The following is a 144179-nucleotide window of genomic DNA, read 5'->3' on the forward strand; positions in this document are numbered from 1 at the left end:
GGTGAGGTTCATTTGAGCATGTTTTTGAGTCAGAGTGTAGAGAGTGGATGTTAGACAGTTGCACGTTGGACATTATGCATTGCTGGAAGAGCACACAGGGGATGGCAAAGCCAATACAAATCATACAGTATTATCACCTGGCAATAATGACCCTTTGCCAAAAAATCCAGAACACCACCCGATTGCGTTGCTGTCTCTCCTAAAAATAATGTACTGCAGGCCACATCAGCCTTGCAATTCATGTTTCTTTTTGTCTAATATTGTCCCTGTGCATACTTCTGTTTTCCTTTTTTGTTGCTGTTACTTTTTACTTACGGTGTCCTTAAAGTCACGCTTGTTTTCCCCTTTGGCTCCCTTGCTTCACTCAGAGACAGGTTCGGGCTTTGTGTAGCATGTGCACTGGTTAATGTGTGCATGAATGCTACATTCAATGACAATTGCTTCAAGAAAATGGTTTCCATACTGCATCTAGCTCATTGTAATTAGGCATCATATATCATATTCACTCTTCATGTCTGTTCCTTCACTTCCTGAGCGTCAAATAAAAAAAGTGAAGGCATTTCTCTAGCTGACCTCTTCACCCTTCTCTCCTCTGAAGAACCTTGCTGCACTGAAAGAAAGTGCCAGATGCTATTGCAAGTGCAAAACTGGTAAACAGTAGCAAAGGAACTAGGCTGTACCTGACAAATTTTGTTTCACTTGTGACATTGTGGTGTGATGTGTACCTGCATCAGACGAGCAGTGTTGCTACTTTTATAAAATGTTTTTATGCAACATGCTCAGAAACCAAGGAGAATAATACCGACAGATTTTTTATTTTATTTTAACGAGATAATTAATACATCTGCCACAACACAGTGACGCTCTGCATGCGGTGAAATGTGCATACAACGTGCTATGTACGTCTAATTCAGGGCACATTAAATGCCATCAGCGTGAAACCTAACCTGTTGCTGCCAGTGGGCATCTGCATGGTTACACTTTTTATTGCATTTTCATTGCTGCCAGAAAATCTTATCTGCTTATTTTTGCGGCTGCGTGAAAACGTCCCCGCCGCGATGGCTCAATAAAAAGTGTAACCATGCAGACGCCGGCTCTCTGACCCGCAGTATATGTGCGTAGCCCAGTCACGACGATCGCATTTCGATGGAATTAACACGCCAGCGTGTTAATTCCATCCTAAAGGTGGTCCGATGTCAGCGCAGGCTAAGATCGCCAGATATATGGCCTAATCGAGCTCTCCACTATGCGTGTTTTCACTACGCCGCTTCACCGGGCCGATATCCGCACGCTACGCCACTGAAGCCGACACGTAGCCGTAACAGACATAACATGATGGAAACGGTGGGCTGCCGCAGGCATGCAGTTTCCAACGGCAGTGATACCTTGAGAAGGCCAGCGTTGTTGTCGAACAGGTGTGTCTCTTCTCTAGTGGCAACTGCAGCCCGAAAATCTGCTGGGCGCTTCCAATTCTCAGTATTCGTAAACAACTTCTTTATACCCACTAGCTGAGAAGTGAATGTGCAAAGATGATCCTGATACTCGCCGATTTCTTTGCGCGACTAAGTCCATAAATGAAACTTACGCACAGCTAACCACATGCACGCATCTCAAGTAAGGCATCGCTCACACTTGACGACCGGCTGTTTGTGGGGTTTGCGTCGAGTACCGCCGTTCGCTCAGCCTAGCTGCTGCTGGACGTCCGACAGCGTGTGTACTATGATTCACTGTGGTCGTAACGACCATAACTAATAGTACAGTACAGCCGCAATGTATACGTAAGTATCTCACTATCTCCTCAGCCTTACCCTGCAGCGTAAACACGGTTCGCACCGACCCTTCAGCTTCTCGGCATCGCAGCGTTGGCATTTTTGTAATCGGCGCCAAGTAGCAGACGACGGCGTTAATTTTTTGTAACTTTTTTCCCTGTTTTCTAAATTTCGTCATCAATTTCTGTGTACACGCGTTTTAGCACCGCCCCAATTTACACGTCACGGGTACGTCACAACATGGCCGAAAAGGCGAATGTCGAGGATCGGGCCCCCGGTTGCAGCGTTGCAGCTTCTAGCTTATTCCAACCGTGTCGCAGCAACGCCGGCCTTTTGAAATCCGCCCAACTAGAGTCCCTAGAAGTATTTGCTATGGTGAATTCCAATCACAGAGCAGGAGCACTTCCAGGGGCCGAATTACGGTTCTCGCTCTAAAGTTATAGAGCGTGACGTCAAAATGACGACGCCGTGACGTCTCGGCGAGACGTCAACGCGTGACGAAAATCGGAATCAACCAATGATCGCCAGGGTGCCGCCCCGGGCCGCTTATTTTCACGGACACAAGTTTATTCGCACGTCAAGGAGCAGTTTGCTAACTTTTTTATAAATATAGCGTGTGAATAAATTAACTAAAGTTTTATATTTTCAAGAAGCCGCATTTAAAGTTCAATGTCATAAAAAAAATCAAGAAGCAGCTACAGTTTTGCAATTAAACGCTCTCGTGGGTAGCTTCTTTTGCCGCGAGGGCGCGCTGGCAGAGGTAAACAACATATTGTGACTATAAATTACAAAAAGAGGGAGAAACAGAATGCCAGTGTGAGATTTATCCAATATAAGCGATGGCCCTTTCTCCTATTGGCTTAGTTTTGAGCAGCACAAATACCAATATTTCGCACTTAATAGGCAAACTTTGAAATAAAAAAACGTTATGAAAATATTTATCGTTGTGCCATCACTTAAGGAAGTTTTTAGTGGCATTTCGGGAAACAGAAACCATTTATTGGCGACGTCTGCTTTTGCGCCTTCGCTACTATGGCTTTCGCGGTCTATGTACGCACCTTCAGATGATGATGATAAACAAAGAAACATCGCAGTAACGCCACTCCACGTACCCGAGAAAAACCGACTATCCCGCAACAAGTAGCACACCGGCCCATGATTCTTAGCGCGCCCATGGTGGCTGAAGGACAGCGCCCTCAGCTTTCCCTCTAGTTAGTGTAAGGAACTCTATGGTAAACAAACCGTAAAAATGGCGATTTTCAGTAAAACAGCTGATTCCACGGCTATAGTGCCGGCTTTTGCGCATCGTCTGATGTCAAGGTACTGTGTGATGGTCCTAAATGCGCGGAGAAATCATATAGAAAGCAGTGTAATCGGGGCTTTATTTTTCTTTAGGAAACAGAAACAAAAGAAAGATCGATCGCGGAGCACAGGCAAAATAAACTTATGTCCACACGAACGTCTCACACAAAAATGCTTCAGTTAGAACGAGCACGGGGAAAAGCAACGCGGTTGAGCGTACACTACCAACCTCGCTCGTTTTCATTCGTTTTGCACTGTATGTCGCCTTCGCCTCCGCCTTTTGCTTTGGGCGCACTGCGGATCCCAACCACCCTTCAGCGCCAACTTTGCAGTAGTTGAGTTCAGCCCGCACGCACTTGCTCACCGTCAGTTATGAGAGGCCGACTACCTGCGGAGACGAAATCCTCCGGAGGCAAAAAAAAAAAAAAAAAAGATCGAAGCACGCATGACAGCCGCACCGTCAAGAGCGGTCGACTGCGAGCTCCATCACAGTTTATCGGCGTATTCATCGCACCACCATTCCGCTTTCGCATTTTCAAGTCGAAATAGGCGTCGGAACAACTCGCCGAACAAGTAGAACGCATTCTCACACACCGCCCTTCGTCGTTGCTCGCGCCGGCGTTGCCGCTTCAGCGCCGCAGCCACCACTCACACCACTCCACCGCGGACGCCGCCGCCATTTTCGCTCTATAACTCGCTCTAAAACGTTTTAGACCGTCTCATCGCGCTCTACAAAAATAGTCTAAAACTACGGGCATAATTAGGTGCGCGACGTCATCTGTTTTTTCGCCTCCGCGACGCAATCGCAGCATCCCGTGACGCAACTTTTCAAGATGGCGACGGCGACCAATAGGAGCGGGCGTTTTAGAGCGCTCTCAATTATAGAGCGGTCCGTAATACGGCCCCAGAGCAACGTTTTCTGCTCCTTTCGGAGCAATTGTCTTCCAAACGCAGATCCGGAACACGGATCGCGTCTTCCAAACGCGGAACGGGAGCAATTGCCGAGCAAGGGTCGCTCCAACCGACCGGAAGTTTGCGTGACGTGACTTTCCGACCGACGTTTGCGCATGCGCTAGCTAGCGCATCCATTTCCGGTGGCTCGCCGCGTTGGCTTCTGTTTAGTGTTCCTGTATAGCTAGTGTTCCTGTATACAGGAACACTAGCTTCTGTTCTGGTCTCTGCAACGCGCCGCTCCATAGCAGACGATCAGTATTTGCCGCCGCCATGGATGGTGATTCGCGTCGCGCTCTTGCGCTCGCTTTGCTTGAGGACAGCGAGTCGGAGAGCAGCAGTTCCGACTCATCTGTCGAAGAATCAAGAATCAACTATTTATATGTCCATCGTCCGTGTAAACTCAAAGCCGCGCACGTTACAGCTCGGCTCTGGAAGACTGCAAACATTCGGTACGTGAACCGAAGTTTTCTTCCATATTAAAGAAAGTGCTGAAGGAGTCTTACCGTGTGTGTCCGCGCTCGGCTCTTCGAGCAAGAAGGATATAATTGCGTAAACGGCTGGTGTAACCTTCATATCAAAGGGAAGAAAGGTTGCAGGCTTGCAAAGCAGACGACGCGAGCGCACGAAAAGCGCGGGCAAGTGCAAGGAATGATGGGTACTTTCTCCGTCTCCGCTTGCTCGCGAGCGTGCTCTCCGCTGGATTGAGGCGTTCTGTGATGGAGCGTGCGCGCTGCTCCAGTTCTGCGATTGGAATTCGCCACTAGTCTGCCGTCCGAGCGGTGTTCCCTATGGAACCGGTTGGCCGCTTCCCGGATGAAAGCTCAGGGGGCGCTGTACGCATTCGGAGCGTGGTGCTGTGGCGGTTGTGCCGTACTGCGAATCTGCGCCGCGCTGCTCCGTTGGTGCCGCGACAAGGCTCGTGCACCACGTGCACTTTTTTTCGCTCGCGAGCCGAAATGCGCGCAAATTAGCTAGCACGTGTGCAAGTGTGCCTTTTTTATGGATATGTGATCGCGTCATGTCCAGAAAACGGGGTAAGCGTGATATAGCACGTGTTTCTTGCCCGGGTGCAAGACCGGGTAGCGCTCGTGCAAGGTGAAATGTCTCTCTTCAGGACACCGAAAGACGCAGGGAAGAGGCAAGAGTGGGAGCGCAACATCAAGCGCGGCTGCAAAGGTAATAACATTGTTTATTGTCTGAGCTAGGGCATAAAGGAATATGCAAAACGAAAATTAAAAGGCGTAGTAAATGAAAGAAAATAGACTGGCTGTGTTCTAATAAAATTCAAGAGAGAACGATGATAAGGCCCTTGCGTGCAAGCAATGTACGAAGATGGGTTGCTCGGTGAAAGGCCCACTGCCGTCAGGTGCCGATATATTGTCGGCTTCAGTGGCGGGCAAACCCACAAGTGGTGAATATCTTCCTCATTATTTTGTGAGTTGCAGACGGGAAATCCTGGACGTTGATATAAATATCGGTATATATAAATATCGGATGATCCGGATCGGGGTTGCCCTCACATTACTGTTACACGAATAAGCTAGTGTCGACGTTTGTGAGCGACACTTCAAACCCTGCTTTATTGAGCGAAGTTTTAAGACAGGTAAAGGTAATTGAGATTCCACGGGATGTTACGCAACTCACGAAGGATGCCATCTCAACGCTGTTTCCTGACACTCCAAAATACTTGTTCAAACCCCTGCCTCTCAAGAGAAAGGAGCGCAACTTGTACGAGCAAAAACAGTCAGCAGGGAGACCTGCAGAGAAAGAAAAAAAGTGCACTGATCCTGAAGCATCAGTGGAGCCAGTTGAAGAATACAGCGGTGGTGGATCGTGTGACGTGAGCCTGCTCCAGGAATGCAGAAAGCTGCATGCCACCGCCACTGGGGACAAATGTCGATCTTTCTGATGTTGAACAATGAACATTCGCATAGTGCCACTCAAGCGAGGACGAATCTCCGGAGGCAATTGCCATCGGCGAGTTCTGTTCCATCGCAGTGGTGAAGCTGCCATGAATGCTGCTGTGTGCATTCGAGGAAACAAAGTCAAGGAGATAGCTGCAAAGTCGACAGAAGAGGTAATTAATCTTATTCAGGACATTGCGAAACTCAGCTTGTGTCCTGGCAGCGGATTGACGCCTATTACCAAGACCTTTCCCACCTACAATGGGCGTTGCTTAATTTGCGACGAACTGTACCATTATTTCTGATGTAACATGCATATAGCCTGCAAATACTTGCGAAAGTTAACTCAGAACACCCTGTCAATAAGAAGGAAAAATTAAGAAACAGACTTCTATGTATCGAGCAGTAATTGTCGTACGAAGGACAAGGTAGCAAAGCTGGTAAAAGCTCTCGGTGAAATGAAAAATGAAAATGAACACCTTGAAGGACAGAGTTTGAAAGGAGTGTTAGTGCCCTTCCTCTCAACTAACAGCTGGCTGTTAAAATATGTTTTAGAGGTTGCAAAACGGAAGTCAACAAAAGTGATGGCATATTCTGATGAGTGGCTACTAGGCTTCCTAAGTACCAAAGAATGCCTATCAGCTGTTTGCCTGAAGCGCGGTGCCATTTGAAGGGCTCGGGTTCCCATCTTGCGTGCTTTAATTGTGCATACATCCGAAAGTTTCTAGTTCTACATACGTGTTATAACTTAGCTAAACGTCCGAAGAAGTTAAGATGAAACTATAGCGTGAATGAAAACGCCGGCGACAGCGCTCTGTTGCTCGTACACATGGTCCTTGGAGTCTAGAATGTGCGTCTAGTATAGTTCTTAATGCAAGCGCAATTGTTTGCACAAAATCCTCAGAAGTCTTCATTACAAGACGGCACGGCGGTAGCTTCAGCAGGATAATAGGGTATAAAAAGCAGCTTCGTTTCTACATCGGCTCAGGGGCATGCGCGCAAAACTTCGCTCACGAAAAAAAAAAAAGTCGCATCCGTGGTTATGCCAACAACTCGGCTGCGAGTTCAATATTACGACTAAACTGAAATCAAAGACTAAAGAGCGGCATCGCATGTACAAGGCACCTGACAATGAGCATGCAGCGAATGCATTTCGAAGCGCACGGGCGCGCGCGTCGTCTGCTTTGTCAGCAGTGGCGCACTCCGGTTCACCGCAGCGCCACCGCGGCGATCATTCAGCGGCAGCCCCCGCCGCGGCCGGCGGACGACAGACTAGCAATATTTCTAGCATAGAGTTAATACAGAGACTCCTAGGGACCCTAGCCCAACGGCAACAAGCTGGTGCTTTTTTCGCTATGTCGCTGTCACGTGCTTAAGTGCAGCAAAAGAGTACGGGAGTACGGTACCTGACAGTGATCACGACCGGCTTGCGTGGTTGTGATGGGCCAACAGGAATTGTGGTCAAATCTTGGGAAGCTTCGCCAAACATTGTATGCCGTATCTGGCAACGAGGTCGATGCAGCTGGCCTCCACTATTCAGATGTTGTCAAGGTGGGTGTTCATTTTACGTTATTTTAATTCGACAGCGTTAAGGACAGTGAAACCGGAAGTAAAAAAGTTCTCTGTTTCTTGACAGGTATTTTGTATGCACTTTCTCGCATTTCTGCGCAGTACGAAACCAGCGAGCAAGCTGTTTTGCTTGTATTGTGAAATTGTTTTATGAAAGCCATAATGACGCATTTAGCATCGCCAATCTTTACCTTTTTATGTTTGTGAGTTTCATCGACATAAAATTGCCTAATACGGCGTCTTTGTAGTAGCCACTTTTGTGGAATGCGGGAGTCCGAAGTTGTAGCCCTCCCCCTTGAAAAAAAAAAAAAAAAAAAAAAGTGATCAGTGCAAGAAATCAGGTGGGGGAGGGGCTCAGTCCCCACAAAGAGAGCACTTCAAGGAAGGGACGAGACGGGGCGGTGAGAAGTGGTCCACTTGAAGCAAGTGGGAATTCAAATAGTGCACTGGAAAGTGACTGGAAATTAAAATGGCCACCTGAAAGCTAGTGGGTACAATTTGAGAGCGGATGGTCTCACCGAAGTGCACTTGTGACATATTTACGTGAACATTTGCATTTCCACGAGTAGGGCAGAACATGGTCCTTAACAATAAGAGCTGTTGGTAAAATTATATTCACTATTTCTTTAAACACACAGAAATGCATAAAATAACACAAATAACATGAAATAACACGGGAAATGCATGGAATAACTTCACTCAATAGGTAAGCATCACTGGTGCCAGCATGAGTGTCTTATATATTATGTGGAGAAAAAGTGTGTTCACTGGATTGATACATTACCCTCTCATGCATACGGGCCTCATATGAGGACACATATTTATCCGGTCATAAAAATTTTTCACTTGCTGGGAGCATGCCTCATATTTCACAGATGACACTAGCCTTCAATGTTTTTTGAAATGCCAGGTTGTAAAGGGGGGGGGGGGGGGGGGTTAGGCTTGTTTGAGGCAATCGAATGTTCCTAAGAAATAAATAGTTCGAGAGGCAGTGGCTATGTCAGAGTATAAAAAAATATATGTGCAAAGTACAACTCTTATTTAATGTCAGCCAGCTTTATTGTTGTTCTTTTTCTTGGAAACAAACATTGGGTCCTCAAATGGGGACATAATGCATGAAAAGCGTAGCCTCATTTATAGTCCCACCTAACAAAAACTCGCAGAATTCCAGGGCTGGGGTTAAAAGTGCTTGTATTTTCCTAGGTGCTTTCCATGCTTTGTGCAGGCTATCTTGGTAGCAATTTGGTTGTATTAAGTGTTGCACTTCCATTGACCGTGGAAAAAAAAATGGCAGTTTTCCAAAATGTCTTCAAAGCCAGCAGTGTCCAAGAAAAAACATCGATGCTCGTTTGGACCTTTAATTTGGCTCCGATGACGATTCTGAAGTGAATGATTAGGTCCGTTCGATTTAGCTTGAACTGCATGAACTAGTTCGTGGCAGTTCAGAAAAAGTGCCGCACTCATGCAGCGCCAGTTCAGCAGTGCAGGCATAGCGTGGCACTAGTGCCAAACTGAAATGAATGCTGAAGTGCAGGTAGAGCAGGTTCTGCTAGTCTTGGCGCTTCGCCAGCTGCATGTCGACTTTTGCTCACCGATTGATCCTGCCAGGTGAAAGTGTTTTGAAGGGTGTACAGGCTGGTTGATATGATGGAAAGCGCTATGGATTGCGGCGCATCATCTGCAGCCATCGTTCAAACAGTTATTGAGCTGATGGACTCGGTGAAGTCGAGGAGTTGACGATGTTGTCACAATTCTAGTGCTGAAGCTAACTAGGTTGCAACGCAATAGAATTCCTAAATTATGTGAAGAAGTCGTGAGTCTACTGCACGCATAGCCGTTCTCTTGCCAAACACTGCTTCCATCTTCATTGACGATCGGCGTCAGCATGTTGCCGTCGTTTGCTGCCATGGCTGTTGCGCTTCTGCACGACCAGCACTACCTCCCAACACTGTGTAGGATCGGCCTGAACTAGCCCTGCACGATGTCTGCACTTGTTTAAAACGAACGCCGTAGTTTAGTGGGCGCCACGTTGCGCTGCCAAAATGAATGGCCGAGTGCGGCATTACATGAACTAGATCAGGTAGTGCAGGTAAATCGAACGGACCTATTGGTAGAGAGATCTTTGCATTTAAGCAGCTAAGAGGATGAAGGTGATGACAGCGAGTTTTACATGCTAAAGGTGCTTCATTAAATTCTGGCCTAAGGGCTGCCTCGAGAGCTTATACTGCGACAAAGGACAGCACATAGTCGATTGCCAATGAAGACGACTATGCAGGGAAGCCTGCTGGGTTTATTGGTGAGCACAGGGTCAACGTGCACGACACACCGATTGACTACTTCCTTGCTGTAATTCCTGAGTCTCTACTTTAGAATATTTCTTTACAAACAAGCTTGTGTGCAGTTGAAAAAGGCAACAGGAACAAGAGCAGTGATGGATGTCACCCGGCCACACTCTGTGGAAGTTTACAACAAAAGTATGGGGGTGTGTCGACATATACATTCCTTGATTGCAACGTACAGAAATAACGTCCGGAACAAGAGAGGTTACATAAGAATGCTCTTCCACCTACTAAATGCGGTAATTGTGAACGTCTCGACAGTATGAAGATGCAACAAAGGCAAGGAACACTTTATGAACCAACTAGAGTTGTGAGTTCACATTTCCAAGGAGCTCATAAACTGCTTTGAGCCTTTGGTTGGAACAGCACAGAGCTTGATGCGACCAGACTGCTCATCCAATGAGCCTGCGCCAGCTTCTGTATAGAAAAGCATTTACAAAACAAGAGTACTCAGGAGTAAGCCAACTGTTGTCGAAGTCCTGCTTGCCGTAGCAAGACAAGGTACCTCTGCAGTTGGTGCAACGTCCCTCTCAGTACCAAGTGCTTCCACAGCGCATGAGCAGAGTGTGCAATGCCCATCATCAACCTTTCACATTAAATTGTTTGTTATGCTGTTCTGGCATCAGTGTCCTGTATTTTTGAGAGTATTAGAATTTTGTTTTGTACTCAAGCTGATTGTCTCGACCACTTTAGTGCATGGTGTGCTCATATGGGGACACATTGAAATGATAGTGAAGTTGTTGATTGCTTCAAATAAATGTTTTTCCTGATCTTTGTGGCCTAGAGAGATATTTTTGGGCAGGAAATTTTTTTTTTATCCACTGTGTTTAATTCATGCATGAGAGGGTTAAGTTGATGATATTATTAACTGGTTTCTTGTGCATGATCTATGTGTGTCTGCTTGACTTCCTTGAAAGCATATCCAATTCTGTTTCAGTTTTTATTTTTGAACTGGGAAGTGCCCTGTTGAATAGCCCATTTCAAGTGGTCCCAGTTTCAAAATTTCCACATGGGACATTTCTGGTGTCCCTGGTTAAAGTAGGCGTCATCCTGAGTCTGTCTTCTGCCGGTTGCAAATATTTTGCTGGTATTCTGTCCAGATCGGAACAACATGACTGTTGCTAGGGTTTCATCCAATGGAGCATTTACTGGCACCACTACAGTCCTCACCAGATCCCCCATTCCTTTTGGTACCGAAATCTGTGGTTCGATTGCAAATACATGCCACCGCAGCATTACAGGGCCTGTTCATAATATGTGCGAAAATGCGTGGTCGCTCTCTTCAAAGCGGCATTGAACCTGATCCGGCCATGCATTGAAGTAAAGTGCTGGCCGTGGGAAGCATTACCTTTAGGACCATCTGTGCTTGCTCTACTTTGCTTTGATATGTGGCCCCATTGAATGCAGTGGTGCTTTGAAAAGAATAACCACTTGCTCGTGTATTTGCATATATTCTCGATGGCCTCTATGTGTACTAGTACTATTGTATATTGCTGGGTGGCCTTGTTTTCATACCAATTACACCTTAAGCAACAACTCCAGCAGGTATTTTGTCGAGACTGAATTTTAGCCGCAGCATATTTTTAATGTGGTAAAGGGTCAATTAGCCGAAGATGGCACACGTCGACCTCATAGTAGTGTTTTTCTCCTGGTACTGTGCTTACATCCAGGTTCTAATGGACGATCGCCAAGATGAAGTCGGTCAGCTAACGATGTTGGTCATGCTTCAGGAGGCAGGAAGCTACTATCAGTCAGGAAAAATGTAAGTCACAACTCAGACTTGGGCTTTGCGTAAAAACTATGCACATTGTGGCCTTTCAGTGTGTATGACGCAGTGGAGTCATTGAAAAGTGTGTTTGGTGCCCTGAAAAGAACAACCAGGTACAGTGCTCAAAGCCAGACGTTAGTCACCATGACGACGATTATCCTCAGCTATGAACCCGTGGTAAGCAAGGTGCATGGGATTCGTCTTTCGCTATTGTTTTGCCATGTAGCTAATTTCTCTTTTCTTTTTCTAGGATTACGCTCAATTGTATGAGCTCATTGAGCTTCTTGTCGAAAATGTTATTCAAGTGAAGCGCAACCATCCTCTGGTTCGAGCTGCCAGCTGCAGCTGTTTGAGAGAAATTGAGCTTTTCTATCCGGTAAATAGTCGCACTTTTCGTGCTCTGTCTTTTGTTTGATGGCTTGATGTACGAACTCTCATCATTCTAACCTGATTGACTTAAAACTTTAGTGTCTATTATAGGTGAAACAACATGTGCACAGGACAGGCTGTCTTCTTGCTATTTTACCAAGAATTGGTTGACAATGGGTTGCATATCCCATTTTCTGATCCTATTACTACTAGCTTATAGAGTTGTGCGAATAGCACTTTTTTGAGATGAAATGCAAATACAGTCAATCCCAGATATATACAACTCAGATATATCGAATTTTTCCTCGCATCGAACTCTCTCTTGAAAATTCTTTTCAATAGTATAACAGCATTGTTTGCATTTATCCAACTCCTGTTCAGCAGACATTCGATATGCTGAACCGCGTGCCGTGCCCCTGCCAGGGGTGCTTCACCTGGCAGCTCTCCGACGATTCCTTTTCGTGCATCGAGGCGAGTCTCATGACACTTGCTGGCTGCGCTAGCGCTGTAAAACCATGGGACGAGGTGAATCTTGGGTCCACTTTAAAGTGGCCTTCGGTATGGCGGGCCCTTTATTTTTTTTATCCCAACAATGCTAGCTCCCTGTTCGGTGCGCCGCTTGTCATGCGGTGAAGTCAGAATAGCTGGCCTGCTTTGCCACTGAAGGTGACGTGGAAATCAACTGTTTTTTAATTTTAATTTAGTTATTATTGCACTTGCAGGTGCCACTACCAGAATTAGACCGCTTTTGATATGTGATGGCTTTTCCCAGTGCACCGTTCACTACAGCTTTGATGCCAGCCCCAAGTCCAATGGCACTTGTGCCACGCAATGCGAAACACGAGCAAATTCCAGTCTGTTCAGGTGCACCCAGGGTGCTCTTCTTTTCATCCTGGTGGGAGATGATGTGCGCTCGCGCCTCACAGGTTGCCGCACCCACAGCAAGTGGTTTGCTGCCAGTATGCTGGCAGCATGTTCACCCATGCATACTAGCATGAGTGCAGCATATTCACACTTCTGGGTTAGAGAGAGGCTCACCTGTTAGCATGTTTTATATAAATACCGAATTTGATATATTGAACTGCTTCATGATTCCCTACAAGTTCGATGTATCCAGCATCGACTGTAGTCTACCTTTGGTACGTAATTTAATGTGAACATTCAGCTAAAAGCCTAATCGAATGTTGAAAGAACTGAATTGAATATTAATCGAATATTCATGCAATTGTTCGTCACTTGTGTGGCTATTGTGAAACTACGAAGAGCTATGTAGAATTAAAACTTTAGCGGTTGAAAGATGTGGCAGAGATCTCCACCATGAACCACACATTTCAAAGTCGGTATGCACCATAGAAAACTACCTTTTGCTACTCGGCTTAGGCGTGTGTGCTGTGTGATGTCAGTGCTTATTAAAGAACACCAGGTGGTTGAAAATTTCCAAGTCCTCTACTAAGGCGTCTCTCATTGCCTGAGTTGCTTTGGGACGTTAAACTTCACGAACCGAACCTTTTTCTACTGGTGATGATGCCGAGCTAACACCACATCTCTATTGATAAGAAAGACGAGCGTTATGAACCCATATCCTTCAATATCAACCATGGAAGCACAGTGTCTGGTGGAACCTGCTGCATTGCTCAGTTTTGGAGGCCAAATGTTTCAGCAAAATGAATGCCGCCACAAGAATGAACTGCGTTGCTGCGCTGAATGCAGAGACCAATGGCTGCAGTATGCTATGCAACGTCGAAATGGGCCATGTTTTCGAAACTGCTGTCAAAGAAAACTACAATGTGCCCAGTTAGGGCTTTGTGTCTATAATTTGGAAACTATTTGATAGCTTGACATCATATTACATTTGTTCCGAATAATTTTTATTATGCATTTCGATTCACTCAGCAAACTGAATAGGGGGATATTTAATTCATAATAATTCCGGGTATTCACACGCTGTGTTTGCGTGAACCAATTGTTCAAGTATCAATGCCATGGAAGCATTTATATGTGTTCCTGCAGGTGCTGGTGATAAATAAAATGAAGCGATGGTACCAAATGTTCTCCTGTGTCGTCTTAGAATCAGAATAATTTGTTATGGCAGGCCAGTAGCTTGCTAATGCAGGAAAAGGTGGTCATTGAACCATTTTGCTTCATAATGATGCTGATGGCAGGTAATTGCCAGCTTTCCAGTTTTTAAAGGATAATGGACAGCTGGTTTTACACGCATGTTTCTTCTTCATAATGATGCCTAAGACATTAGAATATATAAATTCCCACGGGCTAAACCGGTGAATTTGTATTTGAATTTCTTCGTGATGCTGTTTCATTCAATCAATCAGGCAATTGCTGCGACATGTAACAAGCATTTATGTCTCGTGAAACATGAAAAAATTGCCATATAATCACTGACGCCTAGTTTGATTTATTACAGTGTTTATTGAGACAGTCTGCTTTGAGACAGGATCACAGTCTGCTAGGATGACAACAAATGGTGCACCAGCAATTGTTTTTCATGTTTCACATAACCTCAACACTTCTTACATGCCACAACCATTATTTAGCTGACGAAACCGAGACAGCATCAAGAGGAATTTATATGATAAATTTAATTTAACAGTCGTAATTGACTGCTGCATGGTTGTTTATGTATTCTAATATTTATTGTGCACCATTATAGACAAGAAAAAATGAAATTAATGAGCAGCAGTGCCTGTGAAAGACTGGCCCTGTTTGTGCTTTGATGCAGTAATTGTTTATTGGCTCTTGATGCCCCTCTCTTTTTTAGGGTTCTTTAATGAAGCAGCTGGAACAGCTATGGGCAACATTTGGAAAAGACTACACCTGGGCATGCCAGTCTCTGGCGTTACTGCTGGCACTTGGGGGAGCTGGGCTCAGCACACCGATGGTACTGTGTTCAACTAGCAATGCCTAGTTGCTGTCAAATTTCATAAAGCATGCATTCTCTATAACTTATCATAGCCTCCTATATTTTCCATACCTGGTCATTTGCTCCGGCAGGGCCAATCGACATTGTTACCTAAAACTTCTGGTTGCGAGCATGGCTTCACAAGGCGCGGCAAAAGTTCGCCACAGTTAAGCAATTTTTCATAACGAGACGCTCACATTGCAAGACTGCCATTTCATGCGCTTCTACCTACATGGCGATCTGCACTTGCCATTCTTGCCATGCGATGCGTGCACCTCGTTGCAGAGAAGCACCTCATTCTTTCATAGTGGTGAGCACTTAGTTTTGTCGCTCGACGCTAAGTGGCACACTCTGACCTCTCACCCACCCACAGATGTGGTTCCTAATTCTAATTCTACCTAATTCCTGCCTAACTCTCAGTGGAGAAGGATGAAAAGTAAGAAGCGGCAAAAAACCACGTACTTGCTTGGAATTAGGTGTTCAAGAAAGTAAAACGTGTATTTGAATGCTGCAGTGTTTTATTGCTGACACAGGTCACGAGATCTTAGTGCGTGTGCCGTTTCTCCATAGGCACGCCAGCAGGATTAGTGGAAAGTAGAGTTATCTCACCGCTATCTCATCGCAGCATGGGTGTGCCATTGTAGCACTATTCTTTCTTCCGCTGTGACATTGAACATGACATTCGGCATCCTTTGATATGGACGCCTATGACTGGGCATGGATAATATAGGAGGCCATGGGCTTACCAAGGAAATTTTCTCTCAGTGATCCAGTCTTTTTGAGAGTAATGGGCATGTGTGGAAGTTAAGAACAAAGCCAACAGCTTTGATTCCAGTTTCAAATAATCCTGAAGTGAAAAGCTAGCTGTTATATTCGGGGTGTGGGAGCCCAATGTGCGAGGAACTTCTCAACTCAGTTGCTGGGTAGAGAGGAGAAGAGACAAAAGCGATCAAGCTTGTTAACGTTGGCTTCCGGTGCCTTGCTTGCGCACACGGTTTGAGAAATGATCATCTTACATGGAACCGTACAGCTCAGGTTTCCTAGCCTGCACATCGCGGGCAGGACCCTGCTGTTCCTTCTCAGACTGGGTCACCATATTGGTTGGGTGGACGATGTTCATGTTGGGGCTTGGCGGAGCTGTTTAGCCTTGCCCGTACCTGCTTGGTTGGTCGTTGCAGAGTTGCATTGTGCACTCGTCCGGGCCGCAGCTTCTCCATGTTGGGAGCGGGGCGTTTGTATGCAGATTGTGTGCAGGTGGAGTTCCGGCTGGTAGTATAATCATTTACGAAGCTGCCACAGGGCACTGTCATTCACTTGCTGTAGGTCCGGTTGTCTGATTGTCTGGGTGCGGATCTTCCGTAGGGTAGGCTTCAGCACCTGGCTTTGTGTTCAAGGTACTGACGAACCTTCTTGTTTTTTTGTCTTGATTAGTCATGATCGATGTCAGTTTCTTCAATGCGGTTCCTTCAAACCTTCAATACAAGCAGGACTTCCTGTGAAGTTGTGGAAAAAGACCGATTGTCTTATGGCCACTCTTCTCGTAACGCTGTCATCAGAGGTCACCTTTTCAGCAGTTCGTGGCTGAATGTGTGTGAGTGCCTTCGAGAGTTTGCGTCCGAACATTAGTGAGGCTGGTGTTCTGCCCGTTGTTACTGAAACAGTTGTGTGCTGCTTGAGCAGAAACTGAGCCAGTCTGCACACAAATGTTCCAGACTGATCCTCGGCCAGTGCTTGTTTAGTCTCGAAGACCATTCTTTCTGCTTGCCTATTGATGGTTGGAGGATAGGGAGTACTCATAATGTGCGTTACTTCATTCTTCGATAGGAAATTTTTCATTTCCGTTGAAACAAAGGATGAGTCATTATTGGTCACCAGCCTTTCAGGAATACCGACGGTCAGGAACAGGTTACACAGTCCATCAGTATATTTCGCATGCAGTACAATTGATCTACTACTTGCCGTACGCGCCAACAATTAGCAGCATGCTTCCCGCTGTGGGGCTAGCAAGGTCGTCATGGCTAGTATGCCATGGAGCTGTCGCATGCTTCCAATCGGGAGGTGGTGCTTCAGGCGGCATTCTTTGATGCTGGCAGCACAAACTGTACAGATTTTTACCAGCCTCTCTCTGTCGTTGACACTGGGCCACCAAAAATATTCTCGAGTGCATGCTTTCATGGTCACTATGCCCCTGTGACTGTGTGTGCCAAATCGAGTGGTCCTTTTTTTGCTTTAGCCAGATGACCAATCTGGTACCTCGAATAAGACAAGCTTCTTGTAGCGACAGCTCAGGTCCAAGTTTTGAGAAAGTAGAAAATTTCTGCCTGGTCAACCTGTGCATATTTCCACTTGATACTGGCCTTATTATGTGGGATTGAAATAGGTCTTTTCTGGTCATTTTTGCGAGTTGATGGGGAGGAAGTTTGAGGCTTGGTTTGGAAGCCAGCTCGAGTACATCTCTAGGGGGATATGGCTCATCTACTTGGGTGGCTAGTGGCAGTCTGCTAAGTGCGTCGGCATTTTGGTGCAGGTGTCCAGGTCTGTACACCAAATCATAATCATACTTGGCCAACTTTAGAATCCATCGGGTCGTCCTTGGCGACAGGACCTGAAGTAACTGCCTTTTTTCTCCCATGATGCCCAGGAGCAGTTGGTGATCCATTAATATGATCACGTGCCGGCCAGTGATGTATTGCTGAAAATGTCTCACAGCCAAAAATTACTGCGAGACCTTCCCTGTCTATATGAGAGTAGCTTTTTTTGCTGCAGCTCCTAAAGTTTGCGACTGAATGCAATTGGGGTGTTTCTGCTAAACACACCTTTTTTTCCTGGGCAAGAATCGCACCAACGCCATATGGTGACGCATCTATATATAGGGCAGGCTTCGTCTTTTCATAATGCACAAGCACTGTGAAAAAGTGAATCATTTGCTTGAGTGCATCGAAAGCGGTCTGGTGCTTTTGCTCCCACATTCAGGGTATATTTTTCCTCAGAAGCTTGTATAGCTCTGTGGCAACCGTAGCTCTGTTTTCTAGAAAATGGTCATAAAATGCCAGAAGCCCTAGGAAAGCCTGCAGAAAAGTCTTTACCGGTTGGCTTAGGGACATGAAAGATTGCCTGGACCTTTTTGTTGGTCGTACGGACGCCTTATGCATCAATCTAGTGTCTGGGAAACTCGACTGACTGGGTGCCAAAGCAACATTTCTCTTGTTTGAGATGTAGACATTCCTCGCTTAGCCTCAACAAGACTTTGAATAGGCATTGCACATGCTCTGTAGTGTCCTTTCCTCCGACATTAATATCATCAAGGTAAATACCCATCTCAGCAATTCCTGCCAGTGTTGTCTCCATCGTGTGCTAGAAGATGGCTGGTGGACGTTCCGAAAGGAAGCCTTTTCACTTGGAACACTCCTTTGGTGGTGTTGACAGTGAGCAATGCAGCTATCTCATCGTCGACCTTTAGCTGCTGGTAAGCCTAGTAGGGATCGAGCATTGAGAACATACTGCACAACTTTGCAAATACTATATGGGGATATGCTGTCTTACTTGGCCACTGCGTTAACGGTGTTCCTGTAGCTGCTACCAAATAAACACGAAATGTTTAGTCTTTCTTGCGCACCCACACTAAAGGTGTGGCCATTTCAGTATGTTGTGTCAGTTCGCTTTTAGAGAGCCGAGCTCTTCCTTCATTGGCTCATGATAGGCAAAGTGCACTGGACCTGCCTTACAGAACTTGTGTGTCGCACCTTCTTCCAAGCGCAAATGAACCAAGGGCCTTTTGTAGCCATCTATGACTTGCTTAATACATTGGGATGGCGTGCAGTAACCGCTTGCAGCTCTGGTCTTGACTCTGCGACCGGATTAATTTTGTGCATGCGCAAGTGCAGTTTGGAAAACCAGTCGCGTCCTAGCAAGCTGCAGCCAGTTCTTTTCATTACCAGCAGAGGTAGCATTCAGTCCTTTGACTGGAACTTGTGCTGATCCATGCCTCTCCCGACCAAGTTGCCAAGTCGAAAGGTTCTCTTTTTAGCTTTGTGGCATTTGTTGGCCATGTTTGGTAGTACGTAGCCTCACTGATTAGAGAACCTGCGGCACCCATATCAACTTCGAATTTTAGAGACCCCTCTCAATATTAATGTCAATAAGGAATTTTGGGCAGGTTTTTTGCTCACTCACTGTGTCAAGGTCATAGCACGATCGCTGTGTGGAGTGGTGTTGCTCGTGAACTGAGCATTCCCACTGTGCGTTCCTTGCTTAATGTTGGGCCTCCCTTCCTTGGTTTTCTTCTTTCGGGTGATGCAAATATAGCTGTGGCTATTCTTGGAGCAAAAACAGTGTTGCGCCGTCCTGAACTTGGAGGTATGGACCTCGTGTCAGCAATCACATCGATAACAGTGTCGTTGCTGTGGTGATTTCTTGTATTCTTTTTTTGGGTTGGGAAGTCTTGTGCACATCTGTGGAGCTCGTTGCCCCCTTGAGTCTTTGCTGCTGCCTTGTTACACTTTCTGATGATAGGGCCAAGTCAAAACCACGTTGAAATGTTGTCTTTCTCCACAAACAGTCTCTATTGGTGATGTTCATTGCGGATGCTGCAGACAAATCTCTTACGAAGCATGTCTTGGGGCAGCATGATGGGATTCTTTAGAATGGCCATGTGACATTCTGCCGGAGAAATTGATGTTGCAAACGATGTCATTAGCATTCTCTGAGGGCTGTAATGTTGCTGCTGATTGATTGCTCAGGCAGTTCGTCATTTTGTTGAAAGATGTACTGGCTGTACAGCTCAGGGGGTCTAGAATAAAAGTGCTTCTGGAGAAGTGCGGCTAAGTCTTCGTAGCTGACTTCTCCAGAAGTCTTGGTGCAACCAGCGTGCAGGCAGTCTCGCAGGTGTCCGCTCCGCATAGCATCGAGAGAAACTTACATTTATTTGCTTTGTTGGAGACATCTTTTGCCCCGAAGTAGAAGGTGAGGCGCTGAATCCATGATGACCAATTCTTGCCGCTAAAAGGCTTGATGGCGTCGTGTATTCCTCCACTAGCCATGGTGCGACCTCGAACTGCACTCGTTCTAAATACTACGACTTGTTGCCAGTGTTATATTCAGGGCGTGGGAGCTCCATGAGCGAGGAACTTCTCAACACGGTCGCAGAGTAGAGACTAGAGTTTATAGCAACTTTTGCAAAAGAGGGATAGAGAGAGATAAACACGAGCAAGCTTGGTAGCGGCGGCTTCTGGTGCCTTGGGTGTGCACACTGCCTGAGGAATGGCCATCTTTCATGGAACTGTATGGCTGTGGTTTTCTAGCTCAAGCATTGCACGCATGCCAAGACCCCTCCCTGCTTGTCTCCCCGATGTGGCCGGCTCGCAAGCGCGAAGGAGATGCTGCTGGAGCGGCCATGTGTCAGCCAGGAGGCAGGCAGCGATTAGTGTACTCAGTACAAGTGAAGTGTGATGAAATTTATACTGCCCTTCTGACTTATTGATAAAATTTTCTTACTCATCTATTTTATTTATGTTATCCTGTGTTGGGGGGGCTTTTTTTTTTTTTTATTACTTGCGAAATGAAAAGCACGCTGTGTAAATTTTTGTACAAGTGACAGGATAAACATTCCTAAGAGCAACCAAAGATTCCTCTTCATTTGTTTGATAATTATTTGAGAACAGGTATTATACTTTTTGTTTTTAGTGATGATGACTCCAAATTTGCATGGCATGTTTTCTTGTTTGATGTGGCGGGCGAATAGCTTGTGACATCCGGTTCAGTTCAGGTTACTTGAGGCACCAGGAATGACAAAATTATGAAGCAGGCATAGTATTCTCTTTGTGTATGCCTTATGGGACTTAAATTAAACTTTGATGTCACAGCCACAATGTAACTAAAACAACACGAGAATACAAATTCATCTATATCTTATTGTTGCTTATGGGTGTGGGCAAAATTGCACGTGGCTATTTAGGTTTTCCGATGTCTTGCGCATCTTTACAGGAATAGATTGCATGTCCTAAATTTGGTGTCTGTGCTCATGTACTGTTGGCCACAAAAGTTTGCGGGATGGCGGAGGAAAACAAAACTGCGTTGCTGCGCCATCTGCCACCATAGAGCTCCATGTCATGGCTAATGGAACTTGCACATTTTGCGCATGCTTGTCTGTTCCTCACTTTTAAGAATGTCTTGTTGCTCACTTCCTTGTGATATGCTTTTGACACTTGTGGCAACCATTGAGGAGCCGCGTGACCATCGCTGCAAGCCGGCTTTGGCTGGTGTGATGAATGATGAAGCTTGTGGGTACCTTTTACATGGCACACAACATTGCCTGATTATATGTTACGTTACCTTTCAAAGGCATGCCAGTTGAACATGAAATTTATTTCTTTTCAACTCTGCTCTAGTGCTTGTTCTGCCGTTTACAACGACTGTACCTTCCCAACATCGCAGGGAAGACTATTATGAACTGGAGTGATATTTGCTATGAACATAACCTTTAGGAGTTTTGCTTCAGTCTTAATGGCTCGGGGAAGTGGTCTGCAGTGATTTGAATCATTAATTTTTTTTTATATTGTTGTTTTCTCTCATCACACAGCAGACTGCTTCTTTTTGCTTTTCGGTCTCCTGAAAATACCATTGCTGCAACAGTAATTTATCATGTTATCATGCTTGCCTGCAGGATGTATACGCAATCAAGACTCCATGGCAGTGCCATACATGAAATGTTGGATCTTAAGTGTTGAGGCTCGATTTTTGAGGCGAAGCATTACCAATGCATCTAAAAAGGTAAAAAAGAAGCATTCAGTAGGTGATTAGTGCTCGGTCAGCAACGCCTCTTGGAAGATTTCGTTTATTCAAAGGTATGCCGCGTAAAAGACGCTCAGGAGCTCCGTCGTGGCAGTGGTGATGGTCACATACCGCCTTGTCGACTGCCACGAGTGTCGAAAGTACATCGCAGGGAATGGAATGGTGAGACAACCCCTGTAGCAGAGAAAGGGCGTGTGTGGAGAAGCGCGCATGGTGTGGGCTCAACATCATGTTGTGTGACAGCAGATGGTACAACAATGCTGTTTTTGTGGCTGACAGTACCTTTTTGGAAGTGTGAAAAGTGCCCCAGGAGTGGAAAATGAGCTATTCCTATTCAACATCTGCAGGGAGTTGCACCTGATGAAACTGCAACAAGTTTGCATGAAGCATCCTCTTTAATTGGATGCATACCGCTCATGACCTCTGTGGCAGCAGCAACCATGATGCACTCATTGCTTGCAAGCAGTAGCCTTGTGGATGGTTTACCGCATGCGGTAAGTATGGTGCTCAAGCTTCTGTGACACCCTGCTTTTGGCATACCTTGTGTTTGGTAGGCCTACTTTGGCAGTGTTGGCTTCTGTGCAAGTTGAAAGTTAGGCACGGATGGATAGATATGTGTTTATTGCATTATGTGTGGGTTAGGTTGTAGTGAACAGTGTAATTTTAGTGAAGCGTTGGTTGTGCTAATGCAGATTTATGAAAGGGAGCACTTTTGTTTCATGCAATCAGTGATTACTTCTCAAGTGAGAAAACACATTTTTCTGAAGTAGGCTGGAAGTAAATATTCTTCTAAATAAAATGTTAGTTTGTTGAAATGCAGTAACATTTTATGTACTGTGCTATTTTGGGGCACATTTACATACCAGGTGTTCAAAATCAAAAGAGTAGGAGCATCAAATATTTAGCTGCATTTCTTTGTCCTTGGAATGGTCCAAGAGACACTATTAGGCATAGAATGAAAGAGCACTGAACAACGGTTGAGGGAGAGCCTCAGTTCGCAAGCCGAGCGAATGTTTCAAGAGGGGGACTCTTCTTCGTCTGGGCTCCCCCTCAACCCTTGTTCAGTGCTTTTTCATACTGTGTCATCATCTTCTTCCTCTCATTCTACCCTAGTATGCACATGAAATTTGTCAACGCCTGCTAAATAATTTATTCATTTTTTTTTTTCATGTTGTTTGTTTGTTTCAATAGCCAAATGATAGTTATGCCATTGCAGGTGAGTTGAGCCATCAGTGAAGGGATGCGAGGCATACGTGGAACATAATCACTGCTTTTTATTTTTTTAAAAGTTTAGTTACACTTGTAGTAAACACAAAATATGCCATGTATAAGCCGCAACAATCCCGGCACAGAGCATAGCCGATCGTAGTCAATTGTAGTCAACTGGGAAGCGTGGAGGCTAACAAAGAGGGTTCTACTTAAGTTGGGGACAACACAGAGGGCTATGGAAAGAAAAATGGTAGGGATAACGTTAAGAGATAGGAAACGTGCAGAGTGGGTCTGAGAAATAACTCAAGTCATTGACATTCTAGTGGGAACCAAGAAAAAGAAATGGGCACGGGCAGGAAATGTAGCGCGAAGAAAGGATAACCGATAATCGCTTAGGGCAACAAACTGGATTCCAAGGGAAGGAAAGCGTAGCAGGGGGCGGCAGAAAGTTAGGTGGGCGGATGAGGTTAAGAAGTTTGCAGGGGTCAAGCGGATGCAGCTAGCACAGGACCGGGTTACGTGGAGGAATATGGGAGAGGCCTTCGCCCTGCAGTGGGTATAGTCAGGATGATGGTGATGATCCAAAAGAGGACTAGTACACAGGAATAAAACTAGTTGGCAGGGTCGCTGTTAGTCGGTACTTAGTGCCAAATTGGCTAACTTAAGACGCTGTCTGGCGATGAAAATTTCAGTGTGGCTCTCTGGGTATTTTTCGGCTACTTCGAACGTTTCTTTTGGCGCATTTACTAACCACGTTTAGTAATGGGAAATAGAATACCAATCAAATAATGACAATCCATTATTAAGACAGCCTTTTTTTGGCTCATGGGGAAATCTCGCGTGTGCAAGATCTGTTCGTGAGATGTTCTCCTTGTTTAGGGTTCCTGCCATCCCCATAGCAACGTAGAGGGTGCGACAATGAGCGACGCCAACTGCCAATTTCACACTTGCAGGAGCAGTGCAATGAACGCGGGCGAAGGAACACCATGCAACAGGAATGATGGTGTACCTTCCAATCCCACACTTGCAGGTGCACTGCAACGAACCCGTGCCAGGGAAAGGAAATTTCCACTGTGTGGCACGTGCCCTGGCCTTGCTAGCAAAAGCTATACAAGGGGCGCACAATGTACTGTGTTCAGCAGCAATGCTCAGGCTTTCGCATTTCTCCAGTGCAGATTCTGCAGTGCTCTTGGAAGTTTTTTCCAGGCTTTGCTGTTATGGTAAATGATGTATGTGCATTGTCCCAGCTGCTGGGTGCATCGACAGAATCTTGCTGGGAGCCTATATATTTGCGTATTTGTACTTCGTAGTCCTGTAGGATTGTACTCGAGGCATACGTGGTTTACCGTCTGGGGAACTTCGCAATCTAAAGCACTTCTTTTGTAATATTACCACATTATAATACCAGTTACGATGGCAAGTGGATGCGAAGGGTTGGGGCAGCCACCCTAAAATTTTATCGAACCACAGTGAAATGTACCAAGCGCTTTGTTTGGACCCTGAAGAACCTATATTATGGTGCAAACCTCATTTGCCCCATTGCATAAATGTGAAGCTCTCCTCTCTGCCTTTTGCTCTGAAGAGCGAGATGTGTAAAAGCAATATGACTGCCCGACAGCTATGTGCTTGATCAGACTTGTTTGAGTTTGTCGTATGCAGCAGCGTCATACAAAGACACTTGATGAATGCAATTTTTTTCCATTTGGAGCAACGCACACGAAAATTTTGATTGCCTACTGTATTTACCTGATTCTAACACGCACCCAATTTACGACAAAAAAAAAATTACAAAACAAAATTACAAACTCCGATTTAGCGCGCGCCCAATTTCGAGGAACGAAAAAAAAAAAAAAACTGCAAGCCCCGCTTCTAACGTGAATGTGATTTCCGAAAAAAAAAAAAAAAAAAAAAATGTGTAACCATTTCTACATTTTCAGGTGGGAGCAGGCAATTTATTCACCCAAACTTATTCACTGTCACTCTCGGACATCTCACTCTCCAACCATATCTAGTCTTCAGTGCCGTCCATGGCATTCGAAATTCCGCATTTCCGAACCTGTTTCACCCCAGTCGACTCCACTGTGGTATTGGCGGGCATATCATAATAAACAGGAGTTTGGTCAGCGTTTGCATCTGCCCAAGTTGATATGCGTTGCAGTATCGCAACGATAGAATGTATCGCTGAAAGAAAATCTGCTTCTCCTCGAAATCCTCCGGCCCCTTCTGGCACACACCAGTCCGTCTACGAAGTGAAAATCTTGTTATCCAATTCTGGCTTGCTTTGAATTGGCTTCTTGAGAGGCCTTGAGCACCTCGGGGGTGACTGGCACGCAGTTAAATCGGCCAGCTCATCGTCAAGGTTGGGAAACCTCTCCGCTCGCAGACTGTGGCAACCTTTGCTTGACGTTTTGCACTCAAAGATTGAAGTTTTTGGTCTTCACCAGTTGCGAACACGTCTCTGGCACACCAAAATGACTGGCTGCATGCCTATTGCCGCTCACAATTTTGCTAATCCTGTTCTTTTTGCATATATTATGTATTCGCCCCTCCTGCTTGGGCCTACTGTAGGCCTGCAGTATGTTCTAAATAAATAAAATAAATTTCTGCGTGCGGAATAACTTTACGCTTAAAGCTATTCTCGGGGCGGACACGACGTGCCTTCATGCCACTGCATTCATTCTCAAAAACAATATCGTACGGAGAGGCTGCCGGAGAACACCACCGGCTTGCTAAGGATGACGAACTCGCTCCGTAAACGTAGCAAAAGCGAGGTGGTTCGTCCCGTGAATTCTTTTGTTCCATGCTCGCTAAGAGGAATCGCAAGTGACAAGCGCCACACCGGTTGCAAATGGCTCCTGCGACGCAGAAAACGGCAAGCAAACATTCTCCCATGGTTGCCAGTAACACGTGAACTCCCACATCGTATAATTGCGATGACGATGGGCAGCTATAGGGCAGTTTCGGTTTGTACCCAAATCTAACGCGCATGCGATTTTAAGACTTATTTTCCCTGAAAAAAAAGGTACGCGTTGGTGGGTAAATGCGGTATTTCTTTCAGTTTGTTCCCAAAGTACATGCTCTCTTTTGTGAACTTGACAAAAACGAGGAATGCACGGGTCCAGAAAGACACACCTCTAACGTTTAACATTTCAACTGAGTTGTTATCTTGATTGCGCTGAAATTCTCTGGCAGAAACACAATCTATTCCAGATAAGCTATGTGCATACAGATTGAAGATTTATTGATGCATTTATTTGCTTGCAACACATCCATCGCTTGAAGACCAAGAAAGCTGGCCTAACTTCATGCTATTTCTCGTGTTGGTTCAAAACTGTTGAATAGGAAAAGGTGTAGTTACAATATTGCTTCTGTTCTAATTCGCTACAAACTTGGCGCTAGGATCAAATGGCATGGCTACTTTTGGCTTGAGTTCTGGCTCCTTTTATTCTCTCTCCAACGGCAACCCTGCCAGTTGGCATTGAGACTCCAAATCCCACGCTTCGTTTTCGTTTTTCCTCACGCATGCCAACAGTTGGTTACTTGAACGTGATCGCCATGGGTCAGCAAAGCAACGTCGCAAGCCCAACGATAGCTGTGCTCAACATAAAACTACCTCTGTTTTGGATTGCTGACCCAGAACTTTAGTTCGCGCGAGTTGAATCACAGTTCGCTGCACACTGTATCACTGCCGACAGCAACAAATCCCATCACATGATGGGCAGCCTCCCACCTACAACTTCCAGCTAAATGCGAGACCTACTTCTTGCTCTGCCCGCAGAGAATGCCTACCTGACGCTGAAAGAGATGCTGATCCGCCATGTCTCTCCTATAGGGCTGGATCGTCTGCAGTAGCTACTACAGGAGACCAAACTTGGCGACTGCCGACTCAGCCTATTGCTACGCCACATTCAACAACTGGCCAGCAGCATGACAGCAGTTGGCAGCTGCTTAGTGTGGGAACTGTACCTGCTGAGACTTCCCCCAGATGTGCGGATAGGCATCACAGCATTGGACAGACTTTGCCAAGATAGCCGAGCTCACTGACAAACTCATGGTTGTCGCCGTGCCGACAGTCGCCACAGTGCACGCAGAGGCACTGCCTGCCAACTCTCTGCAAGAGATGCAGTATGGAATTTCTCACCTCTTTGACACAGGTTTGGTGCTGAAATCGAGTGGCAACTAGCATTCACGACAGCGCATCATATCACAACCATAACGTAGAGCGTGCTAATATCACCGTAAATTCAGCAACGCTGCACGGAACTGTGTGCTGCCCTGTGGACATTAGGGAAATGCCTCGGGCCAGCACTGAGGGGGGCCAGTGCCCCTACCTTGCTGGACAGTTATTCACTGGCTTTCTTTCTGACCAATCGCGAAAGGGGTACCCGTTTCCTGGTCGACACAGGAGCGGAAGTCAGTGTAGTACTGGCATTGCTTGGCGTTCGCAAACTACCTTGTGCATCACCTTTGCAAGCTGTCAGTAATACGAGGATACCGATGTACGGGCGATGCTTTCTCTCACTGGACCTGCTGCTCGAGTACATTTCAGTGGATGTTTGTCGTTGCTGCCATTCTGAGAGCGGACTTTTTGTGCAACTTCGGATTGCTTGCTGGTGTCCGCAACTGGCATTTGCAGAATTCCCTCTCACAAGCAGAAGTGTGCAGGAAGCTATTCATGCATCAAACCTACAGCTCCATGCTCGTAGCACTGCTGGGCACTACTTGATTCACCGGCATCCTCCGCTTTAAGCTGACACGGCCGCCACAGGCTAGCATGTCTGTCAGTCACAATGTATGCCACCAGTTTACACACACCCGCATTGTCTGTCCCCGCAAAAGCTACAAATCGCATGACAGGAATTCAACTGCTTGTTCGAGCTCTGCATAATCCTCCCGTCCATTAGTCTGTGGGTGTTGCCAGTGCACATGGTTTCAATGTCTACACCAGGAGACTGGTAACCCTGCGGGGACTATCGAGCTCTTAGTCTAGTACTGCTATCTGGTACCTCACATTCACGTCACAGCCAGTCTATGTACATGGTGCGACAATGTTCTCCAAGATCGATGTCTTGCGGGCGTGCCATCAGATCCCTGTGGCTCCAGAAGACTTACTGAAGATGGGATAACAATGCCGGCGGCCTGTTTGAGTTCCTCTGATGCTGTTTGGCCTGCAGAACTCCAGATAGACATTTCAACTTTTTATCAATAGTGTTTTGCATGGCTTCGACTTCCGTCATGCATACCTCAACATACTTATCACAAGCACTTCACTGGACGACCATGAGGTGCATCTGCGATATGTGTTTCAGTGCCTGGCTGAGCATGGCATCTTGGTGAACACGACAAGTGTGAGCTGGGTGGTGAGAAGCTGACCTTCCTTGGCCGTGTTGTTTCAATGACTGGCATTCAACCTCACTTAGACAAGGTTAGAGCCGTTGAGCAGTTTCCACAACCCACCACCACTAAGCGTCACCTTTGTGAGTTCCTTGGTCTCGTAAACTACTAACGACGTTTCGTACCTCTGCATAGCCACACTACATCCTCTCCGCCTCCTCCTGTTGGCACTCGAATGGGCTGCTAAGGCGTTACTCTTGATAGATGACGTCGAAGCTAGTTTTAAAGGGTAAGAAACACCTCGCTGATGTCGCACTTCTCGCCTACCCACAACAGGGAGTCCCACAGTGCGTCATGGGCGATACCTCGGGCGAAGCTGTGGGTGCCGTCCTTCAACAGCTCAACAAAGGAATATGGCTGCCAATTGCTTTCTCTTGTCTGAAACTAACACCCACTGAGCAGTGTTACAGTGCTTTCATTACATTATTACTTGAAAGGGACTGAATTCTTATCATGACAGATCACAAGCCTCTCATATATGCCTTGCGCTCCCTCAATTCTGATGGCAGCGCTCACACAGCCCGTGGGCTGCGGCAGATGTCTTGCATATCGGAGTTAACCATGGACATTCGCTGCATCAGGAGAGTTAACGATGTTGTTGCTGATGCTCTGTCAATAAATGTCCCATGAGAATCGCCTTAGAAGTAGCGGCAGCTCAAAGCGACGATGACAAATTGCTGCATTTGCAGATAACATCGACGTCACTCATTCTGCAGTGATTTCCTTTGCCTGGAGGAGGAGAGACTTGTTGCGGCACATCTACAAGTAACCTTTCACCATTTGTGCTTGCTTGCCTCTATTGTGAAGTATATGCATCATGACATGAGCTTTCACACCCAGGAACCTGAGCAACTCAAAAGCTGCTGATTGCACCTCTCTTGTGGCCCGGGATCAACTGCAATTAACGGCAGTGGACTTGCGAGTATCTGTAGTGTCAATGTTCCAAGGTTCAGCGTCACACTGTGACATTTTTGGAGACATTCTAAAGACTAGATGCGCAATTCGACCATATTCATATGGACATTGTCAGACCATTGACACATCACCTGAGTCAAAGGTACTTGCTAACCTTGGTCAACCATTTTATGCATTAGGTGGAGGCTATTTCGATTCCAGACATTACAGCCAAAACTTGCGCACGCTTTTGTTGACTACTGTCTATGTCGTTTTGGTGTGCCTTCTTTCATACAAGGGATAGGGGAAACCAATTTTTGTTGCCGTTGTTCGCCAGTGTGGTGAAACTTGTCAGTGTCTCGCGCATCAGGACTAAAGCCTATCAACTGATGAGAAATGGGATGATTGAGAGGTTTTACTGGAAACTGAAAGCAGTACTCGTGGCAAATGAACACTCTTGGGTGGAAGCATTGCTCATTGTGCTCTTGGGCATATGCACCGCATTAAAGGCAGACATTGGCTGCAGCGCTGCGGAAGTTGTCTACGGCATGCTGCTACGTCTACATGTATGCCTGCTAAGTTCATGTCTGGCCAGTGGCAAGCCCGCATTACCGCCGGCGACAATTCATTTCACCTTCATGACATCATGAACAAGTTGTGAGCTACACCTCTGTGACAGCCCGCAAAGAGAAGGGCACGTGAGCAACGAGCTTGAGTCATGTATTCACGTATTTCTACGAAAGGACGGAGTACAATGTTCACTGCAAGCACCATATGATGGGTCATTCCAAGTTCTCCGTCATGGGTGGAAGACTCAGGATCGAAATGTGGAGCCAGCAAGAAGTTCTTTCTCTTGACAGACTGAAACCAGCATACAGGGAAACCCAGTCCACGACACCCACATCCACACCGTTGCCTGGAATCCTTGCACAAGTGCGTCGTATGGCAGTGGATTCCACCACGGCGAAGACTGCACTCCCGCATTACACTCTCACCTGCCACAGACGGTGGCAGATGTTTAAATGTGCCAGATCGCTTCAACCTCTAATTCTCTCGAGTGTTTTGTTGTTTTGGTTCCTTTCGCCCTCTCACTAGGGGGGGGAAGGGGGATGCAGTAGTGAACACAAAATATTCCACGGGTAAGCCGCAGCAAGGCCTGCACAGAGGATAGGTGGCCTGAGTTGACTGTAGTCAGTCAGTCGCCTGAGCACACAAAGGAATAAAACCATTTGGCACCGATACTCTGAGCCCCATACTTCGGCTCAGTTTTTCCTTGCGCGTGTCAACAGACTCTTAGTCCAACTTCCTCTGAGTGCTGGCAGGGCAAAAATGAACAAGTAGCCATTATGCTATTGTTTTTGTATGTCTCTGGTGAACTCACCATTGTCTCGACTGATTGATGGCGTCATAGGCACTATTGGGCTGTGAAAACTGAAAAGCACGAGAAAAAGAATTTTCTAAATTTAGGCAAATTCGGAATTTTATTGCACGAGGTACTCAAGGTGGGGGGAAAGACACCACCTTGAGGGTGATCCATGTTCACTGATGTCTTGCGTGCCATTCCAAAACAATGAATACACAACTGAAATGGGATGCAGTGCTTCTTTAACCTTGAGCACATCTCGCACCAAGCGCTTTTCTTTTTTGCAGTTACTGAAGCTTTGCTGTTCTCAATTCTTGTCCTGGCATGAGCTGCCTTTAGTCCAGTTGGTGCTGAGCATGCAGGTATGTGCCTCTGGCAGATGATGTGAGGGGCATGACTTGAATTTTGATATCGAAATTTAGATGTTGCTTTTTTATTTGAAGGCTACCTAATTCAGTTATCACCGAAGTTCTCTCTAAATTTGTACACATAATAGTGAAGCACATGCTGTAATAAAGGTGCAGGTTGTTTACTTGTGACAGTGGCAGTTCACACAAATATGCCCACTATGTTTTTTTCCTTCTGCACAGCTGTTTAATGATGTTTAATGTCTGTGTTCTTTTTGCTCACTAAGAAATAAGCTCAAGTCATTCATGTGTTGCTCAGTGCAGAAGGTTTCGCACTCCTTTGAGCATTATTAAGTACCTTTGATTTCGGTAGACAAGAAGAGTGCTTAATGTCTGCTTTATTTCAAAAAATTGCAGCGTGATTTTCAGCTGTTATATTTACATTACAGTGCATTACATAAGAACAGCCATTGCTTATCGACACTACTTTTTCTGCTCTGTACTTTTGATGTAACAAAGCACTTGACACCTTCTAAATTTGTCTGCTTGATATGTGATAAAAGGGGGAAGAGAATAATTATTCTTTCTGTAGTTAGTCTTACAGTGCGTAGCATGTTTTTAGTTGCTTGAAATTTTTGAAAAAGTCTTAATTTGGAAATGTCATTTTTAAAGTCCTTAAAAGCACTTTTTATTTTTTTAACACGCTGGAAAACCTTTGAATATTTTCTTATAAAATACAGATTGAATAAAGTGAGCAAACTCTTCATTGAACACGAAATTAACCTTATGGCACCTTTTTACATTATTTGGAATACATCACAGAGGGTGAGCAGCTTAAATAGAATTACTGAACCGCCGCGTTTTGAGGATGCTTCTTTTTCAAAACGCAAATAGCCGTTTGTGTAAACTTGCAGCTGCTGTGTTGCACTGCCAGATAGGCCGTGGAAGCACTTGAGATTTTGGAAGAATACTTGGACACTGTGGGCAAAACAAAACACTTGACAAAAATGCAAAAAATTGTCGCTTCTCCGTCAGCTGTATTCATTAAATAAAATTATTGGAATGCAAATGGTTTTCAGCTGTTTATTTGGGGACTTTCGATAGACATTTTTTCTCGTCAGCTTGAATATTTAGCTGTATGTTGACTTGTGTCTGGTTGAGTGGTGAGCAGCTTGTGTGCAGGAAGAAGCCTGCAAAGAAGCCTGGTGGCAACAGCTTTGGCTGGCGGTGGTTGAGCAGCTGGCCAACAGCTTGCACGACCCAGGAAGTGAGCAGGCCCTGAAAGTCTCCTGGTTGGGATCAGTGCTGCGTCAACAGACAGTGCGTAACTTTATATGCATGGCTACCTAAGGTTGCTTGGCACAGACTATTGTTCATATGGGGCATTCATTAGAGCCGCACTATCACTGGGATGGATGAAGGAAAATTGAGAATTACTTTGCTTGGACCTGGGTTCACAAAGACATATTGAAAGTATTTACCCAGAACATTTTCTTTTTTAAAAAGGTCATAAAAATTTTGCTGTTGTATTATGTGGCATGTGTAGCCCTCTGCACAGTTGAATGAACATGGTCATATATTTTAAACTGTCTCGGACTCTATTAGACAGCCCTCAGAAATTGGCCAGGTGCCTGGTAATAAGCTGTTGTGGGTGCCATTGCCACTTCTGCAGGTCGGCCGAAGGGAGTGCTCTCAGGGTCTGTTACCAACACCTCGAGACAAAGTCACAGAGCAAGGCCTGCGGCTCCAAGCTGCTTTGGCAGCCAGATTTGGTGCTTGGGGAGGACCTGGTGAGGCCAGTAACTTTGTCCATTTTCATTTCACTGGTACCTGTGCAGCCTTGCTGGAAAATGACAAGCTGTGTTGCCTCAAGTTTAACAGTGTGCAACAGTGGCTGGTTATGACACATATAGAGAGAGCCAACAGCCACCACCAGGCAGGGAAGCATTTTTTTTTTTGTGTTGATCAGTGTGTCATAAATAATGTAACCATTTTATGGCTGAAAGGTAATTGATTAGACAGTAGAAGAAAAGGTTTGGGGGCACTCAAGCTCTGCCTTAGAGCCATGATGCGTTAGTAGCCTGTGGTCCTCTCTTATTACATTCATGTTCTTTAGCACACATTCATAAGATATCACCTTTCGTGAAAGACTACACAACAGGCGTGTAAAGCCCTGCTTGCATTCCACGTATAGGTGTGCCTTGTGTGGCCTAGGTGTTATAGTCTCTGGCTTGTATACCAAATGCCATGTGTTTGAATCCTACCTAAAAATTAAAATTATTTTAAGCAAAGTCACTGGCTTTATTAAGTTAAATTATTTGAGACTTGCGGCGACCATTAACTTACATTGAATGTCATGTTCTAATCATTTCCGTTTCACCTGTGATGTCACGCTTAACGTGAGCTTAGTGGGGTGTTTGAAATTCCTATGTGAGGTCGTTTCACTGCAACATCATGGCCCTGTCAGCCGATTAGGATTTTTCGCTCTATGCCAGCTGAGCTATTGGCGGCGATGCCAGATTTTCTGTGATACAGGGCCCTTACACTACCACGTAAAACTGTGGTTGTTTTGCTACTGTGGTTGGGCTGCTTAACGGTATGAAATGGAATTCCAATAGTGGCATATGTTTCTTTATTTACCATCTAATCAGTTATCTTTCATCCATAAAATGCACATTGATGAATACCTTAAAAAGAAAAAAAAGACATTTTTCTATGCTTTCCTCCTTGTCAATGATATTGGCTGCCTTTGTAAGTGTGTAACAATATGAGACGTTTATGAACATGTTGCTACTTCTATTTTTCACTTCTTAGGAATTTTTGCATTATGAGTATAATGTTGTATGTGTCCTTGGCACTGCTTACAATGGGAGTGACAGAGACGTTTGGGATGTTTAGTAGTGGTTAAATCGTATAGAATATTAGTGTGTAAATTGCCTCCAAGTATCGCCAGCTTGCAGCCATCATTGTCCCAAGAAGTCTGCTTTATATACAAGGTGATAGCTCCCCTGCATATTTAGAAGCTATTTAGACGCAAGCACTGGAAGCTAACAGCAAGCTTGAGCCTTGTTGAATTAAGTGAAGGTTGGTTTTAAAGAGAGGATGGTTGCAAACGTCGGTTATATATCCAAATCATCCCAAGAGTTCTCAGTGGCAAGTCAAAGGCAGGCGAATGGGTCACTTTTCTGAGCACTAAGCTGGCTTCCAGTGCCAAGTGGCTGCGTGATGGTGCAACAGCAGATTTTTATAACACAATTTGTGAGTGTAAGCTGAAACATAAAAAGGTAGTTCCTGTGGCCATATGTGGGGCTATCAAGCACTAGTATGCATGTTCAGCACCTTATCCTTGTCTTACTGAAAGCCAGTGAGACCATCAAGGGTCCTGGCTGGCTGGTTCTGATATCGCCCTCCTATATAAAAGGAGAGGCCCGAGTTGACAGCTCCTGCCAAACGCAATGTCAGGCAACTGTACGTCCAGTCAGTGTGTGGCCATGTGAGCTGCCAGCTACCGCCTGCCAGTGCCATGCTCGTGATTTTTCGCTCACAACGTTGGTGACGCCAGAGTTTCTGGTGAATGGGGCCTTTAACACTATTGCTATAAAAAATGTCACATATCTTAACTGAGCCCGCAGGGGGCATCTGCTAAAGCAGATGTTTGCGTGTACTGTGCGACACCACGGACCCCGAGCACCCACGCTTAGCCGTGCGTGGCATCGCCGTGTCTGGGGAAAAGGGGATCCTGGTGGTTGAGCCGATGCCGAGTGTTTGGACCTTTAAGGCCCCTCGGCGGAGGCAACACACCACTTTGGCCCACGCTTCCCACAGACGGCACCTTCGGGCTGACCCACCCGGGGGAAATCGGCAGTCGCCTTTTCCTATCCTCCCCTTCATCTTTCACGTTCCTATCTTCTACCCTACAACTCTCCTGTCCTCTACTCTCTTCCGGTTTTTCCTTACTTCCAGGTGGCGAGGGTTAACCTTGTGTGGCTGACTACCCTGAGTTACGCCATATTAGGTTATAGTTACGGTGTACAGCTGACGTGGACAGGACTTGCCTGCCAATTCCTGCCCCGTCCCCTCGTTGGGCTCCATGGTGGGTGGCTGGCGCCGCGGCCGAACATCATACATTATTTATGGCTTCTTCCTCCAAACAAACTGATCGCCTTTCCAAGAAAAGGCGGACCGATGTATCAGCCCAGTTCTTTTCAGCAAAGCATGACACTTTCCCTAAATATCATGTGATCCACAGTGAAAGCCCTGCCAAACAAGCTCGGCTAATATCCCCCTTTGCAGTATCTAGGTCTCTCACAACCATACTAGGCCCAGGATACAAAGTTAGTAAACTGGCTAGCGGGGATCTCCTGCTTGAGCTGCAAAGCAAACTCCAGTACAGCAACCTTCAGCAACTTACAACATTTGGGGATATCCCAATAACGGTCAGTGCTCACAGATCCTTGAACACAGTCCAAGGCGTGATATCAGAGAATGACTTCCTGTCACTCACCGAAGAAGAACTTCTTGAAGGTCTTTCTGAGCAAAATGTGATCGGTGTACACAGGATCAAAATCCGGAAGAACAACCAAGAAATACCAACAAAGCACATAGTTCTGACTTTCAACTCCAGCAAACTCCCTGAATCCATTGAAGTCGGTTACATCAAAGTAGACATCCGGCCCTACATTCCAAACCCTAGACGTTGTTTCAACTGCCAAAGATTCGGTCATGGCTCCCAGAGCTGCCGTGGCCGACAAACATGTGCAAAATGTGCCTCAAATGAACACAAATCTGACGAGTGTGAAGCTGCGCCACACTGCGCAAACTGTGCAGGTGAACACGCCGCGTACTCACGGTCATGTCCTTCTTGGAAGAAGGAGAAGGACATCATTACCATAAAAGTCAAGGAAAACATAACGTTTAAAGAGGCACGACAGCGATATCTTGTTAAACAGGGCACTTTTTTGTTCACAGCCAAACCGAACTATTCCAATGTGGTGGAGCATGGGGGCAGCACACCACAACAGGATTTGGTCTCCGCCGAGGGTAAGCCTCAGGCAGGGCCATCCTTGCCCCAGGCAGAAGCAGCGAAAGCTGCCCTGCCATCGCAGAAACAGGGCACACTGGCCCCAGAGCCAACAGCCCAAAAGGCTTCTCCCCCAGAAGGGAAGCCTGCAACCAACACTCCTAACTCTCCCCAAACGTCCAAAGCCCCTGAGGCAATGGACACAACCCCTTCCTCGTCCACGCTGCAGCGGCGGCATAACTCTCTAGAAAGAAAACGGAGAGAAAAACCTCGTATAACAGGACCAGAAAAACCTGAAACCTAAATTCAGGTACATTCAAAAAAAAAAAAAAAAAATGGCGTTCCTCATACACTGGAACTGCCGAGGTCTCATAAACAACTACAACGATATAAAAGACATTTTACATTCATTTTCTCCTGTAGCCCTTTGCCTACAGGAAACTAACTTAGGACCACACCAAAACATTTTAAAAGGACACAACGTTTTTCGCTGCGACCGAAAAGAAGCAAATAGGTTATCTGGAGGTGTCGCTATTGTAGTGCAGAATGGAGTAGCAACACGTGAAATTAGCCTCAAAACCAAGTTCGAAGCTGTTGCTGTCTCTATCATTCATTATAAAACAATAACTATATGCTCACTGTATCTCCAACCGCACCTAACTGTAACCCTTCATGATCTGGAAGAGCTTTTAGAACAACTGCCAGAACCATATCTGGTTGTTGGAGATTTTAATGCGCACTCCACTTTTTGGAGAAGCGATCAGACAGACACTAGAGGTCGTATATTAGAGGATTTTATATTATACAATGATGTCTGCCTGCTAAATACAGGAAAGCATACATACTGCTCCCCAAGCACGGGGAAAATGAGCATTTTAGATTTATCATTTAGCTCCCCATCAATTTTTACTGATTTTAAATGGGACGTCTTTGACAATCCTCTAGGAAGTGATCATTTGCCTGTCATTATCAGCCTAACACCCTCACCCTCCATCACTCTAAACAAACCCAAGCGGTGGAAGCTGCACCTTGCGAACTGGGCTCTATTCCAGTCTGAAGCCAGCCTGGAAAAGGTCTTTTCCGAAAAACTCAGTGTTGACGAGATAAATGAAAAATTTACGGCCTGCATCATTGACGCAGCACTTGTAGCTATACCACAGTCTTCAGGAGTGGTACTGAAAAATCGCAAAGTCTGGTATTCTCAGGAGTGCAGAGATGCAAAGAAGAAACAAAACAAAGCTTGGGGAACCTTTCGCAGGTACCCTACAAACGAAAACCTCGTAAAATTCAAACAGGCGAAAGCTAGGGCACGGTACATCCGCCGAAACGCTGAGAAGGCTTCTTGGCAAAAATACATATCATCAATAAATAGCTCAATCACATCAAAAAAAATGTGGGAGCTTGTTCACAAACTGGATGGCAACTTCTCCCCGTACACAGTCCCCTTTCTAACATCTCCTGGCACCCAAACAAACTTACAGGAACAGGCAGATATTCTAGGCGATCATTTTTCTGCAATTTCAAGCTCACTACACTACCCAAAATCTTTTATAACATACAAAAACAAGGCCGAAAAACAAAAACTGCCAACAAGTGGAAGTACGAATGAAACATATAACAAGTTAATAACACTACAAGAAATAAACACTGTTCTATCTGCCGGCAAGAAGACTGCACCTGGCCCAGATCAAATTCACTATCAGATGCTAGCACATCTTTCTACACCTGCATTAGAAGCACTTCTGAAATTTTTCAACAAAGTATGGGTATCCGGGAGTATTCCTGAGGCCTGGAAAAAAGCTATTATTGTGCCTTTCCTGAAACCAGGAAAGCCACCAACGGCCCCCAGCAGTTATAGACCCATAGCTCTCACAAGTTGCCTAGCAAAGTCTTTTGAAAGTGTTCTTAATACCAGATTAGCCTTTGTCCTTCATTCCCAAGAACTTCTAGACATACACCAATGTGGGTTCAAAACAGCATGTTCTACCACGGACCATCTAGTCCGCCTTGAAAACACTGTTCGTGAAGCATTTATTCACAAACAGCACTGCCTTGCCGTCTTCTTTGATATGGAAAAGGCGTATGATACTACATGGAGGTTTGGCATCCTCCGTGACCTAGCATATTTAGGCATACGTGGTAGGATGTTAAACTGTCTAAAGGACTTCTTGTCAAATCGCTCATTCCGTGTGCGTTTGGGCTCAACTTTTTCAAAGAACTTTGTACAGGAGAATGGCGTACCACAGGGATGCGTCTTAAGCACAACTCTCTTTATAGTAAAAATGAATTCCATAAGCACAGTTATCCCGAAATCCGTAATGTATTCAGCTTATGTTGACGATCTACAGATTGCATACACATCCTCTAACGTATCTACATGTGAGAGACAGGTGCAGTTGACCATAAATAAACTAGCAGCATGGGCAGACACAAACGGATTTCAGTTTTCTCCTCAAAAAACAGTGGCTCTCCTATTCTCTCTCAAACGAGGCTTACAAACAGATCCTACACTACACCTGAACAAAACGAAATTACCGGTGAAAAACGAACACAAATTTCTAGGCGTAACTTTTGACAAAAAACTCACCTTTCTTCCTCATATAAATGTCCTGAAGAAAAAGGCTTCCAAATCTCTAAACATACTAAAAGTTCTTTCCCGTAAACACTGGGGCGCTGACAGGACATGCCTTAAACACATTTACAGATCTGTCGTACGCTCCACCTTAGACTATGGCTGCATAGTGTATGGGTCAGCTAGACCATCATATTTAAAAAAACTAGACCCGGTACATAACACAGGACTTCGACTCTCATGTGGAGCATACCGAACTTCTCCTATATCCAGTCTGCTTGTGGAAACAAATGAACCTCCTCTTGAAATCAGAAGAACTTCACTTACATGTGCCTATATATTTAAAATCAGATCTCTGCCAAAGCATATCTGCTATTCTCTAGTAACTAAATGCCCTTCTAGAACACTATTCACCAACAAACCCAATGCAGTGAGACCACTGCTCCTAAGATTTGAGCAAATGTGTCAAGAGGTTGAGCTACCGGATTGTTTACCTAGCATTGCCAAAAGACCTAACCCTCTGCCTCCTTGGTACCTGGTCCCTGAAGTTTGCGACCTCTCTCTTACACAGTTCCAAAAAACAATAACCCCACAAGAGCACTTCATACAAGAATTCCTTCAGCTGAAAGAAAAATACAGTAACTTCACAGACTTTTACACGGATGGCTCGAAAACAGATCATTATGTCGGAAGCGCAGTTGTTCAAGGCGAATGGGAGGAAATAATGAGACTTCCACAGTGCGCGTCCATCTTTACTGCTGAATGCTATGCTGTCTCTGTTGCCATAGAGAAAATAATGAAAGGAAACCTCAGGAGAAGTATTATTTACACAGATTCCCTAAGTGTAGTCACAGCCCTTCACACAAGAAATGCAGTTATACCAATACTTGGAAACATCATACACAGCATAGCAACACTTACAGATGAAGGACGAAGCATAAAAATTTGCTGGGTACCCAGTCATGTAGGAATCCGAGGTAATGAAAAAGCAGATATGTGCGCTGCCAAAGCTCGAGACAAGAAAATAAAACAAGTGCAGATACCATCTCAAGACTGCATGAAATTGGTACAGAGTAGACTGATACAAAAATGGCAGTCCACTTGGAACACTGAAACAAATAACAAGCTACACCTCATAAAGCCTGTAATAGAAGAGTGGAAATCGAGCACCCATCTTGAACGTTCCAAAGAAGTGGCTCTATGCCGTCTTCGCATAGGACACACACATTTAACACATAGTTTCATTTTAACTAAACAGGATAAGCCCCTGTGTGATTCATGCGGACACGAGCTAACAGTCATCCACATTTTAATCTCATGCAGACAACTTGAACAACTGAGGAAAAAACATTTTACACAGTTTTACAAACAACACATTCCTCTTCATCCAGCTTTGCTTTTAGGTGAAAATGCGCTTGTTGATTTGCCCTGTGTTTTCAGGTTTTTAATAGAAGCAAACGTCCTAAACAGAATGTAAGATTAAATTACATAAATACAACACCCTTAACCATGAAATTGGCGCATGATAGCCTAAGTTGCTTATGCGCCACTAAACCCAACACAACACAACACATATCTTAACTGAGTATATAATGTTTATCAAAAGCCTTTTCGCGGGTGTAGATGACTAGAAACAAAATTTTGACCATATCACAGATCACATTATAGTACTAAAAATTTAATGCTGTTTCTTTAAAAGGTTAGCTAAAACAATGTGCACACTATGCTGCCGATCTTTTGCACATTAAATGTGAGCTGCTGGTGCCCTTGAAGGCACACTTTGAACTTAACCTTGATTTCTTTGGACATCTGTTCTGTCTCTTTGTCACCACAATGTCCATTAGCTCTTTGTCAGTGTCAGTTAATCTGCACGTAGCACCAAATCAAATTTTAAACTGTAACGAGAAAACTCGACAGGATATGAATTACTGGTATGGGCGTTTTGCTACCCGTACATGCCAGGGTCACCCACAATGAATCCAGAATAAAGTATTATTATTACAAAAAAAGCTACCAGAAGGTTTCCAAGTTGCCAACTTAAAATACTTGTTGCCAGATGCCTGCAAAAGTCCCTGCTTTATTTTGCTTACATTGATCATCACTGAAACATTTGATGCATGCACGCCCCTGCAAGTGGCATTTTTTCTAACAGCGTGATCGCTTATCACGTGCGGCTGCATGGCAGCTGTAGGTAGTGCTGACACTGCGAAGCCACATGGCAAGGTGGCTCCATTTCTGATTTTCCCCATGATCCTGCTGACATGCACAGCTTGTCCTAACGGTCTTGTCTAGTGTGGTTTACTGCCAAGTGTGTTGCAGAAACCAACTGTACCTTAATTTTAAGGAGAGGTTATTCTATTTGTGGTACACTGGGATTGCACCTCTTACGATAGGCAGTGGCTAGCTCCAACTTCCAAAGCACCATCTGCTGTGGCTTTAATGCGAAGTAGCATATGTGTAATGTTGCCTCTCGAGCAGCAGGCTGTAAAAATATATCAGTAATGTGGGTTCAGTGTAAGTCACAGATATGCTTGTCTATTTCTTATATATCGAATTAGCTAGTATTGGACTATTTTGAGATCCCCCTTTGAGTTTATTATGTCTGGGATCGACTGTAGTCATTCATATTGAACCACTTGACCCAGAGTTGTCATTTATTCTAGATTTTCTTTATATTCTTATCTTTTGCAGAACAAATGCTAGGTACTGTGGTACCTTATTTGCGTTGCCTGAAGCGACATGTTCGCTTGGCTCCTGGGAACTTTGGGATCCATTTACTGTTTCATGTGTTGTATCAACTGTATGCTGATTTGAGGAATACTTTTGCTGCAGCATCAGCAACTGTGTGAGTGCAGTTTTCTTTTTTTTTTTTTAATGATGTAGAAACAATGGTTGAGGAAACATGGATATTATTTCTTCTGCCACAGAGAAATAACACGGCTTGTTATCAACATGACCATGCTGGGACCATTATATTGTCGCAGTCTGCTGAACTTCCTGAAATGTGTTGAAGCTGGCTTTCCAGAAAGGTGAGAGGTGTTAGCGTGTTAGCCTTGCACTTGCCTGTTTCACTGCTGAAGTGAACACCTGCTTTGACACATGGAAGGGGCCCTACAGTTCATGTCAGGTACCGCAGTGGCGGCCTCGTAGGTTGACCATCCATCTCGCATGCAGGAGGTGTAGGGTTCGACCCTCAGTGTCACGCTCAGAGGTTATGCAGCATGTACAGTCTTTCTCAGAAATATGCAGCCCAAAGGGATTACTTTTAAGCCCTGCAATGTGGCTGGTTGTATGGTTCTAGCATTTGTAATCTCGCAGGTGATGAGAAATGTCATTCTCTCTCTTCATAAGTTTAGGTAGTTTAAAGGTGTGTAAGGAAAAAAAAAAGAGAAAAAGGGGGGTATTTTCAACCTCAGGGTTGAAAATACCCCACAGAGAGCATCAGGAGTCATCTTCCTGATGCTCTTATGCAATTCCACTTGCATAAGAGCATCAGGAAGATGACTCCATATGTAAACGTGCTGGAAATGTGTCTTCCACTGAGTGTATGGAGTGTATCGCAGTAATTTTATATGAAAAGCACCTGTACAATGGATGTCTGCATTTGAGATAAAGCCAAAGTAAGGACGAGTTTTTTTTCCCAATTTCGTCAAGTGCTTTGCTTTGCGTGCACTGTCGAGAAGGTCCTCTTCCCAAAAGGGAAAGTCCCTCCTCACAAAACGGCCCCATCTGTGTTTGAGGATGCTTCATTGCAAAGTCAGCTTGGTCAAGTATTGCCGCGAAATGGGCAGCGTGGGGAAACTGCGGAGAATTTTTGGTGTATTTGATAATTTTCGAATGTTCGGAAATCCTGAATATCAGTTTTTTGAATATGAATAGAATAACAAAAATATTTGATTCGTATTCGAAATTTTGAATATTTGCACACCGCTACTGTTTATGTGGACTTCTTGTGAGGTATTGTTGCGAAGTTCCATGAATTGAAGCCATTGATGCACTAGACGAAACTGTCACTCATTGGTGTCACCTTTCCTAGGTTATATATAGCTATTACATAACCCTAGTAATAGCATAGTAACACATAGGTAGTCAGTGCCCACTTCTTTGAGCTAACATTTAAAGCCTTCTTTGCTCCGTACCAGTGAATAAAAAAAGCACTGCAGTGTTAATTGGATGCATGGAGCTATATGCCTTGCTTAGACCAGTAGCAGTAGACCAGTAGATCCAGTAGCAGACGCCCCTTGCTCGCGCTATGGAAACCCGCTAGCAAAGTGCTTGTAGCACCGCGAAAAAGGACAAAACCAATGGAAAACCAATTCTGCAGCCGTTCCACAGCACAGTGGCACATTGTTTCATGTATTTACTTCGTGATCCAGCGATCAGCGCCAGAGAATCGATGCATTTTCAATCTCCACGGAACGCATTGAAATTGCCGTCTACATATAGTCTTTCTCGTCAGTTTTTGTCGTACGATTGCTTTCCTGGTATCAATTGCCTTCTACTAACCTTCCCAAGGGACGGAACACTTACGGATAAGTATGAGCGAGCAACAATACGTACTACGCAGCTCGACTTCTCGTGTCACATACAAAATTCGATCGGCACACGTATAAACAACTCCTAGTTTGTGACAGCTTGATCAATGCTTTTTAAGCTAGTTCTGCTAAGAACGTCATCATCAAACGTAAGGGAGCACTCTACGACGATTGGCCTAATTCTTCGCTGCGTCAGGCAGGCGTCTCGAGATCTGCAGGCCACGCAGCGCGTGACTGCCCTCTATTTTGTACCGCACGTGTTATGGAAATTGGGTCCGGTGTGTGATCGCGCTTGCCTATGCGGCCGCTCACTTCTAGCGTTGTAGCTTGTCACCCTTGAATAATATCACAGAATCTGTATAGTTTTGTCGGCTACAGGTTTCTGACAACTGCGCGGTGAACTAATCAAGCCGGCACCTTTTTTTTTTTTTAATATATTCTCAAATAAAGCTGTAATTCCTTGGCGACAAAGCTCACTTACAGGGCGCTCATTTGGTGAAGGGCTTGAATGCGTATCACACCTCGCCAATTACCAGAGCAGCATGCAGTGATCAAAAGTCCTGAAGCCTAAGGATTATCGTCTCAGCCGCAAAATGAGCCCGTCACGCCATCAAGGCCTAAAGGCATTTAAAATGCCTTGGAATGATTTATTACCACAGCCAGAAACGGTCTGATAGCATTTCATGGCAATTCATTCTCTAATGACACTGTACGGCTTCATTTTGCGGCTGAGACAAAAATCATTTGGCTTCAGAACTTCTGACCATGGCTGTACATAACACGTCAAATCTAAAATTGGCTTAATTACTAACATATTAATCAAAGAATTAGAGGTCCAAAATTAAACTTAGATGAGCTCGCACAGTCTTTTGAACTCAGGTTCTTGATGGCCCTACGTATATACACGTACCTTTCATCCATCTTGTCCCAGTCAAGTTTAGTTCTAGAATATTTCAAACATGTGACATATGCTGAAGTAAAAGTGGAGTAAACATTTTACAGTAAGAAAAGGATATCAGTAAAACAAATGAATGATTTTACAGATATATCCAAACATCACCTTGTCAATGCAGTTCAGTTCAGTTCAGTTCAGTCGTGTCCGACTCTTCGTGACCCTATGGACCATATCACGCCACGCTTTCCGGTTTGTCACTATCTTCCTAACATCACATAACTTCATCTGCATCTGCAGCGTCTCGAGGATGCCATCTAACCATCGCGTTCGCGGCCTATCCGTTCTCCGGTAACCCTCAACCTTTCCCAACATCAAAGCTTTCTCCAGCGACTCCTCTCTTCTCATCAGATGACCAAAGTAGCTCAGCTTTAACTTCAGAATTTGACCCTCCAATGAGCAGTCAGGGTTTATGGTTGACAATATCGACTGATTTGATCTTCTGGAAGTCCAAGGAACTCTCAAGAGTCTACGCCAGCACCACAATTCAAACGCGTCAATTCCTCGGTGGTCAGCCTTCTTCACAGTCCAACTCTCGCATCCATACATTGTGACTGGCTGTAGGGTTTTCTTGGCAGAAAATACTGGAGTGGGTCAACTTGTCAACTGCAGCATAAATGACCCCCGTGAATAAGTGAGTGAATGCAGATTGGCTGTACAGAGCTGATGCACACAACCTTCCTTGCACATACGTAAAGTGTGCTTTCTTGGACACCTGGCGATTAATTTGCAAGAAATGATTTGCGGCTGCTCTAAAGGCTGAGACTCATAAGACAGCTGTCAAGTGGAGCTTGATAGGGTGAGGCCCATCAGCTGTACGAGAAAGCCAACATAATAATCAATTTTTCGTGTTTGATGACACACTATTAAAGGTAATGGCTTTCTGCATAGCAGCTAATACAGTCGAACCCGGTTATATCGAACCCGGATATATCGAATTTTGGTTATATCGAACTCACGGAATATCCCCTTGAAAATCCCATGTAAAAGTATGGGAAAGTCGCGTCATATATCGAACTCAATTTCACCGGTCGTTCGATGTATCGAACTCCGCACCACGCACTGGAAAGTGTGCCTTCCCCAAAGACGATCGCATCACGCTTGGCCGTTTGCCGCGTGACGTTTTCAAGCCACGCGCGGAAGGAATGAGAGGGGACAGTTCTGGACAGCGCCGCGCCCATTCCCTAAAGGCGCGCGCATCTGCAGTTATTGTTTCCCGCGCGCCAACACATGACGTTTGCAAGCCATGTGCGTGGGTGTGCCCATTCTTTTGCCGAGCTATCTCTCTCCTTCAGCACGCGCTACGCATGCGCCAAGCCAGCTCAGCCCGTTTTCAGACAGACGTCGGACGCTTTCTCCAGCGCGTGTTGCGAACCCTCTGCGCGCGGCGGCTGACATGGCTATGGCGCCTGCGGACGTTAAGAAGCGGCAGCTCTCTCTGTTTTTATTTTATTATTTTTTTGCGAGACATCCTTTCTTATCGTTGGGTTGTACGCGCGACGTAGCGTAAGATATGGCGGCTGCGGACGTTAAGAAGCGGCAGGCCTTTTTTTTTTTTTTTTTTTTGTTTTGGCGGGAGCCGTTTATCTTTGCATGTATGAATCAACGGAAGCACGCGGTCTGCTGCTGCGATCATGACGCCCGCCCCAAGCGCGGCGTGATAAATCGAACCAGGCTTGTGCAATCAAGCCATCACGGGCACTCTGCCAAGTTCGCTCCCCGCCACCGGAGGAGCTATAAAAAGATAAACGCGCCCTGACGTTATCACTGCGCAGCATCTTGGCACGCTGCCAAGAAGTGAGCTGTGGATGCGACGACCGAAACGGAGTGACGCGCGCCATCCAAATGCAAGCGAAAACGCTCGCGATTTCTGCCGCAGCGACACAGAAACCTTGTATTGTCGCGGTGGCTCGAGCGGCAAGAGGGACGCAGCTCCAACAAGTTTGAAATTTTTCGCTCTGTCGCTGCCGCTCGTCGCTGAGATCGCTCAATCGCTTGCATGTGAGCGAGCTGGTCTTAACGCATTTTTTTTTTCAAATTCTCGGGTGAAAAAGTGGAGGGTGGGTTCATTATGCGAGTGGATTGATGAGGCGACACACGCGGTATCGTTTTTTGGCATCGTAAGTGCCGTCACAAGCCGATTTTTGTATATCGAACTATTTCGCGATCCCCTTCGAGTTCGATATATCCGGGTTCGACTGTATTTATTTAATTCCACAGCTTCTTGAGAATGTTTTTTACATATGCAGTGCACGAGGGTATTGTAAATGTGCATAAGCACTCACTACATAACAGGGTTAAAATAACGGGAACATGTACACACAGAATAAAAAAAAACCAGGTAAGGGTTGCAATGATCATTCAATTCAATCTTTATTCAGCATTTTTACAGAAAAATGCTGGGAGCGAGGACAAAAAGATGCTCTGCAGCAAGCTTGACTCGGTTTGCAGTTGACTCGGCCTCAGTTCGCAAGCAAACATTTCAACAAGAAGATATGTCTTCACCTGGGCTGAAGAGAAGTTTTGTTGAAATGTTTGCTTCCGAACTAGGCTGCCCCTCAACCCTTGTTTGTTTTTCTTTGATACTAGATGACCAAGACTTCCATTTGTCACTTTTCCAATGCTCTATTTTCACACTGCTGCATACAAGGTTAAAGGCACATCATCTGGCACAAGCATTAATTGCCGTGTGCCTCCTGCACTTGATATCAGATTTCTTGTTCTCTTTGCAGCAGAGCATTTCTAATGTTTACACCCAGCCGCACATGCTCTTGCATCCTCCTAAACGTTAAATAAGCCACTCGGTCTAGGCAACAAGTGAACTCAGGAAGGTGTCAAAACTTCTTTCAGTAAACTGCACGCTTGTGTTAACAAAGCACTCATGCATCAATGTCTAAATAGCAGTGACATACTGTACCTGAATACGTGCTAGCGCTCGACATATAGAGTTCTCTTGAAAAGTATTGCTTTCTGCACCTTTCTCACTTTTCCAGTTTACGCCTTCTGAAGTCAAGTAGGCAACAACAACAAGTGTGGCATTGTTCGAGTTAAGTGGAAATATAAATGGGTATCAGGTAAAGAAAGAACATAAGATATGGCAGCCATGTAACGTAAAGCATAAGTACTCATTACTAGCTACTCTGCAGTGCAGCTTACATGAAAGGCAAAACTACTTACCACATACAGAAAAGGTAATCAGCACAGACTTTGCCTGGAACATAGTGTTTCTGCAGTCACTGAGTATCATCTATCAATGTTTAATTTTTAGAGCAGTGTTTTCCTGCTACAACTTCAGCATTGCTGGGATCAGCTTGCCGTGAGCAGGAACTGTGTTGTTTTCTCATGAGAACGCACAGTCAGACATTATACATGAATTATTTTTATTACAAACCAGTGAATGATATACTAGTTTTCTCCCTAACAGCTTTGCACTGTACTTCTGTGTCCTAATCTTTTAACGGCTATAACAAACACATAAAGTGGCCATGTCCTCATTTATAGAAGAATACAGGAAGAGGAAGGAATGGAGGAAGTCATAGAGGGAGTTGCTTAGGCAGGTGCTGGAGGCATGCATCTGTTTGTGAGTGGCAGACCGGCAGAATCCCTACTGCACAACAATAACGTACATATTAACTGACAAAATATTACTGCACTTACCGAAGTATTGTTTTACAAATGAACACCAATCTCCAACAGTAGCCAGGCAACACTCGTGAAAATCCAAGCACAAAGAAATCTTAAGAGAATGAAATACAGTGTAAGAATTTCGATCAAGCGAACCTTCGCTGGGCTTAACAAAACCAACAGCAAAAATGTTGAAGGAATTGAGCTACAGTAAAATCTCATTACAAGAGACATGGTTACAAGAGACGCTCGGTTATAAGAGACAATTAAAAATGGTTTGATTGATTTTTCTATGTTTGCCATGTTAACAACATTGCATACAAGAGACATGTTTACGAGAGACTCTGTTACTAAGGACAAATTTTCCAGGTCCCTAAAGTAATTTTCACTATTTATAAGCGACAATTAACCCAGGTACACTCATGCAATGCAGCTGACTCGTACTAATTCGTATGTGCGACAGTTTAGATTCCCTTAATTAAATTCTGCTCCATATCAGTGTCCTGTTTTGTTGCAATATGTCAGGAACTAAGAAGGAGTGCCTCCTCTTTACTGAGGAGTCAAGATGTCCCTGTTGTTTCAGCCACACAGGAATGTGATGACGGCGGCTGAAACAATAAGGACATTTTGACTTCCAGTCAAAAGGAGGCACTCCTTCTTGGTTCCTGACATATTGCAACAGACATATTGCAACAAAACAAGACACTGATACGGAACACAATTTAGATAAGGGAATCTAAACTGTCACACGTACGAGTAGATGGGAATTTTAGGCTACAAAAGACTTTGGTTACAAGAGACACCTTTTTGGGTTCCCTTGAGTGTCTCTTGTAACGAGGTTTAACTGTAATTATCTGAACGATATATGAAATGTGGAAGAGGTTGGCAGATGGGCTTGTTTAAAGACGCATGAAGCCTGCACGTCACCATAAATCATTTTTAAGTTAAGAAACCAAGCTTAAAACCATCAGCTACAATGTGTGGGGTACATGAGGTACTATAAAGTGTTTAACTGAAAAATTCACTGTCTGTCCTACAGATTTAAACCTTATGTGGAGTGGGGCTTTAATGTACAAAATTATGGAGTATTTACAATCACAGATAGGCACAATACTTAGCTTTAGAGAGGCTAGTTTTTGGCAGTCTAACAGGTAGTGAACTACTTTACTGAAGATCCGATGCCCGAATAAATATTTTTACCTCCTCCCAGTGTCGACTAAGAATGCCCAACAGCTTTTGTAAAGGAACTGTGATGATTTGTGCTTAGTACACTTTTACAAACGCGTCTTTAGGCGCTTAGAATGCAGCACCGTCATAGAATATTGTTACGTGGTGGCATGACTAGCGATGAAACACGGCGACACAACAGAAACAGAACGACGTGATGACATGACGATGAAATATGCTTTAATGGCCAGCGGGCCTGGCGCGAGCGCTCCGCCCCGCACCACTGCCCGCTTCGTCATCTTCGTAGCATTACCCGGGGCCACCGAACGATCGTCCCGATCGATTGCTAGAAGTCCAATGCATGAAGCGACGATGAACACACACACGATTAGGACATAAAACGCTGGACACCACAATGAATGGGAAGATGCGATGAATGCTTGCCCCGGAGCATCAGGTCCAACCTTCATCGTTTGCCGAAGGCCAAGGCTCATGGACACACCGAACGGCTTGGGTTGGGGTGCTGTCTTCGTTCTAGTGGTCATGAGGTCGCTTCGTCGTGGGGTCGGTCGGGTCGGTTTTGGGCTCTTCCTGGTCGTCGTGTGTTGTGGTCAGGGCTGGGGACGGGGCTGGGGAGAGCGGCTGGTCGGGTCTGTCACAAAGGGCTGGGGTAAAGCTGGGTGGCGATCTCCACGGGCTCTCGGCCGATGGACCCGGTGTACGGTTGGCTTCGACGGGGCACAGCGAGGATGGGGATGAACCGCACCTCCAACCAAATGTTACGTGGTGGCATGACTAGCGATGAAACATGGCGACACAACAGAAACAGAACGACGTGATGACATGACGATGAAATATGCTTTAATGGCCAGCGGGCCTGGCGCGAGCACTCCGCCCCGCACCACTGCCCGCTTCGTCATCTTCGTAGCAATATATTCACACAAGATACAATAATCATAACTGCAAAAGCAAAGCGGACTCTTTTAGATGGCGTTCAGGCGAGTTGTGTCACCTACGAGTTGTGTCACCATTCAAGTGCTCCATAATTGAATTTAATTTACCAGTTCATGGGCACAGCACCCAGAGATAGGAAACTGGAGTAACCTGATGCCTATCTTGTGTATCTCAACTCAGTGTTCTTATCTGTAGCCATTTTTGCATGAAAATACAAAATTTTCTTTTGTTCAAGCAATCTTGGCTAGATTACAGATAGGTTTACTTTTAAGATTCGAGTAAGCAATGGATGTCTGATGAGAATTTTGCATGAATTGTGTTTGCACAAACTGCAGATGCATAGGTTGTAAAATAGATAAAGCATCAAAGTTTATTTCTTAGTCATACAATACAGCACCGTGCTACCTCCAAGCTCTAAACTTCTACAAGGTAAAGAGCACCCTTTTCCTCAAATTATAAGATGTTCTAGCCTTTAGGGGTGTTATTTGGATACTCAAGGAGGCTGAGAAGCAAGCCTTGTTGCCTGGTACAGATGGTATGTGCAATAATTGCAGTGAAGTCATCCTTTTGATATCTGAGCACTCAAGAGAATGTTAAGTGTCATAGACTCTACTGTTTTCTTGTCGCCCTCTGTGCCGCATGTTCCACACACATGCATCTGCCGGTCCTCTCGCAGCTTTCTGCAGAAGCTCTTGAGCCTTGGAGGCTACAGCGAAGTAAGTTGATGTGGACGGCAGGCCTTTTCAGTTGCATTGTTAAAAAACACAATCAGAAGACTGAAAAATACTAGCAGCAAATAAAAGAGCACTGTGGTTCATAGAAACCGTATAAAAATAGAACTATGGTGAAGAAAGCCTCTGTAAACAGCATACAAATAGAATAATTCACAAGGAAGTTAGCAACTGAAATTTAAAAAACAAAACGATGCAATTCTTTTACCAAAGATATGTAACATCTTAAGAAACTTGTTTAAAAACACAATAAAAATAACAATCATATGCTGTTCCACAGTCTAGTAAAAAAGGTCTACGACAGCAAAGAAAGGGCAAATGGCTCTTCTTGTACCATGCTCGAGTTATTAGCCCCGAAAATATACAGAAGCATATTCTTCCTCAAACAGAATTTCTTTATCTCCTGAAATATCTTCCTAGTAGTACTTTGCAGTCTATAAAGAACAGGATATATATCATGTAACCAGAAACGTTTCAAACTCACAAGCTGGTGCCAAAAAAATGAAAAATAAAAATGAACTCTCTTGCCACGCATCCTACAACAGCGGTGCCATGCTCCCTTGAAACCTGGCCAGTTAAAAAGCAATGGGTGAGATACCATTTACTTTCCTGTCTGCCTTTTTTATCAATTTTCTTAGTGTCTTTTTTTTCTTTTTTTTTTAACCCTGTAACTGGGTTGGAAGTACTTCGTCGAAAGGTAGACACAAGCCAGACGGGCGAGCAGCGTGTGAATACGACACAATATTTATACTAACAAGCTTCTCGGTCACAGACTGCCTGCGGGAGCGAAAATTCCCGAGGACCTCGATAGAGAAAGAGTTTATGGTATCCGATAGCGTAGACATAGATACACGCGCGAAAGAGGCAGCTCAGAGCGCAAGCTTTTCGAAGGCATCACTAATCACGCTTGCACTCTCGAGGAAAGCAAATGCATACTTGCACGACACAGACAGTCGGCGTAGCAATATAACACGGCACCATCAATCATGAAAGAATTGTTTTACTAGTTCTCTGAAATACGCTGTTAATTTAAATGCACTATCGCGCACAAGGCAAATCTAATCAAAAAACACATTTTTTGAAACAATAATCGTGATGACCCTTCTGGCCACGAATAGCTTCATATTATCCGCGGAAACGAAAAAAAACAACTGTAGACTGAAAAAAAAAAAAACAAAAAACAAAATGTTTTAAGCTGAGCGCTATCAAACAGCGGCAACAAGCGCGACGACCGGAGGCTCGCACGATGAGTGCGGTGCCTTTCCATTCACGCTGAATAATGGCGAAATCGTTGAAGTCCTTACCTGTAGCAATATGTACACACACTGCAGTGCCAACATGCTTCCGTCTCTCAGAAGCATCGGCGACAAACGTCGCTTTTCTCCACGGTAGATTTCGTAAACACGTTCATCAGCTGATCACAATTTTTTGAGGATCTTCAGCGACGCCGGTGCCTGAACTTCGGTCTGATAGTCCCTGGTACACTTGGATCATGTTAGAATGAATCATGACAAACGCGACCACTTTTCACAAAACACTACAAATTTCGTCACAAACAAGAAACAGCAATACATTTTCAAGGGACGAGTTGCGCGGGACCCCACATATTTCCGCCATCTTGCCCAGTGTGGCCAGACTTCGCAGCGCCCCCTGTCGTTCATTTGAGTTGCGAATTAAAGCAAACCTTTGGTGCATATCTCAATTAAATTCAATTTTTTTTTTAAAATCAGATCTACTTTCGCATTGTGTCTGACAACTTTTATGAAATCACGAGCGCACGGGGTGTGATATTATCTGCGACTCGGTCGAAATTACTTTTGACACCACATATAAGCAGACTTTAAGACTCCGCATATACGTCGGCCCCAATTATAAGTCGACCCCCAACTTTTGGAAGGACATTTTAAAAGAAAAGGTCGACTTATACGCGGCAATATACGGTAATTGAAACTAGAATTGATTCTGCCAGGCATAATTTGAACTACGTGCCATCACACCTGGGAGGTCAGCGTCCTCCAGAATGAAGACTGGGAGAAGATAGAAAAACCATGTATATAACCAAACCTGCGCCATGACCGATGTGGTGGCTGCCTCCTCCTTGTTCTTTATGACCTCTTTTGCAACTACAGTAAAAGCTCACTTATTCGACCCTGTTTATTTAGAAGATAATTCTAACCGTCGGCGCTGTCCTGTGGCCAATGCCCATGTAAAGCTGTGGCTTAAGCGGTTGCTAATGCATATGCTACGGGACTCGCGCTCGATAGTTTGAATGGGCTTCCGCATGCAGCTATGTCCAGCTACGATCTACATGGTAAGTGACTGTGAAAAAAGCCAGATAGCAGTTCTCATTGTATGCGGCACACCTCTGAGGTATGCATGCAATGGCAAGCATGACGAAAAACAGATGACCTCGTCTTGCACAATATGCCGGCAGCTTTAGTTTCAGCTTTGCTTTTATCACCTTTGACAATGGTGGCTGTGGGCTGTTTCAGATGCTGACGGTAACCATTGTGAGTGCTTCTGTCTGCGTGGTTCTTCATTTGCACCAAAACTATATGCTCATCATGTGCTGTTGGCGCTTTGCGATGAGGCCTTCTCAAAAACAAAGCATCTACTAGTGGGAGGGCGCTGCCGCTACGGCATCACACCATGAAAGATGAAAATAGTATGAGAAATAGTTATTGTCACGCTATCCTTACCCCAAAAGCAGGCGACCATTGTTCAGGCTTTCATCAAATCAATGTACCGTGATGTAAGCGGTTATTGTTTTTTTCAGGACCATTAGATTCCTTGAAGGTAATATTAGCAAAGCAGTGTTAGACTTTTGGCAAAGACTGTTCTTGACTTGGCCAAAAAATGTTTGTGCTTAGCTTCTCCTGAGGTGCCATTTTGCTGTCTCACGTGAGGTCAGCACAAGGGAAGCAGACAGTGCAAATATTCATGTGAATTCGGTCTCACACTGCAATCACTGTGGCAGTTCCCTTAGCCAAGTGGTGCTGTCAGAAGCGGTGGAAACAGTGACTGAGCAGAGCTGGGAGGACTCCGTCCAAGGCACTGTGGAGAGCTGTCTGCTGGTGCTTGGTGCAGCTGTTCTCAAGCCAGGCAGCTTATGTCAGCCCAAGGTCAGTCATCCATCCATTGCAATTTATTTATTCAGGTACCTCACAGGCTTCAATGTGAGGGGGGTTACAGTGGAATTCGTGTAAAAAAGAAGCAAACAAATGTCGTTGTATGGATATCATTATGCAGTAGCGAATAAACTGAAAAACGATATGAAAAGAAAGCACTCAGGCACAAAATACTGGTGATATTTTTTTTGAAAGCAACAGAGTTAGATATGTGAACAATGTTGTGCAGAAGACCCTTCCAATAAGTGATTGCATGTGGCAGGGCTGATAAGTTGAAAGCTTTGGTTTTTCCCAAAGGGCGACTGAAACTGAGGGGATTGTGCGAGTGACATGATGCGCAACGCACAAAAAATTTAATTGCGAGATTACGAGAGCACAAGGGGGTGTATCCCATCTTCTCCCACCTTTCCTCTATCTTTCCACCCTATTGCCACCAAAGAAAGCACAAGGTCAGCCGCGATCATGACGCCGTCTTTTTAGCATTGTTCTCCCAAAAAAGTATTTGCATTTCGATGATTTTGTGGCAGCAGACCGCACGCTTCGCTCGCAGCACAGTAACGCGAACATACTGAAAACCAGGCTTGCGCAACCGGACGGTCCGAGCAAGCCAGAGCCGGCACTCCTGTCAAGGCTGCTGGCACTCTACCAAGTCCTCCTCCCTCCCCTTCCAGATGCCCAATGTAAGAGCTAACGCCAGAAGATAAATGCGCTATACTGTTAACGGTATGCAACATCTTGGCCCGCTGCGACCGCGCAAGACGAAGGAACGTGCTATAACGATGGCCTTCTTTTTTTTTTTTTTTTCATTTCTCAGCGGCATAAGGTTGGTTGGCAGGTTCATTGTGCGAATTGGTTGATTACGCGAGTAAATACGGTAATCGGGTTGCCTGTTAACCCTCTAAGCAATATGGCGCACAATTAAAATGAATGCATAGGTGGATATTGCGCACTGTCACCCCGCCAAGGGCAGAGCAAGAGTGGTCGTGTCGCAGGACATGCACTGCTGTTGCTATGAGTGCGCGATGGTTTGATGTCAGCGCCTCCACTGTACACTGCTTTGGCCACGGCCAGGCCGGAGGGGGGCAAAGGCTACGGTCACCATTACTTCCAGCCCGCCTTGACAAAGTGCCGAGAGTATCCACGGCTGCGTTGCAGTGAAACACATCTCCATCTCGTCAGGGGCACGCTTTGACATCCAGCGAGCCATATCACAGAGTGGATTTCTGTGCTGGGAGCTCTAGGGTTGGGGCGCTATGGCAAATCAAGCATAAGCCGTCCCATCATTAATTTATAGTGAAATTTTTCCAGCAAAGCTCCAAAAAACCTTCGAATTAACAGTTTTGGGGCAGGCTACTGCTTCGAATTGTACGGTCAAATTTACATTGGAAATTGCGAGAAATTGCAGAAATTCTTCTATTTATCTGGGATTTCGAATTATGCGAGTTCGAATTATCAAGGTTTTACTGTAGTTTGCTGGTTTTCCTGAGAGCCTGCATACAGTGTACAGCCGGGTTTAGAACATGAGCTCATTCTACAGTTTTGTGTGATTGCTTGGTGACGCTGTCTTCAGCACAAACCTTGGCAGTGCGTCAGTATGCTATGCATCAGTAATGGCACAGTGTGTTTATGCTTTGACAGGACTGCTGGCTATGAAAATTTTTTAGTGTGCTAAAGACACGGCTGCACCAGTGTATGCATGTTTAGAAAGCCTGTGTGGGATCATGCCCCTTCCAGACTAAAAGGGAGTGTTGTTTGTGCACTCGAGTGTTGGAGAAATAGTATAGACCAGAAAGCTATAAAAATTGCTTGCTCTTAGGCTGAAGCTAATGCTCAGATATTCACGTTGCACACTTGTAGCTGTCTTAATAGTTTTTAGCACTATTATGCATGTGAGCATTGAGCAGATGGTCCTATGTTATGCCTATTAAATGGGTTGCAAGTGGTGTGTACTTTATGTGCATATATATATTGCCTGATTTTCAGTATGATAAGATAAAACTACTTTTTCTGATGCTTGCATGGTATGTAAGAAACTTGGATTGCTGTACAAGGTAGTACAAGTCTTCACAACAAACGATAGCAGGAGACGTAGTCAAGCAGTCGTCTTTAGCGATGTGAGAACAGTACTTTCAACGTGAGTGCATTAGGAGGGGCATGAAGGTGAAAACTGCCCGCCGAATCCTCTTTCTGCCAACTGTTGGCACATGGGAGAGCCACCTGCCATGGTTGACAGGTTGCAAAAAAGGGACGGAAATGTCCTTTTTTCTCTTGTAGGGGAGAGACGAAAGAAAGATGTAGCAAACGACGAGAGACATGGAGTGCAGTGAGATACTCAGGTGGTAACAAAAGATTCGGACATAACCAGCGTCTTTAATGTAGTCCTCAATGCTGGATAAGTGGAGGTGAAAAGCCTTTAACATTTCTCCACACAGTAAATTGATTTTCATAAATTTTTTGCAAACCAAATCAAATAGTTGCACCCATATTTGCTGCTTGCGCACATATTTTCACAGACGGAATAGTTGCACAAAGCATTGAAGCAGTATCGGCGATGCTTTGGCATGGGGCAAGTATAACTTAGCCTATTTCTGAGCTGTAAACTGCGTGGGGCATGAGTCACCTGAAAGCATGTTAAATGGCAATTTTGGCTCTAAAGGGTGAGAAGCACCACAGGCAAAATTGTAAATTTTCTAAGCAGTAATTGTTGTTTGAAAGAAAGATCTAAAAAGAAATTCTTTGGGTGGCTAAGTTAGAGATTAAAAGTGTCGGAAATTGCAACTAATAGGCAGTATGCCGTGATATACAAAATACTGCCGACTGGTATGGTCAAATTAAGGATTTAAAAAGTAGAAGCAAAAGTGGGATTCGAACTGCTGTCGTAGACATTCAAGAGCAGAGCACTATGTGAATGCTGCACTGACGCAGTGACGTCCAGGGCTCCTAATTATGTTTTTACTCAATATCGGAAATTTCTTTTTTTCTGCTAGGTGGCGCAGTTGACCTGCAGCACTGTGCGCTTTAAAATTCAGATATGTGCTATAACTTATGTAATTACAGTAAAACCTTGTTACAAGAGACACTCAAGGGACCCGAAAAAGATCTCTTGTAAGCAATGTCTCTTGTAACCAAACATTCTAAAAGCACTGTATTGATCAGTTTACTGCACATAAGCACATAAATGCATTCACACGCATTAACAGGGTATTGTTCAGGAAAGCTTAAAGAAGTTATTCATACTAGTATGTATTTTTGTGAGTGCAGAGTGTATTCCTTCCCAAATTCTGGAGGTAAAGCACTTCACTTTGTGAGCCTTTCTGTTGCTCTAATACCTTTGAAGCACTCTTACATGCTCGTCACCCTCAGATGCTGACACTTTTCCTCTGAAATGTCCTTGTAGTCATCCTGTATGACACATGTGCCATTTACTTGCGTGAGAATTGCACACTCTGTAAGCTCTTCGGGAGCACACAAGATCCACATTTGCAGATACGAGTTCCTCAAAAGATTCTAGCATCTCAGCAGTCTCTTGGATGCTGATATGGAACAGAATTTAGCTAAGGCAATCTGAAATGCGTCATGTATGAGTTGGTACGCTTCAGCTGCATTGTATGAGCACACCTGGGTTTTGTCTCTTCTAAATAGTGGAGAATTTACTCTGGGGACCTGAAAAAGTTGCCCTTAGTAACAGAGTGTCTCTTGTAACCATGTCTCTTGTATGCAATGTTGTTAACATGGCAGACATAGAAAAACCAACCAAACCATTTTCAAATGTCTCTTATAACTGAGTGTCTCTTGTAACGAGATTTAACAGCTATAGCTGTTAAAAGACACTGCGCTAATCTTCACTAAGGGGTTGAAACATGAAGTCAGTATACAAGGCATACAAACTATTGCTATTGACAATGAAAGCCAATAAACTAGAGCCCCACCTCTGGGCATGAGACTGGCAACAGCTCTGTATGTATCTGAGATCTGACATCATAGCGGGGTGAGTTGAACTTGCCTAAGTCTTGACGCTGCATTCAGTCTTGCAGTCCATGTTATTAGCGTATGAATGTATGAATGCCACCACACTAGTAAACTGCATCACAGCGCTGAACACTTTGGTGTGCCTACTGATCGTGGCAGAATGGCATGTGGAATTGTTGTGAGCCCAGTTTTTGAAACCGTAATTGAAGAGGAATATGGCAGGGGGGCCTTATTTGAACCTTGTGCCAATTTTTTCATAAAGAAAAATTATTTAGAAAGTTGACATCATGTTTATAGTTTGTTTGGAATAATTTTGGATATACTTTATTTGATTTGCTTGAATAATTGCACAGGAGGATGTTCAGTTTGCTATTCAAAACTTGTGAATATTTGCATGTCCCTGGTTGTTGTAAGCGTCTGAATGCTGCACATATTGGGAGGCCAGGCTTTTTTTCTCTCAATTTGAAATATATGCATCTTTTGCTATGAGTGCAATGCCAGGATTTACAGAAAATGGTGGACGGACATCCATTTGCTGTCCAGTGCAGAACGTTGTCGCCTTTTGTTTTTGCCAACTGGCTGCCATAACTTTCATCGCTAGCAAGACCACTGCAGTAACAAATTGTTCAGTTTACTGTCAGTTTCATCAATATTTCCTGAATTTCGACATATTCAGGTAGTACTCCTTGTCATGGATGAGATTAAAAAACTAACCACCACAGCAGAAATGAGCAGCACCTTCATATATCCAAATTTCTCCTTTGTAAAAAGTGGTTGCAAGATGCAGCAGAATGCTCAGGTGTGCACTGGGGCTTAGCTGAGTATGCTCGGATATGGCACTCAAAAAGTTACTGCAGCTTTTCTGAGTGAGACCATTTTGTAGCTTTTCTTTTGCGGTTTGCTTTCAGGAAATTCATATCTGACATGAGCCTGGCTGTGTGCTTGTAGAAAGAGGTTGCAATTCATCCCTCCAAGTGGCATCCCTTGTAGCCTATGTGCAGCTTCAGGACAGTGCACCCCTCAGATCACGTCTATGAGTACTTTTTTTAATTCTTTCAGTTTAGCGGAACTCATTTTACTGATGGTTCATTATTTTCTGTTGTCAGCATGAAGTTTTGTTATGGTCCTGGTACTTTCTTGTCACCTCTGATGTTGATCTTGGCCTTGCAGCAATTGTTCCACTTCATCCAGCAGTTGGTGGCCAACCAGGGGCTCTCTGCCCAGCGTGCCTGGTCACTAGGAAACAAGCTCATTGATCTCTGCTGCAGTGTAATGTCGCACAAGACAAACCATGCAGTCAGCTCAGGTTTGCTAATTGTTAAAAGTTCTTTATGGAGCAAAAAGACTTCTGTCACTTGAAACAGGTTTATTTTTGACTTTTTTATTTTTTGTACTGCATTACAGACCTCTGCACAATGCTTTCATACTTCTCAGAAGCTTCAGATGATGTTGATGTCAAAAGCCGGTCGAAGCTATTGTATGCGGCGCTTTCTGCTTTGTCGGAGTCAAAGGTTGGTTTTACACTTGGAGTGAAAAGTGTGCCCTTATATAATGTTTTGCTTGCATGGCCACAGTGCTCATTGTGATTTGTCTTTGCTGTAAATACCTGATCTAAACTTGTGATAATAAACACATTAGAACAAAAAGCAGTGGAATAATATTAAAAGATGCACTTCTTTCATTTTTTCTGTTCTTTGTGCTTGCACTTGTAGGTTCCCCCCCTCATGTATAACCATCCAACTAGCCCAACAGTATGTGCTGCTGATGGTGCCAATTTGTTATGCAATAGTTTGGCATACTGTACACAGTGAGGCACGTACAGTACAGTCATCAACAAATATTTCGGACCCTCGAGGGGCCTTTTTCTAAAGAAAAAAAAAGGCACTGAAAAAAAAAAGGCCTCTTGAGGCTTTGAAATATCGGTTGGTGACTGCACTGTACATGCCTCATTGTGCATGATAAAAAGAAGACAAAAACAAAGTGGTGGGGGTGTCTGTCTCTGTGGAAGCGGTGAGAGTCGTGTGCTGCATATGTTGATTAAAAAAAATAAAAGTGAAGCTGTCTTGCAAGCTCTCTCGAAGGTGATGTTTAGTTGGAAACCTAGTTTATTGCAATGATGTTTTTCAGGGCAGGAGCGGAACTTGGTGCTTGCGCATCGCTGTGTGCAAGCGGACTTGAGCGGCCCGTGGTGATCCCCGCTCTCTCGCTCTGTGATAGAAGCATGCTCGCGCTTACTAACCAGTCTTCCATGGGGCTGAGCTCTGTCGCCACTGCTTTACAGAACCCTGGAGCAGGGGGCCGTGGCGCAGGCCGCCTGATTTCGGGGAATAATGGGTTCATTGACCTACCACAGCTAGTGGTGCCTGCTATCAAGAGTATAGGAGTTAGGGGTATACGGGATGCATGCAACACGGGTTCGAGGTTGCAGAAAAACAAAAGGGCAACGATGTTGTGGCAATGTTTGCTAGCTTTTGACCTATGATCGAGAGAAAAAGTCTGGAAAATCGACTGCCAAAAGTTTTAGATGTCTGAAATTTTGGTCGGTGTTATACATTTACTTTATGGAGCACGTGACGATACCATGGCAGAGTCCAAATAATCAGGCAGTCTGGAAAATCTGTCGGTGACTGTATATTTAGTTGCTCCTCTTAATTTGGATTTCATGGGACCACAGACAATGTCGAAATTAATGAAAGCTAGAATTAAGGGAGACTCAAAAAGCCATGCCAAAGTATGCCGTCAACGTATGTACTAGGGGTGCGCAAATAATCAAATTTTTGAATACGAATGTGGGAAGAAAGTGTCTTTGAAAATGGAATTAATATTGAGTATCTGGTTAACAAAAAAATGGCAAAAAAAAAGCAAACATTGTCATTCTTATTTATTTCATAATTTGTATGGCATCTTCAAGTAAAATTAAGCTAGAATTGTGTAATTTTCTAAAATATCCAGTAATGTTATGCAGGATTCCGTATACTTTTTTTTTTTTTTTTTTTTGAGGGAGGTCCTGCATGAAACCGGGTGGAGCTGTCATATTGCTGCTAAATACAGTAAATTCTTGTTAATTTAGTCTTCAAGGGACAAGAAAAAGTGTCCAAATTAACATAAAGCTTCAATTATCAATGGGCCTGCAAAAGTGCCGAAAACCATTTGCATTATAGTAATTTTATCTGGTGAACATCTGCACGATGATTGTCTGTATTTGAAAACTGAAGTGAGAACGACGTTTTTTCCCGGTTTCGTGCAATGCTTCACTTTGTGCGCACTGTCAGGAAGGTTTGGTTTGGTTTGTGGGGTTTATCGTCCCAAAGCGACTTGGGCTATGAGAGACGCCGTAGTGGAGGACTCCGGAAATTTCGACCACCTGGGGTTCTTTAACGTGCACTGACATCGCACAGCACACGGGCATCTTGCTTTTCGCCTCCATCGAAAAGCGGCCGCCGAGGCCGGGATTCGATCCCGCGTCCTTGAGAACAGTAGTCTAGCGCCGTAACCACTGCGCCACCCCGGCGGGGTGTCAGGAAGGCCCTCTTCTCAAAAGACAAGGTCTCTTGTCAGAAAATGGCCTTGTAACGTTTTGAGGATGTTGCACTGCACAACAGTCTACACGGTCAAGCATTGCGGTGAAGCATGCAGTGCAGTGAAATTGCCGCCAGTTCAGAAATGTTCGAATATTAGAAAACTCTAAATATCAGTTTTTAGCATAAGAATCGAGTTACTAACATATTGGATTAGAAATTTAGAATATTCGCGCACACCTAGTATGTGCACTTCATTTCTTGAAAAAATCTTAATTGCTTATTTCTTCATGTGACAAATGTTTCAGGACAATGACTATTTTAAGTATTTTTCACATTTTTCTTATCTGAAGTCTGCTAAAACTTTTAGATGAACTAACACCTTTGTACTCTGATATTTGGGCCACATCAGCAGTCTCATGCCTAAACAAGCACATGCATGCACGCAGACACTGCATTCATGCCCAGCATAATGTGAGATGATTACAGGTTTCCTAATAACAGGAAGAACTCTGGCACCACAGTATGCAGCAAGCATGCAAAGAAAACAATGAAATAGAGTGCAGCTCAAAACAGGAAAGCTTCTTTCACAAGGTTCATGAAAGATGAAAAACCCCTCACTGACTGAAGTGTTACAGAGGGCAAGTTTATTGCTTCCGCTCCGCTAGAGATGTTATTCGATGCCTCCTAAGATATTTGTGCTGTGAGCTCGCCTCCCCCCTTTCCATTTTGTGTATCGCTCACATAACACAGCTTGGAAAGGAGGCAGCAGTGGGGGTGATGTTTAATTCTAAAGGGTCATGGAAACGTGCGGCATTGGTATTGCCACTTCGCCTTGTGATGAGCGTAGGACAGCCTAGTCTCTGATGTAATCAAAGGCCTGTCACAAAAGTGCACCAGTGCTTGGTGCGTACAGCCAGTGATTGTCAATGCCGAGTCATCGCTTTGCCATTGTAGAACAGTGTGCACAGCTTTTTATCAGCTCGCGCTGATTGATGTGCTAAGCCACTAAGCTCAGCTTTACCAATTTAATTTTTTTCACAGGTGATTCGTTTTAAAAGCATTTTTTCTCTTTTGAATTTTGCAGGCACGGCAGTTGTTGAAGTCTTGCTGTGAAGACCCATCTTTAGAGTCTGAAAAAGGTTGCAATGTTCTCGGTTAGTATATTTTAAGTTCTGTATGATACTGAACCATTTGGAAATACTTTTGCAGTGACTGCTATTTCTTCTGGATTTTTTTATGAGATGTTACAAAATCAGCTCACCCGGTTGTTGGTTTTGCCATGTCAAGTTCTTCGTGGTCCTCTGTGCATCCCCCATGGTTCCAAAGTCTGCTGTGCAGTCTGCGCTGCCGAAACACTTTTCGAAACAGTTTTCAACCGTTGCAGCAGTGACAGTGCTCCATGCCATGGCCAAATAGTGCATGGCATCCAGGACTGTAATGACAGTCAGCTGCTGCCTACAGTCCACATAGGCCAGGGACCGCTTCACGATGCACTTACTGTAGAAGTGCTTCGCGTTTTTGATGATGCCAGCATCTAAACAAAGTGGCTTGTCGTGTTGGCCGGAAGGTACACCACCTTGACTTTTTTATTTTTTATTTATTTATTTATTTATTTATTCAGGGATCCCGCTTTGCTCAAGGGCATACAAGCAGGGGGGTTACAACTTGGAAAATAACAAATCTTCATTAGTACAGCACACATGGTCACGAGACAAATAATTCCACTCTGATATGGTTCTAACAAAAAATGAGTTAGCATAAAGGTTCGTTCTAGTCCGGTATTCGCGAATTTTCAGGTCATGATCAGTTCTTCTAGATAAGTAATGCGGTTGTTAAAATAAATCTTTATTAATGCCAGTCCTGTTACGATAAATTCTAAAAGACAATTTCAAGCGCAATTTCCTTCGACAAGTCGACAAGCGCTTCCCATTCTAGTTCAGTTCTCTTCATTTCAGTGCAGCTCTCACCTCGATTGTACCGCCCAAGAACGAACCTTGCTGCTCTGTTCTGTATTCTCTCTATTTTGTCTATCAAGGTTTTCAGATGAGGGTCCCACACACAACAAGCATATTCGAGGATCGTTCTAACGTAAGACAGATAAGCGGTATTTTTCAGGGTACGAGGTGAAGATTTCAGGTTCCGTTGAATGAAGTTTTGAGTTTTGGTGGCCTTTGAAACTACTTCACTCACATGGGCATTCCAGGAACAATCTGACGGAAATGTCACCTCCAAATATTTATACATAGATTGGCGATTAATAACGTCAGTATTCAAATAGTAACTAATCTGTAGTTTCTTCTTTTTTTTTTTTGGGAAGGACAGATGGACACATTTGTTTGTGTTTAGTTCCATTTTCCACTTCTTACACCATGCAACAATTTTCGCTATATCAGTCTGCAAATCAACGGAATCCTGCTCAGTTTTGATTTTTCTGTATATAACGCAGTCGTCGGCAAACAAACATAGTCGCGAAGATATACCGGTATGAATGTCATTCAGTTCAGTTCAGTCGTTCAGTCGTGTCCGACTCTTCGTGACCCTATAGGCCATGTCACGCCACGCCTTCCGGTCTCTCACTATCCTCCTAACATCACATAACTTCATCTGCAGCGCCTCGAGGATGCCATCTAACCATCGCGTTCACTGCCTACCCCTTCTCCGGTGACCCTCAACCTTTCCCACCATCAAATCTTTTTCCAGCGACTCCTCTCTTCTCATCAGATGGCCAAAGTATCCGAGCTTTAACTTTAGAATTTGACCCTCCAATGAGCATGAATGTCATTAATATAAACCAAAAATAATAACGGCCCTAAGACGGAGTTCTAAGGGACTTCTGAAGTGACCTCAACAGTAGGGGAAAAAGCTCAGTTTAATACGACACATTGTCTATGCTGGGACAGGTAATTGGCGATCCAGTTGCACACTTCCTGGTTAATATTTGATATGTGAAGTTTGTGAAGAAGCAATGGGTGACACACCGTGTCGAACGCTTTACGGAAATTAAAAAAAAAACAGTCAGTTTGCCCGTTTTCATCTACCTCCGATACTAAGTCATGGTAAAACTCTATTAATTGTGTAGTACAGGACAATCCCTTACGAAAACCATGTTGTTCATCAATTAGCAATCTGTGTTCTAATAAATGTTTCGTTATTTCCTTGTACAGAATATGCTCCAATATTTTTCAACAGATAGATACTAATGAGATAGGCCTGTAGTTGTTTACCTCTTTTTTTAGAACCACCCTTATGAATCTGAACTACATGTGCCATTTTTCATTCAGCTGGTAGCACGCCAGTGGAAAGAGATTTAGTGTATATTAGATAAAGTAGGATGAGATAGGCCACGCACAGCGCCTCAGTATGCGGGGAGAAATACCTTCTGGTCCGGGTGCCTTAGTTTCATCTATATTTCTTAACAATGATTCAATACCGTTCACGCTAATCTCTACAGGTGGCATTGGTGGCGCAGTACACACACATGGGAAATCGGAGAACTTGTTTTGGGCAAAAATACGAAATGAAAAAAGTTATTCAAGCAAGACGCCTTAGCTGTGTCATCAGATAAGACTTTGTTGTGATAAATTTCCCTTATTCCAGTCGCATTAGAACCACAGCTTTTCACGTATTTCGAAAACAATTTGGGATTGGTTTTCATGTTATCATTCAGTCGGCTGAAGTACTGTTCCTTCGCAGTGATTATTTTAGCTTGATATCCATTAGTTACCTCGATTAACTTGTTATACTGATAACTGCTTTGTGTCCTTTTGAATGCAATATATACAAGTCTTCTTTTCCTGATTAGTCTCAAAATACTAGGAGTCACCATGGCTTCTTGCACTTTTTCAGCCTGGCTGACTCAATACTCGGCACATACTTCTCTGTCAATGCTATCACGTTTTGTTTAAACAGTGACCACATTTGTTCAACATCAGCATTTTTGGAAACACAGCCAAACACAGACAAGTGACTAAACAGCTCTTGAGAAATGGCAGAATAATCGCCCCTATCAAATAAGAATACCTTCCTCGATTGAGGGGCCTTGTTTCATTTGGCTGCATATTTAATGCTAGCCGTGACAGCTAGATGGTCACTAATACCAGGAATGCAAGTGACAGTCTATTAAATTAGGTGAATTACAAAGCAAGAGATCTAAACTGCTGTTGTTGCGCGTTGGCCTGATCACATATTGGGTGAAGCCAAATGTGTCAACAATTCCAAGTTTTCGCGAGAACCAGTAATAGTTACACATGTTCCAATGGACCAGTTCAAGTCCGGTAGATTAAAATCGCAGATAAGAATTATCTCTTCCGACGTTTTAGAAATAATCTCGTAAAGTCGCTGCAATGTAAGTGCATCGAAATTTGGTGGGCAGTAAGATGCTCCAGCAATAACTTTAGTATTATCAGCAAGGGTTACTTTGCACCAGACTGATTCAACGTCTTCGTGTCCAATATCTAACAAGGATGACCGTAAAGATGAATGAACTAGCAGAAACACCCCTCCGCCCGTTCGTGACCTATAATTACGATAAGCGGTAAAGTGTTTAGGGAACACCTCACTATCAGTGATGGACGGTTTCAGCCATGATTCCATTCTAAACACGATGTCAGCCTTTAAAGATTCAATCAGACCTGAAAATTCATCTACCTTGTGCACTATGCTTCTGCAGTTTATGACAACAGCTGCTGGATTGTGCGAGGCAGGGGTCGATTTGACAACAGGATGTCACTTTGTTAAAACTGGAACAACTTCCTCTTTGTCTGTATCCCAGGTGAAGGCCTTACCATCAACAATCAGCTTGTCAAAACTTAGTTTAATCTTACTGCTGCTGTCAGTTATTTCTGTTTTGGCATATTTCCATAATCTTTTCTGGATATCTCATACCTCTGGTGCGTAATCCTGATGTACACTCTAAACAGACCCTTTGACATCCATTTTTTCCTTGTCCAAGAAAAAGCTAACAACAATCGGCCGTGTGAACTTCTCGTTGTATCGACCGACTCGATGCGCTTTTCGACTGTCTTCAAGTCGATATTAAGCTGTGTCTGACATATGCCTTTAATCATTTCTTCTGACTGATCCCATGTTTCGTCCTTGTCGTCTTTGACACCATAAAAAACAAGGTTCTGCCTTCGACTTCTATTTTCAAGGTCGATGCTTCTTTTTTGCAGGTCCCTAACATCTTTCATGACGTGTTTAACTGCTTTCCCTTGTTCCTCTACAGCCTCGTTAAGTGAAACAATCTTTCCCTCAGCCGTTCCCAATTTAGTATTTGTTTCGGTGAGCATAGCCTCATGTTTAGCAAATTGAACTTCAATGTCATTCAGCTTATTCATGATCGTGTTCTGACCAGCCTCTAAACTTTGGAGCAATTCCAATTCAGACTCTCTGATGGGGCCAGGGTTGTGCTCCACATCAACGGAAAGTAACAATAACAACATCAGAAACAATACCCGGTTAGCAAAGAAACGAAATCCCCTATGGGGTAACCGTTCTCTCAGTCGTTTACAATCGGAGCGAACACATGCCGTTGTGGGAGGAGCCGGCAACGCACTCAATAGTATGCATACTTGAAAGGGATAATAATTGCTAACCTGCAGAACCAAAAGATGCGTGAGCCTCATGTCGGCCAGCGTGCCGGCTCCAAATCCCACGAAGGCATGCAGACGCTTGTTTAAGTAGGGTAGTCCGTATTCATGTGGTGTCTCTCGCTTGCTATCTTCCAGCATATCACCCGCGATGCAACTCTTATCACTGAGGCGCTTGTCATCGATGGCGGCTGGCTCATCCAGGCAGTTGCTTGGACGCGCGTGGCATGTTGTTGCTGCTGCTAAAAGCGGTTTGAGAAGAAACAGTGCCGCCCCTTGACCGATCGTGACAGTTTCCAACGCAGTTCCGGATACAGCAGCAACCTGCAGAACCAAAAGATGCGTGAGCCTCATGTCGGCCAGCGTGCCGGCTCCCTCAGCGATATGGTATCCTTTGGAGAAGGACTTTTCTTTCCTGACAGCCCATCTTTGAGTCCATGTACGACAGAAATTCTTCAAAAATTGTGCACGTCACCCGCACCTTGCTGTTATTGTTGTAGTGGCAGGGCAGTTACCGAATATTTTTCAGGAACTGAGGGTTGCAAAATTTTCTCATAATCCACGGCTTAATCATCTCTGAGCTATCCAAGTTGCAGCACAACAGCATTGTGAAGCGTTCCTTGCTGCATTTCCTGCCGTGGCAAGCCTTGCCTTTAAGGCTCAGCATTTTTGATGGCTGTATCTTGAAAAAGAGTCCTGCTTTATCAGCATTAAAATTGTCTCTAGGCTCATATCCATTGATAATGGCCGCCACAGACTCCTTCCAGTTGCCTACGGTAGCCGTGTTCACGCTTGCGGTTTCCCTTTCACGGTTTGGTAAGAAATACCATGGTCTTCTCTTGAAGCGGTCGACCCATTCGTTTGGCACCGTGAAATTGTCGATCCCAAGCTTGTCGGCTATCTCCCGAGTTTTTTCGCGCAAAATGGTTTTGTCAGAATTCACACCTGCAGCTTTGGGTTATCTAAACCGTTTGTAAACAGCCTCATCAAGCTGCATGTGCCCCGCGACGCGGGGTTGCTTGGTTTTGATGTCGAAGGATCAGGCGTTTGCTTTAATGTCGCTTCTTTTTGAAGCAACGAAGTTCAGGGTGGATGGCATGAGTCCCAGTTCTTTCACGATGCACATCCGCTTCTGCATCAGGTTTGCATCTACAGTGCGGAGAAGGCTCAGCTTCTTCTCCAGTAAAAGTGCTTTGCGCTTCTTGATGCCATGCACCACAACACGACGCTACAACACGCTACAGCAAGTTCTTGCGCATGTTCGCCACGTACGCTGTAGAAAGGGGCCGGCGGTATGAGGCAGCCGCTAGCTAACAGCAATTCACATTACGGCGTGGAACAGTTGGCACGGTGCCAGGTGGAAGATTGAGTGGGCTGGACAGCACATGCCGAATTCAGTCTTTGCATATCACACAATGCGGCACAGCAGGAAAACCTTGTTTGCAATGCTTTGGATAACGATTGCATTTTTTGATAAGACGTCTAACACAGTTGAGCCCACTTATAAGTTTTAACGTTATTGAAGTTTAAAAAAAACATCATTGTTATTGAAACCCATTCGCAGCACGAATAAAACAACGACATGAAGAAAACACGCACGACAGGACGAATGCTGCACTTCCAACTAAAGTTTATTATGAAAAAACCAAGCTTAAGTACAGAGCTACTATCACCTTCTGACAGACAAACATGTGTGTCTAAAAAAGCAACTTCATTATCATGTAGATAGAGGGATGGGGTGCTGACACATTGATCGCCTGCTTTTCTGATGTGAAATGCCTCAATTATTTCTCTTTCTACCTGATCTCTTCCCCTCCCAAGAAACTTAGTTTTCCGAAAAATGGGTTTGCACTTACAGTCTCGGCAGTGAATTGCGAGATTGCTGCCTTTTCCTTCTTTCACCTGATCGTGGTGTTCTTTTGCTCTCTGATTAAAACAGCGTCCCGTTTGACCTATGTACACACGATTACAGGTGAGTGGAATGCTGTACACTATCTTAGTAGTGCACCGAGTGAACCAAAGGTGGTGCTTTATCGAACAAATCGGCTTTTCTTTTCTCACCATCATAGGACAAATTTTTGAAAGCTTACTCGGCTCAGAAAAGACCACATTTACATCATATCTTTTGGCAACTTTCTTAAGATTGTGAGATAATTTATGAAGGTACGGAATTACTTGAGTGACCTGCCTCTGATCTTGCTTATCTTTCTTTTTAATACCCTTTTTCTTCTGAAGCAGGCTCTCTGCAACTGCAGATAAAGTATCAGGAGGAAAGCCAGACATACGCAATCGCTCTGTTTGCATTTTGACACTTTCGGACATTAGATGCGTACACGATTTTTCTAACGCGGAATTGAGGCAATTCATGGCAATTGCTCTTTTGATTATTTTAGAATGAGCGCTACTATAGGGGAGGAGTGCCTTTTGTGACCTTGGATTGTACATCCAACATATGTGTCCTTCTAAAAATGAAATTCTAAGGTCAAGAAACTGTATGCTATTGTCACGTGGGAGCTCATGGGTAAACTTTAAACCATTTGAGACCGATCTGAATGAGTCAAGAACGTCAGCAACAGCCTCGTCTATAGATGAATTGTGCGGCTTGTCCATTATCACTAGATAGTCGTCTACATACCTAAAAATACGCACGTCAGGAAGCGAGTTTAACAAACTCTTGTCAACGCGAGATAAAAATATGTCACACAGAACTGGCGCCACACACGAGCCAATGCAAATACCTGCTTTTTGCGTGTAAAACCTGTTGTTAAAATTAATGGCAGTGGATTGTAGATAAAACTCTAATAGGGTTAAGAAACGGTCGCTACTTACACCCGACAAGTTTTGAAAAGGCACTTCTCCCGACTCATCAATAACAGACCTTACAGCCTTAAACAAATCTTTGTGCGGTATGGAATAATACAAATCTTCAATGTCAATAGAGAATCCAAAGGTGGCTGATGTGGTGCTGCCGAGCCCTTGCTTCAGTTCTTCAACGATCTGGTGCGAGCTCCTGACGAGGTAGGGGTCTTCTGTCTTCAAAGTCGACAGCTGCTTTTGGAGAAACTTTCCTATAACCGACTGCCAACTACCCTTCTCCGATACTATCACTCTGAATGGGAAATCAGGATGGGAAATCAGGCTCAAGCCTGATTTCCCATTCAGAGTGATAGTATCGGAGAAGGGTAGTTGGCAGTCGGTTATAGGAAAGTTTCTCCAAAAGCAGCTGTCGACTTTGAAGACAGAAGACCCCTACCTCGTCAGGAGCTCGCACCAGATCGTTGAAGAACTGAAGCAAGGGCTCGGCAGCACCACATCAGCCACCTTTGGATTCTCTATTGACATTGAAGATTTGTATTATTCCATACCGCACAAAGATTTGTTTAAGGCTGTAAGGTCTGTTATTGATGAGTCGGGAGAAGTGCCTTTTCAAAACTTGTCGGGTGTAAGTAGCGACCGTTTCTTAACCCTATTAGAGTTTTATCTACAATCCACTGCCATTAATTTTAACAACAGGTTTTACACGCAAAAAGCAGGTATTTGCATTGGCTCGTGTGTGGCGCCAGTTCTGTGTGACATATTTTTATCTCGCGTTGACAAGAGTTTGTTAAACTCGCTTCCTGACGTGCGTATTTTTAGGTATGTAGACGACTATCTAGTGATAATGGACAAGCCGCACAATTCATCTATAGACGAGGCTGTTGCTGACGTTCTTGACTCATTCAGATCGGTCTCAAATGGTTTAAAGTTTACCCATGAGCTCCCACGTGACAATAGCATACAGTTTCTTGACCTTAGAATTTCATTTTTAGAAGGACACATATGTTGGATGTACAATCCAAGGTCACAAAAGGCACTCCTCCCCTATAGTAGCGCTCATTCTAAAATAATCAAAAGAGCAATTGCCATGAATTGCCTCAATTCCGCGTTAGAAAAATCGCGTACGCATCTAATGTCCGAAAGTGTCAAAATGCAAACAGAGCGATTGCGTATGTCTGGCTTTCCTCCTGATACTTTATCTGCAGTTGCAGAGAGCCTGCTTCAGAAGAAAAAGGGTATTAAAAAGAAAGATAAGCAAGATCAGAGGCAGGTCACTCAAGTAATTCCGTACCTTCATAAATTATCTCACAATCTTAAGAAAGTTGCCAAAAGATATGATGTAAATGTGGTCTTTTCTGCGCCGAGTAAGCTTTCAAAAATTTGTCCTATGATGGTGAGAAAAGAAAAGCCGATTTGTTCGATCAAGCACCACCTTTGGTTCACTCGGTGCACTACTAAGATAGTGTACAGCATTCCACTCACTTGTAATCGTGTGTACATAGGTCAAACGGGACGCTGTTTTAATCAGAGAGCAAAAGAACACCACGATCAGGTGAAAGAAGGAAAAGGCAGCAATCTCGCAATTCACTGCCGAGACTGTAAGTGCAAACCCATTTTTCGGAAAACTAAGTTTCTTGGGAGGGGAAGAGATCAGGTAGAAAGAGAAATAATTGAGGCATTTCACATCAGAAAAGCAGGCGATCAATGTGTCAGCACCCCATCCCTCTACATGATAATGAAGTTGCTTTTTTAGACACACGTTTGACTGTCAGAAGGTGATAGTAGCTCTGTACTTAAGCTTGGTTTTTTCATAATAAACTTTAGTTGGAAGTGCAGCATTCGTCCTGTCGTGCGTGTTTTCTTCATGTCGTTGTTTTATTCGTGCTGCGAATGGGTTTCAATATGGATCATTACCAACTGGCCCAAACATCGGTGTTATCGCACATCATTGTTATAACTGACAAATAGTGTGAAGATCAAATGAGCAGGGGCTACTGATCTATGTGCTGTGTAACACTTACATTTGAGCCACAACATCAAAGAAGAAAGACATGGGCGATCACTCCAGTTAGCCAGCTGCAGTGCGGCACTAGGCTGTGCTACACTGGTGTGCGCTGGTCATTATCACACAGTGGCTGGAGTTTCTTAACTGCGTATAGCCATGCAGTCCTCCTTGCGTACATGCACCACTTTCACTGCTCCATGGAATCAGAGATTCAAGAGATGAAGAATGATAGGTGGGCACCTCATCTGAAGCCAAGCACACAGCTGACCTATGAGTTGAGCATCGCTAAGCCTAGGGATAACTTCTTGCTGTTAAAGAAAATATGTCATTCTTGTTCAGCCTTCTAAAACCTCTTCCGGCTGCAGTCCAAAAAGCCCATGGGTGGGAGTGCTGCTCCATTTGCTCCATTCTGCTTCAAACTGCTTTCACTGCTCTATCCTGCTCCAAAATGCAATGTTGCTTCAAAACTGCTCCAAACCGGCCACCTCAGTGTTTTGTCATCAAATTTAGCAGAACTCAGATTTTTGCTGAACAGGAGGCTATTAATGATATTTCCTACAAAAATGTGATTCGATGCAATTTGGTTAAGTGACGATGAGAAGCACACAAGGGCGGTGGCATGCTGTGAGTTTTGTGTACACACTCTAGGGGTCGCCTTGGTCAAAACAAAGCAGCACAATGGTGGCAGAGCTATAATGCACCTCGCGCTGGGCTTGGTACGTATAAAAGTTTCATAAACTAAAAAAGCATAGAGTATAACACATTTGCTAGTAAATTTAAAACAGGCCACAAGCGATTGGAGGTAAATAATTGCGAAAAAATGTTCTGTACGTTTGACATAGCATGTTCTTCAAGACTTTTGAATTGCCAGTGGCGAGAGAAGTGAGAGCGTTAAGTGACACAGTCACGGAGGGTACCTCTAGCCGTTAAGAAAGTTGTATGGCAACACAGGACAACTCAAGTTGTTCTAAGGGTTCAGCTGTGAAAACAAGCAGTTACTTCATGATCGCGCGTCTTCAACAAGCATGTCTAGTCTACGTTAGACTAAAGCATACTTGAAGTGTAAGGGGTGTACCACAAAGGTGTCAATCACTAGACATGTTCTCAAGAGCGTTGGAAAGTCATACAGGGCCTATTGCCAGCTGTTTAAATTAAGGAAGCGCCAGTGTTGATCAGGGGAAAACATGAGGAGCCAGTGGCAGAAGGCTGTGAAGCAAAAGAATCTGGAGGGGGAAAAGGCTACGCTTCAGTGCCGTAGCCTTCAGTATTCAGTCAGTAGTGCCTGAATGCACTACTGACCAGTGCCCAGGAATTTTTCAGCACAGGCATAGGATCAAAAAGGGTATGCTCAAGATAGCGGAATGGGCTGCTCATTAATGTGAATTCCAAACTAGTGGTGGTGCTTGAGCACATCAAAGTGGTAGATTACACGTTTGAATCTAGCATGTCAAAATAGTCAAACATAGTTCACTTATGAAGTGTTGAAGCAAGAATTCGATTTGCCGTTAGTCTTTTCCAAACTGTTCCTCAGGTCAGTTATGTTACTCTAAATATCTGTACTACATGTTTTGGCTGTTTGTCTTGTCTTGTCAGAGATGCGGGCATAGTCAGCAAAGTATTGAACGTTGAATAGAAATGAATCAAATTGGGTATTTTTGTATGTCAGAAAAAAATAATTAAAAGCATTTGACCCTAGAAACATGCTCAAAAGCTGCTTTAAATTGTCTTTATTACTGCTCTCTTAGCTGCTCCAAAATGCTCGAGCCTGCTTTCACCCCTGCCTTCGAAACCTAAGCCTCTGCTCATTTAATCACTGCTTCACCTTGATGCGAGGCATGCTATTAAGCAGGTTGAAAGGCCCACCGCACTGATGCCCGACTTCCCGTTGCCTGAGTCAACTTCCAAGAAATCGTTAAAGGAACTCCATTACATTGAGGCACTGATTGGAGTGATGAACTCTAGTGGCTCCAGCGTGATGCCATCAGTTACGCAGAGAGGCTTCCATGGATTTTTCCAATTGAAGCCTTCAAGAATTCATCTCAAGCAAATGCTTTTTCTGGAACACTTGCTTCTAGTGATTTCAGTTGAGTGTAACTGCTTCCTGATGGTAGCAAAGTGCATGGGCAGCCATAGCCTCGACTCTAGGGACATGTCATTTGTGCCACATGCCTGCCTGCGTGCACCGCATGCCTAGGTCTGTACATGCTTGCCATGTTCATGCACTGCGCACATTCTGGAATCATTTCAGTAGAACGCATGGACTCTGCACTATTTGTAAATAAATAAATGGGGGTGAGTGCAGTTGCTGCAGCCAACCTGCTCCACATCAAGTTTAGAGTGACAAGGGATTTAGCACATCGAGATTGATGCTCCCTTTTCGACACCTGACGCTGGGTGTGCACCCTAGCAGATGCTCATGGAATGGTCGCCACTTGAAATCAGTAGTTCCACAAAGTTGCAGTCACATTTAAGACCAAGAGTTGAAGGTCCCATGCTCACGAATACCTTAACTCTGCATGTAGGCAGACCCCCAATTTCTGAGTCATTTTTTAAGACTGTCAACAAAGTTTCAATGTACTCTTTTTATTATGTAACGGCCTTATACATTAGAAAAATATGTGATTTTGAAAATGCTGATGGTGTTTTGTTTCTTTTTTGTCTTACAAGTGTTCAAAAAAGCTTAAAAACCGCCTTTCGTACAGGCTTCATCCACTTGAGGAAGCTAGCAATAATGTTGAAAATGTGTTTATGCCCTTTCGTGGGGATAAAAGGGGTATTGGTGCTTTTCAAATGCAGTATGAATGGTAGCAGAAAAAATGTTTAGTTTCAAGTATTCTCTGCACCCATCTGGGGACACTGTCTAGTTTCGGTAGTTTCGGTATTGGGCTATCCAGCGGTAAACGTGAGCGACAGGTGGATGATAATCTTTCATAGGGCTGTGTCCCAGTTCCGGGCACAGTCGCCACAGGAGGCACAGGATTGCTCACTGGGTCATCAAGTGTCAGTCATTAGGGGGCCGTAATAAGATCGTTTTATTTATTTATTTATTTTTTTCGTTAAATTAGCGTAGACATCAAATTTTGCTTCTGTGTTTTCTTCTTTCAAGTGCGGTTTTACACATTTAGGTACACGTTTCCTTTATGACTGCTAAATAATTAAACTTTTTCTCATTTCCATTTTGACGACTGACTGAAGTATGGCTGTGTTTAGGTAAGACCTGTTGGGCATAAAAGGCTGCAATATGCATAGTTTCAATGCCCTACAATGCATAAGCCAGCCTGTCTCAAAAGCTGGAATGTTAACAAATGAAATACCTGCAGTTACATTGTTCTGTCATGCCTAAAGTAACCCAAGAACAGCTTGCACGTTGCAGCCATTGTTTTATTGATGAGAAAGAATATAAAGGATGAGAGAAGAAATTAATTTCTAGGTTATTTAGTGGTCAGTGGTGAGTGTCACATGGTGATTTGCATAGTTTAATGCCTCATTCATCATTGCAGAGAACAAGACAAATAAATTTACTAGGCATCATAGGTTCCTTCAAGCGACTAGAAAGCACTATTGAAAGAAGCCAGCAGTCAGCGAGGCCAAGGAGAGTGTAGGGGATATTTTTCTTTTAATCATGTTTTTGCTATAGACCAGAGTTAGTGCTGTAATCATTTTGAAAAGAAAGGTAATGAACTACAAAGTAAAAGGATAAATAATGCACCGACGGTGGGAACCGAACCCACAATCTCCTAATATTGCGTCCGATGCTCTTACCAACTGAGCTGCATCAATGGCTGTCCAACTTGCTACTTGTTTGGGTATTAATGTTACCTGTAAACAAACCGCGAGAGAGTTCACCAGCGTCACCCTCATCCTTAGTGGCGGACGTGGAATGTGTGTTACCGCCAGGTTGAGGTATCTCAGTTGGTAAGAGCACCGAATGCAATATTCGGAGGTTGTGGGTTCGATTCCCACTATCGGCGCGTTGTTTTTACCTTTTAGATTGTAGTTATTTTTCTTTCCAAAATGATTACAACACTAATTCTGGTCTATAGCCTATAATAATAAAGCCTATAGTCAACAGTTGGCTTCTTTCATTCGGGTTTCATAACGAGCCCCTCATTTCCCTTTGAGTTCCCTGCAGAAAGCACTGTGTGTCGTGGATCTGCTACAGCCATTTTCATTATAATGGAGATACTTGGTTTGGTTTGGTTTATGGCGTTTTACGTCCCAAAGTGACTCGGGTTATGAGAGATGCTGTAGTGGAGGGCTCCGGAAATTTCGAGCTCCTGGGGTTCTTTAACGCGCACTGACATCGCACAGTACACGGGTGCCTTGCTTTTCGCCTCCATTGGAAAGTGGCTGCCGGGATTCAATTCCGCATTCTTGGGCACAGCAGTCGAGCGCTTTGACCGCGGCACCGCCATGACGGGGCTTTAATGAAGATACAAGGCCTACTGTGGTTGCACAGTGGCTAGGATAATAAAGATGTATTTGGACTATGGAAGGCATGCTTCGAAACCTAACTTATTTTGTGTGCGTTATCATTCCTTTAAATTGTGTAGACTATTTGTTGTGAATTTGTGGAATTTAAAACTTCCCACTGCAAAAAACTAGGGGTGCAGAATGTGGACAGGGATGTGGGAGGAAATGGCAATATATGGAGAAGCCACGTTGCATCTCTGTGTATTCCTTGGACTAATAATTGAAGCAGTATCAACTAGTGGATATACCACTCTTCCAAACATAGTGGGTTTTTTTTCTGCTGTCTTTGATTCCCTAGTCCTGTCTCTGTATTGTGTAATTAAAGTCACTTCATTTGTCTTGATGCTTCAGCTGACTTTCCTGTGCCCACTACTGTGGCAAGTCCCACCACCAAGGTTCTGCGGCTTGAGCGGGTGCTTCCAAAAGGCAGCCGGCTGAAGCCATGTGACCAGATGCCAGCCGAGTTTTCCCAGCATCTGTCCACTGCTGCCCTGCAGCGATACAGGGCATTCCTGGAGTCGGCCTTTCAACATGTTGTCCACATTCCCTGCAGATTATTTTTGGTAATAGCAGCTTTTCATACACTTGGTAGATAAGGTTGTCATGCACCAATCAGAGGGACAAATGCATTTGTTAAATGTCTCCAACAGAAATATTTAATATTCTTTGGGGAACATTTGGTTTTTGCTAGCTGTTGTGGATGGTGGATTAGCATAGCTCTTCATCACTGGGGTTGCCTGTTGGAATAATTGTACATACTTACTGGTTAATGGGAATCATTTATACTTGTCATTGCATAATGAAAAGAGCTTAGCATTACATTTCTGCATAACAAACAGTAGAGGATGGCAATTTTGTGGTTTATGCTGCCATTGGTTACGTAGCACAGAATTTCATAAATTCATTAAATCTAGGACTCCAGCTCACTAGAGGTGACATGCTAAAGTTCCCTGCATTGCGAGAGTGAACTGGTTTTTTTCTTTCAAGAATGTGTAGAGCTGTCTGGGGAGTGCACTGCAATTGCTCAGCTATACAGGGATTAGATGAGCGCACATGGGCAGTGTAGGCATCATCTTCAAGTAAGTGGGCAGCTTCTTGTCAGCACAAACTGTGTTGTAGAAGGGGCTGTTGGCTCACAGCCAGGGGAGGCTCGGTGGATTTCAGAGGAGCGGTCATGTAAAGAAGGAACAATTAAATACATGTGGTGAGCTTTTGGCCCTCCATGTAGTGGTACCACATCCGGCCTGCAGCAGGCACCCACTGTGGGAGCCAGATGTGGACTGCCTAGGGGAACTGTCTTTGAACGCTGTGGTAAGGGAATCCACTTCTGTAATGGCTGGAGTAATTACTCAACAAGTATCCACCCAAGCATGGTCATACGGCCACAATGGGATGCTTTCTATTGTAGCTGTATGGGTGTGCTTGGGTGGACACTAATGACTAATTACTCATATTACAAACCTACTTCCCTTGGAGGACGCCCCTAAACATTTGGCTACCCCGCCATGATGGCTCTGTGGTTAAGTTGCATGACTGCTAATCCTAAGGATACAGGTTTGATCCCGTCAATGATGGCCACTTTTTGATGAAGGTTAAAAGTCGTGTACTGTGCAATGTCAGTGCACATAAAAGAACCCTGGGTGGTCAAAATATCCGGAGCCCTCCACTGCAATGTCCCTCATAGCCAGAACCACTTTGAGACACCTGTACATTCTGCACAACTTAGTGCATGATGGTCTCCACTAATATCTGTGAGGTTTCATTTACTGACTGGTCAGGTTGATTCTTTTGGAGGCATTGCTTTTGTTGAACTCTATTATATGCTGCTTGTGCAATCTGTTACCATAGTCATATGTGCACAACAATCTGTTTTCACTTGATGTTCAGGAATCTGTGGAGCCGCAGTTTGATTGTTTGATGGGCCTGCAGTTGAACCTGGCTCCTCCTAAAGACTGGGGTACTGCCCAAGGTATCAATTTGCATTTGTCATGAGGAATGTTTGGTCGCCTCTCTTTCCATTGAAAGGGCTGTTGCTTCATGCTGTCTCAGTCTGTAATAAGGTTACTAGATTACTGCAGCTACCTTATCATCATGCCACTTGTGCCAACTTCAGAAGAAGGGTGGGCTAAATTTTGTACATGGGCCAGGGTCTTTGTGTGCTTACTTCATAAGTGATCGTTGCGGATCATGGTATGGCCACAAACAAAATGGGTGAGGAGGTATGTGCCGTTTGTTTTGTGGGCATTGCTTTCATAAACTTAATGGCAAACATCAATGGAGTCGCTAGCATGTGGCATTGTTTTTTGAAAATTGATCTCATCACTTTGTGTGGCTGCAAGCCATAGTATGGTACTGTTGCCATCTTTCTTTCTTTGCAATGTTTCGAAAAGGTATGGGCAAAAGTGGATTTCATAGCAAGGACAGCCGCAGTTGGGCCTGTTTCGGCCTAAATGTGTGCTAAGAAGTAAAAATAGTCAACGGCATCTCCGCAACAGATTGCCATTTGTGGTATCTTTGGCACTTGTGGTCGTGACATTTCACAGTGCTATTATGTTCACTACTGCTAATCTGTGGCTCTAATTTGTTACCAGGTTTGGAGGCCTCTGTGTTCTGGAAAAATGACAGTGGTATGTGAATATCGTTCTTTGTAAGCTCTTTCCTCTGCTATTGGAGGCAACTTAGTTTTATTGCCTCATCTTTCTTGCAGGGGTTAACATACCGGTCGCACTTTTCCCGCAAGCTTCAGCACCCTGCTACATCTCTGTGAGGTTAGATGACTTTCTTATGCAGTAAAAACCACAAAGTTCTGCTTCTGGACGAGTTTATCATGGTAAAGTGATGTGGGGTTTAGTGCAAGTTTCTCCCCTTCTGCAAGCATTTTTCTATAAATAAGGATTTGAGAGTAAACTTGGAAAGTTGGATGAGAGGCTCAGGTCAGACACTTCACTGCACCCACTGCAGTTATTCGGTGACTATAGCTCCGTGTTGCTGAGGGCAGTTCATGTGTTTGTGATTTCGGCTGCACCTGCCATAGTTCCATAGAGAAGAACGCAGCGATATCCATGCACTAATTGATACTTTGGTTAATATCATTTCAAGCACTTTTGCATGATGTGACTCATCGCAATCAAAGTGTTAGTGGCACATCAAAGTCCTGTAATTTTGCACTGACTTCAAAAGCAGTGTAGGCAGCTATATGTTCGATAAACGTTTTTTTCTTCATGTTCTGCTTTTCTCTTGGATAAAGTAAAGAAGGCCGAGTATTTATGTTGTAGCTTCACACATCATATTTTTTTCTGAAATGAACTAAACTAGAGGTGCTTTCAGAGTCTGGTGGTTGCTTGTTTGGTCTAGCCTTGTCCACTGTTGTGTGCAGGGCTGAGTTCACTAGCCTGGACAGCTGCAGCCATGTGTGCTGGCTGGAACCTCTGCTGGTTCACTTTGAAGATTTGCTGCTCCCGCTACCCGTGCCAGAGGAGCCTCTGCCAGACACATATCGGGCCATGGTCTGGCACAGCCTTTGGGAGCAGTATGGAGTCCTTTCCCTTGGACATCAAAATGGAGTTGGTGCTTAACTAATGAGAGTTCATACAGTAAACTCTCATTAATTCGGCCTTCTAGGGACCAGGAGAAGTGTCAAATTAACCGAAAGTTGAAATTATCCAAATGGGCCTGAAAAAATTACCAAAACCCATTTGCATTGCAACAATTTTATTTAATGAACAGCTACATGATGTTTGCATTTAAGATGAAACCCAAGTGAGATGTTTGCATTTAAGATGAAACCCAAGTGAGAACGACATTTTCAGTTTAGTCAAGTGCTTTTTTTTCTGCACACTCTAAGGAATGTTGAAGCGCTCCAAAGTCGTGAAGGCCTCCATCACCCTTTTCTCAATGCAACGCAGTAGCAGTGGTTCTAAAACAGTTTTGAAGGATGCTTCACTGCACAGATGGTGTCCAGCGTGCAGTTTTAGTGTACAGCATGCAGATGCACATGAGGGACACCATTCTAAAATGGAAAATAAAAGAGCAGTGACATACCAAGCAGTATCCAAAATACTGCGAATGGCCGATGCACGCAGCCACAGGATGGCATGCGAAACTGTTGAGGTGCTGAGAGGCCTATTTCGCTGGCTGTGTAAGTTGTATTGTGACGGGATCATCTCTTGTGGCAATTAACCGGCCCATGTCCGAACAAACATGCGTCCGGGACCACGCTCCTAATTCAAATGATCTGAATGTCTGAATTAATGGGGTTCAAATTAATGAAATTATACTGTATCAGCTAGTATGGGGCTTTCATTTTGTATTCCCCTTACTGGAAAAAACATTTAGTTAGTGTAGTTCAAGTACAAGTAATATTTCGTTTTGAACAAGAGACCGGCTGGAAAGGCTATTGGTGCAGATATTTTGCATGCAATTCATGCAGATTTGTTTTTAAGTTTTCTTTTATTGATTGATTGAGAGTAATAACTTTACAACACAGTTACTACAAAGCTTCATGACCAGTAAAAATTTGTCAGCTGACTTTTTTCGCTAGATTCGGTATAAATAATGGTTTGGAAAGAAGCAAGTGCACGATTCAAAAAGTGCCTGGTAGTTGAGCTCATTCTGTGGTCTGTTGAAGAATTAACTAATTTCAGAAAGTTGCACTGTTGCAGTTCATTAATTCTAACCTGCAAAAAAAGTCCAGAGTTGTACCAGCAAGGACTCCGGACCAAAGGGTGGCGGGGGTAGCCGTCCCAACATTCCTCCAGGAGCAAAAGTGCCTCTCCCAGACTCAACTGCTTGCTCTCAAATTTCTGACATTTCAATTTTATCGATAGTTAGCCTTTCACGAGAAGCCTTAGTAGCAGGTTACATTTTGCAACAGAGGAATCCTGTGTGGCGGTCACTGACAGATAATGTTCGAACATTTTTATTGCAATCAATTATTTCGTGTGTGTACATATTTACAAAGCTGCCCATTTCAGTTCAGGTTTGATATGTTAGGAAGTACATCATTGAATATTGCAGAAAATTTAACCAAAAATCACATCTCACATCTGCTAAACTGCAAGGCCACAGGATGTTTCAATGGATCCCTGCTCGTTAGGAAGTACATCATTGAATATTGCAGAAAATTTAACCAAAAATCACATCTCACATCTGCTAAACTGCAAGGCCACAGGATGTTTCAATGGATCCCTGCTCAATGTGGGCTCCGTGGAAATGAACAGGCCGATGTTGAAGCGAAAAAGTGCACTCAGCAATGGCCTCCCAACAGTTGTGCCTTTTTCAAGAGCGGATACGACGTGCCTTCTTACGAACTATATGAAGAATGCTAGGGCAGCTTACTGGGCCCAGCCAGACGCCTGACACATTAGTCTAAAAAGGCTCGATGCAACATTGAAATTTTATGTTCCGCTTGATATTCCACGCTATGATGCATGCTTGGTACATAAACTTCGCTTAAACGTGGCTTTCACGCGCAGGTACTTACATTTAATTGGACTGGTGGACTCCCCGAAATGTTAACTTGTGCAATCCCCGAGACTGTGGACCATATATTATTGCTGTGCCCAGTGTATGCATGTGAAAAAAATGTGCTAGCCGCTTCCTTGAAGCGTTTGGACAAGAGGCCTCTGTCGGAGGAACTACTGCTGGGCGCTTGGCAGGACAAGGGGAAGGGTGTCCAGGCAGTGCGGGCTCTTTGCCGTTTTTTGTGGCCACTAAACTTGATTCACGCTTGTAAAGCTAGCTGCTGTGCCTGTATATATATTTCATATGCCTTCTCCCACATCGCCACCCATCATGATCTTCTTTCTTCACCCCTTCCCCAGTGCAGAGTAGCGGGCCAGATTTTAATCATTCTGGCCAACCTCTCTGCCTTTCCTTACAATAAATCTATCTATCGTAACCAAAAATAAAATTATTCAATATTTAAAGAAAGAATGAAAAAAAAAAAGACTAAGTTCTGACACCGGGGTCTTGTGTATCAGGTTGACTGCAATTGGCCAAGGAATGTAATAGTTTTTGTGACATTTTTCAATACTGGAAACTAGTAGCATAGATAACATTGTTCACATGCAACAGCTTTGTTGTAGCCAGTTGCATTTCACATAGTGTTGCATGAAAAGTACTTTTCAAAACTGAATTGAATATAAACACCTAACAAAACTGATAATAGTCTGCAATTTTTTGTTGCGTCCAGGTTTTTGTTACATGCAGACTTTCCTTGAAAACTGGAAATGACACTGAAGAACTGAAACCAAAATAAGAAATAAATTGTAATGATTACCACTCCCGTAATGTCGTAAATAAAATTAAATATTTCATGATCGTGCTGGTTGCTCAAGTGTAGCAACAGCCACCTCCAATGCAGCTTGCATAGCAATGCTATGAGTGGGGGAGACTCCACAGCACGATGCAAGGACAGAGGTGATCCGATGACGGCATATCACACCTGCAAGGGTTAGCACCAGTACTTGCGGGCTTATTTGTAACTCATTTTTTCTGGTGGTTTTGGGTGTGCCTGGTACAGGTGCTCTATTTTGATGCATTGTATGATGTTTGCCTACTTCATATTTGTTTGAAGAGATGTGCCAGGCCAAATATTCGGCTTGTGTGACCACTTTATCAGTGGTGCAGCAGCTTACCTCTCATTGCATAGCTGCATACGATTGCAGCACAGAAGTTAATATAATGACATTGCACTCAAGTATTTAACACTCCGAGGCCATCTGAGCATCATGAATACCGCTATAAAAACAGACAGCATTACAGCGCTGAGCATGCTGTACGATGTCGGGAGTGTCCCATTCCTTAAAAAGCCATTAAAAAAAAACTATGACATGCCTGATTTGGACTGTGGTTTAGTTCGAAAACTATTCAGTTAATTTCGAATATGTTCTATTTGTTTCAGTCAGTGCATCGAATATAAGAGTATTCGATTTAGTACTATTTTAAAATTTTGAATATTTCATCATCATCATCATCATCATCAGCCTGATTATACCCACAGCAGAGCGAAGGCCTCTCCCATATTTCTCCACTTAACCCGGTTCTGTGCTAGCTGCATCCACTTGACCCCTGCGAACTTCTTAATCTCATCCGCCCACCTAACTTTCTGCCGCCCCCTGCTACGCTTTCCTTCCCTTGGAATCCAGTTTGTTACCCTCAGCGACCATCGGTTATCCTCTCTTCGCACTACATGTCCTGCCCATGTCCATTTCTTCTTCTTAATTTTCACTAGAATTTCGGTAACTTGAGTTATTTCTCTGACCCACTCTGCACGCTTTCTATCTCTTAATGTTACCCCTACCATTTTTCGTTCTATAGCCCTCTGGGTTGTCCTCAACTTAAGTAGAACTCTCTTGGTTAGCCTCCACGTTTCAGCCCCATAGGTGAGTACAGGCAAAATGCAACTGTTGTATACTTTCCTCTTGAGCGATACCGGTAAGCTGCTAGTCATAATCTGCGAGTGCTTGCCAAATGCGCTCCATGCCAATCTTATTCTTGTTATTTCCTTTTCATGGTCCGCATCTGCGGTTACTACCTGTCATAAGTAGACATATTCGCCTACTACTTCCAATATTTCGCTACCTAATGTAAACTGCTGTTCCTTCCCGAGGCTGTTGAACATTACCTTAGTCTTCTGCATATTGATTTTCAAGCCTACCTTTCTACTTTTCCTGTCTAGGTCATCAATCATTATTTGCAGTTCATCCCCCGAGTTGCTTAGCAAGGCAATGTCATGAGCAAATCTCAGATTACTGAGGTATTCTCCATCTACCCTTATCCCTAACTGCTCCCATTCCAAGTCTCTGAATACTTTTTCTAAACAAGCTGTGAATAGTACTGGGGAGATTGTGTCTCCTTGCCTAACACCTTTCTTTATGGGAATTTTGTTACTTTCTTTATGCAGAACTATGGTTGCTGTGCAGCCACTATATATATCTTCCAGCACATTCACGTACGGCTCGTCTACCCCCTGATTTCGCAATGCCTGCATCACCGCCGAGGTTTCAACTGAGTCAAATGCTTTTTTGTAATCAATGAATGCTATGTATAAGGGCTGGTTATATCCCGAGCATTTTTCTATCACCTGATTGATGGTATGGATATGATCGATAGTAGAGTACCGTTTCCGAAAGCCTGCTTGATCCTTTGCTTGATTGCAGTCTAAGGTTGTCCTGATTCTATTAGCGATTACCTTAGTAAATACCTTATACGTAACAGACAGTAAGCTGATTGGTCTGTAATTTTTAAGGTCCTTAGAGTCCCCTTTCTTGTGAATGAGGATAATGTTTGCATTCTTCCATGGTTCCGATACCGTCGATGACACCAGGCACTGCGTATACAGGGTGGCCAGTTTTTCTAGCACGATATCCCCCCCCGTCCTTCAGCAAATCTGTAGTTATCTGATCCTCTCCAGCTGATTTCCCCCTTTTCATAGTTTCTAGTGCTTTCTTGACCTCGTCCTTCGTCACTGGTGGAACGTCTGACTGTTTTTTCCTACCGCCAATCTCATTACGGTCCTGACTACTTTGGCTACTGTAGAGATCTGTATAGAACTCCTCGGCTACTTTGACTATCTTTTCCATATTAGTGATGACGTTGCCCTCGTTGTCCCTTATCGCATACATCTGGTTTTTGCCTATGCCCAATTTCTTTTTTATCGCTTTAAGGCTTTCCCCGTTCTTTACAGCATGCTCAATTTTCTCTATGTTATACTTCCTTATATCGGCCACCTTGCGCTTATTGATTAGCTTTGATATCTCGGCCAATTCGATCTGGTCTGTTGGATTGGAAGCTTTCATACTCTGGCGTTTCTTAATCAAATCTTTCGTCTCCTTAGACAGCTTACCGGTATCCTCTCTAACTATCCTACCGCCTACTTCTACCGTGCACTCAATAATGATATCTCTGAAATTATTGTTCCTTGCCTCTAAGGTAATGTCGCCATCCTCAGTTAGAGCTGAATACCTATTCTGTAGCGAGATCCTGAACTCTTCTGCTCTCCCCCTCACCGCTAATTCATTGATGGATATTTATGAATATTTATGCACCCCTAATTTCGCACGGTCATTGCAAGAGACTACAGCTGTGTGCTCATGGAGCTCAAAGCATGTCAGTTCCACTATTGGCTGTTGTAATTCACCCTCCTAAGCTCCTTGACATTACCATCTGCTGCTATGTCATTAGGTAGGAAACTTGTTCATGTTTTTTTCGAATGCCACTCCTAGTGCTTAAAATGTGTCGCATGGTGTGGTGGTCTGCCGCCTGCCTTTTTCTTACAAACTGGGCAAATTGCAAGTGTACCAGATAGATTTTACTGTTCTCAAATGTGCTTTTATGACTTGTTAGATGTAGCATGATGAGTCAACTTTCCGTGCAGCTGTACGACTGTTGCTGAGTGTGGTAAAAACCAGTATAAATACAGGTCTGCATATTGTACAAGGTGTAATTTGGGAATAGCAGAAAGAGAGAAAGTTTTTCACTTGCATATAATATGATTGAAGCATTTATATCTGCACTACATTTTGCATTTGATTCAATGACTCGATAGACACTCGCCAGACATAGATGCCACGTGCTTGCACATGCAGAAGCACACCATGCTAGGCATCCAAGGGGAACGTATATGAAGGGGACACTTGACGATAAGGAACTCCATGTGGTCAGAATCAGTTGAGAGCTCTCACATTATGGAGTCCGTCATGGCTTGTGTCTCTTTGGAACATTGCCATGAATTCACAAGGGGTGTGTGCGCTGCGTGGAAGCATGGCTGTGAAAGCTCCTGTACCCCCTATTGGACAAATATTTCAGATGCTAGCACTAATTTGACCTTCAGTTATGTTCCTAGCCAGAAGCATACGCCATAACAATATTAACCTCTATGACAATGAAACGTGTTCATCTGCTTCATGTTTGCTACTGTGGTCATGGTAATGGACTTGCCCCAAAATGGGTCTGCTACGGGAGGTGTTGTGGCTTGTTGGCATTTGCTCTCCCTCCCTCATTCAGTTCATGTTTGATGGAGTTCCGATGCTTTTAGCAACTAAGAATGCTTTCCTTTTAAAAGCAACAGAGTACTAGTTGAGCTGTCCTGACATCACTTGAGGTGCGAGTGTCCGGCATCACGCATGCTGATGTCGAAACCGATACTGCAGTAAAATCTTGTTAATTAGGACCCTGTTAATTTTGATAATTTGAACTAGAAGCGCGGTTCTGGCCGTCGTTCATATTAGTAAATCTATAACACCAAACGTTCGTTAACTTTGATATGGGTGGGCTCACAATGGTAAATTCATATGGTGTCACCTTCAGGCACAACCCGGAGAGCCAGCAATCGTCCAGGTAGGCCTCCTCAAACCTGAATTGCATGGAACAGACCTCGGGCATGTGCACTATGGTAGGCGCAACACAGTCGGAAGCCCCCTCGTTGCTGGAATATGGTTTAGCAGCGTAATTTTACTTTTGCTTCTCCTAAATTCATGTCATCTCACCTCTTTCATCGAGCGCACACATCGGCCAGTTGCACCTGTTAAGTCTGCTTTGGGCAGCACTCCCTTTGTGTTTTATTTTGGGATCATATGGCTTTTTGCCATTCTAATGCCTATATGTATTTTATACCTTAAAGAGGTATTGCGCAAGGGGTGGGGCAAAAATAAATATATTTCTCGCACTTGCATCCTCATGCTTCCACTGCCCTTTGCATTTTGAGTCATGTATGTGTGGGAAAGTATCCTCAAAATGCAATGAGGCTGTTTTGTGAAGACACTACTCTTACTGTGTTGCATTGTGAAAAGATGCACTTGGGATGCTGTAGCAGTCCTTAGACTTTCCAGACGGTGTGTACAAAGAAAATACAAAACTGCAAAATATTATCGTCGGTTAGTTTTCATATCAAATGTTGTATAGATGACCATACTCCAGGCGTTTATTAGATAAAATTACTCTGATGCAAAACTGTTTTAGGCAGTTCATTTAGGCACATTCGTAATTGAAACATTTTTCTTCATCCCTTAAAGGCCAAATTGATTGAAGCACTCGGTGATAGTGCTGAATAATAATGAGAGCAGAACTGTGAATTCAGTATGAAGAATGTTTGGATTCACATATATAGTACTAGTCAGAAAGTTTATTGACAAAATGAAATCTTAATTTTACGGTGTTCATGAAAGTACTCGGTTGGCAGCTATCCTTGTTGCCCTTTTTCTTTGGCTGCAGGCTGAATGGCAGTGGCTGCTTGGAGGCCCAGACGTCCACTCTGTGCCTTGGACCCAGCCCTCCCAGCCCGCAGCTCTGGCAGCAGCTGTGTGAAGGCCTGGCTCCATTTGTGGTGTGTTGGCAGCCACGGGGGCTACAGGCAGCATTTATCATGCCCCCGAAAACTCATGTTTTAGTGGCCTTGGGAGCACATGGACCACACCTTGTTGCTTCATTGGTAGTTGAGGACTGGAAGTTACTGCCTAGGGTACAGAAATTTATTCATTCTCTTTGCTCTTCTGTGTAGTTTGGCTGTAATGGGGTAAGGATGTTAATGCTTGCTCTTTTTTTGTTATTGCTTGTGTTCTTCATGCACATCATTTTGTAAGATATTTGAATTATCTGGTTTAGGAAGTGATTACATATGCAGAAACATTTCAGTGCAGGCCATTTGATAACATACCATGATCGTCATCAGTCCCGTTGACTTGTACTAGCTCCTCTATCAATAAAAAATGCATGTATGATCGTGCCTTCTCTTTCCAAAAGAGATTACAGGACAAATTCGGGTGAGTAGTAAGAAAGTTGCGGTAAGGTCCTGTGCCATGTTATAGGTTTGGTAAAGCAGATGATGGGTAGTTGGTTTGTAGTTAAGAAGCAGCACATCCTCAATACGCACAGACAGGAGTGCTTGTCCCTTGCTGTCTGTGTGTATTCCTAGTGTGCTGCTTCCTAGTTACTATAGAGCTGATTGTTTAGAAAAATTAGAGTAAGGCGGACCGTTTTTTTCTTTCTGCAAATACAGTCAAAACTCGATTTAACGAAAGTCTCGATTTAATGAAGATATTGTAATTCCCCGCAGACGCCCATAGGATACAATGCGTTGACTAACTCAAAAGAATAAATCAATTCCGTGATCTGTTCCGATTTAACAAACCTTTTTTTTTTAATTTGAAAAATGAAGGTGGAAAGGGGCTATTTTGGGTCTTTTGTAGAGAGCACCCCCAAAATTTATTGACTGCTAGCCCATGGTAACATTGTGGGGCACCTTCATCCCGCTTTCTTTCAAACTGCGCTGCGCAAAACAAGAGTAGTAGTGTTCAGTTGAATTCACCAGACGGTGATAGCGGTAATAAAGTCTCGTGTCGCATTCCAAGGGGCAGTGTTGCTGTTCGATGCTTTTTTTTGTGGTGTGCTTCGGGTGGTTCGTTCGCCATTGTGCTTCTACGGATATTTCCTCGTGCCTTTAGTGCATGCGTCTCTCAAGCTCGGCTTGTTAGGCCTATAGTGCTATACGTAGCACTTCAGACCGTGAAATCAGTGCGGTCATTGCTCACAAAGCGCGGACAGGCAAATATTATGGACTTTATTGCTGGAAAATAAATTTGTAGTCTTCTGGGGCTCTTCTTAATAATTATTGGTTCACAGGAAGGGAAAGGTGCAGTATCTGTCGCACTTGTCACACTTGCGTCATTAAACCTTCAGTTGTTAGTCCGAGCACTTGTTTCTGTGGACACCTGATGAGTAACAATTTTTGTTTCTTGTGCGCTAACGGTGCCATTCATTTTTGCTGACCACTTTCATTTTGAGAGCATTAAGGTTTCGCAAGAATGATGCTGCGGTAGCTTTTTGGGTGCCGCCGCACCTAATAATCGTATGTACCAAATTATAGGACTGAGAAATGCCTCACTCGATTTATCGAAACAATTCATGGCTCCCCTCAACTTCATTAAATCTAGTTTCAACTCATGAGTTTCACAGAGCTCATGATTTCAGATGGCATCCTGATGTTACTGCGTAAAAAAAATTAACCATATATTCTGCCTTCAGAATATGTCTATTGACCAAGAAGATAAAGATGGAAATAACTTATGTTAAGCCATTGAAAATGCATATAACTTTGCGAGTATTCATGCACTAAGTCCTGCTTTTTTTTTGATCGGCTAAGGATTGGTAAGTGCTCCCAAAAGAAATTTTTGACGTCAATAAATTTGAAGCTGCTCTGGAAGGAAGTCTACCTGTCACATTGACCTAAATCTACAGCATGTGCATTTATAATGATTTTCCTGTTCTGGCATTTGTGGGCCAAACGGAAACAAAAGTGAATAAGTAGCCTATTCTGACTCATTCTGGGCATTCCCTGTAATTCCAACCAACTGAAAGTTCTTTGCGTGGGGGCAGTTCATGTGGGGCATCAATATAGATCACGCATGGCAAGGTTAATCGAAGAAGCACAGCAGCTGATGACACAGCACATAGAAACACAGCAGCGCCAACCTTCTCTTAGCACCAACCTTCTTCCTCGTTATAATGGCACATAACCACAGTGAGGGATTGGCCAGAATTCGTTGTAGGTGACATATAATTGATAATGTCGATTTGACTATGATAGATAACCTAATAATTAGGAGTTAGTGTTACTGAAATAATTTGAAATTTTGAGGTGATAGTAATAGAAAACAATGAAAAAAGGATTAAAATTGTAAAATAAAAATAATAAAAAAGTACTATTCAAACAGACCAGTACTAACACTAAAATCTTCCAGTAGCAATATTATAATTCCGAAGTAAGTCGCACACCGGGTTTAGGGCATAGCCTTTGATGGTTGCACCAAAGGAGAGGAGGACAAACTGTAAATGGCAATCCTAGGCGAGCAAGAGGTATTTCTAAATAATTTCTTCTCTGAGTATCATACCTGCAGCAGGAGAGGATGTAATGTTCAATTGTTTCCACGTCATCACATGACGCACAAAGATTCGACGGCGTGAATCCAGAGCGACATAAAGATTGAGGGAAGGAATTCTACAATGCATGAGTGTCGTGGAGACCTCTCATTGCCTCGAGCTACATCGGACATTCCAATGGAAATTTAAATGGTTAAAATCCGTAGTCGCATGGAGTGGCTCATGGCTGAAGGAGTTTAACGCTTGAAACCTTTCAAAACTGGATATATTTAGCAAGATAATATTGGGTACAACATCTGCAACAGGCCCATTGAGAGCTGAATTGGCTAAATAATCTGCCATTTTATTAGAAGCGATGCTGCAGTGTCCTGGAACCCACTGAAAACGTACTTCCTGTAACTTTATCGGAAGGAAAAACATCAGGGTTTGTTTCAAAAGACGCATTTTCGGGCTTTCTAATGCTGCTAAGACTGACAGGCAGTCAGAGAGTATGATTACGTGAGTAACATTACCGGGAACTTTTTGAAGGGCCAAACCAATTGCAAGCAATTCAGCAGTAAATATTGGTGTGTAATCAGGGATCCGTACAGAAAAACTGCAAGTGCTTGGGAATAAATCCCTATTGCTGCTTTTTCATTCTGTTGTGAGGCATCTGTGAAAATAGACATGTGTCGTGGATACTGTAATAGATAATATTGTTACCGGGAAACGCGGGGCCAAAGTGATGTGCTCAATGACAAAGACGACGATCGAGGAACGCGGGCACGATGAAGCGTTGAGAAAGAGGACGACGCTGAGAGAGTGGATTCTGCACGGCTACTGAAGTCTTAGCGTCGAGTTCAGCCCATCGCAGTGCCGTCACATTAAGTACATCCCCGTAACATTTTGGTGGAGGTCGCGGGTTCGACACAATCTGACGCTGGATCTCCGCAGTGGCCGTCACCTCGGAACCGTCACGATGACAACCGACGCGACTCCATCTACCTCCGCAACTCCAACTGTCGTCGTAGCCCATCCCCGTGGCCCTGGCCTATTCTGCGGTACAGATGAGGTCGATGTCGAGGACTGGCTTTCGCTTTATGAGCGTGTTAGCCAGCACCACAGGTGGGACGCCACGCTGATGCTGTCCAATGTCATCTACCTTATTGGCACGGCACGCGTGTGGTTCGAAACACACGAAGCAGATATACCCTGGTTCGAAACACACGAAGCAGATATACCCTCTTGGGATGTTTGCAAACAAAAACTCCGTGACCTGTTCGAAAAACCGGTTGGCCGTCAACTCGCCGCCAAGAGGGACCTCGCCACACGTGCCCAGACATCTACCCAGCCTTATATTACGTATATACAAGACGTTCTGGTCCTCTGCTGAAAAGTCGACAAAGACATGACAGAACCTGATAAGGTGGGGCACATCTTCAAAGGCATAGCCAACGATGCCTTCAATCTTCTACTCTGTCGGGACTGCTCTACGGTTGACTCCGTCCTGCAGGTTTGTCGACATTTCGAGCAGGCCAAACACAAACTCATTGCACATCGCTTCAATCGGCTCCCCAACACTGCCCCTAGCTCCACGTGCGAGTATCTGCCGACCCTAAGGCAGCCTTCCAACACTGAAAATGTGACCCGCATCGTGCGTCGTGAACTGGAAGCGCTCGCTCCTGCTGCATCGAACCCGCCCTCCTCGGACAGCAACCTAGCGATGATATCCCTGATTCAAGCCGTCGTTCGTCAAGAGGTTGCTAACTTGGGCGTCCACTATAGCCACACCGTGGAACACCACAGTTCGAGCCCCATCCCTCCCATGGTCGCCACCGCTACGCCCCGCAACACCTACACGCCACGCTACTGATACCGCAATCCTGATGAGTGGCGCACCCCTGACGACAGGCCGATCTGTTTAACGTGCTCGCGTATTGGCCACATCTCTCGCCACTGTCGCAGCTGCTGGACATCACCACCTCGACGTTTTCCTTACGTTGACCGCTACTCCGATTACGGTCACCGCCGTTTCACGCCTCGTTATGAGCCGCCCCGCACCGATACCACTCCGCCTCCTCCTGTGTCCAGTCGCTCTCCTTCCCCGCCATGCCCGCCGTTCCCGTTCACCTCTTCCTAGCCGCAGTTCCTCGCCGTCCTCTGCCGGCCGCTTCACGGGAAACTAGCCAATGCAGCTCCCGGAGGTGACGCTGCATTGGTACCCCGACCTGGAAATCCTCTACTGCCCATTTCTTCGCCCTGTAACCTCCTATCTCTGCTCGTGGATGGTGTTCCCGTCTCTGCCCTCATTGACACTGGTGCCCAAGTCTCGATCGTGAGCTCATCGTTTTGCCGCCGCCTCAAGAAAGTACAGACCCCCGCCGCTTCGCCCACCGTTCGTGTTGCCGATGGCAGTACTGCTGCCGTCACTGGGCTGTGCACTGCCCGAGTCACTCTTGCCGGTCATCACATCCCTGTTTTTTTCACCGTCCTCAACCAGTGCCCTCACAATGTGATCCTCGGCCTTGACTTTTTAACGGCCCACTCTGCCCTTATCGACTGCTCCAGCGGCCTTCTTCGTTTGGACCTACCTGTCTGCTCAGAACATCCTCCATCTACTTCTCCATCTACCGAGTTCGCTCGCCTGCCCCCTGACTCTGCTGTTTACCTACCTCTGTCACCTTTCCCGCCTGTGCCTGACGGTGACTATGTTGCTTGCCCTATCACCGAGGTTTTTTTTTGACCACAACGTCGTTCTTCCTCATCTCATCGTACGCGTTACACAGAACAGCACCTACCTTCCTATCCTGAACTTCAGTCTGTCACCCCAAGTTCTCCCCGAAGGAATATCCCTTGCTACCCTGTCCCCTCTCACACTGCACCATTTGTGCACTCACTCCTGGCCCACATTCAAGCGTTCTTCCAATACCCGTACTCCCCACCACAATTACCGACCCTATTTCCGCAATGATTGCCTCTGACCTCAGCCCCGAACACGCCCAGGACCCGCACAACCTTTTGTTATCCTTCTCAAACATTTTTGACTTTGCTGCCGGTTCTCAGGGCCGAACATCAGTAGTGACTCACCGCATTGACACCGGCGATGCAAAACCTGTACATCGGAGGCCTTATCGTGTGTCCATTTCTGAGTGCCAAGTCATCCAGCAGGAGGTCGACAAGAGGTTGGCCAACGATATCATCGAACCTTCGAACAGCCCCTGGGCATCTCCTGTCGTGCTCATTAGAAAAAAAGACAACAGTTGGCGCTTTTGCGTCGACTATCGACATTTGAACAAGATTACAAGGAAAGATGTTTACCCGCTGCCGCGAATAGACGATGCCTTGGACTGTTTACATGGAGCCCGCTACTTTTCCTCCATCGACCTTCGTAGCGGCTACTGGCAGATTTCTGTCGACGAACAAGACCGCGAGAAGACAGCTTTTGTCACAACCGATGGACTTTACCAATTTAAGGTTATGCCTTTTGGACTTTGCAACGCCCCTGCTACGTTTGAACGAATGATGAACTTGGGCCAACCACATGGAGCGAACTTTCTCTGCGAACTTCATGCGGCGCGGCGGAACGCCGACGCACCGTCGCCGTGCCGAACCACATGCAGCGAAAAACTGGCGGCGTCGGCAGCGTCGGCGCCCGAGTGAGAAAACTCACGACCTGAGTCCGATTCAACAACTCACTTTTCACACTAGATGACATTTCAAGAGCAACAGATAAATAAGCTAGCGTCTCAAATTGCGCCCGACAGCGCTTGTATACTGCCTCCGAATGTACGTCCGACGCCGTAGCAACAGCGTACTGCAGGCGCATCTCTCTGAAGCATGGTTGAGCCAGTGTTGAGCGGAACGTCGAAAAAGCTCCCGCTTCAGCTGTATTATAGTGCCTAGAAATAGCTGTATCATCAGAGTAGGCAAAGTCGCAACGCTTGCAGCACCTTATGGCGGGACCTTACCAAAGCAGTGCCGCCCGCTAGCGTGGCGGACGACAGTGCTCTGTTGTGCGCTGCTCCCTAGTCGTCGATAGGTTTAAACACTTTTCATACTAGATGACATTTCAAGAGCAACATATAAATAAGCAAGCGTCTCAAATTGCGCCCGACAGCGCTTGTATACTGCCTCCGAATGTACGTCCGACGCCGTAGCAACAGCGTACTGCAGGCGCATCTCTCTGAAGCATGGTTGAGCCAGTGTTGAGCGGAACGTCGAAAAAGCTCCCGCTTCAGCTGTATTATAGTGCCTAGAAATAGCTGTATCATCAGAGTAGGCAAAGTCGCAACGCTTGCAGCACCTTATGGCGGGACCTTACCAAAGCATTGCCGCCCGCTAGCGTGGCGGACGACAGTGCTCTGTTGTGCGCTGCTCCCTAGTCGTCGCTAGGCCTAAACACTTTTCATACTAGATGACATTTCAAGAGCAACATATAAATAAGCTAGCGTCTCAAATTGCGCCCGACAGCGCTTGTATACTGCCTCCGAATGTACGTCCGACGCCGTAGCAACAGCGTACTGCAGGCGCATCTCTCTGAAGCATGGTTGAGCCAGTGTTGAGCGGAACGTCGAAAAAGCTCCCGCTTCAGCTGTATTATAGTGCCTAGAAATAGCTGTATCATCAGAGTAGGCAAAATCGCAACGCTTGCAGCACCTTATGGCAGGACCTTACCAAAGCATTGCCGCCCGCTAGCGTGGCGGACGACAGCGCTCTGTTGTGCGCTGCTCCCTAGTCGTCGATAGGCTTAAACACTTTTCATACTAGATGACATTTCAAGAGCAACATATAAATAAGCAAGCGTCTCAAATTGCGCCCGACAGCGCTTGTATACTGCCTCCGAATGTACGTCCGACGCCGTAGCAACAGCGTACTGCAGGCGCATCTCTCTGAAGCATGGTTGAGCCAGTGTTGAGCGGAACGTCGAAAAAGCTCCCGCTTCAGCTGTATTATAGTGCCTAGAAATAGCTGTATCATCAGAGTAGGCAAAGTCGCAACGCTTGCAGCACCTTATGGCGGGACCTTACCAAAGCATTGCCGCCCGCTAGCGTGGCGGACGACAGTGCTCTGTTGTGCGCTGCTCCCTAGTCGTCGCTAGGCCTAAACACTTTTCATACTAGATGACATTTCAAGAGCAACATATAAATAAGCTAGCGTCTCAAATTGCGCCCGACAGCGCTTGTATACTGCCTCCGAATGTACGTCCGACGCCGTAGCAACAGCGTACTGCAGGCGCATCTCTCTGAAGCATGGTTGAGCCAGTGTTGAGCGGAACGTCGAAAAAGCTCCCGCTTCAGCTGTATTATAGTGCCTAGAAATAGCTGTATCATCAGAGTAGGCAAAATCGCAACGCTTGCAGCACCTTATGGCAGGACCTTACCAAAGCATTGCCGCCCGCTAGCGTGGCGGACGACAGCGCTCTGTTGTGCGCTGCTCCCTAGTCGTCGATAGGCTTAAACACTTTTCATACTAGATGACATTTCAAGAGCAACATATAAATAAGCAAGCGTCTCAAATTGCGCCCGACAGCGCTTGTATACTGCCTCCGAATGTACGTCCGACGCCGTAGCAACAGCGTACTGCAGGCGCATCTCTCTGAAGCATGGTTGAGCCAGTGTTGAGCGGAACGTCGAAAAAGCTCCCGCTTCAGCTGTATTATAGTGCCTAGAAATAGCTGTATCATCAGAGTAGGCAAAGTCGCAACGCTTGCAGCACCTTATGGCGGGACCTTACCAAAGCATTGCCGCCCGCTAGCGTGGCGGACGACAGTGCTCTGTTGTGCGCTGCTCCCTAGTCGTCGCTAGGCCTAAACACTTTTCATACTAGATGACATTTCAAGAGCAACATATAAATAAGCTAGCGTCTCAAATTGCGCCCGACAGCGCTTGTATACTGCCTCCGAATGTACGTCCGACGCCGTAGCAACAGCGTACTGCAGGCGCATCTCTCTGAAGCATGGTTGAGCCAGTGTTGAGCGGAACGTCGAAAAAGCTCCCGCTTCAGCTGTATTATAGTGCCTAGAAATAGCTGTATCATCAGAGTAGGCAAAATCGCAACGCTTGCAGCACCTTATGGCAGGACCTTACCAAAGCATTGCCGCCCGCTAGCGTGGCGGACGACAGCGCTCTGTTGTGCGCTGCTCCCTAGTCGTCGATAGGCTTAAACACTTTTCATACTAGATGACATTTCAAGAGCAACATATAAATAAGCAAGCGTCTCAAATTGCGCCCGACAGCGCTTGTATACTGCCTCCGAATGTACGTCCGACGCCGTAGCAACAGCGTACTGCAGGCGCATCTCTCTGAAGCAGGGTTGAGCCAGTGTTGAGCGGAATGTCGAAAAAGCTCCCGCTTCAGCTGTATTATAGTGCCTAGAAATAGCTGTATCATCAGAGTAGGCAAAATCGCAACGCTTGCAGCACCTTATGGCGGTACCTTACCAAAGCAGTGCCGCCCGCTAGCGTGGCGGACGACAGTGCTCTGTTGTGCGCTGCTCCCTAGTCGTCGATTGGCCTATTCGGTTTCGCATCGATGGTAGTGCTACATGAAACGGCGCTATGAAATTCCTTCGTGCTATAGTAAATGGTCTACTCACAGAACTGCCTAAATCTCAATCCCATTCTCTAACAATAAAAGTAAAATATGATTAACTTCGGCTCCACTTTATAGCGGAGGCGGCGTGCAAGCGGACCGGAGCAGTCATGCCGCGATGGCGGCAGATGGTTGAGCAGAACCACGGCCGGTCTAGGGGGAGAGCGCGCGCTAAGAGAAGCGCTCTCTCCCTCGAGATCGGCCGTGGCAGAACTTTGCTTGCATCGCAGCTGTCACTTCTATATCAGCCACTCGGTACGGCTCAGCGATCCTCAGGAAGGATTCAGTATTGACATTTCACTTATTACTTACGGAAACAACAAACTTTAGCACACGTTTCTAAAGTTTTGCGTATCGTCGGCGCTCACGACTCGGAGCCGCAGCCGGCGCGGTGCGGCAGCAAGTGCTGCCATCTCACGGTGGTCGCGCCCAGGAGCGGCCGTTCGCCCGGCCGCCGGCGAAAATATCTGGCCCAGCCATCTTGGCCCGGCTTGATAGCCTGCGAACGGCCGCCGGCGTAGAGTCCCGCGGCCGCGAACGGCCGCCGGGCGGCTGTTCGCAAGGTTTGCCGCGGGAAAATCGCTCCATGTGGGTCGGCCTTCCGCGGCTTCAAATGGACGACTTGTCTATGTTACTTGGATGACGTGATTGTCTTCTCGCCCTCGTTCGAAAGCCATCTTCGTCGCCTTTCTTCCATCTTCGCATTTTTCCGCCGTGCCGGACTTCAACTGAAGTCAAAGAAGTGCAGTTTTGGTCGCCGCAAACTTAAAGTGCTTGGCCATTTGGTGAATGCCACCGGCGTGCAACCCGATCCCGACAAAGTTCGCGCTGTCAGTGCTTTTCCATCTCCCCGTTCACCCCGTGATGTCCGCAGCTTTATAGGACTGTGCTCTTATTTTCGCCGGTTCGTCCCAAACTTTGCCGCTGTTTCTCGTCCTCTCACCAATCTCCTGAAGAAAGGCGTTCCTTTCTCATGGGGACCAGAGCAGGCTAACGCATTCTCCACCCTCATCGCTGTTCTCACCAATCCTCCTGTGTTGGCCCATTTCAACCCGTCTGCCCCGACGGAACTTCACACCGACGCCAGTGGCCACGGGATTGGTGCCATTCTTGCACAGCGACAACGCGGCCAACACTGCATGATTGCCTACGCCAGTCGTCTCCTGTCATCAGCGGATCAGAACTATTCTATTACGGAACGGGAGTGCCTGGCTCTTGTCTGGGCCTTTGGAAAATTCAGACCCTACTTGTTTGGCCGACCATTCACTGTAATTACCGATCACCACGCCTTATGTTGGCTCTCTTCCCTCAAGGATCCTGCTGGCCGCCTCGGCCGCTGGGCACTGCGCTTGCAAGAGTATACCTTTTCCGTTGTATACAAATCAGGTCGGCTCCACCAGGATGCAGACTGTCTGTCCCGTTATCCCGTCGATCCCCCTTCCTATACTGACCACGAGCCGGACCCCTGTGTCTTCTCTATATCGGACTTTTCCCACATAGCTGACGAACAGCGCTTGGACCCAACCCTCAGTTCTCTTATCGACCGCCTTCGCACACACAGCCGTGACTCTTCCCTCGCCCTGTTCTTTCTTCATGGGAATACGCTATACCGCCGCAACATGCGACCTGATGGCGCTGAGCACTTGCTGGTCGTTCCCCAACACCTACGCTCTGCCGTTCTCGAACAAATGCACGACGCCCCTACAGCTGGTCATCTTGGCCTCTCACGTACATACGACCGCGTGCGCCGGCGTTTCTTCTGGTCTGGACTCTACCGCTCTGTCCAACGTTATGTAGCCGCTTGCGACCTCTGTCAACGCCGGAAGAAACCCCCTGTGCTGCCACCTGGACACCGCAGCCGATTGCTATCCCGACTGAGCCATTTTCTCGTGTTGGCCTTGACCTCCTAGGGTCCTTCCCAGAGTCCTTGTCAGGAAACAAATGAATCGCTGTGGCCACCGATTATGCCACGCGTTACGTGATCACTCGCGCCATTCCAACCAGCTGCGCCACAGACGTTGCTGACTTCCTTTTGTACGACGTCATACTTCACCATGGTGCTCCCCGTCAATTACTTACCGACCGTGGCCGCTGTTTCCTTTCCCGAGTTGTTGATGAAATACTTCGTTCTTGCTCCGTTCGGCACAAGTTCACCACTGCGTACCACCCTCAGACGAACGGCCTTACGGAGCGTATTAACCGCACACTCACCGACATGCTCGCAATGTACGTATCCGACAGTCATCGCGACTGGGATATTAGTCTGCCATTTGTCACCTTTGCATATAACTCTTCGCGTCATGACACTGCTGGGTACTCTCCATTCTATCTTCTCTTTGGAAGATACCTCTTACTGCCCTTCGACACTTTGCTTCCCGCCGCTGGCCCCGTCACAACCTATGCCCGCGATACCATCGCCCGAGCCGACGCTGCTCGCCAGATTGCTCGTAACAATCTCACCGTCTCTCAAGAAGCTCAAAACGCCGCTACTACGCTTACCACTGCGATGTGCACTATTCTCCTGGATCTCTGGTGTTGCTCTGGCTTCCGTGCCGTCGTGTGGGGTTGTGTCAAAAACTTCTGCCCCACTACACGGGTCCTTACCGTGTACTACGCCCAGTGACCGACGTGACCTATGAGATTGCACCGCTCCACCCAAAGTCACCGACTGCTACACCCACTTCCGAAATCGTACACGTCGCCCGCCTCAAGCCATATTACTCCCCTTCCACACCGCACGCCTAATACGCACCGGGACGTTGCCTTTTGCCGAGGGGGGTAGTGTTACCGGGAAACGCAGGACCAAAGTGATGTGCTCACTGACAAAGACGACGATCGAGGAACGCGGGCACGACGAAGCGTTGAGAAAGAGGACGACGCTGAGAGAGTGGATTCTGCACGGCTACTGAAGTCTTAGCGTCGAGTTCAGCCCATCGCAGTGCCGTCACATTAAGTACATCCCCGTAACAATATAATAGATAATAATTAGATAGCAACGACTGGTCAAAGCACAGTGCGGAAGTAGCTTGAACATTGCCAACACGTCTTACTGAAATAAGCGAAACTGCAATTTTGGACAGCAAGGACTGAGTAAATACAAGTTGTGGTTGCCTATATTGCGGCCAATGATAATCTAGAAACAATACACGGAGTGGCGTCCGTGTGCTGTGCGATGTCAGTGCACGTTGAAGAACCCCAGGTGGTCGAAATTTCCGGAGTCGTCCACTACGGCGTCTCTAATAGCCTTGGTTGCTTTGGGACGTTAAATTCCGCAAAACCAAACCAAACCAAACCTTGATGTGTAATAAAAATGGAAGAAGTCACTCCAGACAGATTCCAGTGCTCGTAAAAAGGTTCGCACAGTGAGGAGCTCAAATCGAGAGTTCAAGTCACGTACGTACGGGCCTCTAAATAGAGGACTGCATTTTTAATTGATTTTGGCAACCCCAAACATAGTCTTAAAGCGCGCCTCTCCAGTAGCAACAAAGGTAGTAGATAGCACCAACCGTTGCTATCACTTCGTCTTCTGTCCGTTGTTGATCTTCGTCTTCTGCCTTCTAAAATGGCATAGTCCGCGAAAAGCACAGTCCCGATGCGTACTGTGTCGGAGAACTGCCGTTGGAGTACGGCTTCATTCGGGCGACATGAACAGTATCGCTACACTGCAAAGCGGACTGTTGTGGTGGATGCACAGGGGTGATCTCGCATGCCACGGAAGTAACTGGCCGTAAAATACTGTAGAGGCCTGTGTAGCACGGCAAGAGCTCCTCACACAGCCCAACTCGACGAACGGAAGTCCAGAGCCATATCCAGAGCAAGACGAGAGAGCCCGGAGAGTAGTTGGTTGTACAACTTTTAATTCCATCGGAAACGGGGAGTCGTGCGCCCGCGGATTAGAGACTGGCAGGTAGCCCTTGGCTTGTTGCGGCATCTTCCGCCAGATGGACGGTGCGGTGCTGGATCGCAGGGTCCGCACTTCGCAGCAGGGTATCCCAGGCTTCTCTACCTGTAATATTTTGCCCTATCCCTGGAGATTGTGGGCACTCCCAAATTATGTGGTCGAGGGTCCCTCTCGCCCCACAATGTTTGCAGAGATCATTGTCCCTAAAGTCTGGTAGCGCGTGAAACGCCCAGACCGGGTTCATGAACATATTAGTTTGTAGCCGCCTCCACGCGACAGCTTCTCTATTATTTAGTCTAACATCTGGCTGGGGCACCAGTCTACGTCCCAATTTATAATGGTCGATGATTTCCCCGTAATTTTGCAGACGCTCATCGTATGCCCAGTGTTCGGGGGGCTCGACGGCTACCCGGAAGTAGAGAGCTCGGGCTAGCTCGTGAGCCGCCTCGTTACCAGGAACGGCAGCGTGAGCGGGTGTCCAAATTAACTGAATTTTCCTATTTATCGTTCTTTGGGTGAGGATTTTGGCCGCCTCCGGCGATATCCTCCCCTTCCCAAAATTTTGAATGGCAGTTTTGCTGTCGCTAATTATGAACTTGGCTTCTGTTCCTGCGCAAGCTAGCGCTATCGCAACTTCCTCCGCAGTCTCTATGTTGCGGCCTCTGATGGCTGCCGCGGATACCGGTGCCCCTCGGCCATCGACTACCGAAGCTACCGCCGCACCTGTTCTGCCACTTGCCGCATCAACATAGACTACTCCGTTTGCTCCCATGTTCTTGAACCGTCACTCTAGAGCTTCGGCTCGTTTGGCCCTTCTTTCGACATTAAATTCTGGATGCATATTCCTAGGGAAGGGGGGGACTACCAAGGAATTCCTGATTTCACTATTAATTGTGACTTTTTTGAACTCCGCTGTCTGGGTTGAGGCCTACTTTTGCAAGGATTACCCTGCCCGTCTCGGTCGTGCTTAGTCTCTCTAATCGGGAGACTCGCACTGCCTCCGCCAATTCTGCCCACGTGTTATGCACCTCGAGTTCGAGCAGTCGTTCGCTCGATGTACCCATGGGCAGTCCTAGCGCCTTCTTAACGCATCTTCAAATCAGGCAGTCTAACTTCTCTTTTTCGCCGGCCTTGATGTCCAGGTAGGGCGTGGCGTAACTGATTCTGCTTATTACGTATGCCTGGATTAGTCTGAGTAAATTTCTCTCCTTGAGGCCTCTTCCTTTAGTGGCGACCCTCCTCAAGAGCCCGAGGGTTTGCATCGCGTAACTTTCTAATTTTTTCAGGACCTCTCCGTTATGGCCGTGGGATTGAATGACCATCCCCAAAATCCTGATTTGATCTACTTTTGGCACCGGTTTGCCCTCCACCTGAATATGAAACTCCCCGCTATTCTTGCAGCGGAGGTACTTTGGGTTATAAACGAACAACTCAGATTTATGCGGGGTGCACGAAAGTCCCCTTTTAGCCGCGTAATCGACAATAATGTCGGTCGCTGCTTGCAGGCGTTCCTCCGTACTCGCATCGCTCCCATGGTTAATCCAGAGGTTAATATCGTCCGCATACATGCTAAAATTTAGCCCCTTGATTTGGTTAAGTTTACCCGGGAGGCCTCTCATTGCCACGTTGAATAGGAAAGGCGATACCCACGAAACACATAACGTCTAATAAACTTCTTTAAACAGCTCTGGAAGGCTATAAACATCTTGTTCTAGAACAAAACCTCTCACAGACGTCGACGGAAAGAAGTTTCCTGGAAAACTTCGTTAGCACGTCTATACTAAGACGCCTTTTCAAAGACGTCTCAGATATGTTTTTTTGGAGACATCAATTAGATATTTTTCCAAAGACCTCTCAGCGATGTTTATTCAGAAACGTTTCACAAATACTATAGCAGAAAGGGTTTACTAACTTCTAAAAGCCCACAAAAAATACTCCATGTTACCCCTGTTCAGAATGTTGAATCCCTATTCAAAGAATGTTCACGAATCACAGCGAACATTTTCTATGCATGGTTTACTGCAGCCGCGGAATTAAGCAATAATTACGGGCCAAATTGTTAGACAGCTTTGCATTACTCCAATGTCTCAACTTGATTATTTGATAATCAAGAACAGAAGGTAAGAGACCGCTTTAAAATAACCTCGAACTTTGAAACTGCGGTTCGTTCTAGCGGGAACCAAAGCCCGTCATTTACGGTCCAGCTAACCTACCGCTCGTAAGGCTGCATTGGGTTGCACACCGGTCCTGAAAGACGAGGGGAGGCACGCGAATGACAACACTTTTTTATGCTACGAATGCCTCTTCATTCTAGCTTGCCTGGCCAACACCAGAAAACCACCGTATTACCGTATTGCCGCTCGTAAGGCCGCACTCGGGTAGCATACGGGTCCTGAAAGAAGACGGGAGGCACGCGAATGACATGCTTCTACCCTTCTACTCCGGCTTGCTTGGGAGCACGAGAAAACGAAAACCAGCGCACTGCCGGAAATTTGTTGCTTGGGCAAGAGAACAGTCAGCAGGAGAGCCGATCGTACGCTCAAACATCATTCCGCACGCTGAAGCCTGCTGCGTAGTGGCGCTCTGCTCGATGCCGATGCAATTTACAATTTTCAAGAATGCTTTATTAATTCAAGTTTTTTGTTTCTTTGCAAAGCATAAGGTTAAATTGAAAAACAAAATAAAATTAAACTCATAATTGTTTTTGTAATAGTTGGGTTTTAAAGCAGTTATTGCTTTATTAGCATTTTGGCGTTGCAGTCGCTAGCGACTGCTTGCTACCCGCGCGCACCGATCGTTCAACTCATGGTTCAACTCATCTTTTCTCGTCTTTCGACATGCTCAACGGTTGCTCAACGTGCTCTCAATGGTGTGTGTTCGGTGTGCTGTCTTTGTTTCCCGCGCTTGGACATTTACGCTGATTTTGCAGCTTTCCCGCGCTGTATTTTACAACCACTGCTGCGCTGTGATATGGAGCTCATATTTCTCAACAGTAAGTAACTTTCCACTTCTCTTGTATGGTGAATGCAGCGCGCCGAAATTGAACCGCAGATGCGCCTGACTAGCGCGCTAGAAACACGGGTAGATAGCAATGCGTGTTTGTCTTTCTATCTGTCCATGTTTCTAGCGCTGTTTTAACGTACTGTCCAACCAACTCGCCCAACAAGCAACTTAGCTGTATTGTATTGGCTTTGTTAACTTCACTGATGCGTGCTAAGTATGTGCGGTAGCAAATGTAGAACTGAAGTAATATATCTTGAGGAGTTATTTTGTTGCTAATGGTCGTGTTGAAGATGTGGAATTATATGAGTCTGAAAAAATTCCGGCACTTCACTGACATCAGATGTAGAATATTCGTGTTTTCTTCCAATAAATAGTTGGTTGTTGTGCGCATATAATGTCCTATTCGCTTTTGTTGTCATCTTTGCACCGTAGCGTTTTCAAATCAGTAACCTCAGCTCACTTTAAGGTTTTCTGTGTATGTACAGGGTGAATAAAACTTTCTTCTCCTAAAACACACTAGAAAAAACTGTTCAGTTCACGGTAGGTCAATGCCCGAAGCATAAGGCCACTGCCTCGACCTCGTTTGTGGTGCGAGCTATGAGGGATTTTTTTTTTTTCATGCATGGGGGGGGGGTGGGGGGGGGCTACTAGGTGAATGATTTCAGTGGCGTTCATGGTAGGTCCGGGCATTTTGCATAGATGCTAGTGGTATCACCGTATTTTGGTGTTTTCTTTCTCCGTGCATATTTTTCTTTAAAAACCCAACAGAACTCTGGCACGTAGCTCAACTGCCACTGCCTTTGGCTCGTTTGATTATTTTGAGTTTTTTTTGTCATTGCAGGTTGCTGGAATCTTGTCTGTCTTAAAGGCCCCTGGAAAAGGCAGAACCTGGAGCTTACGATAAGCCATTGAATTTAGCTCATCGGCCAATGCCTTGAGTGTGCATTATGATTTTATATATCTATGCAAGTTATAAAAAAAATATTTTTATGCAGAACCTTCTGGGCGGATGGTTCCAGTGAGTTTACACCAGTGCATTTGCATTCATGCCTGTAACTTAACTTTTTTTGCCAGTGCAGGTTGTTTGGAATTTACTTTTGCAGAAGAACCTTCAAAAAAGGTTTCTCAAATCCATATTGTCAACAAGCTTATTTGCTGAGTGCTTTTACTTTTGTAGATGGAGTGCAATAAAAATTCGGACTGGAGAAGCATGTGTTCTTCATACATTCAGCATGTGCATTCACTATTGAGTGTAGCGATTTGTAGTTTGTGCTCATTGTTCTCAATTCTGCATGTGAGATCACACAATAGTCTGCTTTGAGAGCATTTTTTTCTAAATTTTAAATTACAGTTAACTGGGGAGAGGGTGAATTGTTGAAGGCTTGCATTTTCTACAGCACTATAAGAAACAGCTAGAGATGGCACATAATCGGTGGGGTGTTAAAGGAGTAAAATTGAAAATTCTATAAAAAAATTTTGAATTCTCTTCAGCCCAACTGATTTTTCGCCATCTCTAGCTGTGTCTTATTGCATTGTACAAAGTGCAAGCCTTCATCAATTCGCCTTCTCCCCAGTTAACTGTGTCATTTCATTAAATTTAGAAAATAATGCTCTCAAAGCAGAGCACTGTGACCTCACATGCAGAACTGACGACAATGAGCACAAACTGCAAATCGTTACACATCTAAAACAAGAATAGAAACGTTCTAGCCAAGGGGGTTTAAAGATGTCTACTAGCACAGCTATATCAGAGCTACAGCTAGAAGCAATGTCTAGAACAAGTATAAAAATTTTCTAGGCGAGAAGTTTTCAAGACTTCTACTGGCTTAGCGTTAGCAGAGCTAAATCGGAGCTACAGGAAGGCTTGTAGCTCTTGGGTCTACAGAACGTCTCAAATGAGTCTTCTTTTAGAAGTGCCCATTTCTTGGCCTAGGCATATTCTAGATGTCAATTAGCTCTTTTTGTGTTTCTTGGGTAGCACTGAGCCCTGCGGTGTGTTTGCTTCCTAACTCTATCGTAGGAGATTCTAAATTTCGTTCTCTACCCTACTCCGAGCACTTCGAGCCCTTCGAGGATAGCCTCGTGCCTGACATTGTCGAAGGCCTTGGTGAGGTCTAGGCCCAGGATCACTTTGGCGTCTCTCGATCGCGAGTTTATGATATCATGCTTTAGTCGGAGCATTACGTCCTGCATGCACAAGTGTGGTCGGAAACCGACCATTTCGTGCGGCCACAGGTTGTTTTGCTCCATGCAGCACGTTAATCTCGTCTGTATTACGTGCTCCAGCAACTTCCCTACGCATGAGGTTAGGGAAATCGGTCTCAAATTTTCCAATTGCGGGGGTTTTCCCGGTTTGGGTATTAGTATTATGTTTGCCGTTTTCCACTGATCTGGCAACTGGCTCGTTTCCCAAACTTTTCCAATGAATTCCGTTAGTAGACTAATAGAGTCATCGTCCAGATTCCTTAGCATTTTATTGGTGATGCCATCGGGGCCCGGGGCTGATTTAGTTTTTAGTCTTACAATTTCCGCCCTTACCTCTGCTTCCGTGATGGGGGCGTCAAGCGCCTCATTGGGCGTGCCACCGTAGCTCGGGAGTGGGGAACGCTGGTTGTCTGCAACATACGTTTTTACTAACTTATTCATAAACACCGCATCGTCTCCTTCAAAGGCGTGCCTGACTTTTGCCAATCTTATTCCCGATTGAGTTTTTTTTAATTTGTTGGGTCGAAATGGAGGGAGGCATGGAGGGAGGAGCATGCCTCCCTCCATTTCGTCGCATCTGCTGAGCCAGTTTTGTTCACACAGTTTGATCGCGTAGCTTTCAATTTCCTTGTTATGCCTTGAGATTCGTCTTCTAAGATTCTTGTTCCACTTTTGTTTCTTCAGCCTGCGTTCCATGCTTTGTTTAGCGTCCCACATGTGGAGCAGTCGGCTATCTGCTATACCAGGAGCGTCGTCTCCTACCAGCGTCTTTGTCGCCTCACCAACGTGGCGTAGCTTTCAATTTCCTTGTTATGCCTTGAGATTCGTCTCCTAAGATTCTTGTTCCACTTTTGTTTCTTCAGCCTGCGTTCCATGCTTTGTTTAGCGTCCCACATGTGGAGCAGTCGGCTATCTGCTATACCAGGAGCGTCGTCTCCTACCAACGTCTTTGTCGCCTCACCAACGTGGCGTTTGAGTGCCTCCGTACTTATTCCTCAATGTTCTCAATCCGTTCTAATTGCGAGGTTGCCCTGATTTCTCTAAAATGATCCCATTCTGTAACGGCCGGTTGGCACGCCCTGTGCGTCTTGACGCCCTCTTTGAGGACCGAAACGACAATGAAATGGTCACTGCCAAAATTTTGCTCAGAATTTTGCCAGTCCACACCCTGTAAGTTTTTTGAAAATGTCAGGTCTGGGGATGTGTCCACGCATACGCTGTTACCCGTCCTCGTTGGATGATCGGGATCCGTATGGAGGGTGAGGCCTAGCTCGTGCGTGTCCTCCCATGGCTGCCTACCTTTGGTGTCCTGTATAGCATAGCCCCATTCTTGATGTCTGGCGTTAAAGTCACCAACGATCAACAAAGGATTATTCCCGGCCGCCTTGATGGCTTTGCGCATAAGGGCCCTAAATCTAATTTTCTTTTGCTTGGGTGAGCTATAAATGTTAAGGAATAGACTGGGATCCTTCTTTCGTTCCGTTAATATCTCGAGAAATACGTTCTCGATATCTCTCGAATTCAAATCGTGTTCTATCACCGCTACATTGCGCTTGAAAAAGGTCGCCACCGTCGATTTCACGCCTCTATCGCTGTTGAACACCTGATATCCCATTAGTTTGGCTCCCTTCCCTGTTTCCTGAAGGGCGATTGCGAGGGGGGTCTCAGTTATGAGTGGAAGGTATTGCTGCAGTAGCGCTCTCTTGCGCTGGAAGCCGCGACAGTTCCACTGCCAAATTTGGTTTTCATTTACGCGCCTGGCCATTTTGCAGCTGGGTTAGGGTTTGCTCGACATTCTGCTGCCACGTGTTGACAGCTATGAGCTCAGTTCGAACTCTTTGCACTTCCCCTGCAAGTGCCTGTACCTGGCTCTGAATTTGGTTCATGAATTGGGTCATTTGGCTCATGAACGAATTCAATTTTCGTCAAGCCTATTTTCGAGTGCTTGGAACGAGTCTGTTTCATGAATTTTGCGCTTCACCGGGGGCGGGCGAGACGCCTCAGTCGCCATTTGCTCATCCCCTTTCGCCGGTGGCGCCGCTGGTGGCGGTGCGACTGGCTGAGCAGGTGGCAGCTGCTTCGCGGGAGTAGGAGGCCCTTGTTTTTCCGTATGCTGTTTCGAATTTTGATTTTGCGTTAGCTTTTTAATCACCCCCTTAAGCTCCTCAATTTCTTTTTTAAGAATTTCGACTTCCTCGTCTTTCTTATCTTTCTTAGGATAACACATAGGTGTCATCGCCACACTCGCTTTCAGGCGGCGGATGTACCGGGTTGCGGGACAGGCAATCGGCATCAGTGTGCAGCCGGCCAGACCTGTGGCCCACAGAAATAGTGTATTCCTGAAGACGCAAGGCCCAACGCTCCAGGCGACCAGTAGGGTCTTCAGCGTAGAAAGCCAACATAAGGCGTGGTAGTCGGTGATGACGGAGAATAGGCGGTCAAAAAAGCAAGGGTGAAACTTTGTAGTGGCCCACACGAGGGCTAAAAACTCACGTTCTGTGATCGAATAATTCCGCTCAGCCGTAGAGAGGAGGCGACTGGCATTATCAATGGTGCGAGTGCGACCCGTCTGCTGTTGGCCGAGAATGACACCAATACTGTGACCACTGGCGTCAGTGCGTACCTCCGTTGGGGCTGAGGGGTTGAAGTGTGCCTGGACGGGTGGGTTGGTGAGGGCTGCAATGAGCGCAGAAAAGGCTTGAAATTAGTCTTGGCCCCAGAAAAATGGAACATTGTTCTTCAGAAGAATAGTGAGTGGACGAGCCATCTCTGCAAAGTTTGGGACAAACCGCCGAAAATAGGAACATAGGCCAAGAAGACTACGCACGTTGGTACAGCGGGGTGTAGGAAACACACTCGCAGCTCGAATTTTGTCGGGGTCGGGTTGAAATACGTCATGGGCATCGACCAAATGTCCGAGCACCTTGAGTTCACGTCGGCCGACGCTACACTTCTTCGAGTTCAGCTGAAGACCACCTCTTTGGAAGACTCCAAGAATGGCATCAAGGTTATGAAGATGGCTCTGAAAGGTTGAAGAAAATACAATGACGTCACCGATATAATATAAGCATGTCGCCCATTTGAAGCCGCGTAAAAAGAGAATCCATCATGCGCTCGAATGTTGCGGGCGCATTACACAGGCCAAAAGGCATCATCTTGAATTCGTAGAGGCCATCGGGAGTGACGAAGGCGGTCTTCTCTTGGTCCCGTTCGTCGTCTGCGATCTGCCAATAACCAGAACAAAGATCAATCGGAGAGAAATAGCTGGCACCGTGCAAGCAGTCGAGGGCATCATCTATCCTGGGCAGGGGGTAAACGCCCTTCTTTTGTAACCTTATTAAGGTGTCGATGATCAACACAGAACCTCCAGGTATTGTCCTTTTTAAGAAGCACGACAGGTGACGCGCAGAGGCTACTCGAAGGCTCTATTATGTCTCTTGCCAACATCCTGTCTACTTCATCTTGTATGACGCGACGTTCAGAAATGGCGACTCGGTAAGGTTTTTTTGTGAATTGGGCTCGCGTCTTCAGTATCAATGCGATGAGCAACTATAGCGACGTTTGACCCAAGGGGTGGTCACCAAAGTCCAATATATCACTTGTAAGGTGTTTATTGGAGCACCAAGACCGTAGGCAACGTCCGCAAACCAAAGCGACGGGGGTAGCGTTCAAATCAACAACTTGCCAACAGTGCAGTGCCAACAAGGCTCCGGCTCCACTTCGTCTACCTCTTCGGGTTGGCGCGCGAGCTGATGGCGATCGGGATTACTACAATACCCACCGGCGGAAAAGGAGCCATCCTGGCGGCCCATGGTGAGGAAAGGGTAGGGGGATCATAATACGGCTTGAGGCGGTCGACATGTACAGTTTCTCGGCCGCGGCGGCGATGATCTGGAGATGGGTTCAAGGGCTCTACTACGTAATTGACTGGAGAAGATTGTTCGAGAATGCGGTAAGGTCCATGATAGCGCGATAGGAGTTTGGATGAGAGGCCGGGTGCTGAGGAAGGCACCCAGAGCCAAACGAGGGCACCTGAGGGATATGAAGGCGCTGGATTTGTTGGGTCCCGGTTATGCTTTTGTTGAGCCTGGTTCTCCGTTGTGAAAGAGCGCGCCAATTGTCGGCATTCTTCGGCAAATGTGTGCGCTTCAGACAGTAGAGTGGTCTCTGAAGCGTCGGGGTGGTAGGGCAGGATAGTATTCATGGTGGACGTGGGTTCACGACCATATAAAAGAAAGAAGGGGGAGAACCCAGTTGTAGTCTGCGTAGCCGTATTGTAGGCGTACGTTACGAAAGGCAGCACTTGGTCCCAATTAGAGTGAGCGCTATCAACGTACATGGCTAGCATGTCACTAAGAGTGCGATTAAATCGCTCAGTCATGGCGTTCGTTTGGGGGTGATACGCTGTGGTGCTCCGGTGAATGATCTGGCACTGTTTGAGGAGGGTTTCGACAGTGCCGGAAAGAAACGCACGTCCGCGGTCACTGATCAATTCTTTCGGTGCGCCGTGACGAAGAACGAGGCGATGCAGAATGAACGAAGCAACATCCCGTGCGGTGGCAGGCTGCAAGGCCGATGTTTCCACGTAACGGGTTAGGTGGTCAACGGCTACGATGACCCAACGGTTGTTAGCCGAAGTGGTCGGAAGCGGGCCATACAGATCGATACCGACAAGGTCTGAAGGGCGGCTGGGGCAAGGCAATGGCTGCAACGGAGCGGCTGGCTGAGGGGGGGGATTCTTGCGACGTTGGCAGGCGGTACAGGATCGGATGTATTGACGAATGAAGAGGTACATACCGCGCCAGTAATATCTCATACGCAGTCGAGATTAGGTTTTCATGACACCTGCATGGCCGCATTGGGGATCGGCGTGGAAAGAGGCGCAGATTTCAGCACGGAGATGTCGCGGAATCACGAGAAGCCACTTTCGCCCTGTAGGATGGTAATTGCGGCGGTATAAAAGTCCATCACGAGTGGCGAAGTGGTGGGCCTGACGACGAAGTGCACGTGACGGAGACAGCTCTGCGGGCGTAGACAGGAATGTTAAGAGGGAGGATATCCATGGATCCTTCTGCTGCTCAGATTTCATGTTGGTAATGTTGAGCGGCGACATATCGTAGGCACAAACGAAGCCAGCCGTCTAGTCGTTAGGAAGCGGTGAACGGGAAAGGGCATCAGCGTCGGTGTGCTTGCGTCCAGATCGATAGATGACGTGGATATCGTACTCCTGAAGACGTAACGCCCAGCGGGCGAGGCGGCCGGAGGGGTCTTTGAGGGAGGATAGCCAACAGAGCGCGTGGTGGTCGGTAACAACGTAGAATGGGCGACCGTAAATATAAGGACGAAACTTGGTAATGGCCCATATGATGGCCAGACACTCCTTTTAGGTCACAGAATAGTTCGATTCCGCTTTCGTGAGGGTACGACTAGCGTACGCGACGACATACTCGGAATATCCAGGTTTCCGTTGAGCAAGAACAGCGCCCAGACCTACGCCGCTTGCATCAGTGTGTATTTCGGTCGAGCAGGCAGGGTCAAAATGGCGGAGTATAGGGGGAGAGACCAGTAGACGGCGTATTGTACTGAACGCAGCATCACGGGCTGGTGACCACGAGGAGAGGTTCGGGCCTCCGGCGAGAAGTTGCGTTAAAGGGGCGATGATACTGGCCAAGTTGCGGATAAAACGGCGGAAATACGAACATAGACCGACAAAACTGCGAAGTTCTTTCAAGGTTGTGGGCTTGGGGAAGTCTGCAACGGCACGAAGTTTGGTAGGATCCGGTAGAACGCCATCCTTGGATATGACATGACCAAGTATTGTGAGCTTGGTAGCGGCAAAGTGACATATTTCTTCAAGTTGAGCTGTAGGCCGGCTTCAGTAAGGCACGTAAGGACACGCTGAAGGCGCAGAAGGGGGGAAGGGAAATCTTTCGAGAAAACGACAATGTCATCTAGATAACAAAGACACGTTTCCCATTTGAGCCCACTGAAAATGTTATCCATCATTCTCTCGAAGGTGGCAGGGGCGTTGCACAGTCCGAATGGCATCACATTGAATTCATACAAGCCATCGGGAGTGATGAAGGCTGTTTTCGGGTGGTCAGTGGAAGCCATCGGTACTTGCCAATAGCCAGAGCGCAAATCTAGCGACGAAAAGAACTCTGCTCCTTGCAAACAATCTAGCACGTCGTCAATTCGTGGTAGTGGGTAAACATCTTTGCGGGTTATCTTATTCAGATGCCGGTAGTCCACACAGAAGCGGATCGTGCCATCTTTCTTCGTCCCCAACACTACGGGGGAGGCCCAAGGGCTATGAGATGGTCGTATGATGCCCCGTTGAAGCATATCGGTGACATTGTCACGAATGACGCGGCGCTCAGTGGGCGACACGCGATATGGTCGCTGCCGCAGGGGAGCATGAGGACCAGTGTCGATTGCATGAGAAACGGTCAAGGCGCGGCCCAAAGAAGGCTGGGACACGTCAAAAGATGCACTGAAGCGCTGAAGGAGGGCGACTATTTGGACCCGTTGGGCGGACGGAAGGTCGGTCGCGATAGCTCGATGAAGGGCGTCGACAGGAAGCTCATAACTCGTAGCAGCACAAGACGCCAGGGCAGCGACGTGAGGAAAAACTTCAGGTTCGGAGAACATTTAAGTGCGATCAGGGTCCAGCTCTTCAATGTAGCCGAGGCACTCCCCGCGCAAGAACAACCGTCGGGCAGGGAAAAAGGTTGGAAGCATAGATGACACAGCTGCCATCAGAAATCGTTAGAACGGCGAAAGGAAGAAGGAGGCGGTTATGGTGGGCGGAGGCGAGTTTGGGCGTAAAGAGAACAGGACTAGGGAGGGCAGATGTCGAAATAAGGGGAACGAGAACAGAAGAAAAGGGAGGAATGTCGGTGTCTGCAGCTACAAGGAGTTTAGCAGGGCGCACAGGCGGGTCACACAGGGAAACATTACACACAGGGGAAAGCTCAACTTCAGCACGGGCACAATCAATCACAGCACTGTGAGTCGACAGAAAATCGTAGCCGAGGATGATGTCGTGGCAGCAGGCGTAAAGCGCCACCATCTCGACGAGATACGTAATGTCTTTGATGCAAACTCGTACCGTGCACGCTGCCTCAGGGGTGATGCGCTCTGAACTGGCCGTACGAAGCGAAAAGGCAGAAAGCGGCGTCGTGACCTTGCGAATTTTGCGGCGAAGGGCATCACTAATTACGGAAATGGCAGCACCTGTATCCACCAGCGCAAGAAGGGGAAAACTTTCTACGAACACTTCAATGACGTTGGCGGGAGAAGGCGGAGGACTTAACGAGTTCGTCAAACGCGCAGTCCTTGCCTCCGGAACTGCGGCATTTAGTTTTCCCCTTGCATAGAGCCCTGTCGCCGGAGCATCGGCGAAATGGAACGTCGGCGAGGCGAAGGCGAACGGCGTGTCGAGTACTCAGCCCGAGGTGGAAACGATCCAGAAGAGACGTTGCTCAAGGGCGGCTCGGGATCGTAGTGGTACTGACGGACTGTGTTCTCAGGATGAAGCGGGCGCTGACGGCAAAGGCGAGCGACGTGACCCGGGAGCCCGCAAGCATAGCAAATTAGGCGATTGTGGGCGGTTCGCCATGGGTTCGTAATGCGGCGTCGCGGTCGAGGGATCGGAGACTGAGGGGCCATGAAACGAGGTGGAGCATAAAATGTAGGGCCGTTCTGATAAGACGATGTAGGAAGCGGACCGCGCGTTCCAGCGGTTACTTGAGCGTAAGTGAGTGGGGCTTGCACAGAAGCGATGGGAACACTAGAAGGCAGCGCTTCGGCGACTTCCTCCTCGATAACTTGGCGGATAGCCGGCGATATGGATGGCGCGTTGGCCGGCGCTAATTGCGAAGTGCAGACGGTCGGCTGAACTGGATGGAGGAGGGACAGCTGGCGTGCAACTTCTTCGCGGATGAAGTCTTGGATATTCTGCATAAATTGAGACTGTTCCGCCGACGACGTAGCCAGTGCAAAGTCAGCAATGCCGGCAGGTGCGGCAGCCCGCCGCGTAGAAGCGCGTTGCTTTCGTAGCTCGTCAAACCTCTGGCACAGAGTTATAATGTCGGATACGGAAGTAGGGTCCCTGGCCGACATCATATAGTGCGCATCATCAGTGAGACCTTTTAGAACGTGTGACTCGTTCGGGCTCGGGCATGGACGGATTGACCCGCTTGCAGAGGTCAACCACGTCCTCAATGTAGCTGGTAAACGTTTCCTCGGGAAGTTGAAGCCGTGCATTGAGGCGTTGTTCGGCGCGGAGTTTGCGTACCGCAGGACGGCCGAAGACATCCGCGAAGTTCTTCTTGAAGACAGACCACGTCGAAAGATCGGCTTCGTGGTTTCGAAACCACAGATTTGCCACGTCCGTGAGGTAGAAGAGGACGTTGCTCAGTTTTATGGAATCGTCCCAGCGGCTGTAAGTGCTGACGCGCTCGAAAGAGGCCAGCCAGTCGTCAACGTCATGGTCGTCTGTACCACTGAAGAAAGGTGGGTCACGGGGGCGTTGTGCCCCGGGACAGAAGATGGTGGCAGGAGTGGCAGGGATGGGCGCCGATGGTTGGCTGGGAGCGTCCTGCATGATTGTGACCGAAGGCGGTAGCGTGCGGTCCCGAAGTTCCAGGGTGAAATTTTTGAGGAGGACTGGGGCGACGACCGAGACACCTCCACCAAGTGTAAGGTGTTTATTGGAGCACCAAGACCGTAGGCAACATCCGCAAACGAAAGCGACGGGGGTAGCGTTCGAACCAACAACTTGCCAACAGTGCAGTGCCAACAAGGCTCCGGCTCCACTTCGTCTACCTCTTCGGGTTGGCGCGCGAGCTGATGGCGATCGGGATTACTACACACTGTACGAAGTCAGAAGGCACGTAAGTGCTTTAGCACGATCATGATGCAAGTCAGGAGCAACCATTCCTGATACGCGGGGCTCGAGAGGTGGGGATGGTGCAGATCGTGGCTGTACTTCAGCTTTAGTGTCAGGTAAAAGAGCAGACACATTGAAGTCAGACAATGGGGTCAATTTGGCGAGAGAAATGCCCTCCGGAAGCACTTGCACAAAAAAGCTGAAGTTCAAGACTGGAATATAAGTGTGGTTGTTCGCTACATGCACAATATTGTAAGGGAGAGCGATTCTACGCTGTAGAGTCACGTCGGTTATGGGGCAAACAACGTAGTCGCCATCAGGAACGGAGGGAAAAGGCGACATGAAACATCAGCACGTACACAGCGGCTTCTGGTGGTAAGCGAGTAAATGTAGCGGAGCGGAGACGGAGCGTTGAAGTTGGAGGAGCTTGTTCGTCGGGACAGTGCGGCAGGTCTAGATGAAGTAGTCCAGAAGAACGATCTGTGGTAGACGTAGCCGGTATAACAAGCAAAACTGTTTATACATCAGGTCATGGCGCCCGTTTTCGCTCTACTTGGCATGGTCGCCCATGCCGGGGTCTCCCGGCGGTCCGCCTGGTTAGCTTGCCGCTTGGGGCGCTGTCGTCACTGGCGCCCACAACACCCCCCCTTTCTTGAAAGGTTTGATCTCACATGTCGAGGCGTTCTGGTCGCTTACAAGCACGTCCACTTCTTGTGGTGCTCGTGTCCTGCAACGGTTGCAGGTGTCTTGCTCTACGTCTTGCTTGTCCTCTGTCGGTTTGTACAACGTAGGACCCTGGTTCTGATGTTGGCTGTGTTACCACGCCGTGTGATGCAGCTCCAACGAGGATGCGCACCGCTGTGCCTGGTGGTAAGCGCTCTTGGCACCGTACCTTGTGCCGGGTGTCGTATGATCGTTTTGCACGAGCTCTGTAGGCTTTATTATTATGTCTGAATTCGCTGTCGTCCCACTTCGGGGCTAGCAGCTTCGAAGTGGTTGGTACTGTGGTGTTCAGACGACGACCCATTAAGAGTTCTCCTGGTGAAAACCCTTCCGCGCTGGGTGTGGCCCTGTAGGCAAGCAGTGCTTCGTGTATGTTGGAAGACTTCCTCAAAAGCTGCTTTGCTGTGCTGTCTGCACAGCCCTCTCAGCCATACCGTTGCTCTGCGGGTAGTAAGGGCTTGAGGTTGTATGTGAGGCTCCCCAGTGATGCACTAGTTCTTTGAACTCTGTGGAAGTGAACTGCGGCCCGTTGTCTGTGCGTATTGTCCGTGGAACACCGTACCGTGTAAACATTGGCTCCAAGACTAGGGCTATGTTTTTTGTAGCTGTTCTCGGCACCTGTTCTAGATCGAAACATCAGGAGTAGTAGTCTACTACTACAACATACTCTTTCCCCTCCAGCGTGAAGAGATCCATGCCGACTGTGTCCCAAGGGTGTGCTGGCAATGGGGTTGAAGCAGGGGTTCTGTTTCTGGCTTTCTGTGCTCTCTGTAAGTTGGACACTTTTCCACGTAGTCTTCAATGTGCTTGCCTATGCCTGGCCACCATATGCATTCTCTCGCCCTCGCTCGGCACCTCGTTGTGCCCAAGTGGCCTGCATGGAGTTTTTCCAGAACCTCTACTCTGATGTCTGGCGGGATGATTATTCTGTCGCCTTTGAATAGCAGACCATCAACGAACGAAATCGAACTAGCCACCTCGACGTACCTTTTCAGGTCAGGTGACAGCTCATGCACAGTTGGCCATGATGTAGTGCAGAAGGTAGCCACCCTGGAAAGTGTTTCGTCTGGCTGGATGCTTGCCCTGATTCTGTCCAGCATTTGGTTTGAAGCAGGGAGCTGTTCATGTGCTAATTCTTCAAACTCGCGCACTGCACTCTCGAGAGTTCTTTCTTTGTTTGATGGTTTCCCAGATGGCTTCCGGGACAGAAGGTCAGCTGTGTACAGCTTTTTGCCGGGAGTGTGGGACATGGTGTAGTCGTACTCCAAAAGGCGCATCCTGAAACGTTGAAGGCGAGGACTCAGCTCGTCAAGTCGTTTAGTCGTCAGCAGCGGTATTAACTTCCTGTGGTCCGTTTCCACGTGAAAGGTTGATCCCAGCAGGCATTTGCAGAAATGTTCGCAAGCCCATGTGATTGCCAGGGCCTCCTTTTCGATTTGGGCATATCTTTGTTCTGTATCCGTAAGGGAGCGTGATGCATATGCCACAGGTATGAGCTTTTCGTGCAACTGCTGTAGAAGTACAGCCCCAAGACCGTATGAGGAAGCATTCACAGACACTGTGTGAGGCGACTGAGCATCGTAGTGAGTGAGAATCGGCGTCCTGCTTAAAGCTTGCTTGAGTTTGTCAAAACTCTGCTGCTGAGCTGGGCCCCAGTGCCAGTCGGCGTCTTGGTGGAGCAAGTCTCTGAGAGGCTTCGTAAAGTCTGCTAGCTCTGGAAGAAATTTCGCTAGGTGGTTTGCAGAGTCCAACAAAGACCTGACTTCTGACGCATCACATGGTGGGTCGAGCTGGACTATGGCCCGGACCTTTTCCGGGTCGGCGCTGACTCCTGTTCAGTTTACGACGTGTCCTAAGAATGTTACTTCTGTTTACCGAAAGGAGCACTTGTCGATGTTGAGGGTAACACCTGCATCTTCCTGCTTCCTCAGCACCAGCAGTAGGTTGGTGTCGTGTTCCTCAGTTGTCTTCCCTGAGACAATGATGCTATCTTGTAGACAACTCGCACCATCTGGTCCTTCGAGCACACGGAGCATTTCTCGTTGGTAGAACTCTGGCGCTGTGGAGATTCCGAAGGGAAGCCTCAGGAACTGGAACTTGCCAACTGGTGTGGTGAAGGTTGTGTATTCGCGAGAGTCCTTGGACAGTGGCACCTGCCAGTACCCTGCTCGTGCATCTAGGCTGCTGAAAACTGTTGCACCTGCTAATTTTGCAAGACACTCGTCCACCGTAGGCATGAGCACACGTTCGCGTATTATTTGTTGGTTGAGTTGACCATAGTCCACGCAGATGCGCAGCTCATTGTTCTTTTTTCGTACGACAACCATTGGAAAACACCACTCGGTTGCTAGCTCGATCTTCTGGATGACTCCCAAGTCTTCCATCCTTTCTAGTTATTTCTTTACAAGTGGAAGCAGTGGAAGAGGCACGCGCCTAGGATAACTGACTGCGTATGGCTCAGCATCCTTTTTGACTTTGATGCGGTACTCAGTCTTCATGACTCCAAGCCCAGACGTTAGCTTTGGGTATGACGCCAAGAAGTTGAGGACATCAGTTGACTGTGCGAGGGTTTCGTCTAGCTCAAGAGGGCGCTGTAGAATCTCAAGTGATTCTATAGCTGGTCGACTGAGCAGCGGTTCTTTTATTCCTTTGATGATGAAGACTGCTTCTTGGACTTCAGTGTTGCGCCAGGTGACTGTTGCATCGATGTAGCCAACACTGGCTATCGCTGTCTGGCCTGGGCCTATCAACAGCTGTTGCATTGACTTGATGGGACCCATGACGGTTCTGTCGTACTAGTCGTGTGCGATTGCAGTCACATCCGCGCCGGTGTCGACCTTGAAGGTAAAAGGCAAGTTATTCACAGCAGCAGTAATCCTCCACGGCGTGTTCACTCCCACTTTGATTTCGCCTAGTTATAGCTCTCCGAGATCTTTTGGTCGTTGTCGGATACTCGAGGTCTCGTTCTTCGGCTTAGACATGCAGACGCGGCCGTAGTGGCCTTTTTTTCGCACACTGGTTGCACGTCTTGTCTATCGCGGGACACTGTGTCTTGTGTGGTCACGCACACCACCACACCACTTGCAGCGTTCGTCTCCCGTCTTGTGTGTACGTTGAGGGCGCGATTTGAAAGGCACCTTCGCTTCGTTCCGGCGAGTTTTGACGTTTGTCTGGCCGCGAACTTCTCCCATGTCGAACTTCTCCCGCGCACTCGCAGCGCCATCTGGCATGACGCCGCACCGTTGGGCTGGTCTCATGAAAAAAAAAAGAAAACATCTCCACCGGGAATCGAACCTCCGTTCCTCGGATACCAAGCACCGCGTTTTACCAACTGCGCCACGCCACAGATTTTATCTCAAACCACAACACGTTTATTTACAAAATAAATACAATGCAGGTGGTGAATAGACCCGAGTGTCATCCAAAGGATCTAACATTCGTGTTTGTACTTATAGGCTTGTGTAGGTAAATCCGACAGAACAAGACAATAATTCTTGACTGCGCATATAAGTACGCCAGTGAAAATACCCTCAAAATATGGATGTACGAAAAGGGGGCGGAAATATTGAGAAAAGATCGGCGTTTGGAGGCGCAGTGGTGGAAGTGCTGGGGAATATCGGTATCGTAGCGAGGAAATGGGTTTTATCCTGCAATATGCAGTGCAATATTGGCCAAAAAGGTGGAGAAAATATAATACAGGGAGGTTAAAGGGGAGATTTTGATTGGAAACGAGGGACCCCGAGATCAGGCGCGGTTCAACAGAGGTACAATCTTTCATGGACAGGTCTCAAAAGGGAACAAACAAAAAGTAAAGGCGAAATCGGTGGAAATGTATTGCAGGACTCAAAAAGTGCAGGGAGATCCGTTGGTGAGGATAAGCGAAGGGAAGGGCATGAATGGACTGAACTTAGTGTGGGAAATTACAAGAAATAAAAATAATGTTGCTCATATGCACTGCGCAAAGCACGACAAGTTGATATGAGTGGACTGTTGCCAAGCCAGGGCGGGCTCCTCTGTCAATGGATCTTGAAGCGATGGGCTTGGCGCGTTTTGAACTCGATTGTTGCCTTTCGGCCGCTATCCAGTTCATCTTTGAGCACCGAGTCCGAGTCGGGATTATCGAGCGCGCTCCTTGCCCATTCACCTTTGTTGACGAAATGTCGTCAGGCCGGCTTACGACTGCGCACGCACTCCATCACATCCGTCCGCGCCCTGCAGAGAGAGTGGAGCCCCAGCATCAGGACGCAGTCCCTTAGTTCGGCGGACACCGAAGGCACATCCAAGCGCAGGAGCACTGTCCATGTGACGTCCCAGCTCTCACCGAAGAAGCAACGCAGCTCATCCCAGAATATTCTTGCTGTGAGTAGTGCATCTTAATTTTTCTCTAGCGTGATGATGATAGTAGTGATAATAGGCTAGTCAGCGGCGCATTTGAGTAGTACTAATTGGTCATCCCCCTTCATGGATCACTGCCTTGTCGTGGCGGAGGGGCTTGCGAAACTCGATGAAGTCGTGAGCTCTGCTGTGTAGGGCCACCCAAGATAGACAGGTCACGGCAGAGAGTTCTGACAAAATGTGATTCGCTGGAGAAGGTAATGGCAACCCACTCCAGTATTTCCTGCCAAGAAAACCCTATGGCCAGTCACAATACTATTAATGATATGGCGCCGGAAGATGAGCCCCCCAGGTTGGAAGGCGTCCCACATGTTACTGGAGATGAACAAAGGGCGAATTCCTAGCAGCTCCAGGACGAATGAAGCGGCTGGGCTAAAGCCAAAAGGACGCTCAGTTGTGGATGTGTCGGGAAGCAACCGGAATGTTCTATGTTGCAAGGAGATATATTGCATAGCAACATGGAATGTAAGATCTATGACGCAAGGTAAACTGGATGTCGTCAAGCGAGAAATGGACAGATGAACATTGATATCTTGGGTATCAGTGAGCTCAAGTGAACCGGAGTGGGAGAATTGAACTCCGGCGACCATTATGTCTTTTATTGTGGGCACGAATCCAAGAGAAGGAATGGGGTCGCTCTCATAGTAAACAGAAGAATGGGCAAAGCAGTGCTAGGGTACAACCCCAAAAACGACCGAATGATTTCACTTCGGATCCAAGGTCACCCTTTCAACATAACAGTTCTCCAAGTCTATGCACCGACCACTACTGCTGAAGAAGCTGACGTTGAGAGATTTTATGCGGACCTACAATGACTTTTAGACCGCACCCCATAATCAGACGTCGTTTTTCTCATAGGAGACTGGAATGCTAAGGTCGGGAGTGAATAAATATCCGGAATTATAGGCAAGTTCGGTCTTGGCGAGCCAAATGAAGCTGGGCAGAGGCTAGCAGAGTTTTGTCAAGAAAACAACCTGACCATAGCGAATACTCATTTTCAACAGCACGAGAGGCGCCTGTACACATGGACTGCACCGGACGGTCTGTACAGGAATCAGATCGATTATATTCTTTGCCGGCAGAGATGGAGAAGCGCTATACAAGCAGTAAAAACAAGGCCTGAGGCCGATTGTGGCACCGATCATCAGCTTCTTGTTGCCAAAATTAAGCTTCGATTGAGGAAAACGCAGAAAACTAGAAGGCCTTTCAGGTATGATCTGGATCAAATTCCATTAGAATATGCTGTGGAAGTGAGGAATCGATTTCAAGAATTAGATCTAGAAGACAGAGAGCCCGAAGAGATGTGGACTGATGTCTGTGATATAATACAAGAAGTTGCTACTAAGGTAGTTCCAAAGCAAAAGAAATGCAAGAAAGCAAACTGGTTATCTGAAGAGGCTTTGCAAATAGTTGAGGAAAGGAGGATGGCAAAAGTTATGGGGGAAAGAGAAAGATACAAGGTTCTCAATGCGGATTTTCAGAAAATAGCAAGGAGAGATAAGAATGCCTTCCTGAACATACAGTGCCAAGCAGTTGAGGACAACAGCCAATTATTGAACACAAGAGCTCTGTATAAGACAATCAAAAATATCAAAGGAAGCTTCTGTGCTAAGCTGGGTGTGATAAAGAACAAACGAGGCAAGGACCTCACTGAAGCCTCAGAGATAAAGAAGAGGAGGCAGGAATACACAGAAGAACTGTACAAGAAGGACCCGAATGTGCAAACCCAACATAAGACGGTTGTGATTACCGATCTCGAGCCGGGCATCCTGAAGAGTGAAGTTGAATGGGCCTTAGCCAGCCTTGCTAAGAACAAAGCTAGCGGAATTGATGGCATTCCAGCTGAGTTGCTTCAAGACTTCAACCATGACGCTGTTAACAATCTGCATACATGATGTCAGAAGATTTGGACAACCCTGCAGTGGCCACAAGATTGGAGGAGGTCAGTTTACATCCCCATTCCAAAGAAAGGCAGTGCCAAAAATTGTTCCCACTACCGCACGATCGCGCTTATTTCGCATGCTAGCAAGGTGATGTTGAAAATCCTCCAAGGTAGGCTGCAGCAGTATGTGGATCGGGAGCTTCCGGACGTGCAAGCTGGGTTTCGCAAGGGCAGATGAACTAGAGACCAAATTGCCAACCTTCGCTGAATCATGGAAAAAGCAAGAGAGTTCCAGAAACCCATCTACTTCTGCTTTATTGATTATGCGAAAGCGTTTGACTGCGTAGATCACAGCAGATTGTGGCAAGCTCTCCAAGAGATGGGAGTTCCAATTCACCTCATCTGTCTTCTTAGGAACCTGTATGAAGGACAAGAGGCCACCGTCAGAACTGGGCATGGTCTTACTGATTGGTTTCCGATTGAGAAAGGAGTGAGGCAAGGCTGCATACTGTCGCCCTGCCTATTTAACCTATATGCAGAGTGCATCATGAGGAAGGCCGGTCTGGACGAGGCTTCAGCTGGAGTGAAGATTGCTGGAATACGTATCAACAACCTTAGATATGCGGACGATACCACTTTAATGGCAGAAAGTGAAGTGGAACTCAAGAGACATCTGATGCGCGTACAAGAAGAGAGTGAGAAATTTGGGCTTAAACTGAACATTAAAAGGACAAAGATCATGGCGTCTTGCCCTATCAAGTCCTGGAGCATCAATGGACAAGAAGTGGAAGCTGTGACAGATTTTCTCTTTTTGGGCTCCAAGATTACCTCAGAAGGAGACTGCAGCCATGAAATTAGGAGACGCCTGCTTCTGGGAAAGAGAGCAATGGTTAGCCTTGACCGCCTAGTAAAGAGCAGAGACATTAGTCTGCCAACCAAGATCGGTATAACTCGTGCTATGGTCTTTCCAGTTGTGATGTATGGATGCTAGAGTTGGACTGTGAAAAAGGCTGACCGCCGAAGAATTGACGCGTTTGAATTGTGGTGCTGGCGAAGACTCTTGAGAGTTCCTTGGACTGCCAGAAGATGAAATCAGTCGATATTGTCGACCATAAACCCTGACTGCTCATTGGAGGGTCAAATTCTAAAGTTAAAGCTCAGCTACTTGGGTCATCTGATGAGAAGAGAGGAGTCGCTGGAGAAAGATATGATGTTGGGAAAGGTTGAGGGTCACCGGAGAAGGGGTAATCAGCGAACGCGATGGTTAGATGGCATCCTCGAGGCACTGCAGATGAAGTTATGTGATGTTAGGAAGATGGCGAGAGACCGGAAAGCGTGGCGTGACATGGTCCATAGGGTCACGAATCGGACACGACTGAACGACTGAACTGAACTGAACTGAATTGGTCATCAGTCATGAATAAAGGTAATGAGATTACTATGACGTCATTACAAGGTGACGTCATCGGTTGGTTGTGTCATTATGACGTCACATCAGGCCACGATAATATAAGGAAGTGACGCCATAATGACGTCACATCCGGCCATGGCATCACTACTGGTGATGACGTCACCAGGCTGACCCCGCCGGGCGTTCGATCCAGGCGTCCGTGCGGCGCCTTTCATTTGGCGCTTCCTCGAACGCCGCACCACGAAGCATACGGAAGCAGGTGTCAGCGACGTTTCAAATTGATTTGCAGGAAAGAAAAGGCACAGTATCTGTCAATTCTCCGCGGATACATTAACCGAGCCTTAAGAAAAAGGAGGAAGGCGGGAGTGAAGAAAGAGAGAAAGAGGCGCCGTAGTGGAGGGCTGCGGACCACCGCGCAAGAGGTTTTCGCCTCATCGCACTTTAGTGGTCCAAAGTGCCCTCTAGAATTTTTTTTACCCTCAGCAGCCGAGGGCATTACAGAGGGGAGTGAGATACATAAAAGCTAAAAAAAAACGCAGCAATGACAAAGAAAAAAAAATACTAGCAATAGGAATATTCGAAATGCAGCGGGAATAAGTACAACAAATTTTTAGAGAGTAAAAGGCAAATATTCATATAGTTACAAGCATAAAAACATTCAAAGGGAAATGATAGCTTTGCGAAATGAGTTACAATCAGAGATACAAGCAATATTGTGGGGAAGGTGGTTCCAGCTAATGAAAACATTTTGTGTGACAAGACGGAACCCCAACTTTATGGCTGTGATCAATGCGTATCGATATGTAAGATGGTCTTGTTAGTAATCTGTCGTTCAGGTAACTGCTGCGATAAATTTTGTGAAAAAGGCATAATGACGCTACTGACCTACGGTGAGATAGAAGTGGAAGGGGAAAAGCTTGATTTCATGGAAGTTACACTACTTGTTCTGTGATAGAAAGTACAAAGCGACAGGCGCGGTTATGCGCAGCCATCAAATCGTAAACAAGTGAATCAAATAGGTTTCTTTCGTCCGCAAACGCCTTGTCTGAAGTCAACGGCGGACATAATAGCAATGACGAGGAAGAAGATTAGAACCCCAGCGTTAAGCTATGCCCTTGCAACAGGAAACCATGTCAATCAAGGCAGACTGAAGTCTTTCTAACCAGGCTGCGCTGCCGTATCCCGCTTTTAGATATCTATACGCACAGGTTTGGCTTGGCGCTTACTCCCGCCTGCGCATTCTGCGGGGAACCGGAAATAATAGATTATTTCTTGCTGTTTTGCTGCTGTTTCACCATGACTAGAAGACGGTATTTGGAGAAGGCGCTGCAACAGCTGGGACTTAATTTGAGCAGCCAGATCTTATTATCTTTCGGTGCCACCATGCTTGGGCACAGCCACAGGTCTGTTTTTAACGCCATTCTAAACTTTTTATCAGAACAAAAACGTCTGCCTTGCTAATATGCTTTGAATTTTTAGATCTGTGAATACAAATCTCAGTGTTCTGCTTCTGCATGCGTTATGAATTCTCCATTTTATTTCGCTTTTTCATAGTTTAATTTCCTTCTCTTTTCACTAACAATCATTTCATTCTTTTGAGATGTAATTATACTCAAAAACAAACATCTCTGCACCCCAATTTTAGGCCGATCCCCTTGTGTGGGTATGTGTCATCAATTTAGAGGAGAACAACACCACCCTAGGCTCGCGCTTCTCGACAGATACCGGAACTCAGCGGTGCCATGGAGAGCGCCCAGATAACCCACTTGCTCACGCTGTACGGGGAGGAGACGTACGACACCATCTGCGCCATGGCCCAACCAAGCATGCCAGCTGCCGTGGCCTACGACAGCATCGTAAAGGCACTGCGAAAGCATTTCAACCCGCGGCCATCCGAACTCTATAGCCGGGCTTGCTTCCAACGACGAGACCAGTTGGAAGGCAAAGTGCATACTTTGCGGCACTTAAGGAGCTGGCTTCCGACTGCAACTTTGGAACACTTCCTACGAACACAGCAGCCACTGAACAGTCAGCCGGAGCAGCAGCACCGGTATCACTTGGTAACCCCAATATATGCTCCTATTAGACGCCATATGCTTCGTGACCGATTCGTATGTGGACTTCGTTACGAAGCCTATACAGCAGCGACTATTCGCTAGAAATGACCCCGCGTTTTAAAAAGCATGTGGCGATCCATCAGGACAGTGTACCAAGCGAGCCATTCGTTCAACCAGAGCTACAACACGAAGGCAAGTTTAAAAAAATTTATAAAAGTTCAATGATGTTGGCGCTGATTAACAGAATCCACAGACATACCGGTTTTAAGAAGTTACGTGCAACTGAAATTGATACCAGCGTGGACATATGGAGAAGGGCTTCATCACAATAAAGAAGCAAGGTAAAGCAGCTTATTCGCGCAGCCACAACGCGGACGCTTCACCAGTTGCTACGCAAGTTGGGACGCAGCAAGGTCAATAGCCTTGTCAGTGTTGAAGGACCGCAACACCGTTAACATCTGTACACGACGGCTCACTTGGCCATCAACCACAATTTTCTGCAGTTCGAGATGGACTCCGGAGCAGTGTGCACTCTTTTCAGCGAAGACACCTTTCCCCACAACGTGGCTGGAACACGCACCTAGAATATTACGACGACACGCAACCACAGCTGGGACGTGGCCAGGGCAGATCGATCCTCTCACTACTGCAGTAGCGCCGGCTTCAACGTTCTCTACAATGGGGTGATCTGCAACGTCTACCAGAGTGGGTCGAAGAAGACGTGTATCTGAAAGAAAGATATAAAACCGTCTTCTTATAGATGACATTCCAGGCCAACATCCCTATCTACCTTGACTTGCTTAACGATGCCAGTAAGGAGTTCTTCAAAACAAGGCCAGTACCGATTGCCGTTACATCTGCAATGGAGGCGCATTTGATGATTGCAAGGATATGGCATACTTGAGCCAACATAATGTTTTCGTCCTCGTTTTCTTAATGCAAGGAGCCCGTGTGCTGTGCGATGTCAATGCACGTTAAGTAACCTTAGGTGGTCGAAATTTCCGAAGCCTTCCACTACGACGTCTTTCATAGCCTGAGTCGCTCTGGGTCCCATATACCAATCGACGTCGATGTTCCTCGTGGCCGTGGAAGGCTGCCCGAAGACGAGCATAATTCTGTGCCCCAGGTTGGCAGCTGTGAGCCATAGTTTTTGTTCCTTGGCGCGCCCGCTACGGACGACTAGCGCCGACTGGTGACAGACGGAGGGACAGTGGAGATCAAGTGTTCTATTTATGGTGAATTTCAATCGCAGTGCTGGAGCACTTCCAGAGCAACGTTTTCTGTTCCTTTTGGAGCAATTGTATTCCAAACACAGATCCGGAACACGGATCGCGTCTTCCAAACGCAGATGGGGAGCAATCGTCGAGCCAAGGCCGCTCCGTGGAGCGGATAAAAGTGCTCCGCCGAAATCGGCGGAACCAGCCGGAAGTTTGCGTGACATACTCCTTCAGCGGCGCTCTCCATTTCCGCCCACTTGTTGCCTCGGCCGCGCAGGCTCCGCTCTCCGTGCTTTTTAGCAGATTATCATTACTTGCCGCCGCTTTCGATGCGAATTTCCGTCGCGAACTAGTGCTCTTTCTTGAGGACAGCGGGCTGGAGAGCAGCCTCATTTAAAAGGACGACAGCAAAACTCTGTATGGGCTTCAATTTCGTAAACTCCAAGCCATTCAATTACTGCTACGTTTGGGCGGCTGAAAACGGCGCAACGCGACTGTTTTATTCGAAACACTGCCGAGGAACTCTTACCGTGTGTGCCCGTGTTTGACTGTGCGGCCATGAATTAAATTATTGCGTAGATTGTTGATGTCAATATCTCAAGAACCAGCGGGAGCAACTTAGATACGTTACCTGTTTGAAAACAGACGATACGGCCCGTACATGAAGCGCTGACAAGCGCAAGGAATGACGGGCTTTCCTCCGTCAGTTCGCGAGCGCCACCTAGCTACTTGCTCCGGCCGGAGCACGAGTGTTCGAAACGCAGAGTCGGAACGCATACTCTCCGCCGTATTTGGGCGCTCTGTCGCGGAGTGTGCAGGCGGCTCTGGTTCTGTGATTGGAATTCACCATTAGAGACGCTGTTAGCCTTAAGTGGGATCAGAAGACAGACATCGTCGAGGCGAGCTGACGAACACACACGCAGACGCGCATCACACGACAAAGAATATGTAAACTTAGTATTGATTGGTTGAACCCATTTCAACTCTTTAATCTTCGAGTGTTACTTCAGTTGTCTAGTACGACTTCTAACATGGCGCAGTCGACCTCAGAAGCTTAACGGAACCCCAATGAAGACCACCACAACGAAATCAAGGACATACAGCCGCAGCTACAGATGCTCTGCATGCCTCGAACTTCGGCAACGATCATGGCTATGATGAACGAGCCCAGGGAGCGGTACGCATCTAGCAGCCACGGTACGATGAACCCGGTACCACAACGAGCGGCGTTCACGACACTGTCCACGAAACGCACGAATCCGTCTACGTAGACGAAGACAGTGGGATACGGCCCCGAAGTTCAAACGACATCATCGGCATGGTAGCAGAAACGCAGCGGCAGCTAGCTCAAGCCATGCAATGGAACATGCATCCGTTTCAAGTAAATTCATCCGGAGACACGGCCGCTGTTCGAAGCCTCATGCAGGTTCCTCACGTAGCGACGACTTGTCTGTGTCAGCGCTTTGTTGTGCGACGTCACGAGACCACTTGTCATTGCCCAATAGGCAGGAGATGACAAACTGTATACGGCACCTGATTTTACAGATGGGAATCGTAGGGCCCTCGATTCAAACACGCTATACTCCTATAGGCCACGTAGGCACTGTTACGACCAAGCATCCGCAATTGCGCGCTCTATTGTTCGCCTGTGGGCATGGATAAGTTTTGTGAATATGTGGTGATGGTCCAATGGCTCTAAGTGAGCCTGTTTCCAGGAATCCTGTTTTGTAAGCATGTTTTGCTTTGTGGACAACCTGCAAATGCCAAATTGACCATGTCAAGAGAACGTCTGGAAAAACACAAAGAAACGTCCCCCTGCGGGAAATAGCAGGAAGTGCTTTCTTTCTTTTGTCCACCCTTCCAGTCGAGAAGTGCTATCCTCCAGTGATGAATGCCTCCTATCCAAAGGAGACGACAGAGTGACATGTCCGCTGACGTGCAGGACAAGAAAGGAGCATGACTCATACGGCCATTAAGTGATTTCCCGGGAATGCAGGAAAGATTTGCAATTGTCGAAAAGGGACCATGTTGGGAGCCCTATGCGGCGCCACGTGCACTCGGGTTTCTGAGAAGTAAAACCCCTTGTCAGAACCAGCTTGTGGTTTCTTTGCTGAAGAATAGAAATGTACCTCCTCTCCTCGCCGTTCCCAAGCTTTTCCCGCCAACAAGTGATCACGCCCAACGAATGAATGCCGGACCAGTCAGTGCTTCAGACCATCAGTGCAGTGAAGTGTTCGATTGGATGCCGATACCTGAGGGGCGTGCCCTGGATTTGGTTGGTCAGCATCTTCAGAGAGGGGCTGGACATAGGGGGTTTTTAAGGACGCTGCAGAGCACGAAATGTCGCTCTGGGCCCTGGGTAAACGGCTCATCCAGTCGCTTCTCGCTAAGAACTCTTAACGCTTGTCATTTTGCTGATGTACCCTTCTTTTTCATGTAAATATTCTTGTAAATACGTTTTCTCAAAGTGCCAGTAAACCTGCTTGTACATATTTCACCAACTTAGAAGATTCAGTCCTTCTTCAACCCCGAGTCTCTGCACGCTACCAAGTGAAGGCCGGGTCGACGTAGCCCCAGCGTCACGATAACTGGTGTCCAGCGGTAGGATCTGAATCTACAAGCACAACGACTGGTGCCCAGCGTTGGGATCTGAATCTACAAGCCACAACATCTGGTGATTGGAGGTGGATCTGAAGCTACAAGCCACAACACCTTGTGATCGGAGGTGGCATCTCAAGCAACAAGCAGGAGCAACAATCGGCCAAGAGGGCAGCTCGGAACATCGATCGCATGTGTGGGTGAGTGCTTGGCTTTTCTTCTGATGTGGACCAGGTTCTAGAACAGGGTTAGATTTTAGAACTGGTAAAAAGTGTTGAAACGCCTTTAGGTTTGGTAGTTTGCACTGTTGTTTTGGAAGTAGCCGACACTCGGAGCGATCATGGACCTACAAAAGCTGCAGAAACCGGAACTGTTGCAATTGTGTGAGGAACTGGGAATTGATACAAGTGGTTTGGCACGAAAACCTTTGATTATAAAGGCAATCACAGATTTGGGAGCCGATGATGAGGAGCTCAGTGAAGCATGGAACCTCATCGCCCAAAAAAAAGAGGAAAGGGAGCGCGAACGTCAGAGGGAAAAAGAGGAAAGGGAGCGCGAACGTCAGAAGGAAAAAGAGGAAAGGGAGCGCGAACGTCAGAGGGAAAAAGAGGAAAGGGAGCGCGAACGTCAGAGGGAAAAAGAGGAAAGGGAGCGTGAACTTGAGAGAGAAAAAGAGGAAAGGGAGCACGAACGTGAGAAGCTTGAGAGAGAAGCAAAAAAGCGGGAGCTAGAAATTGAGCTCCGGAAATTAGAAGTAGAGTTGAGCAAGAGGTCGGGCAATTGTCCCCAGCTAGCGGTACCTCTTCTCAACAAGGAGGCAGATTTCAAGATGTCAAAGTACATGCAGCCATATGTGATATCAGGGGATATCGGTCTGTATCTGGGTAACTTTGAGCGAACTTGCGAAGAACTGTCCTTCCAGCGAGACACGTGGTCTCAGAGATTATTGACGGTTCTGCCCTGCGAGGCAGCGGAGGTTGTCGCGCGGCTAAACAAGGAGGACGCGGACAACTACGAGAAGGTCAAAGCTTGCCTTCTGATTTTCGGAGACAGAGATGTGCAGGCCTTAACACGTTCAAAGGCGCGAGAACTAGCTACACTGCTCATTTCAGAAAAATCAACAGCGGAGGAAACGGCAGTTAAAACAGTGGTAAATGCGGAAAATAGCGGGCCAGAAAACTTTGAGAGCGAGGCATCTCAGATAAGTCAACATGAAAGTGAGCTTGATAAGACACGGAATGAGGACGTTCTTGAAAGTAACCTCTTGCCGCCAGTGTCTAGTAATCTCACGAGACTTTTAAGTGGAACCCGAGAGGACTTAGCTATGGAGCAAGCCAATGATCCCAAGAATAAGCTCGAAGTACAGTGGGAAGGACCTGCTAAAGTCGTTGCAGAGCTTTCTAACACTAACTACGCAGTGAAAATTCCCGGTAGGCGTAAAGAAGTGCGCATTTATCATTGCAATCTTATGAAGCCTTATGTGCAGAGGGAAGCCGTGGTAAATCTAACGTTAAACCTTCCCGAGGAGATGGGGGACAACTTGATTTGCCTCAGCGGAAAAGGAAGCAACGCTCAGGAGCTTCTCAAAAAGACGGAGCAGAGAGGAGAACTAAAGAAATCCCAGCTGTCCGATCTGGGCGAGATAATAACAGAGTTTGAGGCCTGCTTCGTGGACAGGCCAGGCAGAACTGATTTGACTGAGCACGATATTGAGCTGACTTCAGACGTGCCAGTGCGATCAAGGTGCTACCGATTTTCTCCAAGGCAAAGAGAAATTCTGGATAGGGAAGTAACTCGCATGCTGGAATTGGGAGTAATAAAACCCTCGGAAAGCGATTATGCTTCGCCTATGATCTTAGTAGAAGCTCCAGGTAAAGACCCTAGGCCTGTGGTAGACTACCGAAAGCTAAATTCTCTCACCAGGGATCAAGTGTATCCTATTCCGAATATTGAGGAGAGAGTAGAACAGGTCAGTAGAGCGGCATATGTGACTACGCTGGACCTTACTCGAGGATATTGGCAAGTACCGCTCACTGAACGCGCCAGCAGATACGCGGCTTTCGTCACTCCGACGGGCAGCTACCAGCCAACAATGATGAGTTTCGGGCTCAAAAATGCTCCATTTTGTTTTTCACGACTCATGGATAGGGTTTTAAAGGGGTGTGAAACATTCGCGGTGCCTTATTTAGACGACATTGCGGTTTTTTCCGACTCATGGGCGGACCATAGGGTACATCTAAGAGCTGTACTGAGCCTTTTGCGTCAAGCTGGACTAACCGTAAAGGCCGAGAAATGTTGCCTGGCAAGGGCGACCGTGGACTACTTGGGTCACAATGTAGGTCAAGGTTTCAGGAAACCCAGCGAGATTAAGATTTCTGCGGTAGCAGACTACCCGCGGCCGAGCACGAAGACGGAAATTCGAGCATTCCTAGGTCTGACTGGATACTACAATCACTACATCCCTAACTATTCAGCTTTGGCCAGCCCTCTGACCGACGCTCTCCGCAAGACAGAACCGACAAATGTAGTCTGGGACGAACAAAAGGAAGCCTCCTTCGTAAACCTGAAGGCTGTGCTGATTAACCGTCCGGTATTGCGAGCTCCAGACTATGGCCGAGAATTCACGGTCCAGTGTGATGCCAGTGATCGAGGGTTAGGTGCTGTTCTCTGCCAGAGAGATGACGACGGTAATGAGCACCCCGTGCTCTACTTGAGCAGAAAACTGAGTTCTAGAGAGAGGGCTTATTGCGCGTCAGAGAAAGAATGCGCTTGCATTGTATGGGCCATTCAAAAATTGCAGTGCTATCTTGGAGGGGCCAAATTCACCGTAGAGACGGACCATTGTCCCCTGGCTTGGCTGCAAACTGCGACATCGAAGAACAGTCGCCTTCTTAGGTGGAGCTTGATTTTACAGCAGTACAATTTTGAAATAAGATACAAAAAAGGGGAGGTTAAATGGGAATGCGGACGCGCTTAGCCGCTCTTTCTAAGCGGTCCGAGATGTTCCTCACCATGTATCCAAATTGATAATCAGGTTTTTTTTTTTTTTTTTTCGTGCGCTTGTATATGTGTGGCTATGTAAAGCAGCACGTTTGGTTTTCTAGGAATACGTGGGTCCTGAACGTCTTGAGAGTGGGCTTTTCTCGAACAACAATGGCAGTTTTCTTTTGACCTGGTCTCTTCAGACGGGAGCCGAGTGCTTGCTTCGACATGTGGTTGAGTTTCAGACAGCTCGAGCAATTTGGCCTACAACAATCAAGACAACGCGACAAGCAACAGCGAGCTTCAAGCGTTCACGTGCAGACCATTAAGTCGTCTCTTCATGCAGCAGCTGGGACTGCTGCCCTCCGAGACTCTTCTGGCGGGGGAGGAGGCTGTTACGACCAAGCATCCGCAATTGCGCGCTCTATTGTTCGCCTGTGGGCATGGATAAGTTTTGTGAATATGTGGTGATGGTCCAATGGCTCTAAGTGAGCCTGTTTCCAGGAATCCTGTTTTGTAAGCATGTTTTGCTTTGTGGACAACCTGCAAATGCCAAATTGACCATGTCAAGAGAACGTCTGGAAAAACACAAAGAAACGTCCCCCTGCGGGAAATAGCAGGAAGTGCTTTCTTTCTTTTGTCCACCCTTCCAGTCGAGAAGTGCTATCCTCCAGTGATGAATGCCTCCTATCCAAAGGAGACGACAGAGTGACATGTCCGCTGACGTGCAGGACAAGAAAGGAGCATGACTCATACGGCCATTAAGTGATTTCCCGGGAATGCAGGAAAGATTTGCAATTGTCGAAAAGGGACCATGTTGGGAGCCCTATGCGGCGCCACGTGCACTCGGGTTTCTGAGAAGTAAAACCCCTTGTCAGAACCAGCTTGTGGTTTCTTTGCTGAAGAATAGAAATGTACCTCCTCTCCTCGCCGTTCCCAAGCTTTTCCCGCCAACAAGTGATCACGCCCAACGAATGAATGCCGGACCAGTCAGTGCTTCAGACCATCAGTGCAGTGAAGTGTTCGATTGGATGCCGATACCTGAGGGGCGTGCCCTGGATTTGGTTGGTCAGCATCTTCAGAGAGGGGCTGGACATAGGGGGTTTTTAAGGACGCTGCAGAGCACGAAATGTCGCTCTGGGCCCTGGGTAAACGGCTCATCCAGTCGCTTCTCGCTAAGAACTCTTAACGCTTGTCATTTTGCTGATGTACCCTTCTTTTTCATGTAAATATTCTTGTAAATACGTTTTCTCAAAGTGCCAGTAAACCTGCTTGTACATATTTCACCAACTTAGAAGATTCAGTCCTTCTTCAACCCCGAGTCTCTGCACGCTACCAAGTGAAGGCCGGGTCGACGTAGCCCCAGCGTCACGACAGCACGTTCATCCCACTTGGTTAAACCCGAGGCTTTTTATGTATGCCAGCTGGCCATAACTTTTGAATTGTTTACCACTAGAGCTTTGTCTCGGCCATTTAACCGCTGTTTGAAGCCTCATGCAGGTTATTACGTAGCGGTGACTTGTCTGTGTCGGCATTTTGCTGTGCCACGTCACGAGACCGCTTGTCATTGCCCAATAGGCAGGATATGACAAACTGTATACGGCACCTGATTTTACAGATGGGAATCGAAGGACCCTCAAGTCAGACACGCTATACTCCTATAGGCCATCTAGGTACATTCATACTACTTGGTTAAAACCGCGGCTTTTTATGTATGCCAGCTGGCCATAACTTTTGAATTCTTTACCACTTGAGCTTTCTCTGGGCCATTTAACCAATGTTTGAAGCCTCTTGCAGGTTCCTCACGTAGCGACGACTTGTCTGTGTCCGCGCTGTGTTGTGCGACGTCACGAGACCACTTGTCATTGTCCAGTGGGCAGGTGATGACAAACTGTATACGGCACCTGATTCTACAAATGGGAATCGTAGGACCCTCGATTCAAACACGCTATACTCCAATAGGCCACGGAGGCACATTCATACTACTTGCTTAAAAGAGAGGCTTTACATATGTATGCCAGCTGGCCATAACTTTTGAATTCTTTACCACTAGAGCTTTCTCTCGGCCATTTAACCGCCGTTAGAAGCCTCATGGAGGTTCCTCATGTAGCGACGACTTGTCTGTGTCAGCGCTTTGCTGTGCAACGTAACGAGACGACGTGTCATTGTCCAGTGGGCAATAGATGACAAACTGTATACGGCACTTAATTTTAAAGGTGGGAATCGAAGGACCCTCAAGTCAGACACGCTTATACTCTTATAGGCCATGTAGGCACATTCATACTACTTGTTAAAAACCGAGGCTTTTTATGTATGCCAGCTGGCCATAACTTTTGAATTCTTTACCACTTGAGCTTTCTCTCGGCCATTTACCGGCTGTGTGAAGCCTCATGCAGGTTCCTCATGTAGCGACGACTTGTCTGTGTCAGCGCTTTGTTGTGCGACGTCACGAGCCTGCGTGTCATTGTCTTATGGGCAGGAGATGACAAACTGTATACGGCGCCTGATTTTACAGATGGGAATCGAAGGACCCTCGAGTCAGATACGCTATACTCCTATAGGCCACGGAGGCACATTCATACCACTTGGTTAAAACGGAGGCTTTATATGTATGCCAGCTGGCCATAAGTTTTGAATTCGTTACCACTAGAGCTTTGCAGCCTTTTAACCGCTGTGTGAAGCGTCATGCACGTTGCTCACGTAGCGACGACTTGTCTGTGTCAGCGCTTTGTTGTGCGACGTCACGAGACTACGTGTCTTTGTCCAGTGGGCTGGAGATGACAAACTGTATACGGCACTTAATTTTAAAGGTGGGAATCGAAGGACCCTCAAGTCAGACACGCTATACTCCTATAGGCCATGTAGGCACATTCATACTACTTGGTTAAAACCGAGGCTTTAAATGTATGCCAGCTGGCCAACCCCTTCGAATTCGTTACCACTAGAGTTTCCTCTCGGCCATTTATACGCGGTGTGAAGCCTCATGCAGGTTCCTCACGCAGCGTCGACTAGTCTGTGACAGCGCGTTGTTGTGCGACGTCACGAGACCGGTTGTCATTGCTCAATATGCAGGAGATGACAAACAGTATACGGCGCCTGATTTCACAGATGGGAATTGAAGGATACTCGAGTCAGACATGCTATAATCCTATAGGCCACGGAGGCACATTAATACTACTTGGTTAAAACCGAGGCTTTAAATATATGCCAGCTGAGAATAGCTTTCGAACGCGCTACCACATAGAGCTTCCTCGCGGCAATTTAACCGCTGTGTGAAGCCTCATGCAGGTTCCTCACGTAGCGATTACTTGTCTTTGTCTCCACTTTGTTGTGCGAAGTCATGAGACCACTTGTTATTGCCCAATAGGCAGGAGATGACAAACTGTATACGGCACCTAATTTTACAGATGGGAATCCAAGGACCCTCGAGTAAAACAAACTACGCTCCTATAGGCCACGGAGGCAAATTCATACTACTCAGTTAAAACCGAGGCTTTAATTGTATGCCAGCTGGCTACAACTTTTGAATTCGTTACCACTAGAGCTTCCTCGCGGCCATATAACCGCTGTGTGAAGCGTCATGCAGGTTCCTCACGTAGCGATGACTCATCTGTGTCAGCAATGTGTTGTGCGACGTCACGAGACCACTTGTCACTGCTAAATATGCAGGAGATAACAAACTGTATACGGCACCTTATTTTAGAGATGGGACTCGTAGGACCCTTAATTCAAACACGCCATTCTCCTATAGGCCACGGAGGCACATTCATCCCACTTGGTTAAACCCGAGGGTTTTTATGTATGCCAGCTGGCCATAACCTTTGAATTTTTTTACCACTAGATCTTTCTCTCAGCCATTTAACCGCTGCGTGAAGCCTCATGCAGGTTCCTCACTTAGGGACGACTTGTCTGTGTCCGCGCTTTCTTGTGCGGCGTCACGCGACCACTTGTCATTGCCCAATAGGCAGGAGATGACAAACTGTATACGGGACCTGATTTTACAAATGGGAATCGTAGGACCCTCGATTCAAACACGTCATACTCCTATAGGCCACGGAGGCACAGTCATACTACTTGGTTAACACCGAGACTTTAATTGTATGGTAAGTGGCCACAACGTTTGAATTCGTTACCACTAGAGCTTCCTCTCGGCCATTTAACCACTGTGTGAAGCCTCATGCAGGTTCCTCACGTAGCGATGACTTGTCTGTGTCTCCGCTTTGTTGTGCGAATTCATGAGACCACTTGTTATTGCGCAATAGGCAGCAGATGACAAACTGTATACGGCACCTAATTTTACAGATGGGAATCCAAGGGCCCTCGAGTAAAACAAACTACGCTCCTATAGGCCACGGAGGCAAATTCATACTACTCGGTTAAAACCGAGGCTTTAATTGTATGACAGCTGGCCACAACTTCTGAATTCTTTACCGCTAAAGCTTCCTCTCGGCCATTTAAGAGCTGTGTGAAGCCTCATGCAGGTTCCTCACGTAGCGACGACTTGTCTATGTCCGCGATTTCTTGTGCGACGTCACGTGACCACTTTTCATTGCCCAACAGGCATGAGATGAAAAACTGTATGCGGCACCTGATTTTACAGATTGAAATCGTAAGACCCTCGAGTCAGACACGCTATACTCCTATAGGCCACGGAGGCACATTGATACTTTTTGAATAAAATCGAATCTTTAATTGTATGCCAGCTGGCCACAACTTTTGAATTCGTTACCACTAGAGCTTCCTCTCGGCCATTTAACCACTGTGTGAATCCTCATGCACGTTCCTCACGTAGCGACGACTTGTCTGTGTCAGCGCTTTGTTGTGCGACGTCACGAGACCACTTGTCATTGCCCAATAGGCAGGAGATGACAAACTGTATACGGCAGCTGATTTTACAGATACAACTCTTAGGACCCTTAATTCAAACACGCCATTCTCCTATAGGCCACGGAGGCACATTCATCCCACTTGGTTAAACCCGAGGCTTTTTATGTATGCCAGCTGGCCATAACTTTTGAATTCTTTTACCACTAGATCTATCTCTCATACATTTAACCGCTGCGTGAAGCCTCATGCAGGTTCCTCACTTACGGACGACTTGTCTGTGTCCGCGCTTTGTTGTGCGACGTCACGAGACCACTTGTCATTTCCCAATAGGCAGGAGATGACAAACTGTATACAGCACCTGAATTTACACATGGGAATCGAAGGACCCTCGATTCAAACACTCTATACTCCTATAGGCCACGGAGGCACATTCATCCCACTTGGTTATACCCGAGGCTCTATATGTATGAAAGCTGGCCATAACTTTTGAATTCTTTACCACAGCTTTCTTTCGGCCATTTAACCGCTGTTTGAAGTCTTATGCAGGTTCCTCACGTAGCGACGACTTGTCTGTATCGGCGTTTTGCTGTGCGACGTCACGAGACCGCTTGTCATTGCCCAATAGGCAGGAGATGACAAACTGTATACGGCACCTGATTTTACAAATGGGAATCGTAGGACCCTCGATTCAAACACGCCATACTCCTATAGGCCACGGAGGCACATTCATCCCACTTGGTTATACCCGAGGCTCTATATGTATGAAAGCTGGCCATAACTTTTGAATTCTTTACCACAGCTTTCTTTCGGCCATTTAACCGCTGTTTGAAGTCTTATGCAGGTTCCTCACGTAGCGACGACTTGTCTGTATCGGCGTTTTGCTGTGCGACGTCACGAGACCGCTTGTCATTGCCCAATAGGCAGGAGATGACAAACTGTATACGGCACCTGATTTTACAAATGGGAATCGTAGGACCCTCGAATCAGACACGCTATACTCCTACAGGCCACGGAGGCACATTCATACTACTTGGGTAAAACCGAGGCTTTATATGTATGCCAGCTGGCCATAACTTTTGAATTCTTTACCACTAGAGCTTTATCTCGGTCATTTAACGGCTGTTTGAAGCCTCATGCAGATTCCTGACTTAGCGACGACTTTTCTGTGTCAGCGCTTTGTTGTGCGACGTCACGAGACCAGTTTTCATTGCTTAATAGAAGGAGATGACAAACTTTATACGGCACCTGATTTTACAGATGGGAATCGTAGGACCCTCGATTCAAACACGCTCTATTCCTATAGGCCACGGAGGCGCGTTCATACTGCTTGATTAAAACCGAGGCTTTAAATGTATGCCAGCTGGCCAACCTCTTCGAATTAATTAGCACTAGAGCTTTCTCTCGGCCATTTAACCGCTGTTTGAAGCCTCATGCAGATTCCTCACTTAGCGACGACTTGTCTGTGTCAGCGCTTTGTTGTGCTACATCACGAGACCGCTTGTCACTGCCCAATAGGCAGGAGATGACAAACTGTATGCGGCACCTTATTTTACAGACGGGAATCGGAGGACCCTCAATTCAAACACGCCATACTCCTATAGGGCACGGAGGCACATTCATCCCACTTGGTTAAAGCCGAGGCTTTTTATGTATGCCAGCTGGCCATAACTTTTGAATTCTTTACCGCTAGAGCTTCCTCTCGGCCATTTAACCACTGTATGAAGCCTCACGTAGGGACGACTTGTCCGTGTCAACCCTTTTTTGTGCGACGTCACGAGACCGCTTGTCATTGCCCAATAGGCAGGAGATGACAAACTGTATTCGGCACCTGATTTTTCAGACGGGAATCAAAGCACCCTCGAATCAGACACGCTATACTCCTACAGGCCACGGAGGCCCATTCATACTACTTGGTTAAAACAGAGGCTTTATATGTATGCCAGCTGGCTATGACTTTTGTATTCTTTACCACTAGAGCTTTCTTTCGGCCATTTAACCGCTGTTTGAAGTCTCATGCAGGTTCCTCACTTAGCGACGACTTGTCTGTGTCAGCGCTTTGTTGTGCGACGTCACGAGACCACCTGTCATTGCCCAATAGGCAGGAGATGACCAACTGTATACGGCACCTGATTTTAGACCCTCGATTCAAACACGCCATACTCCTATAGGGCACGGAGGCGCATTCATCCCACTTGGTTAAACCCGAGGCTTTATGTATGCCAGCTGGCCATAACTTTTGAATTCTTTACCACTAGAGCTTTCTCTCGGCCATTTAACCGCTGTGTGAAGCCTCATGCAGGTTCCTCACGTAGGGACGACTTGTCTGTGTATGCGCTTTGTTGTGCGACGTCATGAGACCACTTGTCATTGCCCAATAGGCTTGATATGACAAACTATATACGCCACCTGATTTTACAGATGGGAATCGAAGGGCTCCCGTGTCAGACACGCTCTATTCCTATAGGCCACGGAGGCGCATTAATACTGCTTGATTAAAACCGAGGCTTTAAATGTATGCCAGCTGGCCAACCTCTTCGAATTAATTACCACTAGAGCTTCCTCTCGGCCATTTAACCGCTGTGTGAAGCCTCATGCAGGTTCCTCACGTAGGGACGACTTTTCTGTGACAGCGCTTTCTTGTGCGACGTCACGAGACCACTTGTCATTGCCCAATAGGCAGGAGATGACAAACCTAATTTCCGTCGCATACGCTCTTCCATACTTACCCCTCACTAGCAAGAAACGTGATCGAGTGAACGCTTTACTCCGCAGTTGTAGAAGAACAGCCCTGTGCCTTCCTCCCAGCACTAAACACTCCGCTTACTCAAACTTGGGGCCCATAATACGTATGAAGAACTCCGTGAAGCCACGCTGACAGCCCAGACGGCCCGCCTTTCGCGTACATCCGCAGGTCGCGCACTGCTCTCTTCTCTACAGATATCCCCAATAGGACTCGCATATAGAGGTACCCCATTACTTCCTGCAATTCGCTCCAAAATGTTTGTACCATCTTCCCAAAAACATGAACCCAGAACGGGATGGGAAACGTAGAACAGCCAGGGCGCAAGCCTTACACAGACAATATGGAGAAGACCCCAGTGTAGCATATGTAGATGCAGCCACCTATGCAAACACCCATCGTAAGGTACTAGCAGTTACTAACAATCATGCATAAATTCTCTCTGGTTGCTCACCGATTATACAATCCCACCGATTATACAACAGATGCTGAGGAGGCAGCCATTGCGCTAGCCATGACATCCCCATCCGCTGCGAAAATAATTTCGGATTCCAAAACTGCTATCCTGAACTTTTCCAATGGTTTAGTGTCATCGAACACCCACCGCCTTTTGCGTTATTGGCAACCCCGACAATCTTTCACCCTTATTTGGACACCCACGCATGCGGGCCTTCCCGTTAAGGAGGAGGCTCACTTCCTTGCCCGAGGTCTCACTTTCCAGGCTGGGGAGGAACAGTCTTCCTCAGATGCCGGGCAGTGCCTTCTGTCCTTTCGTGACATCCTTACCAACCGCCGCGAAAATAGGACTTACGCACCCCCTGCCCTGAATCTTACAATAACACAAGCTGCCCATTGGCGCAAGCTACAAACGCGCACAGCCCCATACCCCATCCTTCTCCACGCCCGCTTTCCTGACCAGTTTTCTTCTTCCTGCAAGCTCTGTGGCAAACCTGGCGACTTTCTACCCATATTACTCACCTGCATGCCCCTCATTCCCTCATTCTCCTTCACCCGAGGTGGCCCTAGATTACTGGGAGCAGCTACTCACCAGTACCTCCTATAAGGACCAGCGTAAGACCATTATATGCGCTTTCGCTCGGATAGCCCTCCAAGGGCTTTCTTTTGTTTTGTAAGAGGGCCCTCCATACATGGAGGGGGCAACGCCCCCACCCTCTATAATGTTAGCAGTAAATGTTTCTACCACCACCACCACATCCATACGTCATGGTTAATGCCGAGGCATTGTATTTATGACGGGCGGACTACCAAGTTATGTCAAAGGTTACGATTGCAGGCTAATGACTAGGCACGTATACGCGAATGTGCTGATTAGTAACGAGACTGAGGTCATCTGGGCTGCAGAACGGAACTATCTTAGTCTGGCGTAAGTAAGAAACCGACGTCCCCGTTGTAACTGAGGGACTTTTCCTTGGGCCTAAGCTCGCGGTGAAACCAATGCGCCGGCTTGTGGAGCAACGTCCGCTAATGCTTTAGGTTTTGCTGCGTGTTTCGGGCTCCGGAGTCGACATTCCTGCGTGCTTTAAGACAGACTCATCGAAGAACCCTGTCAAGCGTGTCCAGAGCAGTTAATAGATATGGAATGTATTTTCAAATGCGCGAGGAACGTTCCGACCACTCTGTTTCTTCCGGATTAGTAAAGCTAAAGCTGAGGGGAAAATAAGCAAGGGGGAACTGGCACCTTTCCCATGGGTATTTCTAACCCTTCTTTCGTGATGTCTGCTCATCACGGAAAACAACGTCCACGGTTGAGTGGGTGTTCTGGGTGCACTTTGCTGGCGTTTTTTCTTTCCTTGCTCTAGAAAAAGTTGCGTTGTGTTGTGTTGAGGTTTTTCGCTCTAGAAAAAGTGTTGGCTGCTTATTTTGCCCGCCTTCGCTCAGACAACCAAAATATCCTCTACCAGCTGAGCGTAGAAATGCAATTGCATCTGATGATAACAACAACAAGAAAAAAATCTTGATTCCTCGAATTAAAAAAAAAAAAAAAGCTTCCGACAGATGAGAGTGACCGTGGAAGGAAAAGAGGCTCGCTTTGTGTCGGGGATCCAGTGGCATGTTTCGAGTAGAGGCAGCAGTGGGAAGAAAAATGAAAATAAAATCGCAATTGGGGGGGAGGGGGGAGAGTGGCATGGCTGTAATTGAGTCCCGGCGTTGGGGAGAAAGGCGTCCCTACGAAGCTGGCTCCCGACGACGACACGATAAAGTCTCCCACTAGACGTATTAAATCTAGGCCGCGGATGACAGACGCATGAAGCGCCCTCCTCGGCCAGTCCCCCGATCTTTCCGCGATTGCTCCCGGCTCCTATACTCCCGGGGGACCCGGGGCTTGGAACGGCCGCCGTCGCTGCATGACGTACTCCCCGCCAAAGGAAGCGTGCGTGTGTCCCGGTCGAGAGATAACGAGCCGAAACAGGGGAGCCCAACTTCCACCGACAGAAGCTGCAGCCACCTCGTGCCGATTTTGTTTTGGGGGCGGCCGTTATCGCTGCTGCGCGTGCTGCCGCCCTTTGTTTCTTTCGCTGCACGGCGGCTGGAATCAACCGCACGCTCCTCCTTTGCGAATGATGAAAGAACGAGGAGGAGGGCCACTGTTTTAAGCAACGGCCCTGCGAGCTGCTTATCTTTGGCGCTAAAGCGCCACTTCAGCACTCAACTTGTGGGTGCGCTGGACTAAATTACGGGCACCGTTTAAATATCGTAACAAAAAGGAAATTTCCATTCCTACGCGGGGCGCTTCTTTCGCGAAGATGCGAGCACGCGCGCGTTATCTGACCCTAAGGCTCCGCATGCAAATTCCTTGCGCGCTTCATTATAAAAAATTATTGGCGAGAAGCTCCGAGACCATGTGCATAACGAGGGACCAGTGTCGGCTACATTCCACTGCGCATCCACTTGTTGGTATACATGGTTTCCTGCTGCTGCACTTGGCGCTCAAGAACAGCGTGTTTGCCGCTATTGTGCGGAAAGTTGGGCAATACCATCGGTATGTAGTGCATCTACTCGTAACTACAGCTTGCGACATCAGTTATTAAATTGCGCCCAAGTGCAGACAGGCCTCCATGTGTAGCAGTGGCTTCTATTTATACGCGTATTGGGCGGTGCTCAAAACAAGTGCTGCTTTCGGAAAGTCTGAAGAACTGCGCATGGCATATTTTTTTTTCATTTGTTTCATTTTTTTTTGTAAGTGGAGCACGTCATAAGCGCTCAGTCACAATCTCAATAAAGACTGAAATGATGTTACAACGTTGAAGCAGAATGCATAATGTAAAAAAAAAATAACAATAACCATCCACCCGGTAAATATAATCAGACTTCTCAAACGCCCCACTAGGAGGTGTTTTTCTTCAATGGACAACTGTGAGGCACGGCGCCCGTTCCTTACGTTGTTGAAAATAGGGCGCCTTCCGGTCGACATGCTTGCATGGCCAGCCACTGTGCACGCTCTCTCATTTCATGTTCTGCGCACTGGCTCGAACAGTACAAGTTATTTGTGCACAAAAGGAGCGATTCAGTGCTGATCCTTATGTTCCTGCCGCACAGATATCACTCAGAATCAGGCTGCCTCGACTGCTCCGACACTTGAGTGCTAAGTACTGGGAGACAGTGTCTGAAAATAAAGTATATCGCGAAATGAAAACACCGCAACATTCACATTGCCGATTACCGCCATGGTTAAATGAGTGTGATAGAATATTAAGAGTCCACATCAGCATAAATATCTTGGTGTTAACTACAAAATTTGCCAATTTCTCTAGAGGTTATTGACGTCATGTCATGCGACATGGCCGAGCGCTGACTGGTCAGCGGGGGTGTGTGACGTCATGAAACTACTTGACATGGCATTGTTCGCGGGTGCTATGACAAGTGGTAGTTGGCAGATGTGTTGGCCACCTGAGATAGCCAAGAACGGTGGCGGTAGGTGAGAGCCACAATCTGCTATAACTGCTGAAAATATAAATGGTTCTGCACAAACTTAGAGCTGTTTATGTGTGAGAATATGAAAGCGTTGCGTTAGTTTACGTTACGTCAATTTGTAAAGTGCCGAGTCTTGCTACGTACGTTGCATACTGACTATGAGTAATTAGTAATATTCAATAATAAGTTTATTTCACCCCAGTAACAGCGTGCCTACAGTCTGCATCTTGGACAGCTTGAATAAGTCATAGACACCCAGCCGCTGACTTGGCAGCAGTAACAGTTGATAATAGTGACAAATTACAATAGATGTTTTCAATACAATATAGGTTACAATATATGTCTGTAAAAACTCTGTACCTTACATAGAGCATGTTCTGTAAAGCGGTGGGGGCCGACCAATTAGTTCCTTGTCAATAGCTAATTGCCACCTGCCAGAGGCATGTAGTGAGAATGCCGCCCAACTGAGTAGCAGCGACACAGATATAACCACTGCTTTGACCAAGCCGTGCGTAATTTAGGTTAAATCGAGGGCGACAATTAGGGAATATACGTTAAGGACAACGTAGACAGCTATGGAACGGAAGATGCCCCGTGTAGTGTTAAGATACTAAGAATTGTGCTAGGTGGGTCAGGGCACAAACAGGAGCTGATGAAGAAATGGACTTGGTCAAGGCATATGAGCAATGGTTGCAAATGGTAACAGACTGGATTCCAAGGGAAAGCAAGCATAGCAGCGGGTGGCAGGAAGTCAGGTGGGGCGGATTCGGAAGGATTATACTAGTGGAGCTGGGAGGATATGGGAGATAAATATGTCTTGCAGTGGGGGCATTTGGGCTCGTACGAATGTGCCCTCACAGCAAGTAGCGTGTTTGAAGCGGGATCCAAGGGTGCCATTGGGTTCCTGTCTGTGCTGACAAAATTGGCAGCTGCAGCCGACCATGACATGTGGTCTGACCATGCATCTTATAAATCGCGCCACCTGCTAACTATACCACTTGCCAAGAGGCATGTTCGTGATT

At 46.2% G+C, this 144179-nt stretch overlaps 1 protein-coding gene across 4 annotated transcripts; it reads left to right on the forward strand.

Moving 5' to 3' along the window:
* Window positions 1-4970: 4970 nt before the first annotated feature.
* LOC146206757 (uncharacterized) lies at window positions 4971-89144 on the forward strand. 4 transcript variants are annotated; one of them, XM_084591561.1, is made up of 22 exons: window positions 4971-5059; window positions 5140-5201; window positions 11508-11599; window positions 11659-11782; window positions 11856-11981; window positions 14751-14870; window positions 22028-22174; window positions 30828-30902; window positions 32070-32207; window positions 32560-32677; window positions 41171-41324; window positions 41407-41508; window positions 53420-53564; window positions 58710-58845; window positions 58944-59050; window positions 62145-62214; window positions 76295-76506; window positions 77831-77912; window positions 78535-78570; window positions 78651-78711; window positions 79320-79472; window positions 87158-89144. In XM_084591561.1, exons 1-22 carry the CDS (start codon window positions 5044-5046, stop codon window positions 87441-87443), a joined length of 2562 nt encoding a protein of 853 aa, XP_084447687.1. In that variant the 5' UTR covers window positions 4971-5043; the 3' UTR covers window positions 87444-89144. The 4 variants fall into 4 exon arrangements, with proteins under 4 accessions (XP_084447687.1, XP_084447689.1, XP_084447686.1 ...); XM_084591563.1 differs by lacking the exons at window positions 4971-5059; window positions 5140-5201 and adding an exon at window positions 7189-7480 and having other exon boundaries at window positions 79320-79506; window positions 87158-87393; XM_084591560.1 differs by lacking the exons at window positions 4971-5059; window positions 5140-5201 and adding an exon at window positions 7190-7480.
* The last annotated feature ends 55035 nt before the right edge of the window (window positions 89145-144179 follow it).

This window comes from Amblyomma maculatum, chromosome 1, assembly GCF_055883805.1.
Source record: "Amblyomma maculatum isolate TAMU_Amacu chromosome 1, ASM5588380v1, whole genome shotgun sequence".
Classification (NCBI taxonomy): Eukaryota; Metazoa; Arthropoda; class Arachnida; order Ixodida; family Ixodidae; genus Amblyomma; species Amblyomma maculatum.

Excerpts from the sequence above, each read along its gene's own strand:
- LOC146206757 (XM_084591560.1), top strand. The coding sequence starts at position 7,370 with ATGGGCCAACAGGAATTGTGGTCAAATCTTGGGAAGCTTCGCCAAACA. Across the intron at positions 59,051-62,144 it reads CTGCTTTGTCGGAGTCAAAG|GCACGGCAGTTGTTGAAGTC; the intron begins GTTGGTTTTACA and ends TGAATTTTGCAG. Across the intron at positions 76,507-77,830 it reads TTCCCTGCAGATTATTTTTG|GAATCTGTGGAGCCGCAGTT; the intron begins GTAATAGCAGCT and ends CTTGATGTTCAG.